This window comes from Herpailurus yagouaroundi, unplaced genomic scaffold (assembly GCF_014898765.1).
Source record: "Herpailurus yagouaroundi ecotype Mexico unplaced genomic scaffold, PumYag 221, whole genome shotgun sequence".
Taxonomy (NCBI): Eukaryota; Metazoa; Chordata; class Mammalia; order Carnivora; family Felidae; genus Herpailurus; species Herpailurus yagouaroundi.
Genome location: NW_024412452.1, coordinates 18,194,745 through 18,326,306, shown reverse-complemented (window position 1 = coordinate 18,326,306; position 131,562 = coordinate 18,194,745). Strand labels below are relative to the sequence as shown.

The 131,562-nt window shown below is 41.4% G+C and overlaps 2 protein-coding genes and 1 long non-coding RNA gene across 7 annotated transcripts in view; 2 read left to right on the top strand and 1 right to left on the bottom strand.

Annotated features, from left to right (window-relative positions):
• The window catches only part of LOC121019107 (uncharacterized), a 7,241-nt gene extending 6,850 nt beyond the window's left edge, over positions 1-391 (bottom strand). Inside the window, exon 1 of the long non-coding RNA XR_005785460.1 lies at positions 232-391. This is a non-coding gene — a long non-coding RNA (uncharacterized LOC121019107). The remainder of the gene's footprint in view (positions 1-231) is intronic.
• LGALSL (galectin like) lies at positions 8-7,406 on the top strand. Its single transcript, XM_040458271.1, has 5 exons — positions 8-98; positions 905-976; positions 1,127-1,215; positions 1,856-2,033; positions 4,250-7,406. The coding sequence occupies exons 1-5, from the start codon at positions 63-65 to the stop codon at positions 4,391-4,393; spliced, it is 519 nt and encodes a 172-aa protein (XP_040314205.1). The 5' UTR covers positions 8-62; the 3' UTR covers positions 4,394-7,406.
• Positions 7,407-51,007: 43,601 nt separating this feature from the next.
• AFTPH (aftiphilin) lies at positions 51,008-119,222 on the top strand. Of its 5 annotated transcripts, XM_040458267.1 has the most exons (11): positions 51,010-51,223; positions 65,020-65,111; positions 78,451-80,408; positions 92,289-92,440; positions 94,754-94,880; positions 95,286-95,342; positions 99,046-99,168; positions 105,419-105,479; positions 107,002-107,085; positions 110,957-111,080; positions 118,089-119,222. In XM_040458267.1, the coding sequence occupies exons 3-11, from the start codon at positions 78,483-78,485 to the stop codon at positions 118,231-118,233; spliced, it is 2,799 nt and encodes a 932-aa protein (XP_040314201.1). In that variant the 5' UTR covers positions 51,010-51,223; positions 65,020-65,111; positions 78,451-78,482; the 3' UTR covers positions 118,234-119,222. The 5 variants fall into 5 exon arrangements, 4 of the variants coding, with proteins under 4 accessions (XP_040314203.1, XP_040314201.1, XP_040314200.1 ...); XM_040458266.1 differs by lacking the exon at positions 65,020-65,111; XM_040458268.1 differs by lacking the exons at positions 65,020-65,111; positions 107,002-107,085 and having other exon boundaries at positions 51,011-51,223.
• Positions 119,223-131,562: the final 12,340 nt, after the last annotated feature.

Here is a 131,562-nt window from a genome sequence, read left to right as displayed (position 1 = left end):
CCGCCGCCGCCGCCGCCGCCGCCGGGCCGCCAGCCCTGCACCCCGGCGCGCAGTGCAAGAAGATGGCGGGATCCGTGGCCGACAGCGATGCCGCGGTGGTGAGTGCGGAGGGGTGCACGCGAGGCGCCCCCTTCCCGCGGCCCCGCACGCCGCCGCCTGCTCAGCCTGGCTGCGGCGGAGAGGTGGCTGAGGCCCAGCCCGGCGCCCCCCGCGTGGGAAGGCGCCGGGTACCTGTTAGCGAGCGCCGGCTGTGAGAGGCAGGCCTGGGGGGCAGGCGGGGCGCCCCGGGTGCAGCCGAGGGAGCGTGCGTGGGGGCGGACGGCGGCATGGGGGTGACCGACAGCCCCCTCGATGCCGTGCAGCCGGCGGCCAGGTGTGTGCACGTTGCACGTGTGAGTGTGCGCGTGTGTGAGTGTGTCTGGGGCGCGCGCCCCGCCGCCGCCTCCGACGTCCCGGGGATTCCCCCTTGGAAATGGGTCTGGCCCGGGGGCTCCCGAGAGAAGTTGAGCGCGGCCCTGCACTCCAGCCACGTCCTTCGGGACAGGCCTGGGCGACAGCGGGTCCAGAGGCGTTTGCATTTAAAGAGGGGCCTGTCCTCCACCGACGCGGGGCTCTGGCTCCCCGGTGTGCCTCGACCTGGATTTTGATCCAGATCTGAAGGTCTGGGGATCTTCAGAAGCTTAGCTACCAGGTGGAAAGGACGGGTTTTGTTCCGGGGCTTTCTGCGGCTATTCAATGGGCTGTGAGGTGGCAGCATCTGCAGACGCTGCCTGTGTCCTGCCAAGGCTGCTGGATTCAGCCAGATCCCTGTAGGTTCTTCCCCACCTCTTCCCCTTCCCCTCTCCCGCCCCCACCCCCAAAACTAGAGCCTTTGGAAAGCCAATCTGTGTGCTTCTATTTTTAGAAACTAGATGATGGGCATTTAAACAACTCTTTGGGCTCTCCAGTTCAAGCCGACGTGTACTTCCCACGACTGGTAAGTGATTTAGTTCTGTGCTCTGTGTCTCCGCCTGTACCCATTTTCTTTCTAACTGCATTTTCTAATGAGTCAGGTCCCCAGGATCTGAGGGCTTGGCTCTTCCCCTACAGGCTGTAAACTTCCTGCTTCTCCTGTCATCCTTTGCAGATAGTTCCATTTTGTGGGCACATTAAAGGTGGCATGAGACCAGGCAAGAAGGTGTTGGTGATGGGCATCGTAGACCTCAACCCAGAGAGGTAAGACAGAGAGTCCTTGTCATGGGAAGGCTTATCAGGGAGTTACAAGGCGGCGCCCGCTCTTGTTGTGGTTTATTGCCCCTCCTCCTCTCCCTGTGGCCAGTGTTGCTAGTTAGAAGCGCCAAGAAAGTACCATGTTCCCATGAAAAGAATGTGTATGAATCCTAGCCATCATTTGTCCAGACAGCTATTTATATCAGAGATTATAAATATAGGCCCACATCATTTTCTCTTTGACCCTTAGGGAGGCCAAAGGATTTTTTTCTAAGGGTTTTTAAACATGGTGCTTAGAGCAAGATCTGTCAATGTAAATGGCAAGCAGACTTTACAAGATATTATTCCCCTGGTCCATTTCTGGGGCTGCTTCTGAGAATTCTGAAATGGATTAAGGTACAGATGTGTGGGTGGTTTGAAGTATCTGACATCCCTAATATCAGTCCTTTTGCAAAGCCTCCTTTGGGTATCAAAACGCCTGGCTTGATTGTAATCCTCCTTCTCCATACGTAGCCCAATTCCCTGTGTAAAAAGTGGCCCATTAAAAGCAAACACACCCTGAGAAGAAGGAGCAAGTATGGGGGCCTGGGTCATTGACAAGTGTTGTCATGGCCAACCCTGATTAACCAGGTAATTTTCTGTTCAGCTTTGCCATCAGCTTGACCTGTGGTGACTCTGAAGACCCTCCCGCCGACGTGGCAATTGAACTCAAAGCTGTGTTCACAGACCGGCAGCTACTCAGAAATTCTTGTATATCTGGGGAAAGAGGTGAAGAACAGTCAGCAATCCCTTACTTTCCATTCATCCCAGACCAGCCATTCAGGGTGAGTACCTCGAGTGCCTCAATTCTAACTGCTGGCAGGGTGATGATGCTGTTCTCCGGCAGTGTATGCCAAGAAGGCTTTAAGCAGCCAGAATTTTTGCATGTCCAGGAAATTTGTCACCTGACGGCGAAAAAAAGAAAAAAAGATCAAAAGAGCTCTGTTTGCTGATAGGAATTAATACCATACTAGCTCTTGGCTCTATTTAGCTAGTACATTTAGTAAATAAACCCATGTCTGGATTGCTAAGAACAAATACTTTTCTGTGTAGTACTCAACCTAGTACTGGGAACGTAATCTATACTGGCCCCGAAACACCTGATTAATAAATAATAATAAGTGCTAGAATTTTCCTCAACCTGTAAGGAGCAGTAAGCCTTATTGGTTGTGACCTTTTAAAGAATATAGTGATGATCTTTTCATTGTTTCTTGTTGCTTTTGCCTGTACGGCCTGGTCCTGTTTCTGCCTCTGGGTTAAGTAGCCTCAGTGTGTTTTATTGCCACAGGCTGTGTGGCTGACAGACTCCTTCTCTTGGGCCTACATGAGTATAAATTGGCTCTCCACTATCTCGTGGGCAGGAAGCACAGCCCAAACTTCCCATCCAACCAAGCAATATGAGTAGCACCCTCCTCTATGAAGGCCAATGCCAAGAGATACAAGTAGTGTGGGTAATGTGTTAGGAAAGGATTTACTGAACTATTAGTCCTGGTGATGAAGTTGTCTGCATTACACCTTGTTAATATACATCACAATAATGACAACTCAGTTAAAAGCTCCCTATTGCATATAAGCCTACTAAAAGCGCAGCTATCCTTAACCTGTTGCTCTTCATCTAGAAATTTACAAGGGCCTTATAAAGAAGTAGTGGGAGGAATAAGAATCCACGACGTCTACATCAGTGATAGAATCGAGATTGTTGTTGTCATCGTAGCCTGGGGAAGGCACCCCTGCCCATGTCCCATGCCCTCCCCCTTCTCTAGAATGGTAATGACCCCTTAGACTCCTCTTGACTGTGACAGGTTTTTTTTCTTCCTTTTTTTGTTTTTTTTTGACTGTGACACTTTCTCAATGATGAATCTTAATGTGTAGCTCATGAGTATGAGTAACCAGAGCTTCTGACGGCCAAGAATATAATGCTCCCCAACAACCAAATTGAAATGAAATCAGCCCTTCTTGGTGATACAATTTTAGTAATAATATGTATTAAGTGTGACTAATATCACATATAAAGTCTCTTCTTGCATGGGAGCCACCAGTGCTTTTAATGAATACATAGTACAGAACCAATGATTAAAATGTATGGTGAATTACTTGAGGAAAAGAGGAAGAAAAAGCTTTTGCCATATGGAATCAGCATTTCTGTTTAGCTTAACAAAGCCTTGTTAATTACACCTGGTCCAGTGGTAATTACCTCCTCTGTGCTGTAGCGTTTACCATGTTTGAGTGTCTAGACTGTTATTACATGCTACTAAGGGGGTTCCGGTTCTGCTTTGTTAGGGTCTTCTCTGAGGGTAGGACAGAATTGTGCAGGGGATGGAGGCACCTAGGTGGCTTCATCAGTTAAGCATCCGACTTCAGCTCAGGTCATGATCGCATAGTTCATGAGTTTGAGCCCCTCATTGAGCTCTCTGCTGTCTCAACGAAGAGCCTGCTTCAGATCCTCTGTCTCCCTCTCTCTCTGCCCCTCCCTCTCTTGCTCACGCTCTCTCAAAAATAAATATTTTTTTTTTAAAAGAAAAAAATTGTTCAGGGGATGACAGTGGAGACATTATGTGTCATATAAATAAATATATGCTACTTAATGTCCCTTTCTGGAGTATGAGGAGAAGGGAGAAATTAAAGCATGAATAAATCTTTAAAGGATATTGAATAGTATAGAGCAGTGGTTCACAAAGTGTGTTCCTCATTCCAGCCATGCCCGCATCGTGTTGGAACTTGATGGAAATGCAGATTCTTAGATCTTACCCTCGACCTACTAAATGGATAATTTGGGGGGTGGAGCCCAGCAATCTGTGTCGTAACAAGCCTTCTGTATGAGTCTAGTACACCCCGATGCTTGAGAACCACTGAAGATGGTGCCTTTCTCTAAAATGAAGTATTATTTATTTGTTTTCCCCAGCAGGGTTCAGTGAAATTGTGAATTGAGATAGATGATGATTAAAAAAAAAACAAAAAAAAAAAAAAAGAGAGAGATAGATGATGATTTTGTTTCTTCCAGGTGGAAATTCTTTGTGAGCACCCACGTTTCAGAGTGTTTGTGGATGGACACCAACTTTTTGATTTTTACCACCGCATTCAAACGTTATCTGCAATCGACACCATAAAGATAAACGGGGACCTCCAGATCACTAAGCTTGGCTGACACTGTTGAAACCACCTCCGTTTCAAATTGGATCAGGTGCCATGACTATCTGACTGTCGGTCTGGAAGAAGTGTCCTAGCAAGATCTGGAGACTTAAAAAGAAAACAAAAACAAAAAAGCAAGCTTCCCTGTCTCTTCTTTCTGTGCAGTTTAGACCCAAAATGACAACTTCAGACTGTGGTTTGCCCTTAGGAAGCCGTCAGAACAAAGACACCGAGCCATCATTTCCAGAACCAAGTAATACATTTATGCTGGATTTTATTCAGACTAAACGGACATGGATTTGTGATAATTTGTGATTTGGTAGCAAGTTATTCATCTTTTCAAAACAAGGTGATACTTAGAAACAAAAGTGCTAAAGACCTAAAACAACACCACCACCAACAAAGACGGTACACCGAAATCAACTCATTTCTGCACTGAAGTGGGATCGTGTAGCACAACCAACATTTTAGTCAGGGTATTTACATAGAATGTAGGTTGTTCGAGGTTTGGTTGGTTTTGTTTTTTTGGTTTTTTCTTCTTCTTTTTTTTTTTTTTTGTTTGTTTTTGCACAACATAATTGTTAATTCCGATTTTGAAAGCTTTCTCGGAGTTATTTATTTATACTCAGTGTATGTATTAGGGAATGATTAATGTCTCAAAAACAAGTTATGAACTTTTGAATGTACAAATATCTTAGGTCCAAAGGGGAAAATTACATATTACAATCATGAAAGAATTGTATCTTCCATACCCCTAAACTTAGGATCTCTTGATATAAATTGCTGTAAGTGCTTTTGGGAAAACTTGGCAACATTTCGATAAAACTGCTTTTCAAGTAATCGATGATTACATGAATTCTATTTACATGACTTTTTCCTCCTTACTATGAATTAGCACAGTATTGGCTTCCTTAAGACTAATTAACTACTTTTTCCTAGGTCTTTATAACAGCTCATTCAGTTGTTATTAAACTGATTGAAAACATATAACAGATGATTGCATAGACAATTTTTAAAATAACTGTTGTATAAACTTTTAAAAGTATACTATGAAAATGATTCTGGAATGCAATGTAAAGCAGAAGCAAGTGGCCCCAAATAACTTACTTGGAAGTAATTTATATCAACTTAAGCTGTTAGCTCATTGTATTACTTTTATCATGTGACCCTCGCCAATGTCCCTAAGCAATGCCTTTGGAGCTTCAGAGGAGAGGATGCTTCCCGCTGTGTTGGCTGTGCTGAGACATTAGGATAAGAGGGGATCCGGATTAGGAAATGATCCAGTTAGTTTATTTGGAAGGTTAACTCCCAGAACTCCAGGTCTCTTGAGCCCAGCCAATAGTATGAATGCTTCCACTTAAGCTGGAAGAGTTTCCGTGCACTTGTGGAACTGATCCATCCGACAGCAGAGCGTCATCAGGAGGAGCCTGCAGTACTGTAAATGTCACCACGCGGCAAGGGATGGTCGGAGTCCTGGGCACTGGACGTCACAAAGTGCATTGGCCCTGGAGAGAAGGACCCCTGGCATTGCTTTGGTCAGGTAGTGGGGAAGACTGAGGGATGCTGGGGTGGGGGTGTATTTATATATAATTTAGGTTTTGTTTGTACAGCATACTGCATCATGTTATGACACGTCCTTGCCCTGCTTTGCTTTGGAGTTTTTTTTACACAACATGCAGAGACACGGAAGTGGCCACGTCATTTTCACGTGTCGAGAATGTAGACAGTGTTTCAGTACCAAAGTCTTAAGAAAAAGCAACCTAAAATTGTGAATTTTTTATAGGTGATGTATTTGGGTTCTTCTCAACTTTGAAACTCTTTAGCACAGTTCCACTGTGTTCTAGAAGAAGATACTTTATCCAACGAAACTGGCTGAGCATTGAAAAGCTTTATGTACCAGCTGACTTAATCAGCCATATTCAGCCAAGAGGGCTGTTCTGTGGCTCCAGGTATTTTGAAGCCTGTGATTAACTTCTCGTGGCTTCTCAAGCCACTAGATTTTGAGGAGTGTTTGTACAGGCATTTAGAGGGCACCCTGAACTGTATTTTGTAGGGGTTTTGGTCGAAGACCCCCACGGGAGGTTTCCTTTGAGTGGCTGTCCATCCCCACGCACTGCATAATTCAGCAGAAACCAGAGGAGCTGGGTGTGTTGATTGGAAATGACACTGTTCTCTCTACCTATCGGCTAACTGCTTATCGGCCAAGCCCTTACGCAGCTTAGTGTGAAGATACACTGTTAACCCTTCCTTTCTCTGGGAGGCCAGTGGGAACCTCTTGGTTAAGCCTGTTGGAACTAATCTAAATGATGTGATGGTTTGATTCAGGTATAACGAAATTAGCAGGGGGGCCGTGTTAATCATTAGCTGGAAACTGGAAACCGTGTTCTTGCCTCTCATTGGCATGTGAGGTATAAGGTGGGAATTCAGGGTGGAAAGTGCAATTTAAAGCTTCACAGGAGAGCATTTGGGTGTGTAAGGAGTTATTTCTGACCAGAGCCTAATTTTGCAATATGACCAAAACCAAGGAATATAAATAACAGTCAGGCTCTGGGGGAACGAAAGGCAGGCTTTAGACAATCTGTCCATTTCTGCATCAAAATTGAATTGAATGTGTATATCTACTTAAAAATTAATAGAAGTGACTTCTGCTTTTTGGGCTGTCCCAGAATTGTCTGAAAATACTATTTTTTTTTTTTATTTGAAACCCCGTTTCGAATCTTGCCAACCTCAGTTCAAAACCCCTAAGAGATCACTCTTGGAATTGATGGTGACTTGTTAAAATGGCAAATCCTTTCATTTGTACTAAAAAATATATATATCCAAAAAGAGGGAGGGAGCCCTGTGGCCTTGAGAGAAACAGCCTTGGCATTTTCCGGCATTAATGTAGAAATAATGTTCTTATGATCACATATTTTCAAGGAAACACTTTCTTATTTACTGCGTGGTGTAAAATGTTGCTAAATGTGTTCTTACATTATTATGTCACTGCTGAAAGTTATTTGCACTATAATAAAGGAATTTTCTACAAAGCGGTTTCTGGTTTGTAACATGCTAAATTTGGCACCAGATATGATGTACTTAGTATAAACCAAACGGTATTAACAGTGTTCCCTCACTTTAATATATGCTCCAAGACCACTTGTTCACATGTTTCCCACTTTGATAAACTGATCAAGGGAAGGAAAGTGCCTCGGAGACCTAATGAGTTTATGTTGTGTGTACAATGGGTTTTCTTTTTAAGTATAATTTATATACAGTAAATTCACTTTGATGTACAATTCCACGGGTTCTAACGCATGCATAGATTCCTGTTAACCACCACCTCAACCAGGATACAGAATTGTTCCATCACCCCCCAAAATTCCCTTGTGCTATCCTTTTATAGTTAAATTTGTCCCTCACTCCTAACCCCTAATCAGGCAACCACTGTTCCATGTCCCCTCTCTATAGTTTTGCCTTTTCCTGAGTGTGTAGAAAGAAAATCATGCAGTACGTAATCTTTTGAGGTCGGTTTTTTCCCATTTGCGTAATGCATTTGAGATTCATGTGGTGTGTGTATCAATAGGTTTTATCGCTCAGTAGTGTTCTGTTGTATAGATGTACCAATTTCTTTATCCATCTACCTGTTAAGGATGCAGTGGGTTCTTAATAAATCATTACATATAATCTTAGCACAGTATATATATACAAAAGCAAGACTGAATATCCATGTCTTCTCTTTCCTGTGGTTTGAATGATTAGGAAGGAAACTTGATTCCTTGGCTATTCTGCCTACAAATAAAACTATAGCTTATAGAAGTTTGCCGAGCTTCAGTTCGGGAGGTGAGCAGACATGTTTACTCACATGCTGGTTCTAGGGTCCTACTTACGCCTTAAATGTTTTTATTAATCCCTTTTTTCCATTTTTATTTTTCAAAGATGCAAAGTTATGAGGCATGATTCTGTCACAGCTTTTGCAGTTAAGTATAGGCAGGGAGGCACCTATATGCGCACCTGTTAAGGTGGGGACAGTTTGCCGACACTATTGGACAGAGATGGGGGAACTTCCGTGCCCCACAGCCTCGCTAGAAAGATCCCTTTTGAAATATGACATTATACTTGCTTTGTGACAGCATTGTGGATTAGATGGTGTGGAAGACAGCTATAATTGGAGCCTCCAAGTGCCTCAAACACTGAAGGTCTTCACTCATGCAACAGGTATTTATTGAGCTGTGCCAGTTGCTGTTCTAGGCACTCAGACAATACATCAGTGAGTAAAACTGATGAAGGTCTCTGGTGGGTTTAAACTTTAGTGTGTTTAAGAATCACCCAGAAAGCCCGCTTAAAGGCGCAAGCCCAGCCTCATTCCGGAAGATTGTTTCAAAAGATCTGGAGTTGGTCCCAAGAGTTTGTATTTTTGGGAAACATCCTGGATCCCAAATTAAGGAGCTCTGCCTTGGTGAATTCCATACACATTCACCTAATCAAACTGTCGGATTCTATGGGGCTGTGATACTCTGATCTGTGCATATCTTCCTGTGAAAATTGCATTTCGACGCAGGGACATCCTTGCATTCCCCCAAAAAATCATGCAACTGTCATTACAGCTCTATAGCTGTGTGCCAACATCCCTGGTTTAACCTCCTCCTCTCCTCATTCTATCCCTACCTCAAATATAAGACCCTGAAGTAAAAGAAAGTGCCTTTCAACCAAGTTTTATAGAAATCTTCCTTATTTGGATTGACTTTGGATCTCAGGAGGACCTGACACCTGTTTTAAACAGTGGATGCTCTGAGAAAGATTGAGGTTCTGGGGGAAGCCTGCCTTCCTGATTGGTAACTATTTCAATCAGTTACTCGTTGGAGAATTGTCAGGGTGGGACCCAATCGTTACTCTGAGACAAATAACACAGAGTGACGTATAACTTGTAAAGAGGTCAGAGGGCAAGTAGTAATGGCCCAAATGAGCTGTTCCTGGCATTTTGGAAATGAATTTAGAGTCTTCCTTTCACAAGAAAACGCTGCAACACTGCGTGCATGCCTTGCTTACTAACCACCATGTTAATTTCACAATGATTCTTCCCTAAAAAAAAAAAAAAAAAGTCTCCTGCACAAGGCCAAGAACTGCCTTGCAAGACAAACACTAAATAATTAATTAAAATGGGTGTATACAGATGCCAAAACAATACTCAACCAAGACAGAAGGGGAAGAAATAGTCACTGACACTTTCTCTTGCTTTGATGCACCTTCCATCTCCCAGGGAAAGATGGTGACCAGGTGAGCAAAGTCTTACAGAAGTAAGGAGACATCGTTCTTTGAAAGGGCAACAGACTGTCCCTAAATAATAGGCCCTGGGAAGCAGCAAGCCAGCCATGAGCCTTGGGGATGATGTGAGGTTTGGGGGGCCTTCCAAGGTTTCATGAGTAAGGATGATAGCAAATGTTTGCTAATGACCCCAGCAACTCCCTCTCTGTCACTATTCTGTCATTAATTCTAAAACGATAGATGAAAATAATCAAAGCTCACCTAAACAGCTGGTCTGGGAACAGGAGGGAGAAGCAGTGAGTCTGTGGTGAGAGGTGAGAATGGGGCACCCCTGCCTCAGGGATTCCTTGTGTAAGCTTAGGTAGGCACTTTATTTATTTACTTTTTTTGAAAGAGGGGGAAAAATGTTTTAATTGTTGAAATACATTAGTAAATTGAGTAATCTGCATTGCAGCACTAAGTGCTAGACGCAGTTACCATCACATTAAGAACTTTCCAAATATCACACTAACCATCAGTCACCAGTTCAAGTGGGCACTTTAAACTTCCTGCTTCACTTTGCCTCCTGTGAGAAACGGAAACCATGACACTGTATCATCATTGTATCATCATGTTTGGAGAGCCAGAGGTAATAGCAGTTGGGGCAGGAGTAAAACATTTGTCACGATTGATAAAGCCAGAGTGAAAATAATCATGATACCAACTCCTGTAGCAGTTCTCCACAACGTTGTAAAACAGTAAGAAAACCTCCAGTGTTTGAGGCTGTGTCTAATCCCTTGGAATATGCTTTTAATATTGTCTCATTGAAGTCTATTTTATTTAAAATCTAGCCAAAGTTAGCAGTGTGTTAGGCAATATTTAAAACGATGTTTGTAAAATACAATTAGAGATTTTTTTATGCTGAATTATTACATTTGTTCCATTATGAGAAGCATGGGTTTCTCCTAATGCAGTAAAAATAATCTTTAGTTCAACATAAAATGATTTTTCATCTTACATTAAAAAAGTGAATAATGAAGACATGCACAAAAAAGATAAGGAACTACTGAAAACAGTTCTTTTAATGAGAATCTTCATGGAGTAGTGTGGTCTGTTACTCTAAGATGCTAATTCACCATTCATTTATCCTACATTTTTAAAAAAATTTTTTATGTTTATTTATTTTTGAGAGGGAGAGACAGAGCGTGAGCAGAGGAGGGGCAGAGAGAGAGGGAGACACAGAATCTGAAGCAGGCTCCAGGCTCTGAGCTGTCAGCACACAGCCCGATGCGGGGCTTGAACCCACAAACCATGAGATCATGACCTGAGCCGCAGTCAGGCACTCAACCAACTGAGCCACCCAGGTGCCCCATCCTACATTTTTTTTTAACTTTAGAGAGAGAGAGCACATGCACACAAGTGGAGAGGAGGGGCAGAGGGGGAGAAAGAGAGAGAGAGAGAGAGAGAGAGAGAGAGAGAGAGAGAGAGAGAATCCCAAGCAGGCTCCATGCTCAGCTTGGAGCCCCATGACCCTGGAATCATGACCTGAGCTGAAATCAAGAGTTGGATGCTCAGCCAACTGAGCCACCCTGGCACCCTTATCCCACATTTTTAAAATCTTTAAATAAACAAAAAACCCACACAATATGGAGAAGTCCAGTGTCTTTATCCGAGGAGGTTAGAAAGAGACCTGTTCTCATAAGACTCTGATTAAAATCCAATATTGGGGTTACCTCACAGTTTGGGGTAGAAGGCAACTAACCTTCATTCTCTTTGCTTTTGTAAGCAGTGTAAATTCCTGACTTGGGATTCCCCCTGGCAATCCTCAATAACTTTGAAATTACGTAAATGCTTTTTAAAAATTCAGCTTGCTCAACTGAAAGGGCAAATACCTTTATACAGTTCACACTCTTAAAGCACGTCTGTATAGTTGCTCATGCCCATAGTTCTTCTCTCTCGTAAGGGAATCACTCATAACTAGATGCTAATGTAGTGAAGCTGGGATTAAATGGAGCACTTTTATATGAAGGCTCTGTGTTGGACACCGTGGGTTATAAAAAGAGATAAAGGACATATGTCGTCTACCTGGAAGAGTTTATGATCTAACTGGAAAGACAGGTCATGGACATATAAAATACACATAAAGATGCACGTCAACAAATAGAGCCAGTCTGAGTGGGCAGAACATTACATGCTCTAGGAGTTCCAGGGGACAGGGCTTGCTAGGGTGACCCAGGGGTGGCATCTGGGTCCGGACGACTTCAGCTGGGCTTCCAAGGGCCCGAATGCCCTTTGCACCTCCGTGCTACACCAACCCCCCCTCCATACATAATAACTTTGGGTTTGAGCTGAGGGGCCAGTGTTATGTCTCCCAAAGTTCAGTGATGTAGTTGAAATTCTGGCCTCCCAAAGCAAGTTCAAGGAGGAATTTGCTATTTTTAAATTACAAAACACATGGGTCTCTGGTAGAGAGAAGACCTTCCTTTCAGAAGCCTCCAGCAAAGAAAGGGCTCCTTCCTAGAATATCTATGGAGAAATCATATCATAGATGCATTTCAAGTACTCAACTTCAGCCCCACCATTTGGCACCAAAATACAAAACAAAGCAAAAAGACAAAACCACCTTGTATAGAAAAGAACCATTAAATACTCCACCTGTCATCCCACTGGAAGAGCAAAGGGCCTGAGAGTGGGGATGTGACTCAGATGTGCCTTCCGTGATTGAGCTTCCTGGGCCTCACAGCTGAGCCCTCAAAGGTCCTCTAAGATCCCTGGGCCCATGTCTAAAGATGCCATTGATCTTTCCTGTGCCTCGCTCCTAACCACCAACCAGATTCTCCTTCTGGTGCTCCACCAGAGGAACAAAGACCTTCTCCATCACTGAACGAAGAACTGCATTGTTGAATTTACTGAGAACTAGCCTCCAAAGTGACCCCTTCTTAAAGGATTTTTTTCAAGGGAAATTTTGTCCCTGAGCTTCCCATGCTGACTTTTGTACCTAACGACATGTGACAGATTTCCACCGTTTAGCCCAAGTAAACAGTTTTCTTGTTTATACGTGATAGCCAGCTTCTTGATAGCAGAATCCATTTTCTGAGCTCTGGTTCTAGACAGGGATGTCCAGTAAACTTTCTGGGGCATTGGAGAGATTCTGCAATCTGCATTGTCCAATACAGTAGCCACCAGCCACACGTGGCTGTTCAGCACTTAAAATGTGGCTAGTGCCTACCATACTGGACAGCGCACCTCTAGAACATCAGACTGTGCTGAGCTTATGCTCGGTCTAGACCCTCAGGGAATTTTGTAGGCGGCAGAACTTCCTGTTTGAATCTAAGCCGCACTCACCCTCAAATTCAGGAAAGTCTAGGCACTTTCTGAAGGCATATTCATATGACAGACCAAGGTGCCTCTGGGGAAGAACACACCGCAGAGAAAGAGTCCACAAGGCAGTTTGTTCCAGGAAGGCAGGCAAGCTTCCGGAGAAAGTGATAACTTTGCAGTCACTTCTGTGTTGTCCCTCACGCTGTCCCAGGCCCAAGTCAGTGGGGCTATACTTGAATCCTAGAACAAGGGGCTGCAATAAACACCCTGCTTCCGTGTGAACCCCACCCCTCAGAGAGCTGAAGAGTGAGGTAGCGGCAGCACCGACGACATGCAGTCGTGTACCCACCGACGTTTCCCACGCACCTCGTGCGTTCCAGGCATGGTGCTAGATGCTGGCAGCCGTGTGGGCAGCTGCCGTGGCACCTGCCTGGGCCTGAGTCTTCAGCAGCCTCTGCACAGCTCTCAGCAGTACGACAGATGCCACCGAACAGCGACAGGAGCATAGCCATCCATCTCAGAATCGCAGTGGTGGTCAGAAGCCTTTATTTATTTTTATGCCTCACGCCATTGTGTTTAGGTGTTTGTCTAACCCATAAGTGGTTGGCCTCCTGTGAACAGTCTTGGGTTGACCTAAAGCCACGATTGGAGGAGGACCCAACATTTTTTCATATCCTCAAAAAGCCAACCTACTCCAGAAAGCGTTTGGGAACAAGAAATTTTATGGGTCATTTTGTGGGAAGGCGAGTCTTTTATCACACACCACTCAAAAAACAAGGGAATAAAAACCCTTAGTAGACATTTTTTTCTCCCCAAGTCCCTCTTTAACTTCTAGCCCTCTCCAACGCTCTCCGAGGCAGTTTCTGTATCTCCCCAATTGCCTGCCTTATGCAGAGAGCTATTTGGCCTGTACCAGCTCTCCAAAAGGGGCTTTTAAAAGGCAATTTTCTCCACAGGGGAGATGCAGGCCCCATGTAAACTGAGAATTCTCTATCATGCCATTTGCTAGTTTCTTTAACACTTTGCCTCATTTCCAAAACAACTCAAGGAAGCGAAGAGTGAGGACATCAAAACAGGTGGGGAGGAAAATGCCAGAACCTCCTGGTTCTTTCTGTCCTCAAGACTCAGGCTTAATGTCTCCTCTTCGACTTCCCTAATAATTGTAAAGAAGTTGCCTCTTGGGGCTCCTGGGTGGCTCAGTTGGTTAAGCGACAGACTTCGGCTCAGGTCATGATCTCACGGTTCATGGGTTCGAGGCCTGCGTCGGGTTCTGTGCTGACAGCTCAGAGCCTGGAGCCTGCTTCGGATTCTGTGTCTCCCTCCCTCTGCCCCTCCCCCATTTGCACTCTGTCTCTTTCTCTCTCTCTCTCTCTCTCAAAAATAAACAAACATTAAAAAAAAAGTTAAAAATGGAACTACCCTATGATCCAATAATCACACTGCTGGGTATTTACCCATAAAATACAAAAACACTAGGGGCACCTTGGTGGCTCAGGCAGTTAAGCATCTGACTTCAGCTCAGGTCATGATCTCAAAGTTTGTGAGTTCGAGCCCTGCGTCGGGCTCTGTGCTGATAGCTTGGAGCCTGGAGCCTGCTTCAGATTCTCTGTCTCCCTCTTTCTCTGCTCCCCCACTCACGTTCTGTCTCTGTCTCAAAAATAAATAAGCATTAAAAAAAATTTTTTTAATACAAAAACACTAATTCAAAAGGATACATGCATTCCTATGTTTATTGCAGCATTATTTATAATAAGTCAAACTATGGATGCAGCCTAAGTGTCCATCAGCGCACACACACACACACACACACACACACACACACACACGCAATGGAATCGTACTCAGCCATAAGAAAAAATGAAATCCTGCCATTTGCAACAACATGGATGGAGCAAGAGAGTATAATGCTGAGTGAAATAAGCCAGTCAGAGAAAGACAAATACCATATGATTTCACTCCTATGTAGAATTTAAGAAACAAACAAATGAGCAAAGGAATGAGAGAAACAGAGAGAGAGACCAAGAAACAGACTGGTGGTTACCAGAGGGGAGCTGGGCGAGATAGGTAAAGGGGACTAAGAGTATATTTATGATGAGCACTGAAAAATGTATAGAATTGTTGAATCACAATGTTGTACATTTGAAACTATTATAACACTGTATGTTAACTATACGGGAATTTTTTTTAAGTTAATAAAAAAAAAAGAGGGGAACCTGGTGGCTCAGTCAGTTGAGTGCCCGACCCTTGGTTTTGACTCAAGTCATGATCTCACTGTTCGTGAGTTCAAGCCCCACATCAAGCTCTGCGCTGACAGTGTGAAGCCTGCTTCAGACTCTCTGTCTCCCTCTCTCTCTGCCCCTCCCCTGCTCGTGCTCTCTAAATAAATAAGCAAACAAACAAACTTTAAAAAAGAAATACTGTGCAAAGGAAAAGAGCATTAGGACTGACAGATTGGGGTTCAAATCTTGCTGCTTGCCAGCTCTGTGATCTCCCTGTATAAGTTTTGACAAATCTGAGCCTCAGTTTTTTCTTCTGTAATATGGGACTGCAAAAATCTTTGCAGGATTATTATAAGGATTAAGCAAACGACTATCCCTGTGGCACTTAGCATAGTGCCTGGAATGTAACGAGAGCTCAACAAACAGTTTCTGTGAGAACTATGTCAGATGGGCGCCTGGGTGGCTCAATTGGTTAAGTGTCTGGCTTTGGCTCAGGTCATGATCTCACGGTCCATGAGTTCAAGCCCCACGTCCTGTGCTGACAACTCAGAGCCTGGACCCTGCTTCGGATTCTGTGTCTGCCTCTCTCTGCCCCTCCTCCACTCATTCTCTGTCTCTCTCAAAAATAAGCAACGTTAAAAAAAAAAAAAAAAGAACTACACGAGAAATCAGACTCGCTCATCTGATACTTTATATTCTGGACCGACCTCAACTTAGCAGTTCTGAGGCTACTGAGGCTACCTGAATAGCAGGGCTTGCTAGGTTCTCATATGGCAGAGGAGAGAAACAAGTCCAGAGAGCTTAAGTGACTTGTCCGTGGTGCGACTTTGCGCCTCACTGCTTTTTGGGATCCTGGGCAGGGCTTTCTGTGGAGACACAGTGAAAACCAGCTGAGGAAGGGTGATGAGTGACCTGAGATAGAATGGCTCCCTGGGGCCATTCTGGGGTGAGCTGGGGCCCTGGTTGCTGTCTTGGTTGATTCTTCAGGGGAGGCTTATGTGCCTGACCCACCTCCCGGCGACAGTTTGAAGGGATTAATTAGCGTCTGGTAAAACAGCAGTGACAGGGCATCCTTATTCTGGTAAGCCACCCGAGTGCATCCAGCAGCTATAGCCAGATGGAAAACAACCACTTAGGCCTTAACGAGCTTGCTCGGCTGTAATTCTGGGGAGTCCTAAGAGCCTTACTAATTATCCCATCTTTTTGTTGTTGTTTGGGGTTTTTTGGCCTTGTTTTGTTTTTTTGTTATAGGTTTTGTTTGTTTGTTTGTTTCTCGTTTAAAGTTTCCTCCCTGGGAAGGCTCCTGCGTGGATTAGTCATCCACGCTTTCTGAGCAAATTTTTAGTCATTTGCAAATGTGAGGTCATGACGCTGTGTTTGTGTTTGCCTGGTCTCAAGCTCTCCTCAAGTCACCCAGATGGCTTCCATCTTCACCCCCAAAGGGCACATACTTCTTTTTTTAATCCATTCTAGAAAGCTGCCACAACTACCCAGGGCTCTAGAGGAGAAAAGGATCATATTTTCTCGTTTCCACAAGAAGTAACTCCCTGGTGAAGCAATGAACAAAGCACCCAGCCCTTTTCAGGTCAGGAGGGTAGGATGTCATGCCCTGCACAGGCTTTTATGAAAAAAAACAAAACAAAACAAAACAAACAAACAACAAAAAAAAAACACTCTGTCTGTGAGGCATCACCATGAAAGTGAACCGTGAAGTCAATCTGTGTTCACACTACAATAGTTAAAAGGAACACCCTCCCCCACCCACAGCCTATGAGAGAGAAAACTCCTACTTACGCCCAAAGTTTGGTGCAAGTGAAGTGTCCGGGCGCAATCCAGAGTACCACTTAGACAACCAAGTTCTGCATGGCTGATTGTTTGCAACGGGTGGTAGAAACCACAAAATCATGTTCCAGAATTCCACTCACCCACCTGATGCAGGCTGTGGTGCTCCCACCAGCAGAGTCACACTCCACAGATGAGGCCCCGCCTCTAGAAGGCACCTGGGAAGAATTCAAGGAAAATATCTGGAAGCACAGATGTTGTCCTGCAGGACTGAGACTTGGAAGGCTAGGTCTAAAGTGAGAGAGGGGGACATCTGGGTGGCTCAGTTGGTTAAGCATCTGACTTCAGCTCAGCTCACCATCTCATGGTTTGTGAGTTTGAGCCCCGTGTCAGGCTCTCTGCTGTCAACGCAGAGCCCGGTTGGGATCCTCTGTCCCCATCTCTCCCTGCTCCTCCCCTGCTCATGCATGCACTCTCTCTTTCTCTCTCTCTCTCTCTCTCTCTCTCTCTCTCTCTCTCTCAAAAATAAACATTAAATAAATAAAGTGAGAGAGGGAATTGACAGAAGGCATGGAACTCATTCTTGAGGTGATCCAATATTGCCAGTTTCCAGATGAGAAAGCGGAGGCTTAGGGAGGTGAAGTCAACTGCTTAAAATTACAGTTTGCCAAAGGTAAATGTGGAGGGGAGTCTGGATGGCTCAGTCAGTGAAGCGTCCGACTTCGGCTCAGGTTAAATCTCATGGGTGTGGGTTCAAGCCCAATGTCGGGCTCTGTGCTCACAGTTCAGAGCCTGAAGCCTACTCTGGATTCTGCATCACCCCTCTCTCTCTCTGCCCCTCCCCTACTCGCACTCTGTCTTTCTCTCTGTCTCTCAAAAATGAATAAACGTTAAAAAAAAAATTCAAAGGTAGATGTGGAGATGAAACGCAGGTATCCTTCTGCCTAGGAGTCTTTGCAGGAGCAAAGTCAGGATCAGGAGGAGGCAGTGTGTAAAGTAGAGGTGAGATGGGAGACCCAGGGCTGCCGGAGAGGCACTGGAAGGCAAGGAGTTGTGTACTCCAAATACTTCACGTGCTTTCCAAGGATTATCCCGGCTTAGGGAGTAATGAAGGTGGCCCTCCAAGAAAATGAATTTGGCTTCAAGGGTAAGGAAAGCAGATACAGAAAGAGAGAAGGGCCTAGTCAGTTTAGAGAGATGCCCTACCAAAGAGAAGGGCTGAGATGAAGCACTGCCCGGTGAACTTGGGAAGCTTTATGAAAGTACAGTAGTCTCCTGGAGGCATTGTAGATCGTTCAGCTCTATAGAGATACTTCTAGCACAAAGTCTGTTGAAAGAGAACACAGGTAAATTTATCATCTGTGGTACCTAAGAATGACATAGTTATCCAAAGACGGGTGCCAAGGGCCACCTTTGCCAGGCATGCCCACTGCCCACACTCCGAACAGGCACTGGTTTGTAGAGATGGCTCACTCATGGGTCCTGGGATTCTCCACCTTGGGGAGGACTATTCACCCCTATGAAATGAGGGAGAGCAAGCGTTCCTGAGAGGATTTTCAACTGGCTCAGAAAATGTGGCTATGAATGCCAAGAGGACATAAGGTTGGGACAATAAGAAGGATGGCTAGACCTTAATAAGGGTATTGAAGCCCCACTCATACCCTGAAAGAGTCCTGAGTAGCCCATGTGCCGGAGGAGCAGTGCATGGCCCCCTGGTGGACAGGAGGCTGAATTGCAGTGCCCACTGCACCTGCATGTGTCGCTGAGGCTGAGAACAGAGAGGGCACTGAATTCTGCAGTTCCACACACCTTCCGCTGGGCTATCTGTGGTTCTGGGAGGTAGACGTTTGTCCTCACAGCCAGACCCTCCAGGTTCTGGGCTTCTCTTCACTACCCACGCTCCCCAAAAGATGAGCTTTTCACTTCTCCTTCCAATAACTGACCCATAACTTCATGCAGGAATTGCAGGTGGCAGTGACCAAGTGTAAGGTGGGTCTTGAGGGAGAAGGTGTTAAGAATGGCCAGCTCTGTTGCTGGGTAACTTTCTCTCCCTCATGCTCCACCAGCCTCCCTTTCTCCCTTCCCTTTAGGTAGTGTGCTGCAGTCATAAACAGTCCTGGAAATTTAGTGACTGAAAACAACAAAGGTTTATTTCTTGCCTGATGCTATGTATCTAACTCAGGTCCGTGGATGGCATTGGCATCCACATCATCCTCGCTCAAAGATCCAGGCTGACGGAGCCTCCAGTCACCCAGGCAGGAAGCACTTAATAAACGGGCCTCGTGTTTTCACTCTAGAGTCTGTTTCCCCACCCCACCCCCACCCCACCTCCCACCCCCACCGCCAGCCTCAGGATGGCTCTGTTGAAAATGATATAACCCGGGATGCACAGGATAAGAATATTCACCACAGGGGCGCCTGGGTGGCGCAGTCGGTTAAGCGTCCGACTTCAGCCAGGTCACGATTTCGCGGTCCGGGAGTTCGAGCCCCGCGTCAGGCTCTGGGTTGATGGCTCAGAGCCTGGAGCCTGTTTCCGATTCTGTGTCTCCCTCTCTCTCTGCCCCTCCCCCGTTCATGCTCTGTCTCTCTCTGTCCCAAAAATAAATAAACGTTGAAAAAAAAAAAAAAAGAATATTCACCACAGGAGAGTGGAAAGGCCACACCGTACAGGTTCAGGAAACTTGTTCTCAATTTTAAAACTGCCGGTTATTAGCTGTGTGACCTAGAGCAATTCATACGTGTTATGAACGGTTTCTGTGGCCTTGATTTTGGTCACCGAGATGATTAAATTATCCTCATGCGAATATGCTTTAAGATGTAGGTTTTACCATCATGGATAATACATTTCGGTTCTCAAGTCACTGATGGTCCTCAGGTCATTGACAACGAGCCTCGTCATCTAGGGCTTTGGCACAAGCAGGACTCAGACCCAGCTCCACTCCCAGATGTGAAGGAACCAGGAGTGGCCTTGTGTGGTCCTCGGACTCACACGGCACTTAGTAGATGTCACCTCCCAGCAGCCAGACTTTCCTATGGCCCCTAGTCTCACAAGGGCTCAGTTTCTGGTGAAAGCATTGTAAAAAGAAGTCTCTCTCCTCGTCTTTCAACACTTTATGAGCTTTAGAGTGTGTGAACACTGAGGCTCTTTTTTCTGCTCCTTTTTTGAACTGCAAAGAGCACCTTATGGGCCAAGAGGCTGCTCCAGGTCAAATCCCCGCTGCTGATGGCAGCCCAGGTACATGCCTGCACACCACCTCCTGAAGACGCCCAAGCCAATTTTTCCTGTCAGGAGCCTCACCTGGACATGAAGAACCAATAGGCTTTCTCAAAAAAATTTTTTTAATCTTTTTTATTTTTGAGAGAGGGAGAGCAAACGGGAGAGGAACAGACAGAGAGAGAGACACAGAATCCGAAGCAGACTCTAGGCTCTGAGCTGTCAGCACAGAGCCCCACGCGGGGCTCGAAGTCACAAACCATGAGATGGTGACATGAGCCGAAGTCGGACGTTTGACCGACCGAGCCACCCAGGCGCACCTCCAACAGGCTTTCTAAAAACATTTGATAAAGCAAAAGAGAACATTTTGTAAAGATCAGACCTTTGAAAATAGGCATTTTCAAACACACCCTGGAGCAGACTTGTTGGCAGGCCATTTAGCAACAAGCATCCAAGGTGCATCTGCCCTTTGAGCCAGAAATACCACGTCTGGGAACTTACCCCAAGGAAACAGTCTAAGATATGCCTGAAGACTGAGACGCCAGGGGATTCGTTATAGCCTGTTTCATGTAGGGAAATATCTGGAAACAACCTAAAGAGTGTCTTCAGTAAATAAATGTGATCATAGGATGAAATCCTACACGGCCGCTATAATGTCCCAAAATACCATAATGTGACAGGAAGAGAAACAAAAGGAAGGGAGGGAGGGAGGAAGAACATAACACGGTATGTAGAATAAAATCCTATTTTTATAAAAATGCATGAAGGACACATTTCAAGAGGTAGTAGTGGGATTACGTGAAAATCTCATTTCTTCCTTATGCTGCTCAGTACTTCCCAGTTTTTCTGCAAGAAACAAGTTCGTTCAGTCTTTCAACAAATGTTTATTGAGTAACTCAGTATCAAGGGCAGTGCTAAGTTGAAACTCACAGATAAGATCCCTGTCCGCCAGAATTTATTTGGTGTAATGCTACTTGTGCAATTTAAAAAAAAAATTATTATTATTGTTATCATTATCATTATTTTAGAGAGAGAGAGAGCCCAAGCAGGGAGAGAGGGAGAGAGAGAATCTTAAGCAGGCTCTACACTGAGCATGGAGCCCGACACAGGGCTTGATCCCACGATCCTGGGTACACGACCTGAGCCAAAATCAAGAGAAAGATGCTCAACCAACTGAGCCACCTAGGTGCCCCTTAAATTATTTCTTAATCAGACTATTCAGAACTACAGTACTAATGGTAGTAATCATACTATTTAGTTATTTTTCAGGCTAGAGTCCAGGAGGTAAGTTTATATCAAAGGCTGTCAAATAGTTCTAGTCTTCAAACCAGTTTAGGAGCGCTAAAAACCCATGGTTCTCCTGGCTCTTCCTTTCACACCCCACTCCTGCTTGCCATGGCAAAATCAGGCAAAATCTTTAGAAGGCTGGTAGGGAAAACCAGATCTGCTTTTAAGGAAGGCTATCCTTTTGCTAAATATCCAAAGACAGCTACTGATTTATGTGGGAAGCAGCCAGATACCTGTGGCAAGGAACAGAGCAGCTGCAGGGGAGCAAGGCTGGCTGTGGCAGAAGTCCTGCTCAAGGGTCTGGTTGGCTTTCAGAAATTCATTAATGTCTCCGTGCCACACTTTGTGGGGACAGTGGGCACAAGAACGTCTGCACCGCCTATGTCACTCCCTGCATGAAATGAGGGGGAAAACACCTATGGGGGAGTCAGCTCAGCTCACACTGACCCTCTGAACAAACTGGTTTCTTGCAGAAAAACTGGGAAGTACTGAGCAGCATAAGAAAGGAGATTCTCAGGGGCGCCTAGGTGGCGCAGTCGATTAAGCGTCCGACTTCAGCCAGGTCACGATCTCGCGGTCCGTGAGTTCGAGCCCCGCCTCGGGCTCTGGGCTGATGGCTTGGAGCCTGGAGCCTGTTTCCGATTCTGTGTCTCCCTCTCTCTCTGCCCCTCCCCCGTTCATGCTCTGTCTCTCTCTGTCCCAAAAATAAATAAACGTTGAAAAAAAAGAAATTAAAAAAAAAAAAAGAAATGAGATTCTCACGTAATCCCACTACTACCTCTTGAAATGTGTCCTTCATGCATTTTTATAAAAATAGGATTTTATTCTACATACCGTGTTATCTGGCCAGGATGGGCCTCAGCAGCACGTCTGTACCCTGTGGCCACTGCTAACTGGACCAGGAGTGGAAACCAGCCTCACGCAGTATCAATCAGACTTCCCTTCCTGGGATCTTAGAATGGGTACCAAGAACCCCAGGTTCAGTCTGGGCTGGTTTTTTGAGAGGGAGAAAGAAAAACCTCAGCTTCTGAGTTTGGCCATCTTTGACAGAGGAAGCTGGGTTACAGAACAACACGCAGCTTGCTGAGAGGCAGAGTGGAGAGACGGTCCTGATGGATTTCCAGTTCCAGAACCCTGACCTGACCTGACCTGAGGCTGGCCTGAGGACTATCTTCAAATCTGTGGAAATGCCCCTACAGTTTGATCATAAATTCCCCCAATTTTGATGAAACTAGCTTAAATGGTCTCTGTTTCTGGAAACTGACGGGTTCTAACCAATAACCTTGCTCACAAAGCTTCTGTGAGAATCAAATAGACTCATTTTATACGAAAGATTTGAAAACCCCTTTAGAGGGGTGCCTGGGTGGTTCAGCCAGTTAAGCATCATCAGACTTCAGCTCAGTTTGTAGGTTCACGAACCACCTTGGGCTCTATATGCTGACAGTTCAGAGCCTGGAGCCTGCTTCGGATTCTGTGTCTCCTTCTCTCTCTGCCCCTCCCCCTGCTAACACTGTGTGTGTGTGTGTGTGTGTGTGTGTGTGTCTCTAGCTCTCAAAAATAAATAAACGTAAAAAATTTTTTAAAAAATGAAAACTCCTTTAGAAAGGCCATCCCCTGACTTTGCAAAGTTAAGGTGGGATCTCAGCCTCTGACTGGTTTTTTAATCTGAAAATCCAAACAATTATGCTGATTCCGACCCCACCCCCACCCCACATTCAAAAGTATATGTTGTATCCAATTCCTGGGCTTTCTGGGGGTCTGTGGCACAGAGTAACAGGAGCCTTAGAATCTGTATTGGTTACAATAAGTAACCTGGCTGCTGTAACAGACAAACCCCCCAGTTCTCAGCCCGCTAGCAAAATAAAAAGTTAATGGCTACTTCATGTCAAAGTCTGCTGGTGTTGGCAGGGAAGCTGTGCTCCACGCCGCCATCTGGGAACCCAAGTTCCGTTAATCCCGGGCCTGCAATTTCTGGGGCTTCAGGGTCCTCTACCTGCTCCTGCTGTACCAGCCAGCAGATAGAGGAAGAGCCAGTGAGAACACCAGAAACACCAGGCCAGAAAGGGGCATAACTTATCTCTGCCTGTTTTTTGCTAGTCAGCGTTCGGTCCCACAGTCCCACATGACTCTGAGGGAGGCCAGAAAAACACAAGCTAACACATGTCTGTACAAAACTGGGGCTCGGTGAATGCATACCTGTCCTTGACTGCATTTTCCAGCCCTATTTCCCCCACTTTTGTTTCTAGCTGTCTCTGGCCTGTCGTCATGTAACCATCATTGTTGGCAAACAATGAATGGCCTGTGGACCATATCCAATCCATGGCTGTTTTTGTAAATAAAGTGTTGTTGGAACACGGCCATACCTGTTTGTTTACTTACTGTCTCTGGCCACTTTCATGCTCTAATGGCAGAGTTGTATCGTTTTGACACAGAACCAGGTAGCTCACAAAGCCTAAACTATTTGCAATCTGGACCTTTACAGAAAAAATTTGACAACATGTGCAAAAATGCATCGGCTTTCCAAATTCCAAGAGTGTGTTGATCTCTCTCAACTGCACCGTTTCTTCTATTTCTTTCCCGTTGGGGATCAGCACGGTACACTGGGCAAACCACAGAATGGGAAGAGCTCCAATGTGCTGGAGAAGGACTGGGATGCTTGTTCGCTTTCAGGGCTCATTGGGGTGTTGTGGTTGTCTTGTAACATGGGTGAAGTTTTTCGTGTTTTTTAGACTTAAGGAAATTCTTCCTGAATTTAATTCCTTTCTCGTATGCACCCTCCAAAAGAAGTTCTCCTGTCACCTGGAAGTTTTGTATATATTCTCAACTAATCGAACAAAAGGTAAACAGTCTGAGTGCAATCAACTCAAGGACAAAAAATGGGTTATAGGAAGGGGCGCCTGGGTGGCTCAGTCGGTTGAACATCTGACTTTGGCTCCGGTCATGGTCTCATGGCCCGTGAGTTGGAGCCCCGTACCCGGCTCTGTGCTGACAGCTCAGTGCGTGGAGCCTGCTTCAGATTCTGTGTCTCCCTCTCTCTCTCTGCCCCTCCCCAACTTGTGCTCTGTCTCTCAAAAATAAGCATTTTTTAAAAATTAAAAAAATAAAATAAAATGGGTTATAGGAAGGGCAAAAAGTGAGTAGAGATCACAGACTGCAACACCAATCTTCTAATTGTTGTTCGAAAAAGACCAACTGTAGAATACGATGCATTGTGTAATTGCGCTCTTTGTAAACTCAGAGATTATAGGTCACTGCAATCATTTTTAGTTAACAATGACTATGTGTTGCTTTGTTGTCCTTCATATATATATATATATATATATATATATATAAAATGTTATTAAACTGTGCTGTATGATCAAGGCTTCCTGGATCCTTTATTTAATAAAGATTTGGAGACTTCAAAAGAAGTTGCATCCTGCTCAAATGGACGGCCTCTTCTCGCCTGGGGTTCCTGTGATTCACAGCAGCACCATCCCACTCCCAGGGGCTCTGCCAAGCCCTTCTGCGGTGTTTCTAAGGACATAGGTTTGATTTCAAAAAGCACCGACACCTCCCTGCCTCTCCCAGCACTCAGAAAATAAGTTTCCAACCTCCTGGCTTGCTGGCTTTGGCCAGAGCCCAAGCCCCGTTCCCTTGTTTGCAGGAGTGCCGGAAGGGAGGCTGGGCCCTCTGGCGGAGGCACTGTCCTCTCATCCTCTGGAGTTGCTGGTGGGGAGGTGGTGTGGACCCTGCCCTCCCAAGCTGGGTGGGGTTGGGGCTGGAAGATTTAAAGATTTAAAGGCCCCACCTGAAAGAGCTGCTATAGCCTGCAAAGTATCTAAGGACCTTTGGCTTTCTGCTTTCTAGGGCTTTTTCACTAATCTCCCCTTTTGTGGATCATCCAGGCCATCTCAATAGCCTGAAATCTGCCCCACCTCCTGCTGACATCTCCCCTTCCTTCGCCCCCTAAAAGGTCCTGCTAGAATGTAAGCTCCATGAATACAGGGCCCTTCATGGATGGATCCTAGAACAGCCCGGTACACATTAGGTGCTCAAAAAATATTTGTTGAATGAATGGCTCTTAGATAGACATTTACTCATAGGACACTTGGGATGACTCTGTGTCTACTTCCTAGTGTTTCTTTAGATCTATGCCTTTTTTATTTTTTTAGACAGAAAAAGATTTTATTTAGGCCAACTTTACACACAGCGAAATGTCAGGTCTTTGGTGCACAATTTGGTGAGGTTTGAAAAATATATTCCCTGTGCAACCAAAACTCCAATCGAGAATTGTAACATTTCCATCACCCCCGAAAAGAAATAATGCTCTTTATTAGCCAACAATTAGTCCTCACTTTACATATTCCCGGTTAGAGTTCTTATTTCACTCTACCCTTTATATAGGGACTCCTGTCTGCCTTTACCTACCAAAGTATAAGCTCAGTGAGGCTGGGGACACCATGACTTGTCGTGCCCTCTCCAGAGCCCAGCAAACAAATAAATGTGTTGAAGTGCACTCCTGGATAATCAGGAGATAAAACTCACATCAAGAATGCACTGAAGTGCCTACGACCTATTTCTGGGTGCAATGCTGGGTAGAGAGGCACAGAGCGCAGATCCTGTCAGAGGAGGAGGAGAAGCTTCCTAAAGGCGAAGAAAGAACAGAACAGGGAGCAAGAAGTGCCACCCAACGGGACACAGAAACCTCACAATTTTGCCTAAAGTTAGATCCGCTATTCTTACAAGCAAAAGGATTCTCTTCCCAATCATTCAGTGAAAGATGGGCGTGGTTCATCTCCACACCAAAAGTTACACCGAAGGTTTGCAACTTAGTAGTGCTTTGCACCCGATACATGATTTTTGAATAGAATTTATTGAATACCTGTCTTACTCTCATGATACAGCTGCACCTAGCCTGCCAATAACGAGGACCCTGCAGGAAATGGGCTAAGATCTGGAACGAGCCAATAATGGCATCATGGTGAAGAACACAAACTCTGGAGCCAAGGTCATGGAATTCAAATTCCGGGACCACTACTAGGTTTGTAATTCTGTGCATGTTATTCAGCCTCTCTGTCCATCAGCGTCCTCATTTGTAGAGCAGGTGACAAGGAGAGCAAGCTTCTTGTGAGGATTAATGAGAACGAACACATAAAGAGCTTAGCACAAGCCTGGCATATACAGAGTGCTCAGGAAGGGCGCTCATTATTAACAATTCTCAGAGACCGTTCGAGCAGCTGCAGGAAGTAGGCAAAAAAGTAGCTAATCCATTCCAGGGCCAGCTACAGCACGGGGAGGGTGTGAACTCAGCAGGTCAGAGTCCCGACAGAGAGGGAGCCTTGGAGAATCTGATAGGAGGGAGCAGAACAGTCCAAGGAGCAGGGAAACAGAGCTTGAATTCAGGGGCCGTGGGGATTGAGGACTAGGCACAGAAAAATCCTTAACAAGGAGGCTAGAAATTGAAAATGAGTGGCTTGTCCCAGACAGAAATGGGAAGTCAGTTCAGCCTTCAAACCTCATATGTCCAATTCCTTCCTCCACTTTTTTTTTTTTTTTAATTTGGCTACGAGTACACACCAGGTATGTGCTTAATATTGGCATGTGCACAAATACACCACACGTTCATCATGAAGAAACAGTTACAGCAATTAACACAGGATATTGAAAATACAGATGGAGGAAAAGGAATTCGCGGTGCATTTCTGCGGTAGCAGCCTCTGCTGAACAGTGATTCCCGGCTCTATGAACCGGATACGCATCACAATTGCAAGTCTGTCAGTGAGAGCCACAGTCTGGAAACCCCAGCCGAGAGAGAGCTTCGCTGCATCTCTAGGTCAGAGCAATGCAGGGAGGTGGGAGGAGCTGGTTCCAAGCAATTTTTTCCTTTTCCCGGTCACTCTCCCAACATCACAATTATTAATTATCCGTCTCTATAGTCCCTATTAGGAGCACCCCCTCCAGGGAAAAAGCAGTTGACTTTTCAAAAATGTAGTCCTTGAAAGGTTTAGACCTATGACTGTCCCCCTCTGTGGTGTTCTAAAAATGCTTCCCTTGGCAGTTCAGCCGTGACTCATACAGCATAGAAAAGCATTTCAGAGGAATTATTTTTCTCTGCCTCTGAAACCAGGCTTATGGTCTAGCTGCTGTTGTGGGTCTCTCTTGCTCAGCTGCTGGGGCTTCCTGGTGCCGTCTCAGTGATGGAATCAGAGTTATGTCTGCAAACAGGACCGCTCCCCTCTATCACCTGTCTCCATTTGGTGTGGAAGGAGAAGCCAAGGCTGAGGTTTCCCACTTCGTGGTGTGGAGACCTGGGACATCCTCTCCGGGCCCTGACATTCCCGGTTCGCCTTTCCTGCCAGGGTGGGCCTGTGTCCCCAGTAAACAAGGGCTGTCAGAGGCCCCTGTGGGAGCAGGTGGCACTGTGCCCTCCCTGGCATGCTCAGGCTTTGATTTAACACAGAAACAATTTGACTTGGAGAGTGAAGATGGGATTCCCTCCCAGGGGAATGTGTTCACCTGGCAGCAAGGCTGATTAGAAATTTACCTGTTGGCACAGAAAGAAAAGGACAGAGTAATTCTGTGAAAGCTGTCCAATTAAACTGGTCAGCCCTCTCGGAGTGAAGGCCGGATGTTGGAGTCAGCCCCGAGCCCCATCAGCAGGAACAAGCGGACCTGTCATTGGATAAAAACAATTCCATGCAGCGGCGCCTGGGTGGCTCAGTCGGTTAAGCGGCCGACTTCGGCTCAGGTTATGATCTCACTGTTCCTGAGTTCGAGCCCCGCATTGGGCTCTGTGCTGACAGCTCAGAGCCTGGAGCCTGCTTCAGCTTCTGTGCCTCCCTCTCTCTCTGCCCGTCCCCAGCTCATGCTCTGTCTCTCTCTGTCTCAAAAATAAATAAACATTAAAAAAAAAACATTTCCATGCATGCCAGGAGGCAGCATGCTGCGTGGGGTGAACATGCTTTGCTCGTGTCCCAGCACTGCCGCTTACCCCCATAAGCGATCTGGAGTAAGTCCTGTTGGGTCTCCAGTCTTCAATTCTCTCATCTGTAGAAGAGAACTAACAACAACAATAACAGGGTTTGGGGGGAATGACTAAATCAGATCAATCATGGAAAAGGCCTGAAAAGAGCTTGACACATAGTAGGCCCTCATTATTGCTAGTTTCTTAACATATTTATCTTCCCTGTTCCTCTCTCTTTCCTGCTGGCTCTTAGAAAAGCGTGGAGAATGGGAAAATAAGAAGAAGCCTGAAGAAAAAAAGGATACTCCAGGCAGGGAGGAAGACAGAACTGGAAGGGAAAGTCTCAGAAGGAAAGCTTAGGGCACTCAGAAACTGGAACAATGATGGTGTTCCGTAGGTTCATTTCCCTGCTCACATACTTATCACTCCTGGCAGATGATATCTTAGCTATCTTTGGGTTCCTGAAGGCTAGAGCGATGCCAAACACACAGTAGGAGCTCAACAAATCCAAATGGAGTGATAGACACAATGAGCCTCTCAAGAAGAGGGACAAACAGGCTGATTGGTTCATGGCCACACCTTCTGCTTTCACCGCCTCATTGGGCATGAAGGGTTTTTGTCAGGCGAAACTCTGATGCGTGTTTGTAAAAGTGCTTCTCAAATGAAACCACCAATTGCTCAAGTTAAAAGTCACAATTCCGTACAACTAGGAGGCCAGCCCATCGGTAACCAGTGTGGAGCCCAGTGTTAACGGGTGCGGTGCTGCTGGTTTGGAAGCGGACCAAAGAGACAGTGAGGAAACACGACGGTTGCCCGGATGCATAAACACAGAACCAGCGTCCCATCGCCTCATCCCTGAGACACTCCAGTCACAGCATCGGTGACACCCACAAGTGGTTACTTGTCAGCTCTTGTCAAGCGCAGCAACAAAGGCTAACTGCCCCCAAAATGCAGATATTAAGGACAAAAACACAGTAATAGTAGTTTTTATCAAAAAGCTAAATACTGTGTGTGTGTGTGTGTGTGTGTGATATTTTTCTAAGGTGAGTATAAGACAAGGGTCTGTGTTAAAAAAGCAAACATTTGTCTGGTTTTTTTTAGTTTATTTTGAGAGAGAGCATACATGTGCTCTTGTGCGCATGGGGGAGGAGCAGGTAGAGAGAGCGACAGAGAGTCCCAAGCAGGCTCTGCACTGACAGTGTGCAGATCCCGCTGGGCTCGATCCCACGAACACATGAGATCACGCCCTGAGCTGAAATCAAGAGTCAGGCACTCAACTGACTGAGCCACCCAGGTGTCCCCATTTCCCTACTTGTGAGACCATATTCTTTTCTCCAGCTAGAAGCTGGAGGGGGCTAGGAGGGAAATTTTGTTCGAAGTACCCACCCAACTGCATACAGAAAGGCCCTCTGGACGACAGTCTGCTATGCTACATGGGTTTGACCAGGTGACACCTTATTTATTTCTCACTAGTGCAAATCTTAGAAGTAGTACAAAGTGCTTTCGGAATCTAAGGAGAGTAGGGGAGGAAAGGAGAAGCATGTCTGGCTGGGGTGCCATAAATAATGGAGTAAAAGATATTTATTACAATTTTTATTCCTCTTCATTAATGGGAACTTAACTTTAGGACACGGTAGGGCTTACAGGATTGCAGTGGGTGGTCTCCTGTCCCACAACAGGAGTACAGTAAAAGTCTCTTACCCCCAATTCCTCTTCCCCATCTGTTTCTATTCATTCACTCATTCATTTGTTCATGCCCTGCCTGGTTCCTGAAAGCTATGCCACCTCATCCTCTGTAGGCACTGGGGAGTGAACAATGATCTTTAAACAAGGGAACTCCATCATCAAATATGGCTTTTAGATCATCTGGAATCCATGTCGAGAATGGAATTAACGACAAATGCTAGTAGCCATCCACATGAGTCCTTACTGGTGGCTGTGGAGGGGAGAGGATAGAGATTTTTTTTTAAATGTTTATTTATTTTTGAGACAGAGAGACAGAGCATGAATGGGGGAGGGTCAGAGAGAGAGAGACACAGAATCTGAAGCAGGCTCCAGGCTCTGAGCTGTCAGCACAGATCCCGATGTGGGGCTCGAACTCATGGATGGTGAGATCATGACCTGAGCTGAAGTTGGACGCCCAACCGACTGAGCCACCCAGGCGCCCCGAGGATAGAGATTATTTAAGAGGTAGAATAATCAGGATTTCTTTGCTGGCTCAATGTGGATGGGTAGCAGGGAGAGAGAACTAGACAGTTTCTTGTTTAGATGACTTTGTGAATGATGACAGCACTAAAGTAGCTTGACCACACAGGTGGAGGACCAGCTTTGGAGAAGGGGTGATGAAAAGCTCAAGGAACTGCTTTAGTGAAAAGTGCCACAAAATGACGTCTCCCTTACTGGTATAGGAGACAGATAATGTTGTTAATGAGGGTCAGGCATTGTTCCAGTGGTCTGTTGTGGGTCGATCTCCAGCTGCCTCACTGGAGCTACTCTGTCCTACATCTGCAGGCTTGTCTTATATACTGATTGTGTCCCACGGAGTGATCACTATGGTCACCAGAGGAACTTTGAGGGAGTGTGGGAATGGAATGGTAGTACAAGCCTAGGGCTGCCCTCACAGACCCAGCCAGAAATCCTCTCCTACTGAGTGGGCCCCACGTGGTACCACAGGTAAACGTTTGGAGACTGGACAGAAATCTGCCTGTAGTGCAAGAACGAGTACAGGAGGGTAGATAATGTGACTGTTGTGATTTTTCTCAAGCCCTCCCTTGAGTCTCCACCCAAATAGGACCTCCTAGCCTGAGGGATGGACAGGAGAGAAGAGTCTTTTCAAATTAGTCTAGTTTTCTCTCTTTTGCCCCAAACACCTTCTTTCCACCTCAGAACCTTGATTGCTCCTTCCATGTCCTCAGAATGCCTTCTGTTTCCACACTGGGCAAGTCTACTGGCCAGCAGCTTTCTGAGTGGGATTGTTATCTGTGCAAGCAGCCTACTCTGGATTTGATAGGCTATTTGTTTGCAGTATGAACAGAATACTGTCGTTCAGCTTGGGAGTTCTTTGTGGATTGCTTATTTATTCTCACCTGGTTTTAAATAAAGGTTTGAGGCATCTTGCAATAGATTTTTTTTTTCCCCAAATAAGAACAGAAGGACTGGGGGGATACCTTGCATGGGGCTAAGAGCTTAGGGAGCAAATGTAGAGGCCCCCCCTGCTGGCTAGTTTTGCTCCTGCAGCCCTCTGCCTGAACGCGTTAGCCTTGGTGAAGTCCTGCGTCTCTCCTCACAGGGGAGAAGGAGTCAGCCAGCGACAGAAGACACTCTCGCTTTCACAAACAGCGGTTGGTGTCCCTGGTAGACGGACCATGTTTAAAACTCATCCCATCCCTTTCTGCCCTTCTCTTTCACTGGCTCTTGCACAAATATTCAGGGTCTTAATTTGTTCGTTTCTGGAACATTTATTAGGCCCTGACGCTGAGCCAGTGCTTTGTTAGCAGCCCTCTTTCTGTACTAAAACCCTAGCCAGCCCACGTTGAGAACACTCAGACTGAAGGGGGTCCCCAGCCAAGGGCCCAGATAGATAGCATCTGTCTGGGACTTTTAGGAAATAGGAGTATTTGTCAACAGTTAACTTGGAGGTTATCCGGGTCCTTCCTGTAGGCTGAGGCAGAACCAGGCTGCCCCCTACAGGTGGGAGGGAGAGGCAAGCGTCCTCAAGGCTGAAACCCTGGGAGGATGGGGGAAGGGGGGGGGGTGCTGTGCCTCGCCCGGTTGATCTTCATCTCAGAGGGTTTCCTGCTCTGGGTAGTGGGGGGGGGGGGGGGGTCTAGAGCAGTGCTTCTCAACTTGCGACCCCCAGCCTAGCGCCAGCAGCAGCATCTGGGACCTTGTTAGAAATGTAAATTCTGAGGCCCCACTCCAGTCTTACTGAAAGGCAACTCAGGGGCTGGGGCCAGCAGTCCGTCCAGGGGATTCTGATGAACTCCCAAATTCGAGGACCACTGGCATGGCCACCTCTAGGAGCCCTGCTTGGTAGCTTGGCTTCATGAGACTTGGCCCTGTCTGCCTCCAATCAGCCTCAGAACCACATTTCAGAGGTACCTACAACTATCCTTCCCTTAAGAAATAGGAACAGTGAGGTTGCAAGGACGTGTAGTTTGCCTGAGGCCATCGTGTACAGGGAATCTTCCCCCATGCCTCCCAAATTACAGGAGAGGAAAAGGGAGACCAGTAAAAGTGACCATACGGGGTTCCCCAGACCTAACTGCTCTGGTTTTCAGGGCTGCACACAGTACACAGCCTCTCACGGTGGTCTACCTCTCCCAGGCCTTGCTGGGTGTCTGGGAGCCCTGGGCCCAAGCACAGGCTACGTGGCACCCCACCTTATCCACCTCTCCTCTCCTCTGGGGTGATGTTGCAGCCAGCTTTCTCCTCTCTGATCACACTGGTCCTGCCTGCCGCTCGCTCCAAGACAAACACAAGGGCCCAGCTGTGAAAAAAATCACACCAGGACTTGGTCTCGTTTTTATCAATCTCCAGCAGCTGAAACTACTTGTCAGTCATCATTGGAAGTCACTAGAAAGACAGTGTGGGGAAATAGGTTCTGCTTGCATAAATGGGTTAAAAAAAAAACTTCGGGCAGAAAGCCGCCGCCATGGGGCAAAAGCGCCCGAGGTTAAGTAGCGAGATATTGTAATAGGATCACAAGTAACTTGTTATATCACCTGCAGGAAATTACTTTCCATCTGATGCCAATATCCCAAGCTCCACTTGCCCCTGCCTCCCCCCCCGACACTTTGCTTACACACACAAGTTAATAATTACCGTCTGAGTGTTTTCTCCACGTTCACGTGTGTAAGATCTTGTTTTCTTCACGTTCACCACGTGGGTAATATCTTGTGAGCTCAATAAATACGGAGACGAGAGGCCTGTTCGCTTTCCTTGCCTCCTCCAGGATGTTAGTCTCTCTCGCATCTACTTCTGCTGTCCGCTCTCTTGCTGTCTAAGCGACACCTCCAGACTCCTAGTTTGCGGCAAGATGGGAAACGGCGTCTATATGGCATGGATGTCTTTTCAATTAAGTGCTAGGGTCTTTTTGGCAGGCTGGCGTGAGGAGAATGCTTTGGCCCCCTCTCCCTAAAGATTCACAAGTGTTGATTTTCTAGAAGGGCGGGGAGGGGGGAGAAAAAGAGAAAAGAATAGCATCTTTACTAGCATTGGTATCTTTGTTAGTATCAGAAGCATTAGGATCATGGTTGTGCTTTTAAGACACAGCTCTTTCTCGGGGTGCCTGGATGGCTCAGTCGGTTGAGCGTCCAATTGTGGCTTGAGTCTCCATCTCACGGTTTGCAAGTTTGAGCCCTGCGTCGGGCTCTGTGCCAAAAGCACAGAGCCTGGAGCCTGCTTTCGATTCTGTGTCTCCCTCTCTTTCTGTTCTTCTCCTGCTGGTGCTCTGTCTCTCCAAATAAGTCTTAAAAATTTTTTTGAAAGACTGCTTTCTCTCAAAGAGCGGAAAAAAATCAGCCCCCTTTTCTAAGCACTGTCTGCGTTGTGCTATGCTCAGTCACAGCCGGCCTTTCTGTACCTCTCCACCTGTTACAGCCTTTGCAACAGGTCCCGTGTTCCTTTATGCAGAACACAGATGCGCTGCTGTCTCTTGCCCAGTGGGCAAGGCAGGGAGCAGAGGGGACTTCATACAAAAGGAAAGCTATTTTTCACCAAGTGTGGAGGAGTCGTTTTCCTGGGAAAACAGGAGGCTCTCATCAAATGATGTAGCTCGAAGTCTCAGGGAAGCACTGGGGAAATCAGTAACAGGGACAGTCCTTTTTTTTCCCCACTTGCAGTCATCTTGGGAGGTGGGCTTTGCACAAAACCTTGTTCCATTCAGAGGCGTTTCAGCAGGTACGGGTAGTCTGGTTGGACTTTGGGACTGGAACGAACAGAGGGAGAAGACCTTGCAGCTGGTGTGGGAGGGGGAACTCCAGGTATAAAAGCCTTGCTCATCTCGTTCTCTCTCTCTTTCTCTCTCGCTCACACGCACGCACACTTACCGCTGATTCGATTTTGTTTTCTGGATAGCCCACCTCGTTCCAAGAAAATGGCCAATCCTTAGATTTAAACTCAGGAGCACTTCCTAAGTGGAAAGCTGAGGTTTCCAGAAGAATGACTCATTCCCTGACCTAAATGAAAGTTTAATCTTCTTGAGAATACTATATATTCTGGAAGTGGGCAGCGTTTGGGGAATGGATGGGAGGTTAGCTGTGGGGGGGGGGTGGTTATTAAGGATTGCGACCCACTCTCTCTGCTCTGTGTCCCAGGGATACAGCAGGGACGCTAGACCTAGGTCTGGGGAAATACCCAGTTCACACAGAGATAGCGTAGTCGTTAAAAGAAATCGGGTGGCCTGGGTTTGAACCCAAGTTCTGCTTGTAGGTTATGTGTCCTGGGGCTGCTACTTTCCTTTATGTGTCTGTCTTCTCACCTGTAAAATGAAAAGCATTCCACAAGTGTTTCTTAAACTATATGCTAGGTGCTGTTCCAGGGGTTTGGGAGACCGAAGTAAAAAAAAAAAAATCCTACCTTGTGGAGCTTATGTTCTAGTAGGAGAGGCAGACAGAAAACACTACTAGTATGTAAGTCATACGTGTATGTTAGAAGGTTCTATGGGAACAAAAGTACAAGGAAAAGGGAGCGGTAGCTGTGGGGTGAGGGAGGTGAGGCACAGGTGCAGGTAGTCACAATCAGCCTCATGGAAAGGTAATTGGGCAAAGACTGGGAGATAATGAGGGAGAACTGGGAGTTGTTTGGGAAAAGTATGTTCTAGACCAAAGAGTAGTTGCCTCCTATGAAATTTATGTAAATCCCTGGCACTTTAACATTCTATGAACATTATTTTCATGCCCAAATATGGTCTAGAACCTCCCACACACAAAGGGGGTACCATGGTGGGCAGAGAAAATGAGCATATTTGCAGTGTCCTGGGGGACCCCTCCAAATGTTTTGTTCTGGCTAAGACCTCAGGACCTTCGTCCAACCCTGGGATGAGAGGAAGAATCCTTACGAATGACTAAGCCTGAATTCCCCACCAGCCCTGCCAAATGAGAACTCAGGGGGCAGACTCTATGATGACTGAAAGAAAATAAAGTAATAGCTTTCTAACCGGAGTTGATAAAGTCAGATTCCTGCCCACCCTGGAGAAAAAAAATGGAAGGAGGCAGGAAGGGAAGAGTCGTCTAGGTCCACGATAGGGTCCTAGGATGGAAGACTTGAAATCTCATTTTATTTGCAGTTTAGCAAATGAATAGGACTTTAAGGAGGCATGGGACACAAGCAGGAGGGGAGGCGAGAGTGGGTCCAAAAGAAGAAAATGCCAACAAGGATCATGTTGAAAGACCTATCTGGTGATTCCCAGAAGTGGTGTACAAGTGGCTTTGCCAGCAGGGTGGATAGATAGCCTGAGTCAGTGGGGCTGGTGTGGCAGATGTGTGGCTCTGAGGATACAAATTCACCTCCGGTCAAAACTGTTTGGGCTCCATAGAGATTGAGGGCTTAATTGTGCTAGAATGCTGAAATCCTGGAAAAAGCTATAGTGCTTATCTAACGTAGGTTAACCCACTCCTTTTTTATAAGTGAAGGAACGGAGACTCAGACACCCAACAACTTGCCCAAAGTCCCATTCAACTTGTTAGGACTGTGATTCACAGTGACAGAAACCCAACTCCAACCAAACGAACAAGCAAAAGGGCACCGAGTGGCTTCGCAAAACTGAAGACCAGGACTGGTCCACATCCCAGGTTCTAGACCAGTTTAGGAATGAACAAACCCAAGATTTACAAGAGATGAGCTGAAAAGTGGACTGTCACAGTATTCTGTGAAGACCAAGGCAGGCATGGGGCTCCCTGGAACTTACAAGACTTTTTCTCCAAACGCATTGTGGTCTATTTCGTGCAACCAAATTAATCACTACTCTGAAGGAAGCCGAGGACTGTGTTAGCAACTCGAAATGGCACATTTTTCCAGGACTGCTCAATGAGGCTCTAAAACTGAAGCTGCAAACTGGCCTTGAATCAAATCAAATTGGAGTGTGCTGGTCTGACTCACACAGGTGGGATGTTTGTTGTTTTTAAATCCTTTACTTAAATTTTGAGCACTGTTTGTCAGGCACTATTGCAGGCACTTGACTTACAAAACCTAACAACACGACAATTTCTGCCTTCATATAGTTTGTCGTGGTAGGAAACGGGCAGGCCGATGACGACGTTTAAGTTATTTAGAAGGTGATAAATAGCATGGGGGAGGGGAAAAACAGGGAAAGGGGAGAGAGTGTTGCAGTTTTAAAGAGGGTGGTCAGGAAAGGCTTGGCTGAGAAGCAGAGGACCCTGTGTTGCAGGTGTCTAAGAGGAAGGGCATTCCAGGCAGAAGGGACCGGCAAGTGCCAAAAACCTTGAGGCAGAGGCCTTCCTATGATGTTTAGAAAATAGCAAGGATGTCTGGTTTTCGGCTTCAACTTCATTTTGTTTTGAATCCATGTGAGCTGCCAACATTAAAAAATGGGAGATTTCACATTAACACCCAGATTCCCAGCTTTTCTTGGGGGTAAAAAAAATCTTAAAACCCAACAATGCCGGCCCCAAATTATTTTTTGAAAGAACAAGCTAGATCTGAGCCTTGCTTTTCTCCTATAATGGGACAAGTGCCTCCAATCCAACATAGTTCTCCTCCCACTCATTGATAGCTACTTTCTTCATTTTAATTGCCTGCTAGTCAAGCTCCTGCAGGCATTTGGGCCTTGTAGTCAGCATATTAGACCAGGCTAAGCTATAGTCCTAAGTAAACCCTGACAGTTCAGTGGTTCAACTTAACAGATTTATTTCTTCACACAAAATCCAACAATGGTGGGGTAATTCTTCTAGGCTTCTGTCCTTCGTGCAGTGACTCCAGGATCTAGATTATTTCCATCTTCTGGGTCCACCATTTCAACTTGGCTTCAGTCACCATGGACAGGAAAGTGTGGAAGGACTCACTTGCCCTTAAACACTTCACATTGGAAATACGCATCACCCCTCACACTTTATTGGCTAGGACTAGTCGCATGGCCTTGCCTAACTGCGGGAAAGCTGGTATAGTCTTTAGAATCTAGGGAACGAGAAAGAACTGGACAGAGGCAAAAAGTATTGGTCTCTTCCCTACTCCTGTTTAGAAACTCTGCATACAGTCCCAGCCACGGCCACCTGGTTACATCTACATGTGAGGTCATTGAGAATTTTCCAGGGAGCTGAGTTAGCCAGCCAGATGGCTGATTTATCTAAGCAATCGTTGGCAAATTATACATGACACAGGTGAAATGCATGAGCTCTGGAATCACACAGCCTCTGTAAATTGTGGCTCAATCATTTCTAACAGTGTGACTTTGGCCAAGTTTTTTAACCTCTCTCAACCTATTTTTCCTCTTTAACTTGCAGGTAGTAAGAGTACCTGCCAAATAGGGTTAATGTGGAGATTAAAAGATCCTACTCTTCAAAGCACCTTATATAGATGTTAAGTATCCAAGTCTTCAATAAATGCTACCTGGTATTGAGACTTTTAACTTTATATTAATTCGAGACTGATAAGTTACAAAAGTGGTACAAAAAATTTCCAGTTTTTTCAAGTCCCAAATGTTATCACACTTCCTTCTCAGCCTCTACACGTGTGCGATTTCTTTCTGAACTATCTGAGGGTAAATTACAAATAGGATACCCCTTATACCTCTAACTATTGTGTATTTTCTGAAAAGGCCATTTTCTTAAATGTAGTAGAATTGCCAAAACCAAGAAATTGTCATTGAAACAATATGTGATCTACAAACTTTATCCAGATTTTTCCAGGTGCCCTACTGATGTCCTGGTCCAGGGTTAGACTCTGAACCATATGTTTCCTTGTCATGTTTCTTTAATCCCTTTCAATTTGAAACTGTTCTTTCATGACCTTGATATATTTTAAAAATACGGGCTGCTGCTTTTGCACAATATTCCTCAGTTTGGGTTTGTCTTCTGTTTCTTCGTGATTAGATTGAGGTTATACATTTTTGTCAGTAATATTCCAGAAACCATGTAGTAGCCTTTTTAGTGCTCCATGTTAAGCACATGATGCCTTTTTGTCCCATTAATGATGGTGTCCCCTTTGATCACTTGGATAAAACGGTATCTGCCAGGTTTTTCCATTCTATACTTATCAAATTTACCTTTTCAGTAAGCATTTTATTGGGAGATACTTTGAGATTGTATAAATATCCTGTTTCTCCTCCTTTTTGCCCATTAATTTTAGCTTTTCTTGATGAATCTTAAAGCAATTATTACTGTGATGGTGGCCAAATGGTAACTTTCTAATGCCATCATTCCTAGGTTTCCTCACTAGTTATTACATATCGATGCATCTTGAGCCTCTCAAAAGAATGGGCCCTCTGGTATGAGACTAGGAGAGTTGCCATTAAATTAAACCTCATGAACAGTGAAAGAATGCGGCAACATCAATGGACTCGTGGAATGAGCACTATTGTTTCTATAGGAACTTCTAATTTCCAACACGAATGAATGTGGCCACAGCCTTCCAAACTGGTGAATCAGGGCAGGGGTGACCTGGTGCATGTTTGCCCATCTTTCAAATTATCCAAAATAAACCGCGCTTCCTGGGACCTAATATACTCTTGGTCACATCAAAGCAGGAGGGAGTTTCACCAGGCTTTCGGTAGAGCATGGGAATGAGAGAAATCAAGGGTGGTGGACCTATTGAGAGAAGAGGAATGCCTCTGAAGGGAACCTTGAGGTGTTGTGCAGGAGCTCCTGCAACAGATGAGCCAGTGAGAGAGAAAGACCAGAGAGGGAGGAATAACATGGCGTTATGGAAACCATGGCAAAAATCTGAAGAAAGAGAAAGCAAGAAAGGCTATCTTGCACTCCTGAGTATAGTCTTGATTTGGAGTAACTTGTGTGCTTTATGGAACTTGGGTTGAACCTCTTCAATATGCCAGACTCCATAAAGGGGACCCCCCCCCCGTGGGCCCTGGGGTGTCTGTCCAACTCCTTTCCCTAAAGGGAAGTCACACAGCCATTCCTCTGCCCAAGCAACGCTGTGCTCCAGTGCACAAGAATGTCCAGAGCCTGCAGTCCCGGCTCTTGACAAAAACCCCGGGGAGGCTACTCTGCCCCCTCCAGCTTGCTTCCACAAGAAAGGAACCAAGCCCAAGGTCCTGGTGTGTCTGACTCTGCTGTACCTCGTTAACGGCTGCTTGCGGAAAAAACTGCACTTCCCTTCTGGGATCTCCTTTACCTTCTTCTTGCTCTCCAACCTCCGCTGTCCCCTTTTCCTAAGCATAGCCCACAGTCCGTATCAAGGATTACAGAAATCAGCATAAGGTCATTGGATATGGTGTTTAAGCAGTGCATTTGATGATTTGAGAGGCCAGTATTAATAAAAACTATGATAGTTCCAGGGGTGCCTGAGTGGCTCAGTCGGTTAAGCATCCAACTTCGGCTCAGGTCATGATCTCACAGTTCATCAGTTTGAGCCCCACGTCGGGCTCTGTGCTGACACCTCAGAGCCTGCAGCCTGCTTTGGATTGTCTCCTCCTCTCTCTGCCCTTCCCATGCTCATTCTCTGTCTTGCTCTGTCAATAATAAACGTTAAAAAAAATTTTTTTTTTAAACTGATAGTTCCAGATAAATGGGCCATAGCCTACATTTTCCAGAAAGACCGGGAAAAGCATAGTTGTGGTATAGGTTTTTGCAGTCAAGACATCAGGGCATGCTTTCAAGAAGCTAGAGGAGAACAAGAAGTTGAAGATACCAGAAAGGAGGTAATGGGGATGGAAGTAGAGCATCCCTGGTAAAACGAACCCCAGGAACTAATAGGATGTGGCTTCTCTCTAGAAATAGAATGAAGGGGGAGAAGCAAAGGATGGATGATGATGCAGACAAAATTGCGGGAGTAGAGAGAAGAGCTGAGGCCTTGACCTTCTCAGTGAATCAGGTGTAGAGGTCACCTGTGGGAATGGGGGAACATCCAAAGTTCTTTAAGAAGAGTGAAATGAATCTGGAACAGCTGCCTCGAAGATTTTAATAGAAGGTTAGGAATAAAAAGGCTGCTCTGACAACAAAATGACTTCTGATTCTGAAAAATAAACATGCCTGGATAATGCATTGGGTACAGATTGATTTTCTCCAGGAAAGTCTTTACAGGTCTCTGCTGATTGTAGTGTTTGCTGGATCATCTATCTGAATGTCTAAGTCTGATAGGAATCTTTGGCAGACTCATGGCTGGAATCACTATTAGCATGCACTTCTCAATACTTAGAGAAATGACATTTTCCACAGTAAGCTGTTAAAATCCTAATTATCCCCTTGGAGTCTGGCCCTCTTGATTTCAGAAACTAGCTCCTTTACAAAGGAAGGAAATCATACGCACACACAAGTACCCATTCATACACACCCTGAATAAAATCAATCTTCATTTCCTCATCCAGTAAGATCCTCTAAGTCACTCCTTGACACCTTGACTTTCTGGTAATCTCGTCATTGATCATTCCAAACACAGTAAGCTTTCTACTCACTCCAGTTAGCAGCAGCAGCTGGTTTTTGTTGGAAGATGCATTTATGTCAACCACGGAGAACATTTACTCCTCACTGCACCCCATACCACACGGTGGCCAATTATGAACGAAAGGCCAGTTTCTTTCCTCCTGAGCTTTTGTGGAGACACTGAGAAAATCCTTTCCTGGGGGAAATGAAGGCTGAAAGCCCTAAAAGGGAAGGAGACCGTTCTCCAGAGAGAGGGGGGTAGGAAAAGGTTGGAGAAAAAGCTGTAAGGGGCTAATGCCAGAAGCGAAGTACTAAGTGTTGTGACCGCACCTTCCTCCAAGCCCTAAAGGGGCTCTTTGTGGGTTCTAGCTGTGAGCAAAAGGCAGCTTGCCCCAAGTGGTGAGGAGAGTTGTCCTCATTTTGTCCTGAGAAGAAGAAAAAGCTGGGAGTGGCGCAGCCTCGGAAGTACCAGATCAAACAAGCCCCAAGAACAGCATGGAGGTCTGAGGAGGTTTAGGAAGTAGAGCCATGCTTCAACCAAAAGGTGATCAACAATAGATGGAAAGAGTAGGATTCTCCTGTGCAGTTATGCCTGCATAGAAAATTGAATTAGGAGTTAAAAAAAAAAAAAGTAGCATTAAAAGACTCAAATATAGTCAACAAAATAGAAAACTGGCAGTATTTTGTTATTTGGGGGCTTGTGTTAGATTGCGGTTAGAGGTGTAGTTTAGCATCTACAGATCATATATTACATATTGGTATAATAGTTACCTTGATCTTTGCAAAATATGCTTCATAAGAAATGACCATCTCCCCAAATAAGTGATGACTGAAAATGTTCTGTGGGCGGGGTGCAGGGGAGTAACTGTAAAGTCAAATGCTTTAGAAAAGTCAGGCTCGTAAGTTCGTAAGTTCGAGCCCCAGGTGGTCAAGCTCTGTGCCGGTAGCTCTGATTCTGTGTCTCCCTTCTGCCCCTCCCCTGCTTGCACTCTCTCATTCTGTGTCTCTTTCCTCAAAAATAAGTAAACATTAAAAAAAAATTTAAAGTTTTCAATGTAAACAATCATGTCTGTAGTAAAGGGAGTCTTGAGAAATACCCCACCAGAAAGTGGTTGCCCTACATGCCAAGAGACTTATAATTTGTGTAACTGCAGATCTAGATTCCTGATCTGTGAAGCTGGCAGCAGTGAGCTTCAACATTTTCCCAGGTTGGGTGTTACAAGAGATGGATAATTTGGATTCTGTCAGCAGGAGCTGATCAGTGCTCCAGTATTCAGGATGGGCACGTTTCTGTAGAAGACTTAACATTCTGATGCATTCAAGACCTATGTGCTCATTCAGTAAACATCTGAGCATCATGTGCATAATACTGATGGAAGGGTAAAAGCACCACGGTGCGCTCATAAAAGCTCCCAAGGCTTGGGAAACCAACACCATTTCCTTAGTGTATGTTACTTTACAGATTCTCTCTTATACCTGAGTACAAACCAAGATTCAACCCTGTTTCATCCCAGTCCAGGAAGTGCTTTGAAAACAAGGAAGGAGAAGGGTCTTGGGACACCTGGAACAGTGATGCATTTGAACCCATGCTCAGGAGTCCCCAGGAGTCCGTCTTAAACTCCATACAGCTGATACAGTGGGAAGAGATCAGTTCTATCTCCTAGTCAGTAGGGATACAACACTCAGGGAATAACCACATCAGTGACAACTAACAGTTGCTGGTACTTTGTCCCAAGCCCTGTGTTCAGTACCTTATAGCACCTTATTTAGACCTCCTGTGGGTCCATGAGGCAGAAACTATTAATTTTTATTGGAGCATAAAACATACAGAAAAGTGCACAAAAGATGTAAAATCTTTGCATGTACCTGATACCAGGTTGCAAACTGCCAGGGGACAAGGAGTATCTTGCTCATGTTTATGTCTTCACAGCAGCACCTGGGACAGAGCCTTAACATTGTTACGAGGTTAAGTCTAATAGCCAAAAGTAAATGTCCCTTGTCTTAATTGTTCTCAACTTCAGGTGCATGTCACTGTCACCTGTGGAACTTTCAAAGATCTGGTTGCCCATGCCCCAAGACTGGTGATCTTGATGCAGTGAGAAAATACTGATTCCGTAGCTGGATTTGGGGCCGTACAAATATTTTCATTAACCTTTAACCCTATGCTGTTCTCAAAGAAGTCATGAGAACTTTTGCCATGGCTTCACTAAATGATATGGCTAAAAGCTTCATGATGTGTACCTGTCATCTCTTTACTTCTAAGATGATTTTTTTACACAACTCTTCCTTCAAATGCTTAAAGTACTCTAGGGAATATCACTAAAAGGATTCTTTTAACCTACACTTTCAACATTTTTACATCAAAAATGAATAAAAGTAATCATTGGAATAACGATTAAAATGTCTCTGGCAGTGCATTAAAGGGAAATAGTTACTAGGTTAAGAAGGAATCCATTAATATTATGGATATCGGTAGTATCCAAAGAATTTACAGTGGTATTTTATAAAAGCAATACTCTAAAATTTGCTCTATTTTTCTTGTCAGGAGAACCTTGTCAATGTTCTATTATGACAAGAATGTGAATGGTACACACACACACACCTAGAAATAACTATGGATGTCCAGAGTTATACTAAATTTCATACCATCAATTTCATTCATTCAATTACTCATTCGTCCAACAAATGTTAGATAAACACCATATTAGGCACTAGAGATAGAGGTAAACAGTTTTTTTTTTTTTCCTTTAGAGTTATGAGTTTAGTGGGGGAGACAGTTTAGGAAATTGGAAGTTTCAGGGCACCTGGGGGTGGCTCAGTTGGTTAAGTGTCCGACGTTGGCTTGGGTTATGATCTCATGGTTCCTGGATTCGAGCCCCATATCAGGCTCTGTGCTGACAGCTCAGCCTGGAGCCTGCTTTGGATTCTGTGTCTCCCTCTCTCTCTGCCCCTCCCCCACTCATGCTCTGTCTCTCAAAAACAGATGTTCAAAATTTTTTGAAAAGGAATTGGCAGTTACCATGGATGTGATAAGAGCAATACTATAGATACACATGAGGCACTGCAGGGACTTAGCAGAAACAAATTTGAGGGGGCAGGGAGTACAGAGATGTCAGTGAAGCTTTCCAGGAGGAGTAATTCTTCTGGTTTGAATTTTATCTTAAGGAACAAATAGAAGCCAAACAGTTTAAGGCGGTATCAGAGTTCTCAGTCACCAGCAACAGAAATTGATATTGGCTGATAAAGTGAAAATTTATTAAAATGTTACGTAGCTCACAGAACTTTCTCTAGGACTCGAGAACCAGGCTTAGAGTTCAAACAGTCAGAAGCATCTCCCAAAATCCTGCCAGAGATCTGGTCCAGTGAGGATGCTGCTGGAACCGGTATTGTCAGTGCCACTGTCCCTGGACATTAAACAACAACCAGCCCCAACAGAGCTCAGTCTTGCTAGAACTGCTACCATCACCATCAGAAAAATTTCTCTGGTTCTTCTAATTACCTCCTCATTCAAAGTCTGGGGAGGGACCTCTGTTCAGAAAAGCCTGGGTGGCATTTGTGGCACCTAGCAGCAAAGGAAGTGGAGAAAGTCTCTGGTTTTCATTGCCCACTCCAGAAGTTAGTGGCTTAAAACATCAACGGCCGTTATTAGATCTCCAGATTGTGTGGAATGACTGGGATCAGCTGATTAGTTCTTGTGCTCTAAGTGCTACCTGCTGGGTCTAAAAATCATGGGAAGGCTGCTCTGCCTGGAATGTCCAAGATGGGTCACGTCCATGGCTGGCTGTTGGCTGAGAGCGCAGTCAGAGCAGGTCACTCCTACACGTAGGTTGGGCTTCCCTCAGCATGCTTCACTCAGGGAAGTTGTACATTTTACACGGGGTCTCTCTTCCAGGAGGAGCACACCAAGCAGCAAAGTCAGAACCTTCAGATCTCTTAGTGCTCAGCCTGAAAAGTTACACAGCCCCACTTCCACCCATGTTGTTGGTCAAATTAAGCCACAGGCTAGCACACACTGAAGACGAGAGAGAAACTCCATCTCAAAGCTGCAGCATGGTAAGAATCTGCAACTGTCTTTAATTCCCTACACTGACCCTCTCAGCCTTTATACTAGGCGGAGGGGTTTGTCTCCCACCGAGACTCACAAGTTGGTGATTTTCCCATGCATAGGAGAGGGGTTCCAATACTGAGCTCTTAAAAAAACAAAACAAAACAATTATCCACTGTAAGAAGCAGGGAGAAGGGCATTTCAAGCAGAAGGAAACAGTATTAGAAAGTCACGGAGGGCTTCAGCTACTGCCGCTTAAATAGTGCACTACTCTTGATAATATAATTCCCGCTGTTCTCTTGCTAACACTGTATTAGAACTCCTTGCTGAGCAGAGCTGTAATTCTACTGAATTTGTACATATTAGAGGATTTAAACTAATTACAATTGATTTGGAAGTTTCAGTCCTTGGGTTTTTTTTTCCTCCTTTCCACATCTTTAAAACCCTTCACAAGATCACTGTTTGTGCGATTTGCTCCAGAATCAGAAATGTGTATTTGACAATGATTGCCTAGGGAATGCAGTACTTTAGGAAAAATAAAAATCCAGACCTCCTCTTTTTGAGAGAGAGAGTGCACACATGCACGCAGGAGGGGCAGAGAGGTAGAATCCCAAGTAGGCTGGGAGCTGTCAGCACAGAGCCTGATGCAAGGGCTCAAACTCAGGAACCCAAGAGATTATGACCTGAGCTGAAATCAAGAGTTGGACAGTTAATCGACTGAGCCACACCCAGGCGCCCTGCCTCGGGTATTTTTTTTAATAGTCTCTTCTTTTGCTTCTCATTATGAAATACTCAATACCAGATAAAACACACACACACACGCACACACGCACACACACACCCATTCACCACCTAGTTTCAACTTAATGATTTCTAGCATTTTGTCATACTTTATGTGCATGAGTTTTTTTCTGAACCATTTTTTTTTTTAAATTACACATTACATTTCGGGCATCCCCAGAAAGTAAGGATGTTCTCCTACATATCCGTAATTCCATCACTATATCTAAAAAAGTTCAAGAACATTTAATGCCAGGACACAGATTTTCTCAAGTATCCCAAAAAGGCTTTTATGAATGGTTTATTCAAATGATTCTATTGAAAACCACAAATTGCATTTGGTTATTTCTCCTATGTCCCTTTTAACCTAGATTATCCCTTTTGAAGAGAAGTTATTTGTAGAATAATCCACATGAGGGATTGGTGCCATTGTTTCTTAGTAGCCCTGTTTAACTCGTTCCTCCAGTATTTCCTGTGAACTGGAAGGTAGTTTTAAATTTTTTTTTTCAACGTTTATTTATTTTTGGGACAGAGAGAGACAGAGCATGAACGGGGGAGGGGCAGAGAGAGGGAGACACAGAATCGGAAACAGGCTCCAGGCTCTGAGCCATCAGCCCAGAGCCCGACGCGGGGCTCGAACTCACGGACCGCGAGATCGTGACCTGGCTGAAGTCGGACGCTTAACCGACTGCGCCACCCAGGCGCCCCTGGAAGGTAGTTTTAAAGGTTTAATAAGATTCAGATTAAATATATTTGGCAGGAATATTGTGTACTTCCATCTCCATACTTCTGTGATCCGTGAATTTCACACTGCATCACGTCAGGGGGCTCACTGTGTCTAATTGCCTTTGTCTTTCGGTTTGGGGAGGGAGGAACAAAGATAATGTACACCGTTTGGGTGAGACAGAATAGTCTAAGGATTAAAAAAGGGCCAAAGGTGTGGAGAGAAGGGATAGCTGGCCCCCTGGGGATGCTGTCTACTTCTTAGCCCTTAGCTTTGGCTGACTCAGTTACCTGAGAAGAGAGAGGCTCATCATGATGGCACTAACGAAGGAAGGCAAACATCCTGCATGGAGTCTGAGAACAAGTCCTCTACCTCACGGAAGAGTAAGGTCCTAGCATACCCCCTGTTCAAGTCTCTCTCGTCCTGTTCTGGGAGATGTCTGGCCTGATTTCCTCTTCGCAAAAGCACCACGGCAACATTTACTTCATGGGGTCTACAGAGCTGTAAGAATTTAGGGTGCAGGGGCGCCTGGGTGGCTCTGTTGAGTGTCTGACTCTTGATTTAGGCTCAGGCCCCATCAGGCTCTGAGCTGACCGCTGCAAGCCTGTTTGGGATTCTTTCCCTCTCCGCCCCTCCCCCATGCATGCACATATGCATGCACATATGCATGCATGTACGCTCTCTCTCAAAATAAAGGAATAAAACTTAAAAGTAGGAAGTTCTCCAGAAAACCAGTGGGGCAGTGTGGCCCCTGGAGTGATTTTAAGTTTGGGGAAACAGTGGCAGACAACTGAGAGACCCTACACGCTCTACAAGGACTGTGTGAGAATCAGAGATAATATACTTAAAATAAAAATACTTCGGGTGCTCGCTTCAGCAGCACATATACTGAAATAAAAATACTTTGGAAAGTTGTACAAATCTAAAATATTAGCATTAGTGCAATACGTCAGGAACTCTCTAGGATGCTGTTCACAATTCGTGGTTTTAAACAACTGATTCTGGAAAAGCTGTTTTTTAACCATGAAAAAATGAATACAAAACATGTCAGAATTATATGACAAATTTCCATGTACCCTCTATTTAGAATTAATGTAAATGGATTGATCAAAACATCTAGCTGTACATCCTAAATATAATTTCTATTTGTCATTTATCTCAAAGCTGGGAAAGAAAAAATGTAAATGGCTTGCCACATTTGCTTCAGATTTTCTTATATATAACACATTGCAATTACAGATAAGTCCACTTTAGTGTTTTCTGACCCATACTAGCCCCTAATAGAATTTTGCATATGTCATGCCAGTCCATATTTTTCTACTTTAGGATATACATTTTTTATAATAAAGTATTGGTTTTAAAAACTCACATTATAAAATTCATATTTTACCCATTCTTAAACTTCATTCACTTGTTTTTATAATCTAACCATATTGATACCTATAGCTCTAATTTAAGTGCTGAAAAGTAATACATATATGAATATATCACTATCCACTAAAAAGTATAACTTAGTCTTAAAGTGTTTAATGGATTATAAAATGAAATCCTAGGAAAATGTGTAGATGAAAAGAACCTTGGAAATCCATCTGGTACAGGGTGTCTTAAGCTGCAATTCATAGACCCTCTTCCATGAAGGAGCTCTAAGAAATTTGAAATTTGGGATGAGCATTTTCTGCAGAAAGCACCAAAGACTTGTCATATCCTCAAAAAGACACACGTGCTACTTAAGAGTTAAGAACCTGTGGTCTAGTTTCACTCTCATTTGACAGATAAGACTGAAGTCCGGAGAGATTAAGTAATTTATATAAAATCATAATGATAATAGACCCTGTTCACAGACCCAGATCTATGTTATTACTTTTCCAGAACATCACATTGCTGGGATTTTCTTACACAATTATCAGTTAAGGTCCTTTTAACCACATTGCTGGGGTTTTGTGTTTGTTGATTTCTTATACAATTATACAGTTAAGGTCCTTTCAACTTTTAGTCCACAAAGTATAATTCAATTTTTTTTCTTTTAATATCTGTTGGTAAGGAGGGTAAAATTGATACATTTCTGTATTAGTGGTGGCATTGTGAATTGGTATAGTCTTTTGGAAAACAATATAAGATGACAAAATGCCAATAAAATATTGGGCCAAAAGGCTATTAATCATTTTTATATTGAGGAAAAAAAATCCTAAAATTGGACAAAGCCACATGCACACAATGTTCATCAGAGTATTATTTGTAATAGTGGAAAATATCTACTAATAGGATAATGGACAATTCAGTGTGTCCACTCCGTTGAATACTATGTAGATGATTAAAATTTAGTTTCTATAAAATGTGAAACGATAGAAGAAAATGCTTACAACATGATATTAAGTGGAAATGGGGATACAAAATTGATTTATATTATGATTACAACTTTGTAAAAAAAAAAAAATGCACAGGAGGAAAAACTAGAAGTAAAGACACATGATGGTCACTTACTTGATGCAAAGTCTTAGGTAATTAATGGTCATAGTGTTTTCGTTTACTTTTTAAAAATTATCACTAGATTCAAATGCACTGAATTTTCTTCCAAATGCAATGCATTTTAATAATTGTTTCCTACAGATTCATCAACTTAAAAACTTTCAGAATCAGACTGTCCTTTGGTACGTTTTCACAGGCTTTGGAATACTGTCTTCAGAATCCTGTGTGAGACTACAAGTTGGTTGATTGCACTCACAAATTAGCTGACCAAGTAGCTACTCAATTTCCATATTCAAAGTTGGACACTGATTTCTAAATTGTACTTAAGTGAACAGAACTGGCTTCTGCGTTTACCTGACAAAAATCATCACTTTGTAATCATATGTTATGTATGGAGCAGGGAGATATTTTTCCGAAGCAGGGTTTTCTTTTTAACGTTTTGATGTTTAAATTGAAATGAATTTAAACATTTTATTGGTGTAGGGTCTGCTTTAGGATTTTGTCATATGCTCTTCTTATTCCAATATTCGTTTAGTAGAGCTATCAAACTAAAACGTGTTCATCTAAAATCAATTTCCAATCTCTACACACACACACACACACACACACACACACACATTTTTCTTTCTTGGTCAATAAACATTTATAGTGACCTATACATACATTTTTTTCAAGCTTGCACGCAAGCTACACCAGCAGGGGGCGAAATACAATAGGAATTTGACAAGCCATATAGATTTTTCTTTAGTGACTGAGCAATAACAAAAAAATCCAGTACCACCACAAAACAATTGGTACTCCAATTTAAAGTGATGCAGTTTCCGTATTTTTTACGGCAATTGAGCTGTAAAAAGACAAATGCGGGTCTATTTTAGCGCTTCAAGTTAATTTGTCTAGAATATTGCAGAGGCGGGATAAACCGTGATGAACTGCTTTTGTCCTTCCTCAAGGGGGTGGACACTTCTCTGTGGCTGAGGGAGTGTTTTCCATCCTGTTTCTTTGCGTAGCTGCTGAGCTTTACTGTTTTTGGACTATTTTAAATTACTCAAATTACCGGTGCAGGTTTGGCAAAAGTGAGTAGAATGGGCACTCAGCAGGGCTCATGATTTGCTGGGTAGCTTCCCCGGGATCATCATCTCGAACGATAACAATAATCCTTGAAGCCACAGTGGTCGGTGTTCTAAGTGAGATTTATGATGAGAGGAAAAGGTTATAAAAATGCAAATAATCAACTGCTCAACACGGATGATAGAAAAAGAATCCATTATGACCCCTGCTAGAGAAATGCATAAATTGATTTTATTTCTTTTGCTTCATTGGATATTCTCCCGCAGCAGGTATGAAAAATTACCACCGTCTCCATTTGTTAGCAAAATTCCCACTTTTTTTGTTACTGGTCTCAAAGCCGATTTGTCAGTCTTCAGCGGGTGCTTTCCCTCGGTTTCCATCCTGTTAAGGTTGATTTTTATATACAATCTCTTCTTTGTTAACTACCAGCTTCCTCTTGTCAGTTTAAATTAAAAAGAGGAAGGGACTTAGACTGAAAGAAAAAGTCGTTTTCCGGGGCGAAAAGGGCAAGCTGATAAGGGCTCTCCAAATAGGCTTTTGGTAGAGAAGATAATGGTTCTGTATTGCAGTTTTATTTAGAGAGCAAGAGACTTAACTCGGTCCTGACTGAACGTTTTAGTTAACCGGCTGAGGAGCACCTGTCCCTCGCCGGGAGCGCTGTTTCAGAGGGAGGCGGAACGCAGGAGGACGTCTTTCCCGGCAACAGCTCGATGACTCGCAAGGAAGTAAAGGAAAAGGGCAGCTTGCCCTCACCCAAAATGGCGGCCGGCGCTTACCGTGACCGCGCCTGCGCAGGGGTAAGCGTTCTGTGACACTAATTCCCCTGGAGTGTCTTCCCCCTCCCTTCCCCCTACCTCCCTGCACCCAACAGCGCCCGGCCCCGACCTAGCCACCTGCGCCCGGAAGTGACGTGTCGGCAGCAGCGGTTCCCCGCTGCATGATGGGAGAGTGTGTGGAGTGGGCGGGGGGTCTCGGCGGAGGAGGAGGTGGAGGCGGCGGCGGCGGCGGAAGAGGGCGGAGGGTAATGGGATGGGGGTCCCGCGACAACGCTGAAACTCCGGGTGGGCGTCCATGGCGCTGCTTCGCTGACGGGGCTGTGAGCAGTCTGCCTTCCGCTCTCACCAGCTCCGTGTCGGACTAGCCGGTCCTTCCCCGGGGAGCCAGTTCCTCCCCGGGCCCCTGAGCCATGCCCATCGCGGCCGCCCCGAACGAGCCAGGTAAGCGCCACCGCTTCGCTTCTCCAGCCGTGCGGGGACCTGGCCCAGCCCACCGGCTGGACCCTTGCCCGGGCCGGGAGCACCTGTCTGCCGCGGGGCCGGCAACTGCGGGTACGGGGACGGTGCCGGCTCTGCGGGCCTGCGGGCTCCGGACTTGGGCTTTGCCCTCTTCCGCGGCGGGTGCGGGGACGTCGGCGGCGGCGGCGCCCAAAGCTCAAGGATCCCTCCCCGCCAACCCGGGCACCGGCCGGGGAAGTGTGAGCTGTTCCCACCTCTCCGGCCGCTGCCGGGTCGCTCTGCGCCTCCGCTTCCACCTGCCCACAGCTCCGGCCGGCCGCTCCCTCTCTGGAGCTGTCGAGAAGTTTGGGGCTTTGCTGGGGCTTCCTCTTTTTCCCTCCCCCTTCCTCGTGACAGGTGTAAACACTGCCTGCTTCTCCCAGGCCCGAGGCCGGCTGCGACCGGAGTGTGGCTGCTTCCGAAGGTCTCTGAAGCAAGCGGATTTTGAATCCTCCAACTGGCAGAGGAAAGCCCCAAAGCCCATGAATCCTTTCCTGAAAGGATCTTTTTTGCTCCTTTCTTGCACTGCTCAAATAATCTGCGTTTCCTCCCCAGATCGCGTTCGCAAAGTTAGACCATTATTCTTTAAACTCCCGATTTGGCAGGTGCAGTGTCTTGCTTGGGCAGAGGACAAGACTATAGGGTGAACGGTAGTAGGGTCTTTTCTCCATTAGGAAGTTACTGAGAATGGCTAGATTTTTCTTACTGGTTAATGCGAGTTATAGCTTTGTTTCTCACTGAAGCTTCTGGGGTTGAGGAAAGGACTCATACTTGTAAATATTTTAGTGGGGGTATGAGAAGGGGGACAAATAAAAGCACTGGTTCCGTTTCAAAGTTCTCACTAGGAGAAAAGTAAAACTTTTGAACTTTAGTCTTTCCTCTTCACTAGCTTCCACGGAGTATTTCTTCCCACTCCAAATTGGGTTTTTGATTTCGGGTTTTTTTTTTTTTCCTTTGGGGATAGGAGGGGGAGACGTTTCATCCTTAATGTTTACATTTAATTGTTACTCTCCGTGAACCTTTTAAACGTTGAAATATATGCCAAACTAGGGGAAACAAATGTCAACACTGTTCCGTTGATATAATTTGCATAGTTTATCTACATTTTATATGCTTTGCCAGCTTAATTGTTGACTTTTGTAGTAGTCATTTTTAACTTCGCAGAAGTATGTGTTTATGCAGAGTATTTGTGGTCTTGTAAATTTTGTGCATGAAGATGTTGCACATGGATTAAAAGATCTTGTATAAAACCTTTAGCCCAGTAAATGATACCTAGTAAATGCTCATTAGATCGAATTCCACTATATACTAATTAGATATATCTACACTTGATCAATTAATATATCTCACAACCTTTAGAAAGCTCTTGTAAGAAATTAACTAGAATTCACATAAGATGTGGGGCATTTGTTTTTCTGTTTTCTGATTTTGACCTAGAGATTATAAAAATAACCCTATACCAAATGTGTCCATAATTGGATACAGTGTCCTTAATTGCATCGATAAATTTTGCAGAATCCAGCTGTCCTTATGAAAATTTTGTCATCTAGATAAATCCTGTCATAAAGTATCATTTAAATTTTTAACTTACAATTAAAAGTTCAGAAAGCAAGTGAAATTTGAGTACCAAATGTTTTATTTTTGTGTGAAATCTAAAGTGCTTCCATTAAGAGTCTAAAGTCTTGGAATAGCATCTCATTGAGGAATTACCCCTTCTCTCCTGACCCTGTCCCCCAAAACTCATAAAAGGAGGCCATTAAGTAGGTATTTTTAAACCGTCATAAATTACTTAAATGTTGTAAATGTTATCTACAATTTGTAAGTTAAAAAATAAGGACTTTTTTTCTTAGTGGTTAGGCTAGTGAACCTTTCCAGCCTGAGCTTCATAAGTATTTATAGTTTTTACACAATTCGTAAAAATATCTGGCATTACATGGGTGATTTTATATATATATATAATCAATTTGATAGTCTTTTCACAGAGTGTGTCTATAATACAATCAGGTCATTTTGCAACTTTATATAACTGCTAACTCTGATATACACTATTTGCTGTGAATGAGATACTTGTCTTAGTGATTTATATAGAATATATTAACTCATTTGATCCTCCTAACAACCCTACAAACTCAGGTGGTATTATCTCCATTTTTCAGAGAAGAAACAGGCACAAATGTTAAGCAGCTTACCTAAGGTCAGACAGCTGGTAACAGAGCCAGGCTATGATCGTTTTGCTTATCATACTCCTATAGTCTTAATATAGTTTTTAAAATATGTAAAAATACACAACATATTTTTTGGGAATCATGAGATCTATAACAAAAGTATAAAAACATTCATCGGAATGATAAATACCAAATGAGAATTAAAGTTACCTCTGAAGAACTGAAGAGGGATAAAGGATCTAGGAAGGGCCTGTGGTTTTTCAACCGTAGCTTTACTGTCTTTAAAATAAATCTGAAGCAGATTTGGTAAAAGATTTAACACAGCTAGGTAATGGGTACTTGATCACTCATATTTTTTTTTCTAAACTATGTATGCTTGAAATCATAATAAAAGGTCAGGTTTTTCATTTTAAAAGTATCACTCTTCCAGCATTGTATATTTAAAACGGAAGGTGGGGAATTAGGTTGACTGTTATTTTGTTTTGACTTCCTTTTAAAATATAAGGAAGTTCTAACTTGAAAATATTTAAGTCAAGAAATTGTTCCCCTCCGGAGTTTCTTCTGCAGTAACCTCCCTTGCCTGGGCTCTCCTCTTTTTGCTGCCAACCAGCTGCACAGCCCTGTATCACACTCCTAGTTTTCTTGCTGACCTTACCCTGGGGTGGGGGCTCATAGGTCTGGATTAGACCCCTTCCCTAGGAACAGGAAAAAGTCAGAAACTATACACTGGGGAGGAAGCAGAGGTGGGGAGCCATTGCTCGTTAGTTCGGGAGAAATGAAAAAAGGAACATAGGTTTATACTCTTCTTCAACCACCACCATCCTTATTTCAAATAATACTTCAATAAACCTTGCAGAGATAAATTGCTAATAAATTAAAGCTCAGCTGTATGCTCAAAACTTATAAGCACTGTTTTGGTGAATAGTTCCCAGGGGAAAATAAACTGGTAAACTAGAATACAGTGTAGGTTCCATTTATGTAAATACTTAAAATATGCCATAAACCATTTCAACTAAATACCTAACACCATGGTATTCTCTTCATTTCATTCTTATGGCAACATGTGAAGCCCTGTTCTAGGTGCTAAGGATACTAAAATCAACTAAGAAAAGCAACCCTCATTGAACTTCATTTGTGCGTGTGTGTACACACGTTTGTGTAGATGCAGGGGGATAAAAAAAAAAATGGCAGATAGGTATCCTAGAGAAAAACGTCCATTTGGAGGGATACGGGAGTTCAGACTTTTTGACTTAGAGCTAGGAGGGAGAGGTGGTTGGAGCTTGCTGTTTTATATAGGATAGGGTCAGAGAAAGCTTAAGACCTGAAGGAGGTGAGGAGAATAAGGGGAAGAGTGGTAGAAGCAGAAGTATGCCTGGAATATTCAAAGAATTGCAAGGGGAATAGTAGTATATGTGATCAGAGAGTTAGAGGGTGAGAGAGCAGTGTTGCAGGGCTTTGTAGAAATTCTAATGACTTTGGCTTTTTACTGTGTGAGATGGGAAGCCACTGCAGGGCTTATGAGTAGAGATGTGACATAATCTATGTTTTAAAAGGATCTGGCTGGGGTTGGGGGGGAGGATCTGGCTGGCTGCTGTACAGAAAATAGACTATAGGAGTTCAGGAGTGGAAGCAGGAAGATTCCATTAGGAGGTGGTTACAGTGATACAGTCAATCTCTGGAATTGGAACCTATAGTAATTTCACCATTGCTAAATTCAAAAATACTTCTAGAGATACTCCCTTCTGAAAATTCAAGGCCCTCCACAGCCTACTTTTCCAGCATACTGCCTACTTCCTTCATATATCCTACATTCTAACCAAACTCTATTATGTGACTTCCTGTTCTTTGATACTTGCCCCATACTTTATTTTTAGTGCCCACTGTTACTTGGATCGGATCAGTTAAAACCCTTTCATTTCAAATTCTGTCTCCGTGAAGCTTTTTCTTGTTTTCACCATTCTTTCTTCCTCTTCCCAATCAGGTAAGATCTTTTCTTAGATTCCTCATAACTACATTTTACTTTGCTTATATTCTGGCTTGCATTTTGTTTATGTTCCCCCTAATTAACTGTAATTTTCTTTATGATTGCGACTCCTTTTACTCACTTCTACCCCTTATAGAATCTAGCACAGTTTTGTATGTTGTAAATGCTCAGTAAGTAGTGGGTATGTATCTATTTAATTTTTTAAAGTAGTCGTTTGTGGGGCGCCTGGGTGGCGCAGTCGGTTAAGCGTCCGACTTCAGCCAGGTCACGATCTCGCGGTCCGTGAGTTTGAGCCCCGCGTCAGGCTCTGGGCTGATGGCTCGGAGCCTGGAGCCTGTTTCCGATTCTGTGTCTCCCTCTCTCTCTGCCCCTCCCCCGTTCATGCTCTGTCTCTCTCTGTCCCAAAAATAAATAAAAAACGTTGAAAAAAAAATTAAAAAAAAAATAAAGTAGTCGTTTGTTACAGGGGCATTGTAGAAAATTGGCAAGCAAAAAAAAAAAAAAAAACCACTCCTACTACTCAGAAATCCCCCCTGTTAACAATTTAATGAATATCTTTCCACCTATTTTTTACATATATAAACATGCACTTTATACCAAAACAGTCTTATTGCACAGACTACTTTGTAGGTTGTTTTGCATTAATTAAACTTCCCTTACCATTTCAGAAAATTTTCATCTAAGCTACTATATGAGGCTATATTCAAATTCTTCTCCAGGTGGCTCAATGTCCCTTTACAGCTGATTTGCCCAAATCCGCATCCACTCCATATTATATTTTTCTGGTTATTAAAGTTATGAAAGGAAAATGTTTATTATAGAATATTGTAGAATATTTGGAAACTGTAGAAAAGTGTAAAGAAAACTGGTATGCCCCTCGATGGCAGGGACCCATCTGTTATTAATGCCTGGCACAGAGCAGCACTCAGTAAACATGTTAAAAGGAATAATATGTATTAAAATATTAGTCATCACACGACAAAGAGATAACTAAACATTTTGGATTACATTCATTTTTTCCCCCCTGTGAGTTCGAGTGTCCTACACACATGTATGTATGAATCCTATTGTATCTTGGTGAACAGGTTTGTAATCTTGGACTTTGTTTTGGGTTATTTCCATAGGATTGAGTCCTAGAAGTGTAGTTACTAAATCAAAGGGAAACCAATTGCTTTTCAAGAGGTTGTAATAAAATCAGTCCTTCAAGCAGTGGCTGAGAGTACCTGTCTTCTTTAATCTCCTCAAATGATCAGTAAATATGCAGTTTTTAAAGTGTTTACCTAGATTTTTATTTTGGATTTAGGCTTTTCAGCAGTATGGAATATTTGCATAATTTAAACATTTTTTGAAGGGTTTAAATGGGAGATGTGTCCTTGTTTGATATGAGATTAAAATTGCTTAATGTGCTCTTCTTAAAATAACTGATTCTGTTAGCTATTTAAGTGAAAGAAATACAATATTCTGGAACTATGTTCAGTATAGTAACCACTGGCCACATGTGGCACTTTTAATAAAACTAGTCCAAAGTAGATGTACTCTAAGTGTAAAAAACAAAAAACAAAAACCAGATCTCAAAACTAATGTTAAGATACATAGTTTAGACTGATTACATGTTAAAATAATATTTTGGGTGCTTTGGGTTAAGCAAAGTATATTATAATTAATTTCATATGCTTTTTTTAATAGGCTACTGGAAAAATAATTATGTGGCTCATACTATATTTTAGTTGGACAGTGCTGCTCAGGAGCATGACACTGACTTATTTTTATCTATGGAAAAGAACTATAAGATTAACTTCACTATTCTGGAAAGCAGCAAATGGGTTTTTAAAAATCATACATTTCAGGTTGTCAGTGTGTTTTTCATGGGGTACAGTTTGCACAGTCATCTTTAAAATTGTAAGTGTTTTATTACAAACTATACTGCAGTTCTTATGCTCTGAAAGAAATACATGTAGGAGGACTTGGGGAAAGGTGTTAGATGAGGGATCAATGCCTCAGGTAAATTTTCTAAGAATTGAAGGATGTGTGGGAATGTTTTAGGCGATGGTACCACAGGTGCAAAGGCCCTGTGGCATAAAAGAATGTTATCTGCCTTTCGAAAACTGAAGGCCTGGTGTGGAGCATTAGAAACGATAGGGGAAGGGAGGAGAAGGTGGTGACTGGAAAGATGGGAATGGCTTATATAGACTTTATTAAAGATTTTTTAAAAAAAAATCTTTATCACAGGGTGCTTGGGTGGCTCAGAAGGTTAAACAACTGACTCTTGATTTTGCCCAGGTCATGATACAGTTTGAGTTCGAGCCTTGTTTCAGACTTCATGCTGGGGGTGCAGAGCCTGCTTGGGATTCTCTCCCCCACCCTCCCCCACCCTCCCCCTACTCAGGCTCTCATGTGCATGCTTGTGCTCTTTCCCAAAATAAATATACTTTTTAAAGTTTATTTGAGAGACCTAAGCAGTCTCCAAGCTGCCAGCGCAGCCCAATGTGGGGCTTGAACCCATGAAACTGTGAGATCATAACCTGAGCTGAAACCGAGAGTCTGATACTTAACCTACTGAGCCACCCAGGCACTCCAAAATAAATAATATATACTTTTAAAAAATCTTTATCACGAGTAGGAGATCCATGTGATCAGATTGACTTTTAAAGAGATTTCTTGGGTTGGGCATGATTGAATACCGGTCAGGGAGAGACCATTTAAATGATGATGGCAGCTTTTAGACCAGAACCAGAAGGGTGTCTGGGGAGCTGAAAGGAGGTACAGACAGATATTCTAGAATTGAGGGATTTAGGAGATAAAGGTCCTTCTTCAGAAGGTAGAGGAGGGTGAGGAGCTTTGTCAAGGGTGGCTCTTACGTTTCCTACTTAGGGGATGGCCCCTCCACCCACTTAGTTACTAAGTTACAGAGCCCTGGAAGAGGACCAGGTTTGAGAAAGAAAAGCTTGAGTTCTCTTGTTAAGCTTAGTTTGAGTTGAGGAATTCAAGAGGAGAGAACTTGTAGAGAGTTGGCCTGGCTGGTCTGGAGCTCAAGTTTGAGGGCTGGGCTGTAGGAATAAAGTAGGAGTCCTAGGATATGGAAATTAAAGCCTTAGGTGGATGAGATTGCTTGAGGAGGAGTTGAATAAGAAAAGAGCCTAGATGAAACGTGAAAGGACTTATACTACTAATTTGGATGTTTCATACTTACGAGAAAATTTCAGTTTGTTTTGAGGCCTACTTGTAAAAGTGAAAGTAAGGAGTAAATTGGATTAAATAAGTTGAATATTTGTTTGACATGTGTGTAATCGAGCACATAATCTAACAATGCTTATTTGATTACTTTGAAACATCCCTTTTCCTGTAGCAGAAAACAAACTGGGCTTCCCTGACTATTGAACAGCCTGAAAACAATTATGAATAAATACTGGTATTTTTGTTACCTTAATAGATCTAAGGAAAAATTATGTACTTCTCTCCATAAATACTGAAAAGGCATGTGGAAACTCCTTTTTAAAAATTTTTTTAACAAAGCAACTTAAGAATTGGATAATTCTGTAATACGACAAAATGTATGTAACCTCAAACCAAAGATCAGTGTCTTAATTTAGGGGGAATACTAATGCCTGCTATCACCACTACTATTGGATTTGGTATTAGAGGTATTAAGCAAGCACAGTCAATAAGGAAAAACAGAGACCTAAGAATTGGAAAGGAAATGGTCAGATGCTCCGGTTTGTCTATGATAGGATGATTTACAAGTAGCAAGAGCTTCCAATTTCCTAAATAGAAAATAGGATAGAAGTGGAGACCCCATTTTACATGAGAAGTAAATACCTGACAAGCTTAACAACATGTGAAAATCCTATGTTGCCAGCATTGAATTTTTATGTTAAATTTAACAACTGCATGTTTAGGTAATAGAGGACATCATTCCCAATTCACATCTTATTCTTTCAGTACTAACTTTAAATGATACTTTTTTAATGTTTGTTTTTGAGAGAACACAAGTGGGAGGGGGACAGAGGATCTGAAGCAGGCTCTGCGCTGACAGGCTGACAGCACAGTGAGCCCATTGTGGGACTCAAACTCCTGAACCTTGAGGTAGGTTATGACCTGAGCTGAAGGCAGTCGCTCATAGGACTGAGCCACCCAGGTGCCCCTAAATGATACTTTTCAAAGCAAGACTTCTAGGAATAAGATCTTTAATATATGCATATATCTTAACGAGATCAGTTGTTTAAAGAGGCAAAATGAAGAATTGTTTGGATGCAGAAATGTTGACCTCAAGAATTTGTAGGTAAAACAAACACTTCTGCTACAGTGACACTGTAGCAGTTCATTTCTTAAGCTTCATTTCTGAAGCGTTCATTTCTTAAGGCCTTTGTTTTTAGTAGCTATTTATAGAGTAATAAACCTACATTAAGTTAACTTTTTATGCCAAATATTTTTAATGGCATATTTATTTCTTAAAAATCGTACCAAGAGTTTCAAGTATCAAATTCAAATCTTCTATTAGGAGCCCAAATGAATGAATATTCATTACTTTTTGCCTGTGGTTATCATTTCTTCTTTCATATTTCAGACTCCTTCCTCTATATCCTAATGAGCCAGCAGGTGCTAGGTTTCTGTCTCCTTAGGGTTCAGAAGTTTACTTGAAACAAGTGCCAAGTGTTACACCTAAATAAAAGGTACAGATTTTAATCAGATTGCCAGTGACCTTGGTTTCTGGAAGTAGAGAAAAGGTTATTGTTGCTGTTTACATATTAATTTCTTAACATTCAACTGAAACTGATTATTCAGACAGGATTTTATTTTTTCCAAGAATTCTGTAACATTTATGTTATATGTTAATATCTGTTTCAAGGATTATTGCAGTAACTTAAATTTGATCCTTTAAGGAAATTTTCCAAGTGTCATTTTTAAGTATTGAAAATTTTATGTTGAGAACGTTTTTTTGTTTAACTCTTTGTTTTTTAAATCTTGAGGGTGACATTTCTTTGTGATACTCTCAGGTAAATGTGTATGGCAGAACTTTAAGAAATGTTTGTACACTCAAACCATTGTAAGTTAGGGAAGCCTTTTTATAAGAAAAAGTACAAATTTCATTGCTTTACCTGTATCAGTTCAGTGAAGTTTGCAGACGTTTATATCACCCCAAAAGTTATAAAGTCCGGCAACATTCTTACCCTTTGGTAATTTAATTCACTGGTTCTCAACCTTTGCTAACAATCAGCATCATTTTTGAAACTTCTAAAAATACAGGTCTTTAGATCCACCTGTTCTATTAAAAAAAGGAAAACTTAATACAAAGCTAAGATTGAGAAACATTGGTTAATAGGCTGCTAGAGGAGAAAAACATGGGGAAAAAATTTTGATTTACTTTGTTGAATGTAATAAAAGATAGATATAAAGAGGGATTAATTGATTCAGAAAGGCAGCCTAACCTAATGAAAACACTGGCTTTAATGTTAGAGTCCTACTTTCCATACTTTGAAACCTTGAGCAGATTATTTGACCTCTCTGAGCCTGTTTTCTCCTGTGTAAAATGGATGGTTGAGGTTAAATTAGATAGTGTATGAATAGCACCTCTCATAGTACCTATGACATCATAACTTGATAAGTATTGATGATCTCACTTCACAGGAAACTTCATGCCTGAATGGGTTTTGAAGGTGTAGTAAATGAGTTCTCTAAACAGGTAATAGGAAATTAGAAGAAATGACTTGTGACATAGTGCCAGTGGAGGAACCAGGGGCGTGGTTTTGTCTAAATGGAGTAAAGAGATAGTATCTTAGCCATGGATAAGATAGGAATATTAAGTGGACTGTAGTAATCTTGGCCAAAAATAATAAGAACCTGAAATGAGACCCCATAGGTCACGGGATGTTAAAACAAATATATTGAAGATTTAATTTGTGGGAGGGGGAATGGCAAAGTAGGGAGCAGTCAGGGCTATCACTCAGATTTCTAGACTTAGAATTCAGAACGTTGTATAGGAACAAGTAGTTTCTGTTCTTTAAGTACAGGTTGGTTTCAGTTTTGGAATTGGAATATGAGATCTTTGGGACAGTCAAAGATATTCAGAAAGGTATTTGGGTACATAGATCCAGAGGTTGCGCAGCCTATAGATAGGGGTTTCAGCATTATGAACATATATTTAAAAAAAAAATTGGATGAGATATCTCTCTGGGATAAGGAAATATGGGAAACACTGAAATTTAAGAGGCAAGCAGAAGGCAGGTCTGTTGGAGGAGAAAGGGTATCATAGGCAAGAGGGAAATCCAGAGAAAATGCCTTTCGGAAACTTTTTTCACTTAAAAATGTGTTTTAGACACCTTTTCCTATTAGTAATGTAGCCTTATCTTTTTTTTTTTATGGCTATACTTTTTATTTACCCTATTCCTCATTGATAAATACTTAAGTTATTTTCAGTTGCTTCTTAAAACAATGCAGGAATTAACATTTGTATGGAATGATCTTTGTGTACTTACATGAATGCTTCTGTAGGATACATTCTCGTGGATGAAATTATTTAGTCCAAAAAATGTGCATTAAAATTTGTGGTGTATTGTAGAGTTGCCTGGAGTATAAACCAACATGTACTCTGACCAATAGTATCTTTAATTTTATCCTTAAAGTGGCTTGCTTCCTAGATTGAGGGTATTATGAATTTGAAAAATAGTATTTTTTTATTTAATGCAAAATTCTGCGAATAGGAAAGGAACACTTTCATTTTATCAAATTATGTGGTTCATTCAAATAATGTAAAATGGGTTATTTCTATCAAACTCATCAGAGGAGAATTGAGGTCTTAAATATGCAGAATAGAAATACTGCAGAAGTTTTAAGTCCCCTAATGCTTACATGTTCCAACGATAAAAAAAAAATTCAGATTTCAAATTTTTTTTTATTACTTGACATCGTTCATGACGTCTGTATGGAAGGACTTAGTTTTTCCTAACCCCAGTGGTACTAATAGTATTTAGGGGAAATTGTTGGTTTTGGTCATTCTCTCTAAACTCTTCAGTGTCCGTTTTGGGTTTTTTTGTTTTTACTTAAAGTTATGACCTATTTCTGGTTTATAAATTTAGGTTTGTAAAATCAAGTTAGGGAATCATGACCAGCTTTTATGATAAAATGGAATAGAACTAAAAATATCAAGAGTACCCAGAGAGTAAGGGGGAAGTACTGTTTGGTGAAGTTTGTTTTTGGTTTTGGTTTTTTTTCCCCTTAATGTGTATGTGTTGGGTCATCATGCAAAATGTATTGTTTTTGTGGGTTATGTGAGGGAAATTTTAAAATTCTGCTTTATAGGACAGGCTTATTCTCAAATCATTTCTAACCAAAATAATAAATGTTACCTTTTTTTTTTTAATTTTTACCCTTTAGCCTTTCTACCTTTAATGAGAAAGTAAAACTTTAAACCAAGAAACAACACCATTAAAAGGTCAACTACCTAGAATTTGTTTGCTGTGCGAATTCCTTCCATAGTTTCCATGAAGGTTATCAGTACAGGTAGACCTACTTGTTGGCATTACCTGTGTATATTACACACATGTACACTCTTGAGCACTGTTTTGGAATGTGTTTATATTTGGTTTTTCACATATATAAAGCTTCTGTTTTATAATAATTCCCCCCAAGGATGTCATTATGTTATCTGTGGATGATCTATTTTTTTTTTTTTATTTTTTTATAAATTTTTTTTTTCAACGTTTATTTATTTTTGGGACAGAGAGAGACAGAGCATGAACAGGGGAGGGGCAGAGAGAGAGAGGGAGACACAGAATCGGAAACAGGCTCCAGGCTCCGAGCTATCAGCCCAGAGCCCGACGCGGGGCTCGAACTCACGGACCGCGAGATCGTGACCTGGCTGAAGTCGGACGCTTAACCGACTGCGCCACCCAGGCGCCCCGATCTGACTATTTTTAAGCCTGGTTCATTGTCTGGTTTCCTTCTGTTGCCTCACACATTTCTAGGTTATCTTCTCAATTGATAGGTGGTCAGAGGAAAATTTAAAGGAACAAATAGCACTTAGCAAAGACGATTTGTAAGGTAAATGTGCTGTTACATATTTTAAGGTCATATTTTAAGGCCAAATTTGTGAGTTATAGATTATCTAGGATGCTGTCTGCATCCTGTCTCATTAGCTCAGATAATTGAATTCTAACTGCATTTGGTTGTACCTTTAGACCTTTTACTAGATGCTTTTTCTCTCTAAAAGGTGAGTTCTCATGGTAGGCATTTATAACATAGTAACACTGTCAGGAAGGGCAGCTGCCAAAAGCCTGCCATATACATATTTTAGTTACAGACTAGGGGTCTTTCCTTTTGGAAATCCACAAAGTAGGTTTCATGGGGCTCTTTTGTTTTCAGAATACCATGGGATCTTGGTTTAATTCATCAGTCTTGACCGGAATTTAAATCTAAAGCTTTATAGCAAGAAATTTCTTTCAAAACATGTCAGCTATTCATGTCAGCTGATTGCAAATCTGCGGGAAATTTTACATGAAGTAAAGAAAGTTGCTAGGAGTGGAGAACAAGAGCAGGGGAAGTTAGTTGGGCCATCCAGAGTCACGGCACACTCTGGAGATCCTGGCTGATGCCTCCACTTATGGTGAGAAACTCTTCAAATCAAAGCAGATAGTCATACTAGCTGGTCTGTTAAAAACCGTGAACAAATTTTTGTACTTTCGCTGTTTTGTTTCGCTTAGCTTGTGTAAGTGCTCCCCCTTTCAACTTTTTTTTCAGACAGGTTCAGCACAAAGGATTGGATTTGTTTTCTTTTGCATGTGCTACGTTTCAGGCCCGCCTTTCTCCGATCACGCTTACTTACCTTGACTGAACTTAGATGTTTCCTAACTGACTTGGTGGAACATCACAGCTAGGGTTATAGAAATCTAGTGGGAGGTGGAGGGGCAAACAGTTCGAGAGTGGTCAGTGGAATACATGCCCCAGCAAGAACAATAACCGTGTATTCAGTTCCTCCCATGTGGCAGGCCCTGAGGATGCAGTGGTCAACAACAGAGGCCTGTGCCTGCACAACATTTCCAGTCTTTTGAGCTCAAGTAAAGTACCTCTTGCAAGAGCAGTTTCAGTGGAGTGGTAGGATGGAAGCCAGATTGTGCTGGCTTGAGGAGTGAGTGGGAGGTTAGGAAGTAGAGATAGCAAATAGATATGGCCCTTTGAAGAAGTTTGGTGAGGAGGAGGAAAGCTAGGAGGATACAGAAGGGAAGAGTTTTGTTTTGCTCCGATTTGAGGGTTGGAAGACTCTTGAACACTTACAGTCTGATGAGAAAGCATCAGTAGTAGTGGAGAAATTCAAAGGGTCCCCTGAGCGAGCAATTCAGAAAGAGAACAGAAGGTCCAGGGGTTATCTGTAGACACTATGGTAAGTGTAAGCAAGATTTTAGTGAAAGGAAATGAAACTGAAGTAGTTCCTGCTTTCAGATTCTGTTTTCATTGTAAAGTTTCTGGGATATTAGGGTGGCTCATTTATTCTGCAACTGTGTAATAAGAGCAGAGAGTACTAGGGAAAAAACTGTTTCCAAGGGCTAATTCATCTCTCCTCATTGCTGCTTCTGTTTTGTTGTCTTTGTCACCAACAGTTATCCAATATCATTTATTCTGTTTCAAGTTGAAGTACCTTTTTGGGAATAACAGTAATCTCTCAAATATGGCCAGTTGATGTGAGTTAAAGGTAAAACAATTTCAAATGTTTTTATCTATCTTGTTTAATTTTTACTATACAGCTATATAAACACAAGTGCCTTATGGGTTTACATAGAAATTTAAAACACAGTGAAGGGAAAGCTCTTAGGAACTTTTGAAAACTACCTTCTGTAAAATAACTCTTACTGCTATTTAGCAACATTCATTGAAGAATGAATGCATCGCTGCTCATGTTGTCATTTACATCGTGTATATTTGTACTCTTGTGAATCATCCTTACTGACGTCAAAATCAGGAAGACAGAAAATTTGGTTATCACTTTTGGCATTCTGGCCTTTTGAGGGTGATCAACCTACCTATAAAGATATTTTGCTGCTTGTTTCATTCTTTACCACATTTTTACCACTTAATTTGTGTACATTAAGATTAAAAGAAGACATTCACCTCTTGGTGTTTTCGTTGGTTATTAGTTTGTAAGCATCTTATTTTCTCCTTCCAAATTATTGTAGAAGTTTCAGGAACCTTTTTCTGAACAACTCAGAAAACTTTAAGGGATGATTCCTGTAATTCTAATATTTGCTGTCAGTTGTTTCTGCAGTAAGACATTTTTCGAGTATTTTATTAGCTTGTGACTGATTCACCACTTACAAGTTACACTACTGTGAGGGATTATTTAACTTCTAAGCTTTTATTTATTCATCTGTAAAATGAAGATCGTAATCCCTACCTCATTGCATAGTATAAGGACTAAATGAGATAATTCATGAGTACTTTTCACATAGTATCAACACATAGTGTTGAATAAATATTAACTTGACATTGGTGTAAGCAGAAGATGAAAGCACATGGAATATACTATTCAACAAGTGTTTTAAGTAATACTGCGTGTTGTGTAGTTGATAACATTGACCTGTTGATACGGTTGATGTCTATGATGTCTTGGGTTTTTTTTTTTTAATTTGAGAGACAACACCTGGGAGGGGCAGAGAGGGAGGAGGAGAGAGAATCCCAAGTAGCCTCTGCAGTATCAGCATAGAGCCTGATATGGGACTCTAACCCACAAACCGTGGGATCATGACTTGAGCCAAAATCAAGAGTTGGATGCCCAACTGACTGAGCCACCCAGGTGCCCCTTGGATTTTTGTTTTTAAATCAGCAAGTTTGAAGGAATTATAAGATCTCTTAACAATATTCAGCTTTGGAATTATGGAAGTTTGATTAAATAGCCTTGAAGTTTGCAGCCTATGTTAAAAAGGGAGTCCTAGAAACATAAAACTTTTCTCAGTTTCTTACTAAAAAGCATCTATTTTTAGGGACTGTCCTTGTTTTGTTAGCTGCCATTGAGCAATATAATATGCTGAGGACAAGCCACTCAAAAAGAAAATGAAAATTATCGATTTTGTAGATTTTAAATTTTTTTTTTAAATTTTTTTTTTCAATGTTTATTTATTTTTGGGACAGAGAGAGACAGAGCATGAACAGGGGAGGGGCAGAGAAAGAGGGAGACACAGAATCGGAAACAGGCTCCAGGCTCTGAGCCATCAGCCCAGAGCCCGACACAGGGCTCGAACTCACGGACCGCGAGATCGTGACCTGGCTGAAGTCGGACGCTTAACCGACTGCTCCACCCAGGCGCCCCTGTAGATTTTAAATTTTAGAAGCATGAAAACTTTTGTGACATCATACATGGTCCAGTCATCTCTAGATGTATCAAAACCCAGAAAGTTAACTAAAATCCCTATCTTCATATGGCTCAGAGGAAGGGCTCTTTCTTTGGTTTCTTTATGATCCTATGACTCTTAAGCAGAAATGTAGGCTGGACAGATTCATTGACACTACATTTTGATAGTATCTTAAAACTCCAGCAAGGATATTACAGTGAAGATTTGAATAATTTGAACTACTGCAATAGCAGGCAACATTTGTAATGCAAATCAATGTTGTTGCTTATATAATATTCATTTTTCTTTTTTTTTTTTTAAATTTTTTTTTCAATGTTTGTTTATTTTTGGGACAGAGAGAGACAGAGCATGAACGGGGGAGGGGCAGAGAGAGAGGGAGACACAGAATCGGAAACAGGCTCCAGGCTCTGAGCCATCAGCCCAGAGCCCGACGCGGGGCTCAAACCCACGGACCGCGAGATCGTGACCTGGCTGAAGTCGGACGCTCAACCGACTGCGCCACCCAGGCGCCCCATAATATTCATTTTTCTAAAGAAAATCCAGTTTTTTCCCCATCACTCACCCAAATGATTTAACAAGTGACTCATTAAAAATCTCAGGCATCATGGTAAAAAGGTAACAGTTTTGTGTGTGTGTGATCCATTAACTAAACCTTGCTAGTGTAGTTTGTACTATGTAAAGTCCGTAGCACAACTTCAGATACAGTGTTTGTCTTTTCTTACCACCATCCTTCCAGCTTGTGTTCTCCTTCACCCTCACCCCTGTTCCAGTCCCTATAACAATAAGTTTGGAGTGAAAGGTCCTCAGTAAAGCTGAGGATTGTATAATCTAGATGCGCTTATCTGGCCTTGAAAGTTGATATACGCATTGATGCAGTTTGGTGCCCTATAAAAACGTGGGAGTCTCTCTCTCCGGTGAGTTTTTAGCTTGTCTGGGAAGTTATCTCAGTGTTTGAATCTGGGAAATTCCTGAAAGACCTCTTAGACCTCACCACTACCACCCAATGTGAGCCCAAGGACCTGTAGGGTGTTAATAATACACTGGGTGGATGATGGAGGATAGAGGAGTGGTCAAGGATTAACTCTTTCTTAGAGGAACATGTAGAATCCTTTCCATTCCAACTAGGCACCTTGTTAGAAGCCTTTATTCTTGTGGTCTTTCTCTAAATGGATAGTATCTACAGCCAGTTTATTTCAAATTAACTGGGTTGTATTGTGCTGTTGCTCATCAAAAACATCTTTTTTCCCCCCAAGTTTTTACTTAAATACTAGTTAGCTAATACATATGACATCTGAAACAGTGTCGAATTTAGTGATTCATCACTTACGCATAACACCAAGTGCTCATCACAACAAGTGCCTTCCCTAATACCCATCACCCGGGGTACCTGGGTGGTTTAGTCAGTTAAGCATCAGACTCTTGATTTTGGCTCAGGTCATGATCTCACGGTTCATGAGTTCGAGCCCCACTTTGGGCTCTGTGCTGACAGTGCAGAGCCTGGTTGGGATTTTCTCTCTCCCTCTGCCCCTCCCTCACGCGCTCGCTCTCTCTCTCTCTCTCTCTCTCTCTCTCTCAATAAACTTAACAAAAAAATACTCCTCACCCATTTAGCCCATCCCCCCCACCTCCTTCCATCAGCCTTCAGTTTGTTCTCTGTAGTTAAGAGTCTCTTCTGGTTTGCTTCCCTCTCTTTTTCCCCCCTCCTTTCCCCTGTGTTCATCTGGTTTTTAAATTCCGCATATGAGTGAAATCATATGGTATTTGACTTTCTTTGACTTATAAAACCTCCATCTTTTAATCGAATCTGTTGAGTTGGTTGGGTCCCTTTAGAGTCTATGTTCTCAGTCCTTCAACCTTGGATATTGTTTTATATTTTCCAGGGATGGGTTATAGAAATTGGCAATAAAGTCAGTGTCATGGATCTTTAGTGTGGTTAGTAAATTTTTCTTCCATGATTTACTCTCTCAGTGACCTAAACTATATGCAGAGTCATGTGAATGTTTGTGCCGACTAAGCAAACATTGACTTAGATTTTTGTTAAGGGTAGATTGATTTGAACCACAGACTCAGTGAAGTTAAAATGTGATGATAGTTGATAACTGGCTGAGGCACAGAATGTGCCACATACTGAAGGTCTGTTGTCTGTAATCCTCACAACAGCATTGAAAGGGAGGAGCTGCTAGCCCCTTTCTCTGGATAGGAAACTGAAGCTCAGGGCAAACTCACATAATTCGTAAGTGAGGAATCTGGAATCTGAACCTAGGATCTCATTCCAAATCCAAGCTATTTCTCCTGTACCACACTACCTCTTGAGACATACATATATTACCTTAAATGCCAGAGACAGGCAAAGTATAAGTAAGCAAAACTTTTTTTTTAATGGAATGATATGTTTATTATGGTCACATACATTCACTTGTAATGGAGTCACTTAATTGAAGTATGTTGATTTTCTGAGAAGCATTTTTTTTGTCTTTGATGCATATAGAGAGAGCAGAGTACACAAGTCTTAAGTGTACAACGGGATGAACTTTTACAAATACATATACATGTGTAACTAATATTTTGATCAAGAGATAATAGCAATTTTAGCATTCACCAGGCTCTTTTATGTTCTCTTCCAGTCAATACTATACCTGCTGTAGTAACTCCTATTCTGAATTATCACCGTACATTAGTTTTGCCTGTTTTGAACTGCCCAGAAATTGAATCATATAATATATATTTTGTGTGTGTGTTATCTGGTTTCTTTCACACATCTGTGATAGTCATCCATGTTGCATGTAGTAAGTAATTCATTTCATTGCCATGTACCCCACTGTATGTATATACCATGGTTTGTTTTAAGCATCTGTTATTTGGGTTATTTTCAGTTAAGAATAAAGTTGTCCTGAGCAGTCTCGTACATGTCTTTCAGTGCATGTATGTACTCACCTTTGTGGTGTACGTACCAGGTACGGTTTTAGTAAATACTGCCAAACAGTTCTCCAAATGGGTATACCAACTTACATTCCAGCCATTGAAGTATGAGAATACCACTTGCTTCATGCTGTTGCCATCAGTAGCTGTGGTTAATGTTATTTTGTTTTAATTTTAGCTGTTCTAGTGGGTGTATATTAGTGTTGATACCATGGTTTTAATGTGCATTTCTCTGATGACTTTTCACATGCTTATTGGCCATTTGGATATCCTCTTTTGTGATTCACCTGTTCGCATATTTTGGCCATTTTTCTGTTGGGTTGTCTCACATTGATTTGTAGCAATTCCTTATATATTTTGGGTATGGGTTCTTTGACAGTTACATGTAACCACAAATATCTTCTGGGCAATGGCTTGCCTTTCCACTCTCTTAATGCTGTTCTTTAGGTGGGCATAGGTTTTAAACCTTCATGAAGTCCACTGTATCATTTTCTCTTTTATGATTACTGCTTTCTATGTCTTATTTAAAACACCTTGCCTTTCCTAAGGTCATGAAAATAATCTCTTAAGTTACCTTCTTAGAAGGTTGATTGTTTTTTACCTTTCACATTTAGGTCTACAACCTGTCTGGAGCTGATTTTTGTGTGAGATATTAGGTAGAATCAAAGATTGATTCCCCTTGTGTGGATATTCACTTGATCTAAGCACCACTTGTAAAACAAGGCTGTCCTTTCCCCACCACACTGCAGTGCTGTCTTTATTATTACATGATGATGTAGCTTTAAACTGAGTCTTGGTATCTGGTGGTTGAAGCCCTCCAACTTTGTTCCTCTTGGGAAACTTTTTTAATTGCCTGATAATCTTAAGGGCGCCTGGGTGGCTCAGTCGGTTAAGCGGCTGACTTCGGCTCAGGTCATGATCTCGCGGTCCGTGAGTTCAGGTCCCGTGTCGGGCTCTGTGCTGACAGCTCAGAGCCTGGAGCCTGTTTCAGATTCTGTGTCTCCCTCTCTCTGACCCTCCCCCGTTCATGCTCTGTCTCTCTCTGTCTCAAAAGTAAATAAACATTAAAAAAAATTGTTTTTAATCTTAGGTGATAGTTAGCCCTATTCATCCTTTGAGTCCTCTGCCTTCCCAGGCCCACCTTTCCACTTACAGACTCCCCATCTCTTCTGTTCCATGACCATTTCAGATATGAGGCTAGAACTCCTTGAGCAGGTGCAGCTTCTTTTCATATGAGAGATTAATATTGAATCACTCTCACCTATTGTACACCTTGCCACCCTGGCTGCTAATCTGGCTCAGGACTCAGTATTCCACTGCCGATTGCTACTAAACTTCTGGATTGTTCCCCTGACTCCTCTCATTGGACCTTTTATATTAGAATTCCCAAAGCTAAGATCCTTTGATTTTCGTGGTGTGTAGCCCTGAAGGTCTTTTTTTTGGCTTGCATTTGTGTTTACTATTTTTCACTTATGTTGTCTCCTAGTCTCTGTATAAGGATGTGATTTCCCATAGATCTCTACAAAGTGCAGGAGGTCTGCCCAAATTCTCTGCCTTATGCTCTAACTTTAGGATCCCCCATGTACCCAGACGTGAAAGCTCCATGTCTACTTTTTGTGTATACTATGGCTTGAATCTTTCCTAGATACCCCCATTACTTATTTCACTGTAAGAGGTCTTGAAATAAGCAGGCATAAAAATGGGGAGTTGAACACGTCCTTCTACACATACACACACGTGTGAATATGCTTGTTCGGATTATAAAGAAATTAGACAAGTGTTTTGAAATCCTTGTGTGGAGTAAGGAGTAAGTTGTCTATTATGAAGGATGAAGAAACATTTATTAAGGTTGCTATGTGCCAGGCACAGTATTAAAGTAGCTCATCTATCTCTTTTTCTTTTTCCTGTTAGGAATAGCTAAAATCTGTATTTTCTGTGTAAAAGAAAAGAGGGGGGGCGCCTGGGTGGCTCAGGCGGTTAAGTGTCTGACTCTTGATTTCATCTCAGGTCATGCTCTCATGGTTGTGGGATAGAGTCCCTGCATCAGACTCTGTGCTGATAGCATGGAGCCTGCTTGAGATTCTCTCTGCCCCTCCTTCTGCTTGCATGTGTGTGCGCGCACGCTCTCTCAGAATAGACACACTTTTAATTATCTAAGTCGAACTTCATATGCTAATTCATCATACAAATAATACTTCAATTAACAACAAATAATACTTCATCTAACAAATTTTACTGAGTTGGCCTGGACACGGAAGAATTTTTTTTGGAAAATTTCACTCCTCCTTCACACTGGCTGGTTGGCGTTCTTGATTGAAACTTGAGAGTGGCATTCTCTTAGATTTTTGAAGGATGAGGTGGGCCATAACCAAGACCTACTGAAGGGGAATGTGCAGCCCAAGTTCTTCCCATCAGTAGGTGTGACACGGTTTTGAGAAATACGGAAATATTCATAGTGTGGGAGACTGACAGCCTGTTGCATGTAGGAGAGAGTACTTTTATGACAGGAAGAAAAACTATTTTCTATGTTGGTTTGTTTGGTTACAAACTCTCTTATTCAGATCTTGGTATTTCCTTAACACCTGAGTTTGAAATGGGCCTAAACCAATCAAATGTTTCATTTTTCAAACAATGAAAAGTTTTAGGAAGAGCAGTAGGTTAACTGTGAACAGATGCTAATAAGAAACATCACAGGTGGTTTAAAAAAAAAAAAATACTGTGGGAAGGTGAAGTGGTACAGCACTCTGAAAAAGAGTTTGGCAACCTTTTTTCAAAACTAAACATGCACTTACCGTAGAACCCAGTAATCACACTCTTGGGCATTTATCCCAGAAAATAAGAACTTCTATTCACAACAAAACCTGTACATAAAAGTTGTTAGCATCTTTATTATGTATACTACTTAAAGATGCTGTTACATACATTACTAATGTATTGTGTATACTATTTACAATAAAATATAGGAAATAACTCCTCGCATTCAGTTGTTGAGTGGTTGAACAAAGTGGTATATCTGTACCATAGAATACTACCTAGCAAAAACTGATTGACCTATTGATACAGTAACCAGGACAGACCTTAAGGGCATTATACTTAGTGGGGAAAAAGTCAACTTCAAAAGGTTATGTAGTGTATAATTTCATTTACGTAACACTTTTGAAATGACAAAACCATGGAGACAGAAAGCAGATCAGTGGTTGCCAGGGATGGGGGTGGGGGGGAGAGGGAGTAGTTCTGTATCTTGATAGTTGTGGTAGTTACACAGATCTATACATGGGATAAAATTGAACAGAATTACACACGAACACAAGTGGATGCAAGTTTTTGGTTTCTTTTTTAATGGTCAAGACTGAATAACGTCCGTAGTCTAATTAATAGTAATGGACCAACAGGGTCAGTTTTCAGTTTTCTCCTCTACTGGAGCTATGTAAGATTCGCCACTGGGGGGGCTAGGTGAAGAGTGTGCAAGTGTCTACTGTGTTTGCAACTTTGTTAGTCTATTTCAAAATTAAAAATTAAGATGTACAGCTGTGTTCATAGCAGCATTATTCACAGTGGCCAGAAGGTGGAAGCAACCCAAGTGTCTACCAACAGATGATAGTAGATGCATACAGTGGAATGATATTCAGCCTTTAAAAGGATGAACTTCTGACACTGGCCCTACAACAGGTACCTTGAGGACTTGACGCTAAGTGCAATAAGCCAGTCACAAAAGGACAAATAGTGTGCAATTTCACTTACATGAGATACCTAGACTGACCAAATTCGTGGAGACAAAATAGAATGGTGGTCGCAGGAGCTGGGAGGAGGGAGAATGGGGAGCTGTTGTTTAATGAGTACAGGAAACACTTTAATATTTTGGAAGATAACAGTTGTAAAGATGAGTGGTGGTGATGGTTGCACAACAATGTGAATGTACTTAATGTCACTGAAATATACACTTAAAAATTGTTAAAATAGTCCATTTAAAAAATTTAATAGTAAATTTTATGTATTGTCACAATTTTTTAAATGCTATGTAAGTAACACGTTTATTATACAGTGTACACATTTAAATGCAAACATAGATCTTGAATTCTTTTAACTTTTTTCATTTTCATCTTGAGGTGATTGGTGATCACAATCCTATAAAAAGTTGGAAGTGCAGTACAAATAAGTCTTTATCTGGAATAATTTGGGACTGTTGCCAACCTGATGTACCATCTCTCCCAAGTATTTTAGTGTGCATTTCCTACAACCAAGGACATTCTCTTACATAAACACAATACCACTCTCAAAACCAAGAAATGAGCATCAATACATTTCTGCTGTCTAGTCCTTGGACACTATTCAAGTTTCACAGTGGTCCCAATAATGACCTGTATAGAAAGGGAAGCTAGTTAAAAATCAGGTGTTAAATTTACTTTTCTCTTTAGTTGTCTTCAATCTGGAACAGTTCTTAAGTTTTTCCTTAATTTTCATGATAGTGATACTTTTGAAGATTACAGACCAGCTGTTTTGCAGACTCTCAGTTTGAATTTGTCTGACGTTACCTCATGAATCGATTCAGGTTGTATATTCTGGGCAGGAATATTCCAGAAGTGATCCTGTGTTCTTGTTGTGTCTTGTCAGGTGATGTGGGATTTTGATATTCCCGTTGCTAATGATGTTCACTTTGATCATTTGATGAAGTGTCAGCTTTCACCGCTGTAAAGTTACACTGCTTTCTTTTATAATTCAGTATGTTGTGGGGAGCTATTTTGAAACTGCAGTATCTTAACATGTTTATATTTGAGGACTGATAGTTGGTTATTCAGTGGATTATAATCCATTACTGTCTTTATTTTGATGCTTATCACTGATTTTACCAGTAAGAATCACTTCAGGCTGCCTTTTGTGTCCTTTTGACATGCTGCCACCATTGTGAATGCTTTTATTTTTATTTTTATTTTTTAATTTTTTTTTTTTAACATTTATTTATTTTTGAGACAGAGCATGAACAGGGGGGAGGGTCAGAGAGAGAGGGAGACACAGAATCTGAAACAGGCTCCAGGCTCTGAGCGGTCAGCACAGAGCCCGACGCAGGGCTTGAACTCACGGACCGCGAGATCATGACCTGAGCCGAAGTCGGCCGCTTAACCGACTGAGCCACCCAGGCGCCCCAAGTGAATGCTTTTATTTTTTTTATTTTATTTTTTTAATTTTTTTTTCAACGTTTATTTTGGGGACAGAGAGAGACAGAGCATGAACGGGGGAGGGGCAGAGAGAGAGGGAGACACAGAATCGGAAACAGGCTCCAGGCTCCGAGCCATCAGCCCAGAGCCTGACGCGGGGCTCGAACTCACGGACCGCGAGATCGTGACCTGGCTGAAGTCGGACGCTTAACCGACTGCGCCACCCAGGCGCCCCAAGTGAATGCTTTTAAATTAAAAAAAAAAAAAAAAAAGGAATCATGATACGAATGGCTACATAGTATGTTATTGGAAGGACAAAGCATAATTTGCTTAAATAATCCCTTTTGGAGCATTTTGTTTTATTTTTAAGGAAAAGAAAGTTTGTGTGGTATAGCCATATTGCCTTCTATAAGCCTTCTAACAATTTACACACCCCCCTGCCGTATGTGTGTGCAAATGTCCTTTTCTCCACACACTCGTTAACAGAGTATTTTTGAATAATAGGAACTTCATAATCACAGAGAAACTGTTAGAGGTCAAATAACCCTGTATACTTAAGCATTGAAATGGGTTATCGGGACTCTAGACAAAGGAGAAAATTAAGGGTTTATATGTATCTTTTACTGTTTTTTTTTCCTTTTCTCATTTAAAGAACAAAAAAAGACGGTATCTCAGGAAGTAAAGCCATCATTCCCTTCTTTATGATGCTGATTTTATAAGGAAGGCAGTTTAAAATAGATCTGTTACAATGGAGTCTTTTACTTTTATGATTTGCTCAGTTTCTTTCAAATAACTCTCAGTGACCATTGACCTCAAAGATCATTTTCAAAATTCTGAAACCATTCTCTAACCAGCTGTATGACCTTTGAGGAACTTGCTCATCAGTAGGCCTCATTTTCCTCATATCTAATTAAGTGGTTTGTATGGTACCTTCTCCCTAAAGTTGGAAGACTTTATGAAACTTTATTCTGAGAATTAGAAGGAGGTGGTTGTTTTGTTTTTTGAGCTTACGAAGTTTTGTGGTAAAGTATTCACGTATCTAACTTGGCAACCGTGAGTGGCAGAAAATACCAATTCATTGGGCTTCAGTTTAGTTCACTGGAAGTGTCAATTTATAGGCTGGTTTTGTTCTAGGACTTTTGTTGTTAATTTTCCCTTTGCTTTTAGTGTAAATCTGTCTTATGGCATTTTTGACGATTTAGTATAGAGGAGCAGGGTAACTCAGACATAGATTCCATTTAAGAGTTAAATGTATAGAGAGGGGCACCTGGCTGGTTCAGTCCAAAAAGCATGTGACTCTTGATCTCGAATCCATGAGCTTGAGCCCCATGTTGGGTGTAGAGATTAAATAAATATTTAAAAGAGAAGTCAGGTGAAGAAGATATCATAAACTAATAGACATGGGAAAGATTATTCAATAAATGGGATTAGGATAATTGCTTGGCTATTTAGGAAAAAAAAAATTAGACCTTTGCTTTAGATCGTATACCAAAATTCTAGATGTATTAAAAACTAAATGCAAAGAAAACCGTGTAAAATTAGAAAAAAAATATTAAATCTCAAGCTTATATGAAAGCAAATTAATGAAAATTACTAGTGAACAGTTGAATTGATTTGGTCCCATAAAAATTAACTTTGGAAAACAGTTTTACAGTTTTTTGTAAAGTAAACTTAATGTGACCAAGCATTTGCACTCCTGGGAATTCATATTAGAGAAATAAAAACATGTGGTCAGACAACAATCTGTACACAAATATTCATAGCAGCTTTATTTGTAATTGTAAAATACAAGAAACAACCAACAGGTCCTAAATTGAATGAACTGGCAAACAATCTGTGGTGCAGCTATATAATGGAATACAACTTGGCAATAAAAAAGAATGAATTCTTGACATGCAACAACATGGATGGATTTCAAGGGCATTAAGCTGAGTGGGGGGGAAAAACACCTCCAAAGAATTACATATTGTGTAATTCCATTTACATAATAAGTACTTATGAAGTAGCAAAATTATGGGGAACAGATCAGTGGCTGACAGGAGTTAGGGTTTAGGGGAGGGTGTATTGAGAGGTAACACGAATGAGGTTTTTGGTTTTTGTAAGTTTATTTTGAGAATTAGAGAGTCAGAGCATGGAGGAGGGGCAGAGAGATTGGGGGGGGGGGGGGTGGAATCCCAAGCAGGCTCTGTACTGTCAGCTCTGAGCCCCATATGGGGCTTAAACCCACAAACCTCGAGATCAGGACCTGAGCTAAAATCAAGAGTTAGATGGTTAGCTGACTGAGCTACCCAGGCACCTCAAGGGAGTTTATATTGATGAATATTACTGAACTATTTTTGCAACAGTTCTTATCCTAGTTGTAGTGTTGGTTACTTGAATCTAATCTGCATATGTGATAAAATTTCATAGAATTACACACAGAAAAATGGTCAAATCTAAACAAAGTGTGTAACTGAGTTAATAGTGTACTGATGTCAGTTTTCTGGTTTGAACAGGTGAGAGTTATTTACTGCATTATCAGTGTGGGAAACTGGTTGGAGTATACATGAGAGCTCTGTACTGTTTTTGCAACTTAAATGACTTCAGTAGTGAAAAGTTATAAAACTAAATTAAAATGCGGTACATCCAGACAATGGAATATTATTCAGTGCTGAAAAGAAATGAGCCATCAACCATAAAAAGACCTGGAGGAAGCTTAGATGCATGTTATTAAATGAAAGAAGCTAGTCATACAGTATGTACAGGCTACATATTGTATGACATATGTATGTCTACGTACTGTATGATTCCAACTCTGTGACATCCCAAAAAAGGCAAAACTGTGGAGACAGTAAAAAGATCAGTGGTTGCCAGGCACAGGGGAGAGAGGGATGTATAATGGAACTGACGGTTTTTAGAGCATTGAAATTACTCTGTGATACTGTAATTAATGCATTTGTCCTAACACATAGAATGTACAACACAGAGCAAACCCTAATATAAATTATGGACTTTGGGTAATAATGATGTATGTCAATGTAGGTTCATCAGTTGTAACAGATATACTACTCTGCTGGAGGATGTCTGTAATAAATGAGGCTGTGGATGAATGGGGGTGGGGAAGATCTAGGAATTCACTTACCATCTCAATGAACCTAAAATTGCTCTAAAAATAAAGTCTGTTAAAATTTAACTTGGGTCAGAAATAAACGTTGAATTGAATAGCAATTATTAAAGAAAATTTTCATGTCTTATTTATAAAGAACTCACAAATCCATAAGGCAGGCCCTGAATCTCCAGTGGACTAGAAAGCAAGCTTAAGAGAATAAACAAGTGCTCCAAGAGAGAATTTTGTAGATATACTTTTGTGTTTATTCAAAATTTCCTGGAATCCCCAAATTCAGTAGTGTAACACCAATGTTCTTAGAAACCTACACTAGAAAAAAATTTTTTTGCCATTATAGCTGTGTAAAGTCATCTTACCTAAGAGAAAAAGAATTTAAAAGGTCCAAAACAAAGCACTGTAAATTTTCACGGGTTTGAAATAGCTTTGAGAGAGTTTTGAAAGACGTTGTATACGTAATCTGTCCCCTCCAAGAAAAAAAAAAAAAAACCTGTTGTTTTGTTTTTTCAGGTGTAAATTAATTATTTGAAAGCAATTGAACAATGGAGCCAGACATCATTCGAATGTACTCTTCATCCCCACCACCACTAGACAATGGAGCCGAGGATGATGATGATGATGAATTTGGGGAATTTGGTGGGTTTTCAGAAGTTAGCCCTTCTGGTGTAGGATTTGTTGACTTTGATACACCAGATTATACTCGTCCCAAGGAAGAGTTTGTACCTTCAAACCATTTTATGCCAATTCATGATTTCTCAGAAAATGTAGATAGCCTTACTAGCTTTAAATCCATTAAGAATGGTAATGATAAAGACATCACTGCTCAACTTTCTTCTCCTGTGAAAGGACAGTCTGACGTTTTACTTTCTACCACCAGCAAAGAAATAATTTCATCTAAAACTTTAGATACTTCCATTGATGGCATAGAAAGTCCAGGAGATTTAAATACTATAGTGAAGCAGAGACAGAATGTTGGAACACCTGAAAGTTTCTCTCCAGGACATTTTAGAACTGATACGAATATTGTTCATCAAAACAAGCAGTTAGAGAGCTGCAATGGTGAAAAGCCTCCTTGTCTGGAGATTCTAACAAACGGGTTTGCAGTATTGGAAACTGTAAATCCTCAGGGAACAGATGATCTGGACACCGAAGCCGATTCAAAAGGACGAAAGCCTCTTAGCACTCATAGTACTGACTATAACTTAGACTGTGCACCTAGTCCTGCTGAGGAGTTTGCAGATTTTGCCACATTTTCCAAAAAGGAAAGGATACAACTAGAAGATACAGGATGTGCAGTTTTAAATGATAGAGAAGCATTAACCATTCAGGAAAATAATAAAATTAATAGAGTCAGTGAACTGAGTTCTGTAAAAGCACTGTCTTTGGGTAGAAGCTTTGACGATAAAGGAGACGTTGATGGAGAGGATCAGGTTTGTGTTTCAGAAATAAGCATAATGAGTACCAGAGGTTTCAGTACTGAAAAACAAGGCCTTCCAACATTGCAACAGGATGAATTTTTAAAATCCGTTCAATCAAAGCCTTGGAGTTTGGCAGACTCAGCTGATAATTCAGAAGCCAGTATGAGAGAATGTAAAACTGAGGAAAAACTTGATTTGTTTACTTCTAAGTGTGCTGACCTATGCATGGATTCTATTAAAACTTCTGATGCTGATGATGAAGTTGGTTCTTCCAAAGAAGAAAGTAAAAAGTTTACTGACTCCCAAAGCCCCAGCATTGATCCTACAGAAGAAAACGTTCTGGATGATTCTTTAAGTGTAAAAAATGGTGACAGTAGTAATGACTTCGTGACTTGCAATGATACTAACGAGGATGATTTTGGTGACTTCGGCACAGCCAGTGGCACGACTCCACCTTTTGTTACTGGTACCCAAGATTCAATGAGCGATATCACTTTCGAAGAGTCCTCAGAGCACTTTCCACATTTTAGTGAACCAGGTGATGACTTTGGAGAATTTGGGGATACAAATGCTGTTTCTTGCCAAGATGAAATTCTATTTACTGAGTCCGACCTAAAACAGACTTCTGATAGTTTATCAGAGGAATGTGAGTTGGTGGGAAAGTCTTCTGGGACAGGCACTGATCCTGTTTCAAAACTGGAAATTGAGCAAGAAGGTGAATTTGGAGATTTTGATTCTGTGCCAAATATTCGAGAGGACCGCAGTGCTTTTCAAGACTCTGATGATTTTGCGGACTTCAGTTCAGCTGGGCCTAGCCAAGTTGTAGATTGGAATGCCTTTGAGGATGGACAGAAAGATAGTTGCTCTTGGGCTACTTTTGGAGACCAGCAGGCTGCTGAATCTCACCATCGAAAGGAAGCCTGGCAGTCACATAGGACAGATGAAAAGATTGATACTCCAGGAACCCCCAAAATGCACAGTGTCCCTTTAGCAACTTACAAAGGAGCAGTTGCTGGTGGCCATTTACAGGAAACAGCCACTTCAGTTCAGGTATTTACTGGTTTTCTCTATTTTGTATAATATACTAATTGCCGTGGAGGCAATTCAGCTTTTCAAAAAGTATTTTTAAATTGGGTACCTGTTGAAGGAGTCTCTTATGATACATAATGCTTGCTTGATTTGTGGATTACATTTTTCACAATGCTTTGGTAAACTTTAAATGGACAGTCCTACAATAAGTAATGTTTGAGGTTTTTCTTTATTTCAATGAGTTTAATATTTACAGAAACTCAGCAGCTTGATTTTTTTGATTAACATAAATATCACTTATGTAAAAATTCATTAATTAGCTAATTAGTCCAGTGAATCCTTCAGTTTCTGCCTTTACAGTGATTTTAGAAGAAAGTTAAACTCAGATTTAGTAGATGTTTTTTTAAGTTTCAGAAAATAACGTCTCTTAATTTTGTCCATCAAAGACCTAGGAAATTGAAGTACAGTTTTGAGTGTGGCAGAGAGCAAGCAGAATTTGAAACCTCAACCTGAGCTGAAGGCTATAGGGAATTGAAGGATAGAAAAAGAATTTGAGCAAAGCAGATTTGGACTTCATAATTTGACAGCCACTAAAGACATGGGATGAGGGTACAAGAAGACTAGAACTGTATTTATTTGCTTATAATTTCTTGCATATGTACATTTATGTTTACACTTATTGGGGAATAAGTGTCAGGGAGAATATTTTTACCCGCCAGGGCCTGTACTTTATCCTTGTCTGTTCCAGACTTTTTCAGAGAAGATTCACTGAGATTTATCTTGACCTAAAGTAGCCCCTAGAGGCGCAGCTTAATATCCAGGTTATTCCCTGGTCCCGAGTTGTACCCTGTGCTAAACCTAACCTTTCCTCAATCCCGGAGGTATCGGAAAGAAAACTCCCCAGAAAATCACTGCTTTATATTGACAACTGTTTCAGGGAACACTTGTCCTACCAGCTTCTTTTAGAGATACTGAGAATAAAATTCCCCAAACTCTTCCAGTTATCTTTTGCCAAGCAAACCATTTTCAACTGGAAATATTTCCAAAGTCTGAGTGTCAGTTGAAATGGCTATACATCATTGCTTTGATAGGTGAAAATACTGTTATGGTATTACCAGGTGGTGTGCATAGCTAATTACTTTTCATTTGACTTTGAGTGTCTGAATAGCTTAATTTGCTAATTCGGTTTTTATATGGTTTGGCTAATGTATATTTTTCCTGTTGATTAATTTATTATGGAAGTAGAAGCTTGCAAGGAGTGAACTAATTATATAATGCAAAGGCAAGACTGTTGATTTTGACCTAATCCTTTCCCTGTTGAGTTTCATCTTACTGTAAGGTGACACTGGTATTGAATGATCTTTAATTTATAGCCTTAGAACTTTTAGCATCATCAGATAATGAACTTTAAAGTATGACCAGTTCAAAAAGGACCTTTTTGTTACACAAGTTGAAGTTATTTGCAATTTGACAACTGGACAGAAGAGGTAGTAAAGTATATGAGCTTCATATAATCTTACAAATCTGAGTTTGAATCTTGACTCGGCCTCTTATAAGCTTTATGATTTTGGACAAGTTTCTTCTGAGTTCAGTTGTTTATAAAAAGATCATACCTCTACTTCATTGGACTTTTGTGAAGATAAAATGACAGTAAATTTTAAAGTGAGTGAAAAAATCCACTGAAAAATAAGAATTTTATAGTATGATTCTATTTTGTGAAAATAGAGCAAAAACCATGTGGATGTAGCAAAATACATTAAGACTTCCTGAGATTTGTTTGGCTTGGTCCTCAGACTTTTATTTTTGCTGAATGGGTTTGGAAAATGAGCAGAACTTGGAGATGGATTTTGGAAAGAAGAAATTGTTGAAAGGGGCTAAAAGATAAGTTTTAGAAGGAAGTTGAGGTAAGGAAATGGGTAAGGCATGCTGAGTAAGTGACTGAGTTGGAAATGATTTTTATTCTTATCCTGCTGTTGTGATCCAGGCTTGTGGCCCGCAGTTTCTTCCTTTTGCAGAATCTGCTGGAAAAGTACATTAAGCCCCCTAGGAGAGGATTAGATTTACTGATATTTTTCTTAAAATGTTTCTCCTACTTGTTAAGTGTTGGGGACAGCACAGAAATCTTCACATATTAATGACAGTGAACATTAGGGTTTTAGTGGTAAAACTTAAAATGATTTATTCCTGTTCAGTCTTAACATGGATGCAACAATTCTGCCTTAAACAGAGTGCCTTCAAGTGGTTTTGTCCAAATTCTGCTTTGACAGAATGTTGTGAGTCTTTTAAGATTCATAGCTCGGTTAATTCAATTAAAGAAACATGGGGAACAATTCTTGGTTTTGAGAAATGAGACGAATGGTGTAGTTGTCATTTCAGATTTCTTCTTTTCACTGTGACATTGTCTGGGTCTCTATTTTTTAATACTTTCCTTTTTGGGGGGCTACCAAAAGGATATCTTCATATTCTGATAAAATATATCTTCCTTGGGGCGCCTGGGTGGCGCAGTCGGTTAAGCGTCTGACTTCAGCCAGGTCACGATCTCGCGGTCCGTGAGTTTGAGCCCCGTGTCGGGCTCTGGGCTGATGGCTCAGAGCCTGGAGCCTGTTTCCGATTCTATGTCTCCCTCTCTCTCTGCCCCTCCCCCGTTCATGCTCTGTCTCTCTCTGTCCCAAAAATAAATAAACGTTGAAAAAAAAAATTAAAAAAAAAAATCTTCCTTGAGTCAAGAGACCATAAGTTGTTACAGCTTTATTGTAATAATTTGCTACTTAGGGAAAAGTCAACCAAGAAGAAATCCTTCAAACTTACAAAATGTTCTTAGTCAAACTAATTCTCAAATGTGGATCTGGTCGCCTCAGAGGATTGAAGCCTTGATGTAAAGTCATGCATGACTATTTATTGAGAATTATTCTTCCCTTTCAGTGACTATTTTTTTCTGAGAACCCAGAGCTCAGTATATTTCATTTTCTTGTTAACATTCTTACACATCGTAGAGGAAAACAAGTAGTGGTATCTCTGTTGTACAAATTGGAAAGAGGTCCAAACTATTATTTGCTTTCTGGGCTAAAATTCAAAACAAAACAGATGATGATTTAAAAAAAAAAAAAAAAAGTCCTCCTTACTTTCAAAGCAGTCCTTTTTTCCAAAAGACCATTTCATATATTGTTTTAACAGTTTTCTTTCTTTTTTTTTTTTTAACCTGTTAATGTTCCAGAAAGGAAAGTTGATTGAAATAGCCAAGATTACTTTATCTTAGATGTATGGTAAAGGAGGTATATTATAAGTAGAACATTTAACTCTGAGGTTTTGGTAAAATTTTTAAAATATTGCTGTGGATGTTATTTGAGAATTTAGGTAATTGATAATTTCTATATTAAGTAGCTATAGAAAAGGAAATTATGAGTAATTGTTTCTTATTAGCCATCTACTTGATTATGCGACTGGGAAAATGTTACTAGATGATTTCTTCTGAGAGGCTTAAAAATTAAGTGTCCCAAAAAGAAGAAGGAAGAGAATTATGAATACTTTTAAAGTAAAATAAGCCAAATTGTTGGTGGGGTGCCTGGGTGGCACAGTTGGTTGAGCACCCGACTCTTGATTTTGGCTCAGGTAATGATCCTAGTAGGGTCGTGGGATTGAGCTCCACGTCAGGTTCCGTGCTGAGTGTGGAGCCTGCTTGGGATTCTCTCCCTCTCTCTCTGTCCCTGTCCCTGTCCCCTGCTTACTCGCTTGCTCTTTAAAAATTAAAGAAAAAAAAAAAAACCTGCTAAATAATAAATAAATCGTTTGTTTGCTGGGAAGTCAGCATTCTCAAACTGACTCTAATTCTGCATTTTCACCTTTATTTACTCATCTGCCTAAGATTTGTGCAGGTTTTCCTTTCTGTAGATGAACACCTGAACTTATTACTGAAAACAGAAGTAAGCAACCAAATAAATTAAGTGGTCAAAAGGTATAAACTTCCAGTTACAAAATAAACAAGTCCTGGGGATGTATAATGTACAGCAGGGTGACTATAGTTAATAATACTGTATTGTATATTTGAAAATCTCTAAGAAAATGGATTGTAACAGTTCTCACAAGAAAAATTTGTAACTGTATGGGATGGCTATTAACTAGACTTACTGTGGTGATCATTTTGCAATATATACATTTCGTATCATTATGTCATACACCTGAAACTAATATTTCTTGTGTTATTTTTCCCTCAGAAAAATTGACATTCTGGTGTTTAATTCCAAAATAGGTGGAAATACTTGGTTAGATTTATGCACAAATTGTGCAGAAAGGCCAAACCATCTTTTTAGAGCATGGTGAATATTACAGTTGTTCACTCTTCTTATATAGCTTGAAATTGGGAATTGATAAAGTGTACAAGTGTCGATTGTACTTGATATCTTACTTAATATTTAATAATGGCAAGGCATAAGGTGACCTCTTAAATGGAAGATTAAATTACCCAGTGGATTTTATGTTTCTTCCAAACTTCCACTTCAGGGGCACCTGGGTGGCTCAGTCGGTTGAGCGTCCAACTTCAGCTCAGGTCATGATCTCACAGCTTGTGAGTTCGAGCCTCACATCAGGCTGTCCGCAGACAGCTCGGAGCCTGAAGCCTGCTTCAGATTCTGTGCCTCCCTCTCTCTCTGCCCCAACCCACTCGCATTCTATCTCTGTCTCTCTCAAAAACAAACATTTAAAAAAAAAAAAAATTAAACTTCAACCTCAGAGCAAGATCTAATGCTTATCAACGTTAAAACTGTTAATATTAATCAACTTTTGTTCCTAAGGAAGAAAACTAACTAGAAGTATGTTGAAGGAACTTTAGGAATTAACCTTAAATACAAGATGGTTTTAAGAAGGTCTGCATGTGAATGGCATAAGACCCAGAGTCTAGGATCCTAGGTGCTGGTCTTACCCTTTGGAAAACTGAATATTTTCAATATACTTCTTATACTCCAGTAGAGTCGTTTACAAAATAGGGGTGTATTTGGGGTTCTCCAGAAAAACAGAACCAGGATGGATGGGTGGATGGACAGACAGATGGATGGACTTGGGGGAGGGAGAGAGAAAGAGACTAATAAGGGATTGGGGCAGAGAAGTACCAACTACAGTCCTCAAGCTGTCTTCAATTGATTGCATGAGGCCCATTCATATTAGAGAAGACAATCTGCCTTACCCAGGTTACCAATTCAGATGTTAATCTCATCCAGAAACACCTGCACACACATACCCAGAACAGTGTTTGACCAGTTGTCTGGGCACATGGCCCAGTCAAGTTGACACATAACATTAATTTAATAAGCGGGAGTGCCATTTTTCCCTGTGTAGCATTCAGGATTTAGGGGAGATTTATAACGTATTTGTGACTGGGACCTACCGGTTGGTAAACTCTGCATTTAATAATATGACTTGTTTGCATCAGTGAATAAAATGAAACAGCTGCTTATATGCCTTTACCCTAAACATGGAGATATGACAGACCTGAGAATGAGTATAAGTGAATTCATACATAATGCTTTGCCCCCACTGATGAATTAAACCATTGGATAGCTGAGCATTTGTGCTTTCCCAGAAATCATACCTGGTTTGAAAAAGTAATAATTGTTATTATAGAGACATTGAAGGTAATAAAGGACCCTGATAGGAAAACAAATATATGAAAAGGAGAAAATTGGGAAAGATAAAAGCCAGTGTACCTTTTGAGAGCAATATAGCCAGGGCCACATATGACTTTTATATGACTTACCCATAAAAGATATTTAAAATTCTATTTTATAACTTGGTGTAAAGATGAATATATTAATATTAGCTATTAAAACATTTTCATGAATTCCTAAAGTTATTGTGGGCCTTAGGCCTTGGCCCTGGGTACATACAGTGAGTGCTTGAAAGCGATGCTCTGGTGTTGTTATACTGCCAGATTCAGATCTAGGTTTCAACACTAATTTGTATTAGTCACTTTCTTGAACCTTAGATTTAGAGAATAATAATAGTACTTATTTAAAATGCCTCACTCTGAAAGTAAAATAAAATTGTACGTGTCAGTGTGTTTACCACGTTCTCTTGCACATAAGTGTTCAATAAATATTAGTTGCTACTGAAAAATCTCAGAAATGAACTTCTTGGAAAATGGTCTGTAAAGGTGCAAGAGATAGTGATGCCAACTGCATTTTTTGGTGAATGGCAGAAAGTATTGGAGGCAAATGAGAATTTGTGTGAGAGTATCTCGAGTTCTGGCTACTGCTTGGGGCTAGTTTCTGTTCTCAGAATAGTTTTGACAGGTTAGGAACTCTTCTGAGCACCATGCTCTTCTCCTTTGTCTTAGCGCTGGACATGAATAGAGACAATAAAATGGACTCTGGCACCTGCCTTGAATAGCATTTGACTTTCAACCGTACATTTATCAGAGCCCCCAGTTCTTAAAACATGTAATGGCCAGACGTGAGGCTGTTTACCAGGCTGAGAATTTGCTACATGTGTGAATTGAAAGGCATGCGTATTCAGCTAACCAACCACCAGTTTTCTAATTCCACATTCAAGAGAGAACTGATGACTGTTTTTCCTCTTTGGCTTTGAAGTTAAAAGCATTTAAAAGGCATTAATTGAGGGTCGCTTGTGTGGCTCAGTCTGTTAAGTGTCCATCTCTTGATTTCGGCTCAGGTCATGATCTCACAGTCGTAATGTGGAGCCTGACGTGGGGCTTGAACTTAAGTGTGGAGCTTGCTTGGGATTCTCTCTCCCTTTTTCTGTCGGCTCCTCCCCCACTCGCTCGATCACTCAAATAAAAATTGAAAAAAAAAGGTGTTTATTTTTAAGAGAGAGAGACATAGCTTGAGCGGGAGAGGGTGGGGAGAAAGGGAGACACAGAATCTGAAGCAGGCTCCAGGCTCTGAGCTGTCAGCACAGAGCCCAACATGGGGCTCAAACTCATGAACCAGGAGATCGTGGCTTAAGCCGAAGTTGGACGCTTAATTGAGCCACCCAGGTGCCCCAATGAACATTTTTTTAATCCCAACTTCTTAAAAAGATAAAAGTCAGGTAATTGATGTGAATGTTATTTTATTTAGTTTGCTATGCAGTTACTATTGTAACCTCAGCTAACTAGTATGCTAAATGTGTGGGTACTTCTTACCTTCTCATTAATTTACAGTGCATCACTCTTTAGTAAAAATTTATAATTTGCTTTGTTAAAAACTATGAATTATATAGATGAAATAATTGCTTTAAGTGTGGTCATCACCTCAGCAGTTAACAGTTGAATCTCTTACCTAATGGCTACAAATGTTTGAAAGACGACAAAAAGTGGGTAAAAGCATGATCTGGTGAAAAGAGACTTTGGAGTCAGACTTGGGATCAAATCCTTGCTGTGTACCATACCAACATGAGACTGTGGTTAATTAATCTCCATGAGCTTTAGTTGCATCTATAATGTGGAAACAGTAATACCTTTCAGGATTTGTTTTTGTTTTGTTTTGTTTTTAAAGATTAGTAAAGTAACATATGTAAGTATCAAACATAGTACCTAGAACATAAAGGCATTTGGTTATTTATACTTGTTACAATTATATAAATATATCCAATCTATGTACAAAAATGATTTAGATGGCTTATAATAAGATCTACTTTCATAAGTAGAACAAACATGCCCCCTGCAGTCTTAAATAAGGGTGAAGTGCTTTTTTTTTTTTTTTAAGTGCACACTGACTTAGCTAACATTTTTATATCCACTATATGCACGAACCTAAGTACTGGAGATTCGAAATGAGACATAGTCCCCACCCTCAAAGCTCCTATAATTTTTAGAAATTGAACTTCGAACTGCTTTGATGGCAACATAATCTAGTGTTTAAGAGCACAGACTCTGAAACTGTACCTCCTAGATTAGGATTCAGCATGTAATATTCATCTGACTGTGGGCAAATTAACCTCTTTAGTGCTCCGTTTTTCTCATCTAGATAATGGGGATAAGATTACTGTTACTTCCCTCTGATGGTTCATCTGTGTTCTTCTGTGAGCTAATATTCATAAAGCATTTAGAATAACGCCTGGCATGTGATAAGCACTGCATAAGCATTAAATGAAAAACATAACACACTGTATCAAGCTTGTGCTGTTTGTGACAGTTTCAGAGGACATCTTTTGATCTTTCACTTTCTTGAACTAGGCTGTACTGATATTGTTTGCTTTCCATATGCTGCCTTATCTGCTGAGGGAAACTAGAGCATAGCCAGTCTGACTTTACCACTAATTCCAAATAATAAAATATAATATTTTAGAATTTTACATCTAATACAAGTCCACACGTACTGTAATGTGTTAATAAACATTACTGTTAAATTCACATCTTTTTTTGAGTCAGTCTGCTCCAAGGAGTTCAAAACTGTGTAGTATCCCCATTTAATCAAAACTAGGAGTAGCTTGCCTCTTATGGCTGGATACAATCTATATAGAAACAAGAATTCTTACTAGGTAGAGTAATATAAAGTTATTTTTTACTCTTACACAGTAGAATAAACCCAAGTTAAATAATTCATTTCAGTAACCCTAGTGTTGATGTGATATTAATTTTATTACTGATTTGGTTTAAGGCTATTGTATGTATTAAACTATCCATGGCTTATATTGAAGAAAAAATTTATATAGATATTACAACAGTTAAAATTAATAATTAAAAACTTTTACCAATATCACAGTTTTCATATATAACTTTTATCTTGTGCTCATATGTCTCAAATATCTCAAACAATTTTTTTTTTAATTTACTGTGTGATTACAGTCTTTTAGAAAATCGGTTTCTTGAAAGAAACCTTTCTGTTTGGTCACAAGAGAGACTCTTGTGGTGAGTTGTTTAATTTCTCTTTCGAGCATTATGTTAGCTATGTTCTTAAACCTGTTCTACTTACCAAGTTCCTTGGACTATGTTCCATTACATTTTGAACTTGTAACTTTATTGTGCTTCTTGGGAAGTAAAACACTCAAACACCCCCAACGTGTGATTTGCACACTTTGCATTTTATAGTGTGATCAAGATTTGAGTCACAAATGCCAAAATGTCAAGCAAAATGTTTACCAATTTCCCAAGTTTAAAATCCACAAGGAGTAGCAGTAACACGTTCTATTTATAAAAGTGGTTCTTAATGATAGACGTTTTTAAATTGGTACTTATTTTCCAATTAAGTTGGAGGGTCTTGGAGAAGGTGCAAAAATTTGTATTATTTTCTTGTTATAATGTAGAAATTGATAGTCTGAGACAAATATTTTCTTAATGATTTAGAATGCCAAGTAGTGGTAGAGCAACATCCCTAGTGAGCTTAGAATCTAGTTTTGACATTTACTTTATTCCTTGGTAGGCCACTCTGTTTCTGCATATCATCTGTACAATAACAATAGTAGTAAGAAGAAGTTACCACTTCTTGAGCACACACTGGGTGCCAAGTATTTAATCCTGTAACTCGTCACCCACCCTGTGAGGTTGCCCCTGATGTCTCCAGTTTATAAATCCAGAAGCGGAGTCTCAGCCCCTTGCGTCCACAGTCCTCCACTGAAGTATTATAGTTACATCAGCCATTTACTTACTGGAATTGACTAGTAGCAAATGAAATTTGGCATTTATTACCGTGAACAAAATATTAGTATGGAACTCTTTCTAGAGGATTCCCTTCTATCAGACTAGTCTCATAGTTGGAAATAGTCTGATAGTTGGAAATCGATGTACTTTTAAAGCAAAATGTCAGAGGAAATTCAATTTTCGTCAAAATCTTTAATTCTGTTAGCTGCTTTCTTGTTAAATTGTTAGAGTTCCTCCTTGTGGTGGATGGTGCTTTTCAGTTAGTGGGTTCTGATTATTTGAATCTTTGTTATTTACTGCCATACCACAGGTATCTGCAAACTATGGCCTGTTCTATCTGGCCGCCTGTTCTGGTAAATAAAGTTTCATTGGAACACACCACACTTACTTGTTTATGGCTGGTGCAAAGCTGAAAATATTTACTATCTGGCCCTGTATAGAAAAAAATTCTGACCCTTGCTCCACTTCATTCAACAAAATATTTGAAGCAATCGAATGTAATATCTAACCTTAAAGACAAATGGAACTGTCTTTTAAATTTCCCATGTAATTTATACTCTGTATGAGAGGGGGAAGATGTAAAAACTTGAAGTGAATGTAATGTTCACATACATTCCACTCATTTTAAGAATTTGCTCACTGTTGTACCTAAGACTTGGTAGTTAGATGTAATATTGCCCAAATGACTGAATGTATTTTGGGGTCATTGCTTCTTTTGACAAATATTTTTTCTTTCCCACGAAAAGGATAACAAAGAGGATACAAGAGAGATTCAATTTTAATTTACAGAGAAGTAAAATATGGTCATATGTGAGTTTTTGTTTACCTTGTCTGCCCAGAAGGAGCCTGTGCTCATCATGTTTCCAATTAGATGGTTATCTGATCCCTTTAAAAGTAATGTCTGTCCATTCCCTCTGTTGAAGCAAGTAAGTGCCGGTCCCCTTGACACACTCAAGTTTCACGAGCCTTGGGATCTTGAGTCTACTCTTTACTGTAGGTTTCATAATTGATACTGAGAACCTTTTCCCATATCACACACATGAATATAATGAAGGTGTTAGAATAACTTTTGTAGAGATAGCAGAAGAGTACCCTGAGACTAATTATGCATTGTTAAGTTTTTGCTCTGATACTGCTTCCAAAAGAGATTTTTGGATTGGAAAATCTGGAAGATATTTTCCTTTTGTTTTTCATTTTCCTGTTTGCTGACTGTGCTAAACAACAGAAATCAAGCGTTAACTTGTCTTTGTTACTTGGCAGGAAATACCACCATGATGTGGCATTTTCTTGTGTACTCGATAGCATTTCAGTAGTACACTTCCGACAGTCTTTAACAGTTTGTATTCCTATTTGATGTTTAAGCGGTAAATTGAGTTAAGTTGAAAATATTTTACATGTGTCTGAGATACACTTAGGAAAGTGGGGATAAATGTTAGTTACTGTGGGCTGCACATGTAGAATAACCTAGTAGTACCCCAAAAAGTGTAAGTGAATATAAATTCAGCAAATTTTAATTAAAGAAAATACTTCAAAATGCCAGTGTTCTCAGTAAAAATACTCTAGGGAATATCCATTCTTGGAAGAAAGGCAGTGTTGTATTCAAAAATACACCTGTATACACCACAGAAGAGTAAAGAAGTGGGATTTTTAAAAGATAACACAGATCATCAAAATGAAAAATGAGCTATTGCTTTTCTTAGTAAAAATAAGACATTCTTTCCTACTTTGTTCTTTTAGCAGAGATATTTCTAAAAGTGTTTTAAAATTCAAATGTTTTTATGCTCAAGAAAAAAGTTCTCCTCAACTATGATATAGCATAATACTTTTCACAAACCTTCAATTTAATTGTTCCTAAATCTAGAGTACATGGGTGGTGGTAGGGAACATCCCGTGATAGAATATGAATGCCGCCTGCTTTTATGAATGTTGCTGTTTGGTTTTGGTTTTGCTTTGGGTAGATAATTCACACTTTGCGATTGCTTTCTCATTATACAATTGAGTAGTTAATTTCTTCTTTGAATTTTTTAATAGACTAATAAAGTAATGTTTGCAAAGTACCAGCTATGTTGCTTGGCATATGACTACGTTTACTTGTCGCCACTGTATCACCATGAGTATTTAAAGTGATCATTTAGAGCATCTGTTCTGCAAGTAGTTATGCTCCTTTGACTTAGTGCTTCCTGTACCTGACTGATAGTGAACCTCCCTCTCCTGTAGTAGTGGACAGGGTGTGGGGTCAGAGGTGTGTGTGTGTGTATGTGTGTTGATGATGATAAAACTAAAATCATTAAAATTAGAGAAATTAAACTTTTGGGGGGGTTGTTTTGATGCAGACAGCTTTACTAAACCGCCTGGAGCGAATTTTCGAAGCCTGTTTTCCTTCAATATTTATCCCTGATACTGAAGAAGAAGTTACTTCCCTGAAGCACTTGCTGGAAACAAGCACCTTCCCAATAAAAACAAGAGAGGCCTTAGCTGAAAGTGGGTAAGTAGTAGACAGTTTTTAGATAGCATGTATGTTCTTTAGTTTTAACCTTATAAATTAGAACAACAGTTACCTTAAAACATCAGGGTTCTAAAATGTTCTTGTAACATTGTGTTGAAGTTTAAAAAATCATATTGTGCTGAAACAAAACAAAAAAAACCTCCCTATTCCATTTTTGAACGCTTTTTCAAATACTTCTAAATCCTTACTCTCCTCAGTCGATTTGATATATTATCTTTTGACTTCTGAGTATGATAAGTGTGAATTTAGACTTTACATGTGCTCTTCTCCTCCCTTCATCTTCCCTGTATGACTTACATCATAGTTTTTTGTTAAGTTGATATTTGGTATTTTCATTATTTTAATCATGTGAGTAGTGTTCATTGCTAAGCCACTATTTCCATTATAGTAAGCTTCTCCTTGGACTTAATAGTTGCCTCTCTTTTTCATTTACTCAGTCTTTTCCTACCCTCCAGGTTATGATCAAACCTGTCAGGCTAGCCACTCCATTTTTTTTCCCTGAGCCTTCCACCATTCTATCCCAATTTGGGATGGATTCAATCTAGGCTTCTTAAACATGGTATCTTGGGATTGCCATTCACTTAGAGCCCATATTGGTGGGGCACATCCTCTGATAGCCTCCTGAGAAATAAAGGTACATGGGTAGTAAAATTTTTATTCTACCCTTATGTTAAATTTGTAATTTAGGATTTTTTTGTTGTGGGTATTCTGAAATTTCACAATTAAGTATCTTGATATGAGTCTTTATTAATTGGACTGAACACTAGGTATATGACCTTTCAATCTGGAGGCTTCTGTCCTTCAGTATTGGGCAGTTCTCTTGAATTGACAGTTACCAGTATAATACCAATACAGTTACTTTCCCTCCATTATTTTCTTTCTGGAAGTCCTATTAATTATTAGAGGAGCTAGATTGATTATCTAATTTTAATTTCAAAGTTATTCCTGGACTCTTGCATCTCATTACTCCACCTCTGAACATATTCTCTCCCTTACAAGTCCCTCCTTCATCCCTCTTTGTGACCTCAAAGTTTGTGGTGCAAAGTTTTAGTTATCTCTTAATTTTTTTTTTAATATGGAGATTATGATTTGCTTCTTGGTTTTTTGGGGGTGATTTCTGAGAACGGGACAAAAAGGTTTATGCTTTACCATCTTAAAACTGTGTAGATGTGTTATTTAAAAATATGCTAGTTGTACAGTAGTTCATACTCTGAGACCCAGAAATCTCTCCAAGAGATTCATTTTGGGAAATAACACAACTCTACAACAAAATACACTGTAAAATACAGGAAGATAATTTGCCTTACTAACAATAGGAGATGAACAGTGAAAATAACTTATTTAAACTATAAGGTTGTGGTCAAATAATGATTCATGTGTCTAACAGAATGTTACATGACCATTGGAAAATGTATACATGTAGATGAGGAAATGCTTAAAATCTGAGAAAAGAATACAAAATTATGTATTTGCTGTAATTGCAGTTGTGTGTTTGTGGATCAAGACTCAAAGAGAAAGCATATTAAATAGCTATAGTAATATGGTGGAATGCTGAATGATTTCTTTCCTCCTCTTAAATATTAAATATTTTTGTTTTAAGGGGTGCCCAGTTGGCTCAGTCAGTTAAGCATCTGACTTCTGCTCATGATGTCATAGTTTGTGAGTTTGAGCCCCATGTCAGGCACTGTGCTGACAGCTCAGAGCCTGGAGCCGGCTTTAGATTCTGTGTGTCCCTCTCCCTCTGCCCCTCTCCTTCCTGCTCGTGCTCTCTCAAAAATAAATAAACGTTAAAAAAAAAAAAAAAAGTTTGGTGCTCCTGGGTGGCTCAGTCGGTTAAGCATCAGACTTCAGCTCAAGTCATGATCTTACAGTTTGTGAGTTAAAGCCCCATGTCAGGCTCTGTGCTGACAGCTCAGAGCCTGGAGCTGGCTTCGGATTCTGTGTTTCCCTTTCTCTCTGCTCCTCCCCCACTTGTGGTCTCTGTCTTTCAAAAATAAATAAATGTTAAAAAAATATAAAATTAAAAAAAATATTTTTTACAATTGAAAAAACATACAGGCTAAATTTTGGTTGATTACTGACATACTGTTTCAAATGAGTTTAGCTTAGCTACTAGCTACTTTAATGACTATAAGTGGTGGCAGTTGATTTTATTCAGAAAATAGCTGTATACTCATGTTAAACACAAGATTAACTGGAATGTATAATATGTCACAGTCACATTAAAACTAGGATTCATGGTGAAAGCTATTGAGTAACCCATTGTTGATGGCTTCATCATGACCTTTGCAGGGAACTGCTGGATGTGTGGACCGAGCTACAGGACATCCACGATGCACATGGCTTGAGATATCAGTGGGGTGGCTCCCATAGCAACAAGAAGCTTTTGTGCTCCTTGGGAATAGACACCCGAAACATTGTGAGTTTTGTTAGTACCTTGGAAGATCCTTTAGTGGACCTATGGGTGTTTTTAAATTCTGTTACACTTTTGTTCAAGCTGTGATAAGCTAGTTCCTCAGAAAAATAAATGTTAGTTGGCTTAAATGCTCATGTATTTTGAATATGCCAGCTCTTAAACATAAATGCATCTAAATTTTTCTCCAGTCAATATTTCTTACTTTTAGAAAAGGTTGTTTGTAATGTTTTTCATTAACTATAAAATAGAGGAATTGTAGTAACAGATCCAAAATACAAGCCCATATGGGCAACTTAACAATTTCTTCTATTTATATTTCACAATGTATGCAATAACATGTTAACTGTTTCAGTGTATGACATCTCATTCTCTGAATATACATTCTTTTTCTCTAACACACATGTGTAGCTCTTCACGGGTAACAAGAAGCAGCCTGTTATAGTGCCCATGTATGCAGCAGGATTGGTAAGTACAAAATGTCCCTGTACCTATTTATCATTGCTGCATTCATTCTATAAAATTATCTTACGTGGCATGATGTGGAAAGTATATGTTAAGGGGTGTCTAGTGTGGGAACATTAAGGGAATAAGTATTAATATCCTTTTTCATCTCATCCCTTCAAGTCTTGATTTAAGGACATCTTGCTGTATTAATTAAAGACACTGTTTTGTTTTAGATTGAAGATTATCTTTATCCTAGTAATATAGTGCTCATAACTCTTTGTAAAATGTACCTTTAGAGGTCTTGCTTTTTCTTCTTTCCTTCTTGTTTTTCTTCCTAAATTTGCTTTTAAAAAGTGGAAGCTGAAGTATTTGAAGGCTCAGATAGCATTTGTTGTAACCCAGTTGTGATCAGTTTTAAATCATGCACTGTTGAAGCTATGGATGGATGTGTCTTAAAACCTTGGGAATACCAAATGATAGTAATTGAAAATGGGCCAGGACCCATAATCGGTCCTCAGTTTTTTTCCATTAATTTTTTAAATATGTTGAATTTTGTTTTTTCAGATATGCCAGGTAGTCCAGGATAACTGAGGAATTTTCTTTCTGTACCTTCTCAAGACTCAGTCACACTTTGAAGTTCGATGTGTTTGTGTTTTTTGGTGTGTCTTTGAGTTATTGGTGAATTAAATTCTTTCACCAATAACTTTTGAAAACCAGGAAAAATGTTTAAGAAAGAAAAATATAGCTTGGTATGGAATTTATACAACCTTATGTGCATGCAAAAATGAATTTGCTGTGAAATTTGACCTTTTTTAATCTACAAAACTTTTCCATGAATAAGGCCTAATTATTGATTTGAATTGGAATGTTTTACTTTGTTTTGTTTTTGTAGTTTTGTGGAATTAGACAAAAACCTGTGCTTGAATCTTTTTATCAGTTTCTCTCCTTTACAAATGTAACTTACCTTGTATTTTCAAAACACCTTGATTATCCCTATACTGTTTGCTGTTGTGGGTAAATATAATCCAGGACATACTCTAACCTTCGGTTATTTGCATTTCTTTTTTCCTCAAGGAGTAGCATTCTAGAGGTGGTTGGTGTTACTGTCACATACTGAGGTAGAAAGTATGAATTTAATTTGTAGGAGTTTTCATTCAGCACACTGGGGGCGGTAACCTACTTAATCCTTATGTGTAGGCTCAGGCATGAGCCAGTTCTTTAAATTTTGTGAGGAATTAGAGAGGGATATTCTTGCTTTATTTTTCTGCCTTAATTACAATCTTTATTAGCAATAACTCTACCATTTTTATAAGCTTTTAATACCAAAGTTGATTTAGTGAATACATCTCTCCTCCTCCATCTTTATGATGCCTTATGTTTAGAAACATTCTTTTTCATATCTGGTTTCAGATTTTAATTATACCTGAATTTTTCCCATGGTGCTTTACACAGATAAGGTGTTCAGTATCTTTTGGTCTCATCGGAAGCAGTAGTACCTGAAGTGGTCAGTTAAGTCACTGGTTCTCAGACCTTAATATGAATCAGAATTGGGGCACCTGGGTGGCTCTGTCGGTTGAGCATCCAACTTCAGGTTGGGTATAATCTCACAGTTTGTGAGTTTGAGCTGTGCATCGGGCTCGCTGCTGTCAGTGCAGAGCCTGAGCCCACTTTGGATCCTCAGCCCAAGGATGTGTTTGTGTTTTTGGATTCCTTCAGATCCTCTGCCCCCCCTCTCTTTCTGCCCCTCCTCTGCTCTCACTCTTTCAAAAATAAAACATTAAAAAAATACTTTATAAAAAACATGCATCAGAATTGCTTGGAAGATGTATTAAAACAGAATGCTGGGCACCATTGAGTTTCTTATTCAGTAGGGGTGGGGTTACGTATCTGACGAGTTCCCAGGTGATGCAAAAACTACTGATTGGGGACCACTTTGAGGACCACTGATTTAAGTGATAGTTGACATTAGAAAAGTTGGCTAAGATTGGTAATTGTTTGCTGAATGCATGGTCTCTTTACATAAGGGCACACTAGAAAGCGTGCAGAATGTATATGCTGATGAGTCAGACCACGAATTTATTTTCATTCAAGCTTTGGAGGAAAGCCTTTTATAAAATATCATCGTTAAGAATGGAATTTGTGTGGGGCACTTGGGTGGTTAGCGTCTGACTCTTAATTTCGGCTCAGGTCATGAATTCATGGTTCTCAGGATTGAGCCCTGCGTGGGGCTCTGCTCTGACAGCATGGAACCTGCTTGGGATATATTTCTCTCTCTCTCTCTCTCTCTCTCTCTCTCTCTCTCTCTCTCACACACACACACACACACACACACACACACACACACACACACACAAAATAAACTTAAAAAGATTGCATCTATAAATTGCTTTAGTTAGCATGCACCCTATCTTTTTTTTAAGTTTGAGAGAGCGTGAGAGAGAACGAGCAGGAGAGTGTCAGAGAAGAGAGGTGGGGAGAGAGAATCCCAAGCAGGCTCTGCACTGTCAGCTCAGAGCGCAGCACAGGGCTCAAACTCAGGAACCGTGAGATCATGATCTGAGCCCAAACCAAGAGTCAGACGCTTAACCAGCTAAGCCACCCAGGTGCCCCAGCATATACCCTATTACACGAAAAGAGGAGAGATTGTCCTGAAAACTTGTTTTTAGAAATTCACAGATTCTTACAAAAAAAAGGGGGGGGGTGGATTTTACAGATTCTAGCCTTACAAAGCTGTCTTAGCAGTTTTGATATTTTCCCCCCCAGTAAAGGGAGACTTTTGTGTAGTCTGGTTGATAAATATTCAAGAGTTTATCAAGTGTTATTTTAAAATGTGTTAAAACTTTTTTTGGCAGGCCATTAACCTGGATGATTACCCATTATTAGTAGTGTTTGGTAGAGTATTGATGCAAACTGCTGATTTTTTTTTTCCTTCTTTATTTCTACCTCCATCCTCAGTGCCTTCCTTTCTTAAAAAGTGTGTTAGATTTTTAACACACGTAGTGGAACATGTAAGATGTTTTCCCCTCTGAAATGGCTGTTTCTCTACTATGCCAATTCAAGGAACTAAGTATGAAAGCTCCCATCCTCTAGTGGTGATAGGCTCAAATACTAAACATACACTGAAGCATGTAGACCCCATCACATTAGATAATGTGTTTTAGGTGTGCAAAATGGTTCGATGCTAATCTAGCTGCGTTTCAGGGACGAGAGAAGCAGAGAACTTCTATGCTGCTCCATCATCTTGGCCCCTCCAAGAGTGCCACTCTCTAGATGGTGTGTTTTAGAATTCTCACTTCTCCAAGCACCACCATGGTGTAATGGGTACAAAGGATGTCCTTTTCTGTTTCAGTGTCTGAAACGTCACAGAAGTGTTGGATTCTTAGGGCCTGCATACCATATACTGTGGTGCTTGCCTCTTCCCCACCCCTGGCATTCCAAATTGCTTATGCTTTTGTATAACAGTGATAACTAGGCACTTTAAAACAAATCTGATTTAAAATACAAGGTCTTGCTTCAAAAGTTTGGATTCCAAAGGTACTATTGTAAAACATTTTCCACTACAGTGCTATAAAATTTTCTCTAAACAAAATTTAACAGTAGTTCCTTTTTGTCTTTAGCACTTTCCAAATGACTTGGGTTTTTACTTTGTGCTACATTGATTTTTCTCATGAAGTTTGAGTTGATTTCTCCCCCTCCCCATTAATGGCTAATATGCCTTTTTCAGGGTATGTTAGAACCCACCAAGGAACCATTGAAACCACTATCTGCTGCAGAAAAAATCGCTTCCATTGGTCAGACAAACACCATGTCACCAGAAATGAACACATGTACATCTGACCAATTTCAGGTAAAAATATCTGTGTATTGATACATTTATGCATGTATACACACATACGTCCAGAGTGTTTCCCTTAAGTATAAATTTTAGTTTAAAATATGTAAAAATTTTGACTTCATGATGGACATGATTTTGATTACTTATTAACATCCCTTGGAATACAATTAACAAACTATCTTTAATTTTTAAAAAAGGCACACTTGAGCACTAGCTGGTTATGTGTAAGTCCTTTAAACCTATCTAGGCCCTAGTTTCTTTACCTATAAAATGAAGACTTTGTGAAGCGCAGGCATCTCTAAAAACCCCTTACAGCTTGAACATTGTATGATCATAATTACTGACATACCAATCTGGTAAGTGCTGATTTTCAAAAAAATTGGGAAATGGTACATTGACACCAACTCTTCAAATCTGCTATTGTGTGTTTTCCCCGAAACCTGCAAATTTTATTAAGTAATAAAATTGTTGATTGCATCAAAAACTGTTGTTTTGAGAGTTTGAATAAAAGTTATTTAAGTTGAAAATAATGTGGCCTTTTACAAAACATTCCGGATTCAGAAGAAAAGCAAGCAGTCTTTCTTATCCTTTACCTCCTTGGCATCATTAAGCACAAATTTTTTTCAGTCTAATATAGTTAATAGCAGAGCCTTCCCCCTCACTTTTTTATCTGTGGAAAAATTTGCTTACTCATCTCACATCGTTAGAAACTGACTGAGTGCTGGTTAAACGTTTTTTTTTTAGAAGATTAATATTTTTAAGTGAACATTACCATTTGTAAAACATTCTTGCCATGTTTTTTTTTTTTTTACCTTAAATATCATCTTTAGTTATATCTAACACAAAAGTGTGTATTTGGACAGCTTTTCCCAAAGTGTGTGTTCTTTGAACACTAACCCCCAGAGATGCTCTACTAAAGAAGGGTTCCAGGGGGAAGTAAGTTTGGAAAATTTTTCATACATACCCAATAACCACCCTTGAAGATTCTCAACACACATATTAAGGTCTCTGAAGTATCCTGCAGTAAATAACCCTATTTAATTTTAATTACTTCTTAAATTTACTTGGCCACAGGGACCAAGGGAAAAGGAGTCATAACACCCATTGAACTAGAATTTTGAAGAATATACTTTAGAAAACAGTAACATAAAGCAAAGTCCTACCCTTTCAGCTGTGTTTCAAGGAACATCTGATATTATGGCTGTGTACCACTGTGGTTTATACTTAGCATAGCTTAAACATCCCTTTGAAGCCACTTCATTACTAGCACTGAAATAGTGGGCAAGGAGGCCTGAAACATAAAATGCCTGGCCTTATTGATGGTTGGCAACAGGCAAAGTGGTTTGGGCAAATTTGTCTCCGTAGGTAGAATCTGTCCTTAGTTCTCTTCCTTTAATTGTCCTTACATTGTTCTCTGGCTCTTAGCTTCCTTCTCAGGCCTGCCCTACATAAGCAGATCCCAAAATTACTTCTCCCATAGCACATTCCCACTTCTGCCTTAAGGCAACATTTTTATTCCTACAGTGTGAGGTATTAGGAAACTAACTTGAACTACCTGGTTCAGACTACCTGGCACATTTACTGAAAATGAAGCCATTCTTGCTTGAGGCCACTTGTTGCTCGTTTTGCCTGCTGCCTCCTCCTCCTCTTCTCCATCCAACCACTTCTCTGTGTTGCACCCCATAAACTATTGCTTATTTTATCGGAGTTAGCTGTCACTTGTCATTTTTGCCCCTAGTTGGTTTAGTTGATCTTACATATTATATTCTAGTCACCCCTCATACTTACCATCTTTCTTGTAGAATTCAATTATAAATGACTATAAGTCTTAGATGACCTAATAAAAAATATGTATGTTAATTTAATGGAACTTTTAATGGAAACTAAAGTGTATTAATTTAATGGAGGTTAATCAGGGCTCCATGATAGGTGTTTAGCTGCTGCTGTGTCTATACATATGCATACACCCATATGTATACTTATAATCCAAGGACTGCTGTCCCCCTTTCTAGTCAAGTATAGAAGTTCTCAGCAGCATTTAAGCACATCTAACTTCTTTGCTAGAAGATGGAACTTGGTCTCTTGCTAATTATGTAAAAAAAAAAAAAAACTCTTTAATCACATGCTTTTATTCTCTTTAGTGCATACATCTCTTTATTTAAAAAATACACAAATATTAAGTACCTTTTATGGGGTTTGTGATCCTCATTAGCTTAAGTTTTTAGGCTTTTTGGGAGCCAATGAAAATATCTCCCAATCGAAGTTGTTCACATTTCTTTTTTTTTTTTTAATGCTTATTTTTGAGAGAGAGAGTGAACGGGTGAGGGGCAGAGAGAGATGGAGACACAATCTGAAGCAGGCTGTAGGCTCTGAGCTGTCAGCACAGAGCCCAATGTGGGGCTCAGACCCACGAACCACGAGATCATAACCTGAGCTGAAGTCAGATGCTTAACCGACTGAGCCACCCAGTTGCCCCTCAAATTTATTTCTGAATCAACTTAAGCCTTTGTAGGCCTTCATTCTACATGAAGCATGTCAGCATACAGACACTCAAACTGAAGACTTCATACATGTACAGAAGGCACCTCAGCACACCTTCTTCACTAAATTGTATGATCTTTGCTTGGCTCCATACTCCTGAATATTTTAAATGTTTTAGAAACATCTAAAGTACATTGTAAGATTCTCTTTATGTAAAGCAATATTTCTTACCACTATTCTCTGGCAGGCAGTGTGTGTATTATTTTTACTTTACGTTTTGGCCATGCTGTAATACTGTTACATCTTTCCACTAGTCATGATATCCGGAGGAAACAGCCATAGCCTTTAGTACTAGAAGTTCAACAAAATGTGTCAGGAAAGATCTGTTTAATACCTTTTTTTTTTTTTTTTTTTTTTTTTGTCAACTATACACCATACCTTCCTTTTATGTTTTTTTATTGGCATCACTAACAGTGACTTCCAAACTTACCATCATTGTATAATTCTCATTACGACTGCCTGCTTTCTGATCTGGCTCAATCTGGGTACCCATTGGATTTTTATTGTTTCTTCCAAATTAGTTTATACCATTGCATCTCTTGTTTAGGAGGTTAATGACTTATTTAACAACTGTTCCTGGTGTTTTTTTCTAGGATACTTTTACGTGAATAAAACAGCTTGTGGGCAAAAGGCAGTAATGATACTTTTGTTGTTTTGTTTTGTTTTGTTTTTTAAATCTTTATTCAGTGAATGTCAAGGTCACATCATTCATGGTGCCATTACTGATTTCCCTATTACTTAGCAAGATCAGTACATTAACCACACTTTATCCACTGCTGAATTGAGTCAGCTCTCTGGCTAGCAGTTATCTAGCTAGTCACTACTAGAAAATTTCCTCTTAGGCTTCTGGATGTGGCTATTTCATTTGTGAATCAGAATTTTATTTTTTTAATTTTTTTTAAGTTTATTTTTTGAGAGAGAGCACAAACAGGGGAGGGGCAGAGAGAGAAGGAAAGAGAATCCCAAGCAGGCTGTGCACTGTCAGCACAGAGCCCAATTTGGGGCTTGAACCCATGAACTGCGAGATCAAGAGTCAGACGCTTAACCGACTGAGCCATCCAGGTGCACTGTGAATCAGAATTTTAAAGTTAGAAGAAAGAAAGAAAAAATTGTGTAGCACTGTGCTCTTTTTACATTAAGAGAATATATTTGGAAAGGCTAAATGATGTACCCAAAATCATACATCAGTGGTACAGCTGGGACTAGAACCCAAGTCTCTGGTTTCTAGTTCCCATTGTTTTTTTTTGGGGGGGGGGGCCCCCCCCCGGGGGGTGGCTCTTTTTTTCTTAATCGGTATTCTTTGTCTTTATTAACAAATGACATCCATCTACATAGAAAATCCCAATGAATTTACAAAAACAGTAATACCAATAAGTGAATTTAGCAAAATTTCAGGCTGTAAGATCAATATATAGAAATGAACTATATTTCTATATATACTAAAAACAAGTGATTAGGAACAGAAATAAAAAAACATGCTATTACCAAAGCAACAAAACCATGAAATAAGGATAAATCTAAAGGTACTTAATTTTTTTTGTTTAATTTGAAGTTTTTACTTAAGTTCCATTTAGTTAACATAATGTTTTTGCTCTTTTTATTATTACCTTTTCTTCCGTAGTGCTTAGTCTCTACAGTAATCATACCTCATTGCTTAAGTTTGTTTTAAAATGCTTCATTCAGTGCTTTCTCTTTAAGAAGTCTTCCTTGGCAATGCCATTAGTTAGCTTATAATTGCCAACGTGTCCTGTTTTACTTCTGTCTTATTTCCACTAAATGTTGAGCCATGTTTTAGCACCTCATTGTTATAATATTGGCTGTGTCTTCAAAATGACCTATATCTGGATGAGAATCTAAAATGCCTAGCAAATCACTGAAATATTTCTAAGCAACCTGTTACTTGACATCATTTAGATAAAACATGTTAATGAAAGAGCTGTGCTCCATTTAACCAGAAATTTTGTTATTGCATAAACTTGAGTATTGTCCATCCAGTCACTATTCAGTAGGACTAAAGGTTTCAGTGATCTCTAAGTAAAATAATAGTTGAATCTGTTGGAATACTTACCCTTTTTGATGGTTTCTGAGATCAGCTAAAGATCTTTTCTAAGTGTTTATCACTCTTGCAGGTAGGTTATAAACTAGATTTTCACCAGCATTATTAATTTTATTTGAAAGAATTAAAGATTCACAAGAAGTTGCAAAGATAGTATAGAGGAGATGCTTTGTACCCTTCACCAGTTTCTCTCCCTAATTACAGCTTACTAATTATAGCATAATATCAAAACCAGGAATATGACTTGATTTCAATGTGTGTGTATAGTTCTATGCCATTTTATCACATGGATAGATACGTGTAACCACCACTGCAATCAAGATACAGAACTCTTCTATCACCATAAAGAATTCTTTTAATAGCCCTCCCCACCCCCAACTATCCCTAACCCCTGGCAACTACTAATATTAGCATTTTGCTTTGTTTATACCTCCCTCCTAAATCTCCAGACCTGCTTTAGGGAAGACTAAATGCTTATAGTAACATGCTTATCATTGGTATCCCAATTATCAAGGCAATTGTATTATAATATCATGGAATTAGACTTTCAAAGATAACCAATTCATGCTCCTTTCCTACAGGGAACAAGTCTTTACACAGAAAAAAAAAAAAGAGTATAAAGTTGTAATAATATCTACCTTACAATAAAGCATAGTGGTAAGCACTACCAAAAAAAGAGACAGCAACATGTTGGTATTAAGAGTCTTCTAGAACACAGGTTATTTCAGTAACTGTTGTCAATACCACCCCAAAAATAAAAGAAGAAGGAAAACTAAGAATCCCAATTTTTTCTTGTTAAGACTACTCTTAAAGTAATGATCATTTTTAAAATATTTTGTACCACCTTCCATCTCACATGTACTATTTGCTCAATTTATGTGTTTGACAATTAACAAAATCTTAAAACCTAGAATATGCAAATGAGCTCTGAGTATACTTTTAAGTACATTATTTTTAAAATTCTGATACTGATTATAAGTGATTTCTAAGTTAGAGAAGTTGATTTAATTTTTTTTATTTTAAATGTAGTTCCTATTTACTAGCCGATAATTTTCTTTGTAGTTTGGGCAATTGTAAAGAACCAGAGCTCTTGGACTCTAAACTTTCTCATTTTATCTATAAAGGGACCAGTTAAATTAAACCACACGTGATCATACAACTAGTTAATTAGCAGTTACTCGGTCTTGGATAACGCAGATCTCCTCCTTTTCAGTATGGTACCTTCTCTATTGCTTTAGACCATCTACTGAGAAATTTTAAGTGGCCAGTCATTTAATATTAAGTAGATCACTCCAGTGAAAAAAGTCAGTGATTTTTTTTTAATATTTGTATTATAATCTAGCCAGTAGTTTTCAACCGTAACTTGAGAATAGATTGAAATCTTGACATAGAATCAGTCCATAAGTATGTTTGAAAATATAAAAGTAATTCCATTTCTCAGTTTTTCTTAATATCAATAAGCTGTACTGTTTGTCAGTTTTTTAATTTCAGTTTGTGTTCATATTTTTAGATAATCTTCCAAAACTGTAAATTATCCCAGTTTTGTCTTTAGGTACTTCATTGCCTAATGATCTTGCTATAATAGTTTTTTGTTTTGTTTTAAGGATTCTTTACGTTGCTACAGCCTGTACTGATTAATTTTGATTTTTTGGTTTTCAACTCTAGGAGTCTCTACCACCCGTCCAGTTTGACTGGAGTAGCAGTGGCCTTACTAACCCTTTAGATGGTACGTCTCTCCGTAGAGCCTCTAGCACCAGAGCTAGAGTTAAGAAAGCTACAAAGTTCAGACAAACTTCTCTCTGCTGATTTCCTTTTTTGTTTGAACATAACTTCTTATTCTTATCTTTGGAAATTCAGGCTTTCTTTCTGAATAGTAATTGCTCAAAAAAAAAAAACAAAACAGCTATTACTATTATTAACAGTATTAATGTCCAAATTCAGGTAGCAGTAGAGGTAAAATTTTGATTTCTTTATCTTACGTAAAAAGCTTCTTTATTTTTTACAATATCTAAGTAGTTTAAATGATATTTTAGGTAGGACCAGTTCACTTGAAATCTGTTTCTGTAGTTTTAATTTGTGGAATTTTCTTGGATGCAAAGTCTTGTGGCTAGAGGCTGCTTAAAAAAAGCACAAAGCACAATTATATAACCAAAAACAATGTGCAAATAGATCCATATTTATTGACTCAAAGTAGTTTTCAGATTTAATAATATTTTATAGAGCACTTATTATGCAAATGGAAAATGAATGATTTTCATGATCTTTTTCTAAAATTTATCTCAACGTACTAGTAGGTAGTTGTAGAAATAATTGGTTTCTCTCGTGGCTTTAAGAGAAAATCCTAAAAAAGGAATAACTTATTCTAGTAATGTGGGTCTTTCAAATGCTACTTTTCCAGTGTGTTGACACCACAAATTTTAATTGGATCTTAAGATACAATTACCCTTATTCCTTACACTTCATAAGTTATTTGAGCCATTGTCTAATACACCTGTCGCTCTATCAGCTTTACCTTAGACTGGGGGTCCTAGGACATGGAAAGCATCCAATTGAATACAGTGCTGAAGGAAAGCCTGGATGCACCTTTTGCTGTTGTCTGGTGTCTTATTCAGTCAAATCATCATGCTTTTTATTAACAAACAACTTCTTTAAAAATGTATACTATTTCTGATTACTGTTTCAGAGTTAAAGGGGAACAGTACAGCTTGAGGTTGCACATCAGGGTAGGGCAGTTATGACATTCCTTCTTAATTTTAATTTAGACCAAGTTAATGTATTGGTGTGTGTCCTGAAACTGACAACTTTGTCACTTTTTAAAAATCATTAATTAGAAACCAACATTACTAACAAGGAAGATTGATTTGGGCATGTACAGTGACTTAATGTTGGGATGAGATTAAAGTATTGTTTCCCTTTAACGGGTACACTTTCCCCTTGGTCTTTCTGGTATGGCTTCGAGTTTTGATTGAAAGAACTGAACTCCTAACTAAAACCTGACTAAGTGTTAAATTATTTACTTTGTACATGAGAAAATGTACATTGGATTAAACTGTTACTTTAGAAATGTCCTTAGTAATGAAAAACTAATACTGTACACATTGTTTTAATGTTGATTTTAAAATGTGTAATGACTACTAATTATAACCTGCATGTTCAAGTGTGTGTCTTACCCCTTTTTACACATAACCCCTCCTCCCTTGGCTTACCTTCTGTGTGGCTGCCCACCAACACGGTCACTGAATTTCAAGCTAGTGGAGGTTCCACTCTTCTGAACCTTGATTTCTTTGGGCCCGTGGATGACAGTAGCTCTAGCAGCAGCACCACAATCCCAGGTCAGCAGAGTGTTCAAACCACAATTCTAGTTTAATTACTAAAAAGCATGACCACACCACGTGACTTTCCTATAAACAAGGAAGCGAGTAGATTGTATTCTCTCTGATATCTTTCTGATACTTTTCTTTTATCTGTCTATTGTTATTTCCTAGTATCTGATGATAACAACTGACTTCTGTGAAATGTGTCTTAAAGAAAGCTTTCTAAGTGTAATATTCAGAGCTGAAAGTAATTTCTAGGAGTAAAATGGCCCTAATGTCGTTAGTTAAGAGCGGGGTTTGTGGGGTTTTTTTTTTTTTTTCCTGTAAATGGAAAATGTGATATTTTATATGCTTATTTTTACACGCATATTCTATAAAGCCATTTGAGAAAATACAGGTTTAGAGATATAAGAATATTTTAGTATACAAAGATGACTTTACGTTGTAGTGCTTGTGATAATAGAACCTTTACAAGTTCTAGCATTCAGTTAGTTGTTTATTACTGCTAAGTGTATAATTAGATTCCAAAATGTTAGTCTAGCACTTAGTTATATATAGGTCCCACATAGAACTATTCTGTAGTTTTCATGTAGCTCTTACATAGAAAGTATTCTGTTAGTTTTCCATGAAGAAAAAAATGTTACAGAAGCTAATAGAAAATAATTGCTATGAGATATTAAAAGCTAGAAATTAAAACTTACTGGAGTGCCTGTTAAATTAATGTTCAGCCCTGCGAAGTTCAGTTTATTGACCAAAGGACTAATGTACTTTGTCATTTTCTAACTGAATAAAAGATTAAAATATAATGGCATTTTTATGTTTACATTTTATTCAATATAATTTTAATGAGTCCCTGTCATCCTGCCTTGTGATCTGGTAATCATGCCCATTGATCACCAGACAGCTGTTGGGGTGCTGTATAGATGCTGATGCCCAGAATGCATAGCGAGGATCCCTCTCCATCCCCACTAGCAGTCAGTTACACAGCCAGCCTGTTTCCTGAGAATTTGCTGGTTTTGTTCTATTCCACTTGAATATACCACCCTCTTCCAGCAGTTTAGGAGCCATGGTGGGAAATGGGGGAGACCATACAAGTCAGATAAGGGTGAGCCTGGAAGCCAGAACATCCTTCCCCAAAATCTGGTTATGGAACACTGATCCTACTGTAAGGAAGTTCTAAGGCCATTTGGTAGAATGACTGGATTTCTCAAACCTAAGCCCCTGGTTATCATTTTCGTTATTTCTGAGATTTTTGTAAGCATATGAAAAACCAATCTGTGTCTGGTTTTGACTTCCAAATGATATTTTACTGTTTACTCCAGTTACTTCTAAATACATTTGAGCTATCAAATGACCTGGGTGAGCCTAATTAGCTGTTTTTAATACTTAATTGGGGGAAGAAAAGACAACCAAAAACTTGTGTATCAGTTTCCTCATTACTGTGTTCCTAAGAATGAAATACCAAGCTCCCATTTTTAATTTGCTCTCAGATTTGTTTTGTCATGAACCATACTGTAATTTACATGAGGTCGCTATTTTTGGACACCTAAAACCTGGTTTAAACTTAATTCTTCATTACATTTCAAACTCAGTTGAAAACCATCCATAACACAAATAATCTCACCATATAAAGAAGTACAGAAATCACCTGATAACCAGGCTCAGTATACACAACTTTGAGAAGAGCAAGTGGTTTCAGAAGCTTAGAGTTGTAATAGAAGTGAAATTAGCATGCTCAAATGCGGTCCTCATTACTTTGGAACCTTTTAAATAATTTTGTTCCATATTTTCATTAGTATGCTCTAGCTGCTGTGTAAACTTGATTACTATAAATTTGCTTTGGCTTCTTTTTATTGCTATTGGGTTTTGTTAAAACTTACCACCAAGCTACAGGTATCAGCACCTTTCTCAGTATTCCATTTCACCACTTGCTTGCACTTTTTCTGACTTGTTTCTGGGAAAGTCATTTTGTCTTAATTAGCTTGCGATTATTTAATTATCTTGTGTGTGAGAATTAGGAGGTTGGCATAGAACTTGGTTGGCTAGCTTTATAGTTATTTATACTATGCCTCATTAAGGTTCTGTAAAGTAAAAAAAGAAAACAAAAGAAAAAACAAGCAAACTCTTCCATTAAAAGAAATTACTACAATTTTTAGTGTAGAATAGTTATCTTGTTTTTGAAAAATACATAGTCCTGGTACTTTTCCTTTTTTTTTTTTTTTTTTTTTTTGGTCATTGTTTTAGGCTGGGGCGGTGGGTGTTCTCTCTCTCTCTCTCTTTTTTATTTCCCACTTTATTCTTTGACAGCCAAATGGCCAGTATTTTATAAACCCAACCAAATTTTTACTACCACTTTCCTGTTGCCAGTTGAAATGCAGTTGTTTACTCTGCATTATATATTAGACATCAGCTTAAATTTTGTGGTTACTTGGAATCCAACCTTTCACAGTGGAGGAAGGAGGTACTTTGGGTTCATTTGGTCCCTTACAGGCATCTACAATTATTTAGATTTTAATTGAAACCTACATACTTCTAGAAATACTAATAAAAGGCCTTGTTAAGTATATTTTGAAACTGTACCTTAATGAAATATTAAGAACTTGGGAGAGTCAACAAACATTTTCTATAGCCTTCCTCCCTTGTTGGACATGATAACTGTGGAAGCTGCTTTTGCTTGTTTGATTTCTGTAAACATCTGAGATCTGTTTTTACATCTGCTACTCATCTGCAAAGGTGGTTAATAGAAGGCAGTTCCTGATTTTTTTTTCTTACCCCTAAAATATCTTAAAAGGAGGAAACTTATAGCATCAGTATTTATATGTATATGTAACTTTATCTGCTGATCTTCAGAACTTTTTAGGAATAATAAGTAAAAATTGATGAAACTGTAAGATATTCTTCCTTACAATCTGCTTTTCTCTTACTCTGAAACTACTAAACTTTTTATCTCCAGTAACTTGCTGGTACCAAAGAGAGTATAGGATTAATAGGTTTTTTATTTGAGTCTTTATTATCCAACATTTAGCCTGAATCAAAAATATCTAATTGTTCTTTTCAGTGTTTTTATAGTCATTGTTATTTAATATAAATCTGTATTCAAGGGAAATATAAAAATACATGTGCATATTTTAGTGAAGTCAGATGGAGAATTTTTATAGACTTTTATAATCTCTCTGACCTCATCTTTATTTTGAATTATTTAAACAAGATCAGATATGAGACCATAGAAATATAATTAACCCTTGAGACAGTTTTCATTTTGTCTAAAAGTTGTGCTTTTATTATATTTTTCTGGGAATATTTAACCCTCCTTCTTACCTGAAAAAACAACGTGGTATATAATTTATCATTAGTAATAATTTGATGCTGTGAGTAATGCTTCGTGTCCTCATGGTCAGAATATATTTAACTGAGTCATTTACCATGTTTGAGACTTGGCTGTTAGCTTCCAAATCTTTTGGTGAGGAGTAAAGTAATGGAGAAAAGATGGTTGGAGAGGGAAGTTCCAAAATGAGGTTAATCAGTACATTTGAACATTGAAATGTCATGTAACAAACGTGAACTCTATGAAACATGGATAACTTTTATCGCTAACTAATCTAAAATTGAGGGAGTTTTCCATAGCAGATAGAAATTTTAGAAATAATTGCGTGATAGCCACTACCTAAATGTTAGATTAAGGCTAAAGTACTTTCCTACTTCATAAAAACTCTGAAACATGGAATCTCTAATGTAAAAAATAAATTCAGTACTACAGTAGTCTAAAGATGTGCTATGCTTGGAAAAGACTCAGATGTTTACAGAATAATTGCCTTTTGCATCTTGGACTGTAGCTAATTGAGTAACCTATTGCAGCTTGCCATCACTGACTGTCATTTTATACTATAAGGTGTGGATCCAGAGTTGTATGAGTTAACAACTTCTAAGCTGGAAATCTCCACCTCAAGCCTCAAAGTGACTGATGCATTTGCAAGACTCATGTCCACAGTAGAGAAGACAAGCACATCTACCAGGTAAACAGCTAGGGTTCATTACACCCTATTTGGAATTCCGTGTTTAACAAAACTGCCTAAATGGGAAAGCGAATAAGTTGACAGTATTTCAATATTAAATGTGTATTAAAATTCGTGTTGTATTTATAAAAATCAATAGATGCCTAATTCCAGAAAACAGTTATCAAACTATGTTTAGTATGAACTTTATTAGAGCAGAGCTATTTCATAAGAGGCTGGAAAGGGCTGACAGATATGTTTTTCTCTTTTTTACTCCACCCTCCAAACTTCAGAGAGGAGAATTCTGATTAAGTATTGAGACCATAAGCCATTGTAGAAACAGTCCCTCTTTCTCTTCATAACCATTGAGATGATCGTCTGTGGGAACCCACTTTCACACTCCCAGAGTCATGTAGGTTCATCTTTTGAGTCCTGGCTTAAGATGGAGTAGCGGATGCTACTATTTTATTTTCTTCATTTTTGCTGATATGCAGCACCTCTGATTTGGGATGTGAAGGCTTGCTTTGCCAGGCTTTCTGGGAGGCCAGGGGCGTGGCCTTTAGAAAAGCAGTTCTGTCTCCGTGTCGGAACCAGATAGAAGGATTGTCACTTGGGCCTTGTGTTTAGGATTCAGGAAACCTTTAGGTTTACACAATTTAGCGCTGGAATAATAAGCCATTGCTTTGACATGTGAGCCATGAGAATAGGCCGGTTCCTAACAAGAAATAGTCATTGCGAACCAGGAAATCACTACTGCAAGAGCAAATTCTGGTTGATAGGCCTACTGACGCTGCTGTCCCAAATCCATTCTTCATCAGCGTCTTCAAGTGGAAATCTTGATCTGTTAGCTGCCCACTTTGGCAGAAGTATTATAGCCCTTAGTCCTAAATAAAAACATTCCTCTTGTCAGGTTCAGATTTATCTTTTGAATCAGTTCTTCTATAGAAAAGGATCCATTTAAAAAAGCCTTTTTGGGGAGGTTCTTGGGTGGCTCAGTCTGTTAAGCATCTGACTCTTGATTTCAGCTCAGGTCATGATCTTTAGATCTTTAGGTCATGAGATTGAGCCTTGCATCAGGCTCCCCACCCAGCATGGAGATTCTCTCTGTCTGTCTCCTTCTCTCTACTGCTTACTCTAAAAAAAAAAAAAAAAAAAAAAAAAAATATATATATATATATATATACACACACACACACACACCCATATATATGTATATACACCCATATATATATATGTGTGTGTGTGTGTATATATATATATATATGGGTGTGTGTGTGTGTATATATATCTCCTTTTTTTTTTTTAATTTTTTTTTAACGTTTATTTTTGAGACAGCATGAACAGGGGAGGGGCAGAGAGAGAGAGGGAGACACAGAATCTGAAACAGGCTCCAGGCTCTGAGCTGTCAGCATAGAGCCCGACGTGGGGCTCGAACTCACGGACCGTGAGATCATGACCTGAGCCGAAGTCGGACGCTTAACCGACCGAGCCACCCAGGCGCCCCTCTCCTTTTTTTCTTGTGAATAATAAATGCTTACCTGTCTTAAAACTTTGGCTTGAGTTTATCACATTGCCTTTCAAACTGTATTTTGTGCTTAAATATCCATTCATTCAATAGATATTTTATATTACTGATATTTATAATTATATAAGAGCATTATTGTAATTGTGGATACCCTTAGCTTTTCCCTAAAATAAACTTACAGCATGCACGCACATTTCCTTTCATCCACAGATTTTCTCTATTCTCATTGTTCCTATTTCTTTGTAGTAATGCCTCCTGACACTGTTAAAGCCTCCTGTTAAGTAAACCTACTTGTAAATGAAGCCTCTCTGGATTCTTTTTGCTTACTTTCTAATTTTTTCTTTTCTCAAAGCATATTTACAAGTCAAAATTCTTCTCATACAAATCTCGTCCATTATTTCTTCTATATATGTTAGCCAAATGTTACCTTTGACTTAAAAAAAAAAACTACTGATGCTTTTATTGTTTGGGCTTTCCCCTGCTTATTTTTAGGACAGTCTTTTCTAAGGACAGTCCTACTGTTTCCTTACCTTTTTTTCTCTGCAATCTCACTGAATGAACTATAGTAGAGTCCCAGTGATCAGAATTATGTCTTCGTGCCATTAGGAGGAGCTCTAAACCACATTTTTAACTTGCTTGCTCTTCTTTTTAACTCACCCTTGAAACATCCCTTGTACACCAGGGAACTTTTTAAACTCTTATTACCTTTAAGAAGTTATTTTCATTATTTCTCTTATTCTGTACCATTATGGAATGAACTAAAACTATTGTGTGTATCCTAAGGTTAGTGTTGTAACATTGAGAGCATTGAATTGCTCTCTAGTATCTATCCAGCTTCATGTTGAATACACAACAAATTGAGGGGTGCCTGGGTGGCTCAGTCAGTTAAGCATCCAATTTTGGCTCAGGTCATGATTTTGTGGTTCATAGGTTTGAGTCCTGTCCCCCCCATCCCCCCCCCCCCCCGCCCCATCTGTGCCAACAGCTCAGAGCCTGGAGCCTGCTTCAGATTCTATGTCTCCCTCTCTCTCTGCCCCTTCCCCGCTTGCTGTCTGTCTGTCAAAAATAAATAAACATTAAAAAAAAATTTCAACAACAAATTGAGAAAAAAATGAATTGCCAGCTTTGTATTCCTCAACTTTGAGGATTTAGTTATTTGAAAATGGTAAGAAATGCAAATATTGACAAGTCTTACAATTAGAAGGTAATCCTGTAAGATGTCCTCATGAATGATTCCCAGTCGTACAGGGAAAAGAAAAGGGGATGGCAGGTATCATTTCAGAAAATTTCGGAGTCTTTGTTGTTTTACGTTTTGTTTTTCTTTTTGTTTTTGAATAAAATAAACTACAGGAAGTAAAGCTCAGCAAAACCTTCTTGGCTATTGACAGTACACAGAAGATAGAGTGACTATAAGGCACGAGAGGGTTAAGAAACTGTGGTACATGTAGAGGAATTTGATGTGTAACAAACCGCATTCTCTTCTTTAAGTGGTTTTGCATATGTAAGAAAAAAATGACTTTTCACTTTTTAAAGAAATATGAGTTCTTAGTTTTAAAACAGTTCCATCTTCTTGCTCACCTTTTCTAATATAGAGAAAAATTTCTTCCTTATCAGAATCAGTGGGTGGCCACCTAGTTAGTAGCCACAGACCTCTAACGCAGGTTTATAGAAGCCAAACTAGTTGCCAAAAGGGGTACATACATCTTTTTTCTTTTTAATCTTTTAATTGAGATAGCCACATACCATAAAATCCATTGGTTTTTAGTGTGTTCACAGCATTGCACAACCGTTGCCACTGTCTAATTCCAGAACATATTTTTCACCCCAGAGAGAAACTCCGTGCTCATTAGCAGTTACTCCCTATCTGCCACTTTTCCCAGCCCCTGACATCCACTAATCTGCCTTCTGTCTCCAGGAATTTGCCTATTCTGATTCTTTCGTATACCTATAGTATGTGACATTTTGTATCTGGTTGCTTTCATTGAACATGTTTTCAAGTTCAGCCATGCTGTTGTGTGTATCAGTACTTTTCATTCCTTTTTATAGCTGCATAATATTCCTTTGTGTGATTACACCACATTTTCTTTATCCATTAATCAATTGATAGATACTTGGGCTGTTTCACTTTTCAACTATTCTGAGTAATGCTGCTGTGAGCATTCGTGTCCAAGTTCTAGTGTTTTCAGTTTTCTTGGGAGTGGAACTGCCGAGTCATGTGTTTAACTTTTTGAGGAACTGCCGAACTATCTTCCGTAGTAGTGGCACCATCTTACATTCCTTCCGGTAATATATAAGAATTCTAGTTTTGCTGCATTCTCACTGACTTTGTGATGATAGCCATCCCAGAAACCATTGCCTACTTCAAGGTCCGAAAGATTTATACCTAGGGTTTTTTCTGAGTTTTGTACCTTCAACTCTTAACATTTGGGCCTTCGATTCATTTTGATTTAATATTTGAATGTGGTGTGAGATGGGAGTCGGCTTCATTCTTTTACATGTGGATAGTCCATATTTGATGAAAAGACTGTTTTTCACCCTACTGATGGTCTTGGCACCCTTGTTGAGTTTGTTTCTAGACTCTCAGTTGCATTCCACTGACAAAAGGATAAATCTTAGCTAAAGAATATAAATCAAAATTAGGTCACTGCTTTTGGACTTGAAAAATGTTCGTGATACAACTTTTATTTTCCAATTCTCAAGCATTTTCTTCCTATATGCTAAAAAAAAAAACTAGATCACATCAATGCACATTGAGTACAGATGAATACACAGACTATGAACTCTGTAAACTTTGTTCAATTTCCTGTTGCCTCCGAGGAGTGCCTCTGAAGTAAGGCTATTGGTAAAAAGCCTGGAGTCATCTTTACCAACCATTTCTTGGGTGGAAGCTTCTACTTTGCTTTCCTTTCCCACTCCCCAACTGCACTCCACAAAGGAGAAAGTCCGTTTAGGTATAATTTTATCTGTTCCTGTTTTTGACAACCATTTATTGTTACAGCAGCAGTAAGGTAGATTATATAGAAAGTTAGAAAATGCATACAAAAAGTTAAAACTTAGTTTCACATTCTTACCACTCAGGTCGGTATAACTCCTTCTTTCAGATAGTGTATTCTCTCAGATAATTTTCTATGGAAACATATACGTGTGTGTGGTGTTTTAACCAAAAGTGAGGTTTTGTAGTCCATACTGAATTGAACTTACCCTTGCAGTCTGTTATCTCCATCTGTCCACTTCATATTTTTATTCCATATGACACCAAGGCTATATTCAGACATCCCCTCAATTGAATATTGGTTTTAACAAAGCAGAGAATGATTGTACCTGGCCCTTATGGCTCCCAAATCTCCTTTAATATGGTTTATCTACCACCATTCCTTTTGTTTTCAGTTTTAACACTAGCTTATTAAAAAGATCAGTCTAGGTGTCCTGTAGAATGTCTCAACTTCTGGATTTTAATCTGTTGGCTTCCTTCAAGTAGTATTTAATATCTTTCTCTATTCCCCTTATTTCCTGTAAGCTTTAGAAATTATATCCACAAATTATTATACTATATAAACTCAGGTAAAGCATTTTGACTGGTAAACGGCACAGGTGTTGAACCACATCAGAAGATGCGTGATATCTAGTTGACTCCGTCATTAGTGATGCCAAGATTGAGTGTTGGTGAGAGGCTGGCCTTTTCCATTATGCACTTCCAGTCTTTCACTTTGAGACTAAAAATAACCGGGGGGTGGGGTGCACCTGGGTGCTCAGTCAGTTGAGCGTCCAACTCTTGATTTCAGTTCAGATCATGATCTCGCAGTTGTGGGATCGAGCCCCATGTCAGGCTCTGCACTGGGTGTAGAGCCTGCTTGGGATTCTCTCTCTCCCTCTCTCTGCCACTCCCACTCACACACACACTCTCAAATTAACATTTAAAAAAAAATGAACTCTCTGGTTTTTCTTCACCAGATATCCACCTAAGAATTTTGCTGTCGTTTAAATGCAATTAAAAATGTAGATTTGGGGGCACCTGGGTGGTTCAGTCAGTCAAGCATCATATTTTGGCTCATGTCATGATCTCACCATCGGTGAGTTCAAGCCCCACATTGGGCTCTGTGCTGACAGCTCAGAGCCTGGAACCCACTTCGTGCTGTGTCTCCCTCCCTCTCAGCACCTCTCCCGTTCATACTGTTTCTCTCCTTCAAAAATAGACATTTTTTAAAAGTGTAGATTTTAATCAGAAAATACCAGATTGCTATTCCATTCTTCTGAGAAACCCTAGAACTGAGTATTGGTTGATCTGATGGTTTCAGTGTGCCTGAAGCTCGACCCCCTATTGAAGAACTTTGGTCCTAAAATTCTGATGTTTGATTTTTCAGTCATTCTATTAAGTCTTTTAATTTCAGCCTGATTTCAAAAGTGATTAACAGAAAAGTCTAGGTATGAAATAAAGGCCTATGTCTATCTTTCTTGTCTTGCTTCATCTCCTGACTTCTGTTCCCCATCCCAAAGAACATATTTAGGTGGAAGAAATAACTTGTGTCACACCTAATATAGTACCAACTATCCTTGACCATAAAAGAAAATTGGGCTTTTTAGAGTCAACAATTTAAAAATAAACTTTGGCCTAAAATTAATATCTGCATGACTACAACTATTCTTTCAATATATTTAATGTCCTGGAAAAAATAAAGGTTGGCTTACAATCATGTGCTCAATTTGAGCCACATTTGAGGCTCACTTGACATTTCTGCATCTCACCAGCTGGGAGGCCCCGGGTCAAAAAGAGTTCTTCCTGTGTTAGGCACTAACCCTCTCACCTCTAGTAGCAGGGGTCAGTGTAATAAAATGTCCTCCATCTACAGAACCCATAGGATTTGGGGATTCCCCCTCTCCCCAAGTATGTCCTGCCATTCTCCACGTCTGTGGAGTATGTCCATTGTCCATGTCCACAACCGGCTCCCGTGCTGCTTTGGGACCTGCTCTGTCTGTCCCGGTGGGGCCGAAACTGGGTGTTTTTGAGGTGAAGGCTCTCTCTCCTGGAATTCCCCATGGGGGATTAAGAAAGCCTGAGGTTAAAGTGACTTACAAGGTCTTGTGCCAGACATACTTTGTTTTATGTTGAAGTAATTTTGGTAGTTTCGCAGGGGGTCAGGGGGAAATCCAGTTGGGTGAAGTTTTATTAGGGCTCTGGCATTATATTTCAGCTTCGTAACATTTTAAAAGGGTGCCTGGGCAGTAGATGCTTCCAGCCTTAAGCAAATCTGTGGGCCGTGCGTAGGTCCGTGTGAATATCTACAGGGACGTGCCTGGCTGCAATGGGCATACATAAGAAGGACGTACGTCTTTGTGAGCGACTCAGCAGCTGGCAGAGGAAGCACACAGCACAAAGCTGTTAGGAAGTTCGGGACCTGATAGAGGAAGTCCCCACAGATCGCTGTCTGCCTTGGGAGTGGATTTTCTCCCATTTGACCTACAGCAAAGTCACATCAACACACTTCTCTGTTTTCATTTGTCAATAGGAAACCGAAAAGAGAAGAGCACCTAAGTGAAGAAGCCATCAAGGTGATCGCTAGCCTTCCTGACTTAACGTTCATGCATGCCAAGGTGTTGATGTTCCCAGCCACGTTAACACCTTCCACAAGGTCCCAAGAGAAAGCAGACTGATAACCGATGTGAATTGGACACTTTCAATTGCTTTTCCTTTCCTCCAGCCCTTCCCTACCATCAAAAGCATACCTGCTCTAATTAAAAAAAAAAAAAAAAAAAGTTCAGCTGATTTGTTGGTAAGCCGCACTAGAAAGGTATACATAGTAATGTATATTTATTTACATACTGAAGTCCTAAATTTATATTAGAAAAAATGTAAATAATCGGGGGTGAACATTTTTGAAGATTTATTCTTTTTGTGTTGCTGGGGTGTATACATTTATGTCTTTGTGAAATACACTGGTGGTGTCCTTCTTACAAAACTTTTGAAATAAAAAAAAATTAAAAACTCAAATCTCCACTGTCTGTGAAATCCCCTTCAGTCTTTTCAGATTGCATTGAATGTTCTATTAATTTTTCATATCATATGTTGAATTACTTTTGCTATCATAAATAAGCTCCAAAGTCTCCATTTAATTTTTTTTTTTTCAATTTTACGTGTGGTGGGTTTGTTTCAGATCTGGCTTTTGTTAACATTTTTGCGCTTTTTTTTTAATCTTTTCAATCTGGCATATTGCTATTTGACCTTTTGCGAGGTACTTAATTGATTGCTGTTTTGTTGTAGAGTATGGATCATTGTCAGAACTTGATTGGAGGGGTTTAAAGAGATTGTGTCTGTTTTAAATCAGTTTGGTTTGGAGAAGGACCAAATTATATGAATGTCTTACAATGAAATTTACTTGTTTTAATGATTTTTTTGTTTTATCGTACCACTATTTTTTGAGGATTTTGCACAGTGTAAAATGACATAATCATAGATTGCTATGGTTTAGGCTGTATATACAGTAAAAACTATGGGTTTTAAATGTTTGGGGAAATTCCTATGGAAAAAAGAAAGACATGTAGAGGAACCTCTAACAAGGTGAATGTGCATGCCCAGGTCTTTTGAGATTTCAGTGTGTAAATTTCCTTTTAGCTTACACAAAAATAAAATAATTTAAAAGAAATTTAGCATTGTGTTTTTGTACTTTGGTATCTGAGGGAAAATGTAATGAGTTTGGATATGAAATTTTATTCCATTTTAATGTATTTCAATCCAGAGGAAATCATTTGGTAGGGCTTCCGCTTTTTGAAACCAGAAGGAATTAGAATCTGGCCCACAGGAACTGGGTCATACTAAGCTGAGCTGTTTTTATGTAGAACATGAGATCATAAAAGAAATTCCCATGATTCACTATAATATATCTTCAACAGAATTGGCAAGGTTAAATAAGGATTTATAAGGGAATTTTTTTCTTTTCTAGGAAATACACGCTTGATGATGATGTGAGCAGAAAATTCCTAAAACGTTATTTTTAAATACTGTTCTTAGATATTGCTCCCACAGAGTCACATGACATATTTCATTAGAAACAGGCAGGCAGCCCGACCCCAATTGTACCTCGTGTGCTGTGGGAATGTTCCGTGGGACCCTGTGCCCCTCCCTCGATGACAGACTTGGGTCCTGCCAGTTTATCACAAAGGCCGTCGGAACCGTCGGTGAGTATGACGGAAGTGTGGCCTGGGGTAGCCGTGCCTATCCAGTCCATCTCCCACCATGCATCCAACCTTGGGGTTTCTTTGTGTTTTGTTTTTTGTCTTTTCAGACAAGGCTTTGTTTCAGAATAGGCACAAGTCTTTTGCCCGGTGGCCCTTCTGAATGGAAGGGTAACAATATTCCTCAGCAGAACTTCGTATGTGTCAGTGATTGAAGCCTAAAAGCCCTAAAGGGCCGCTTCTACAGTACATTGCAACTACCCTGTACTGGCAACCTTCACCAACGTTAAGTTCACGGCCCATTTATTAGCTGCACTACTGTGAGAGTCAATCGACTTGTCTTAGGCTTCATTTAAAAATGGGAATGATAGGGGCGCCTGGGTGCCTCAGTCGGTCGAGTGTTCAAGTTCAGCTCAGGTCATGATCTCACGGTTTGTGGGTTCGAGCCCTGTGTCGGGCTTTGGCTGACAGCCTAGAGCCTGCTTGGGATTCTCTGTCTCCCTCTCTTTCTGCCCTTCTCCTCATGCTCTCTCTCAAAAATGAAAAAAATTTTTTTAAAATGTTTTTTTTTTAATAGGAATTATACTACCTTCCTGTGGGGTTGTTGTATTAAATAGTAAACAAAATGTGTCACATGAGGATAGAATCAGTAAGTGAATGTAGAGTTAGCAAAACCTGTGATGGCTGGAGTCCCCATAGATCCAAGAAGCAATCACAGGAGAAAGGATCATGGAAAATAACAAGTTACTGCATTATTTAGAAAAAGTCAAGGGGCAGGGGCCCCTGGGTGGCCCAGTCGGTTGGGTGTCTGACTTCAGCTCAGGTCATGATCTCGCAGTTAGGTTCGTGAGTTCGAGCCCTGCATTGGGCTCTGTGCTGACAGCTCAGAGCCTGGAGCTTGCTTCGGATTCTGTGTCTTCTCTCTCTGCCCCTCCTCGGCTCATCCTCTGTCTCTCCCAAAAATAAATCTTAAAAAAAAAGAGTCAAGGGTCGCCTGGGTGGCTCAGTCAGTTAGGCATCCTTTTTCAGCTCAGGTTATGATCTCAGTTTGTGAGTTCAAGCCCTGCTTCGGGCTGTCTGCTGTCAGCGTGAAGCCTGCTTTGGATCTTCTATTCCCCCCTGTCTCTGTCCCTCCCCTGCTTGTGCACAGCACGCTCTTTCTCTCAAAAATAAACATTTAAAATAAAACAGAAATAGAAATGGTCAAGTGAACCTTCCTCATGAAAGTGACTCTGCTTTAATGACACAGAATGGATATTTCATCTTAGAACCACTTGTTGGTAAACCAGTTTTCCCTTTTGTTTGTCCCATTGGCCTTCGATGCTTAAATCACAACAGGCACATCCGTACTGGATTATCATAGGTTAAAGTCTCGCCTTGACCAGAAGTACTTGCACCAAACCAAGACTTAAGTTGCACCAGAAGGCAGCAGCGGTGGCCGGTGCGGGAAGAGCCCAAAGCGTCTCTACGGGTCTCAGCTAAGGGAGGGCTCGTTGGCTGCAAACGGCAGCTGACCGTCAGTCATTCTCAAAGTTAAGCAGGAGAACCCTGCAGAGTTGGGGAGAAGAAACCAAGGAGGCAGATCCCCTAAAAGCCAAACCACACAGAGTGGAGACTGATTTAACAATCAGCTTTGCGTTCTCAACACCTTAAAGCCAGCTCAACTCCTCCCCTAGCATCTTGTTTCATTTGATGGCCAAATGCAAGTAGCCATACATAAGCTCCCATTTAATCCGAGCCAGAGTGGGAAGTATAGGAGGAATGTCCCTAAACTGAGTCATGTCACTACTATTTTTGTGAGTCATTCTTTTATATAGAAACTTGTTCTTCCCTCCACATGATTATCGTGTTCTTTATATAGATCTTGTCATCTTTTCCTTCCCTCATGTTTCTTGAATCAGGATTAGGCTTGGCTGTGAGTAGCAAAAACCCAAAATACTGCATTTCATGTAATAAGATTCATACTTCTGTCACATCTGAACTTATCTGAAATTGGAACGTGTCATACCGTTGGAAGGGGTGTCCATTTCTTTGGCAGTGGTTTCCTTTCATGATCTACAAAATAATGCTGTCTTACAATCAATGACAAGAGTTGATGAAAAATGGTAATGGTGGCTTAAACAATAGAAGTTTCTTCCTCTTGCCTGTAAAACACAAGGAAAGCTGTTGGGGGCTGGTGAAGAGACTTCATAAGATCATCAGAGACTTAACCTCTCAACTGTGTTGTTGTTTCACCATTTCCGACACCATTCCAATGGTGTCTACCTTATGGTCCAAGGTGACTATTGATGGTACGGGCACTATGCCTACGTTCCAGCCATCGATAAAGGAAGAGTGAAGGAGGGCATCCTCCCTCTCGTTAAGAACCCTTTCCATGATGTACACAAGATAGTTCTAATTACAGTACTATCTTTAGGGCAGAACCTAGTTGCTGCGCCATATCTAGCTACAAAAGAGTGGGAAATACCTTTATTTTGGGCAGCCATCTAAATGGGGTTCTGGAAGTAAGAAGGAGAGAACAGATACTGTGGGACAACTGGAAGTCTGGGCCTTATTTTTCACTTCCCATTTCATTGAGCTAAAGTACTACCTAGAGAAACGAATCCTGGGGTATTGTCTCGGGCTGCAGCAATGTGTCGGACTGGATCTGTTTTTCTAAGAGGCAAAGAAATCTACAGAGGGCAGCACAGGTGTACTGGGACCTTGGGAGGAACAAATGCTAAGACAAATCATGGATGGCGGTAGGGAGCCGCCTGCAGAGGTAGAAGGGATTAGGCCAGGAGTTGTGTGTTCTAAATACAGTTCTCCACTAATCAGCTGTAAGATCTTGGATAAATCCCTTTTCTAAGACTCAGGTACTTCTTGCATAAAATGAGGGATTGGAGTCTACAGACATGAAAAGTAAGGTAGGAAGAAGCCGTAGAGAATGATAGAATTTTAGGGCTGGAAGATCAGCCAGTCCAGCCCCTGTAAACCACTCCCAGGAGCCCCGCAGCGCCCCAGGAGGGCTAGCCTCTGTGGTGACAGGGATGTCCATTAGTAGCTCATCGGACCTATGTACTGAGGGCAGGGGGGAGGTGTCGCAGATTTCACAAGTTGAAAAAGCCAAGGATGATTCAATTCTCTGAGCTGAGGAAGTGCTAAGTCCACACAAGGAAACTGACTTGCACAACATCATCCATCAATAACTAGAGGCAGGACCGGAATGAAGCCAGTGTTCCTAACTCCGGGCCTTTTCATTTATACCCTCCTGCAGCTCCCCTCTGAAGGGGTGGCCAGTCCGGCCTTTGCCGGAAGATGTGCAAGGACCTCAAGTGAGCTCAATCTCACAAGACAGCCCTCGAACACGCTTGCTTTGACGGCCAGCACTGACTGTTAAGACTTCTACTGAGCGAAAACCTAAGTCCCCATAGCCTCCCGTGGTTGTGTTCCTGACTGTAAGTCAGAGTCAGCCTGACCTCCAGGGCGTTATGTTTCAGTATCCGCTGTTTCAGTCTAACCCTTTGGCCTGGCCCACCGCTGAGGAGAGTATTGCAAATCTTCACATGATATGTGTGAATGTGGCACAGCACCTGGACCCCAGGAATGCTCTTTCTCACTAGCCGGCCAGCACCCCTTCCTCCGGGAGCTCTTCTGGATGCCCCCAGGCCCCGCCTCCCCAGACACTGCCGCTCTCCAGCTTGCAGGGTGTTTGGCAAGCCTCTCTGATAATACCACACTCGTAATAAAGCTAGTTTACATTGATTAAGAGCATTCCTGAGTGCCAGACATGGGGCTTCGCACACATTCCCTCCCTGAGTCCTCCCGGTAACCCTGAGAAGTACCTGAACTATAGTCTGCTCCAATTTACTGGTGAGGAAACCAAGACTTGGAACATGATGTGGCTTCCCCGAGGTCACTCAGCCAGGAAGCAGAAGAGTCTAGAACCCAAGTCTATCTGATCCCAGAGTCTGAATGCTCACCCAGAGAGTATCAGCCTCTTGGCACGATGAGGGTTGTTACAGCACCTGTCGCCTTGCTTTATGACGACAGATTTGCTCCTCTTTCTCCCTCAGGCTGCAAGCATCTTGAGGGCAGGGACGGGGTCTGGCCCAGATTTGTCCCCCTGTTCCCTGTCACAGCGCCTGACACATAGGCAAACTGTCACCTTGTTTGCTTCCTAAACCAGTTTATGCATAAGCCTCCCAGTGAAATGGATAGGGATCCTTCCAGAATCTGTGTTTTGCCTTTGCCTGCAAATACTGTGAACCCCACCTCTAGCCCCATCTGAATTTTTCCAAAACAAACCCTATTCTATTGATCACTGACTCAATCCTCCAGGCTCTGAAACAACCCCCAAACATCAGCACAACCCCCACAGGGCTTCCATTTTGCCAAAAGCTATTTGTTTTGGTTTGTTTTTGCCTCAGTCCCTGCCTTGGGCAAGCAGCAAGTAGGGGCTGGACATACAGGGAACTCGGCCACTCCTGGGGCACAACTCTGTAGCCTACACCACCAGCAGCCCCTGGCTGAAAAGTACACGGCTCTATAGGAGACTCCCAAGCCTAGAATCACCCTGACCGTTTCCCAGAGGGTGCCCTGTGCAGATGGTTATGGGGAATCAGTAAAATGCCTCTCGGTCCCTGAGCAAGGCGCGACATGGCTCAGAGGCACTCAGATGACCAGACTGTTGGATCCTCAGATAAAGCTGGATATCCGGAAAGGGGGTGTCACCCTGACAGTCATTACACTCCAGTGACAAGGCGAGGATGCCTGAAGGCATGCTCCAGGTTGAAACCTGCCCAGCCTCCGTCAGCTTTCCACACCCCCTTTACCCCACCCCTTTTCTTCTTTCCGGTTATCCGAGGCAGGACTTCCGTGCTAGAGCTGGCGGCCGTTCGGGCATGGTGGGGAGACTGGCTCCTGACTCTGTGGTTCTGGGCCCAGGCTCCCATCTGGCCCCAGGACCCCACATCCAGCAAGACTGCTCCCAGATCAAGCTATCCCGGGGGCTCTCCTGTCATTATAGATTCAAGCCTCCACTGAATGCAGACATTTTCCCAAAATCAGTATTTTCACTCTGTGGGAGGAGAGAAGTGTGGCCCAAAGACCGTGTAACTCCTCCCTCCGTGCTCTGGTCCGGGGAAGCATCATCTTGATGGGGTTACAATTTGTTTCACTTTATTTTTGCTGAGTTGCCTCGGGAGTCTGAACTCTGATCTGGGTGGGAGTCACTAATTCATTGGCTCCAGAGAACGACCCAGACCAGTGTTCCTTCCACTTCTCGTCAGAATAAACTGCTCTCCCTTGGCTCAGAGAAGAGGCCAGAACTCTTTGGGCAGCCACCTCTTACTTGTGGCGGGCCCTCGGGCGCTCAGACCCTCTGCCCTGTGTAATCCCCTTTCTCGGCTGCCCAGGTCCGGGCTCGGCTCTGTAGCAGCAGCTACAACCCAGAAAACAGGGACGAGCTTCCCTGCAGCTACTATCTTGTAACTCCCTCTTAATTTACAATCTGTTTGCTGTTTCAGATGTTTGGAAGGAGAAGTCCTTAGTCAGCAGCTCTGGAAAGCTTCATTTTCAGTGAAATCTGGACTCTTCTTTCCCACCCCAGATTTTTTTTGGTTTTGTGGCTGGAACCTAACATCTGTGAAGCAGGCAGGACCTCATGGGCCCTGTGTCACCGAACACCTATTGAAAGGATGCATTCAGGGGTGGAAAATCTGGGCAGAGCCCACTGGTGACAACCGGTATTTATCTAATATCAGCTGCAGCCAACCAGGAGATGGATGGGCCATCGGTCCCGGGCGAGGAGCAAGGGTGAAAACCGGTGGTCGGTCCCAGCTCAGATGCTAGTGGGGACCCGCCAGGAATGCCTTTCCCTAATGACTGACAAGAAAGCCCAAGGTGCTTGAAAACAGGGTTGTTTTCCCAGCTGAAGGGGAGCGGCTGCCTCTGGTGGCACAAATCTTCACGGGCAGACTTCTGGGGAGAGGGTCCTCCCTGGCACTTCCGTAAAAGGTGACACTTGTCGGTCTGCCTGACTTTTTGACTTTTCATTGCCCTGTGGTGTGCTACTTACTTGCAGGGCTGTGAAAGAAGGGGCACGAGCTATTGTTTTAGCTAATTGCTTCAATACGGAGCTCAGTAGGGGACGAAGAATGTAACTAGAGTCCCTGGGGCCCTGGTGGCTCACGGCTTTCCTAGGAAGCTTCTTCAGGCATTCAGCAGCCCCAAGACAAAGGAATCCTGAGTCAGTCTTCCAGGGCCACGTCTTCCAGGGCCCTCCTGGGAGAGAAGCGGGAACGAGGCAACCAGAGTTTGAATCCTGGAACTGCCTAACTGTGAGACCAGGAACCAGTCTGCAAAATGGGGATAGGAATTAGCGTGAAAAAGACCCAAACAGGCTTCTGAGTAGAATTAAAGACATAACTCATGTTAGACACTTAGCGTGACACACGGAAATACTAAGTGCTCAATAAATGTTCGGTGCTATGATTATTGTTGTTGTTGTTATTTAGGATAACAGCATCAAGTTCTACTGGGTGCCCACGATGTGCCTTGCCTGACTTGGGAGTCTTTTGAGACACAGGCTGTTAGGATGCAGCCCCTGATTCGATGAAATAATTAAGGCCCGGCAGGCCAGCTGTTCATGACCTGGTGATTATGAGCAGCGTACTCTCCACCTGAAGGTTGAGGCTCCAGAAATAACTGAGCGCCCCGCCCGGGGCCGCCAGGAGATGCTGGAGGGGCTCCGGGAGCGGGGAGGGGGCAGGCAGATGGCAGTGACGTCTGCAATCATCCAGAGAGACCTCACAAGGCATTTCCATAAAACGTGACCCTTGACAGTCTGCTCATGTTGTTAATTGTTCCGCGGTGAGCGTCAAGGGTAGGTGGGGTGTCGGTGTTAAGGGGCGAGTACTCAGTCCCACAGAGACCATCCACTCATTCACCTCCGATTAAGCAACTGAACGCCAGGTGCTGTGCACATTCCCTTCCGGGACACAGAAAGTGCACCCATTGGGGTCTGTCAAGTATTTAGGGCCCAGCCAACTCCAGGAAGGTGGACCATGTCCCTTGGGGCATCTCATTCCCTCCCTTGAGCCATTCTAGACCTTAGGTATCTTAGATTTTATTTACTTATTTACTTGGGTGAATAATTTCAGAATAAATTATGGATATCATCACATGTCCGTGCCACACACATCAACATCATATCAAAATACAGAGATATTCTCATCTGACCTTAATACTATTATCACACTTAAAAAAACGAACAATAATATACAAATACCATTTGAAAACCAGTCCATTTGAATTCCCCAGAGTGTCCCTAAAATGTCTTTTATAGCTTGGCTGCTCAAACCAGGGTCTGCTCAAGGAGTATGCATCCCATTTGACTATATGTTCCTTTGAATCTAGACCAGTCCTCCCATCCTTTTATTTTTTATTACAGTGTGGTTGTTTTCTTTAAGAGGCCAGGCCAGTTGTGTTACAGAATGCCCCACATTCTGGACGTACCTGACTGTTTCCTGCCGGTGTCATGTGCCTTGTTTCTCTATCCCCTCTGTTTCCTCTAACAGGGTCTTAGGCCCTTCAGGCTGCTTAAACAAAAATACTTCTCACAGTCCCGGAGGCTGGGAAGTCCAAGGTCGGGACACCAGCCTGGCTGGGTTCTGGTGAGAGCCTGTGTCCTGATTCATAGACAGCTCTCTTTCACAGCATCCTTACATGGCAGAAGGGGCGGAGGGGCTGTCTGGGGTGCCTGATAGGGGCACGAATCCCATCCCAAAGGTTTAATCACCTCCCAAAGGCCCCACCTCCAAATACCATTGCACTGGGGGTAAGGATTTCAACATACGAATTCCGAGAAGGCACAAATCACACGCGTTCAGTCTACAGCAAACAGGATAGCCTTTCTTAAGGTCAACATCTTGAAATATCGCCAACTCCATCCAGCTTTCAGCAAAAGTCTTGGGCTCTGCAAAATGTAGGTACAACAGGGAGGGGTAAGGCTGAGGAAGAAACAGCCCTTGGGGTGCTCTCAGCATGGAAGAGAGGTCCAAGCACGCAGCCAGGAAGGACCTATGTAGCCCTGGGAAAGGCTCCGCCAAAGGGCTGGGGACATCCCAGCCTTGCCATCCAGAAACCCCCAGCTGGGGGAACTGACCCTGTGGGTCCTCAGTCATGCTGGGCTGTCCCAACCCAACCTGGTGGATGGCCTTCCTTCCGCCCTGGGACCCCCCTCCCAGGCCTCTGCATGGCTCTGTCCCTCGTCCCCTAGGCCTCTGCTCAAAGAAGACTTTCCTAAGCACTAGCTAGAATAGCACCCTGCCACCCTGTCTAGCCCCTGCCTGCTGTGTCTTTCTTCTCAGTACACATTACCATCCAACACGTATCTGTTGTTTATTTTGTGTTATCTGTCTTTCCTGCCAAAACTGTAAACTTCATTAGGACAGGGACCTTTGTTGCTGTGTTCACTGCTGTATCTCTAGTGCCTAGAACAGCTTCTCATGTGTAAGGAAAGCACCTAATAAATCTTGGATGAATGAATGAATGAATGAATGAATGAATGAATGGGCCCCACAGCATAGAACCCAATTCCAAGCCCATAATTAACCTTAAAGGGAACAGACACTGTTTGAGGTCATCATCTTCCCAGAAACATGTACTAAAATTCGGAAACTACACTTAACGTTAAGTAGATAAAGAATCACACGAGTCGTGAACAATAAAATCTCCCCCTCCAAGCTGTCTGATCTCCCCAGCCCCGTGCCTCTCTTCCCTGCTGCCGGAGTTTGGGCAACTGAATGAATTGCTCAACTTGGGGTGAGCCCAGGGCCTCTTGGTCATAAATACCATTTAGTCCCACTCAGCGAATAAGAGCCCTGTGAATTACGGCGTTTGGCTTGGAGGATGATTCCTTCTGTCTGATTTTTTTTTTTTTTTTTTTTACGTTGAGTCTGCTTCTTCTGTTTCTTTTCTTCCCCCCGCCCCCTGCCCACCCCCACTTCCCCCCCACACCCCGTTTTCAACCCTCAAATGCTGAACAGGTGCTGTTTTTAACTCCTAGCCAAGGGTCATGGCTTGATGTAGGCTCTGAGCGAGGGGCCCTGGGGAGAGGTAACCGGGGGACCAGAGCCAGGGTGGAAGCCAAGGTGCCGGGCACTGATGAGTGGAGGAGAAACAGCTTTTGTTTTGTTGGAGTAAGACCAACAAACAAGACGTGGAGGGTGTATCATCTAAAGAGGGGCTTGTCACCCTCACCCTCGGGCGGTCTAGGAGTCCCCTGAAATTCTGTGCAACATATTGTGAGTATTTGCTTCTTGAGCACCTGTCTGGGGATCCATGACTTTCATCGGTTTCCCAGCAGAGTTGGTGATACCGCCCCGCCACCCCCCACCATAAAGGGGAAAAATGGGTAAGAAAAACACAGAGACCGGCATCTGGCAGCTTTTTGGATAGTGAATCAACAAAGCTGTGTCAAACTCCCGCCACATGCAGCGCTAGCTAACTGCGGAGATAAGGCCCGATGAGAGGAGGCAGGTTGGGGTGTTTGGGTTTGTTTTCAAGTTATTTCATGGGGGTTTCCTATCCACACAGCTCAATGCCCAGCCCTGTAGCAACAAAGCTGGCACGTAGTAAGTGCCAGGCACAGCTCAAAGCGCTCTCTCGTTTATTCTCCCAACAGTCCTAGGAAATAGGTGCCAATCTTCTCATCTCCCCTCACAGATAATAAAACTGAGACCCAGAAAGCTTAAGTTAACTTGCCCCAAACCCCCAGCAGACAGACTGGATTTAAAGCTGGAGTTTAAAGTCCAGGCACCATTGTACCTCTCGAGCTCTGTAATCTCATTTGAGACTCACACCCACCCCCTGAAGTATCTACAGTGATTATCTCCATTCCACAGGTAATAACACTGAGGTTGGGCAACAGGCCCCACGTCACCCGGGGCTTTACAGACCTCCTGCTGTGAGGGCTGAGAGCCAAAACAAAAGTCAGAGGAATCCAGAGAGGTGAGAGGTCACTCTGGGCAGGGGTGACCAGGGGAATAGCTGAGCACGGAGCAATGGGACACTGGAAGGCCATCAAGCTCAGAGGTGTGTGCCTCAAGGACAGCTCCTGGAGGCTGACAAGCAGGGATCCTAGTCCAGAGTCCCCAGCCTGGAAGAGATGGCTCGCAGAGGTGGGGCCCACCCTCAAGGTTAACAACCCCCCTCGCTCCCTCTTCTGCATCAAAGTCATGGGGTCTTTCTTCCAAGGAGTGCCTTCTCTGGGTAGAGAGAGATTCGCGAGGCAGCCTCCCCAGTCTGTCCCCTCTCAGCCTTCCTCAGCCCCCAACCCAAGGGCCAGCCGTCCCACTTTCACCCACAAGGCACCTATTGGCACTTCTTCCAAAGAGGCCCGGGTGAAGCGGTCTGGGCCTCAGCAGACCTTCCTCCAATGCTCTGTGTGGTTTGCTAAGGATTCCCTTGCTCTAGATGTTTGGAGAAGAGCTGCTGTGGTACTTCAAGTCCCTGATCTTGGGACAGCCGGCACAGTCCCGCTGCGCCCGAGCCCCGTCACGCCCCTGCCCTTCCTGCTGCCTAGCATTCAACCTTTACGGTGAATCCGTGAGGCAGATGCACGTGTCAAATGGCACACGTATTTATATATTCTATAGGCGCGCTGATCTTTAAGCCACTTGCAGGGGCATTTGTGCCACTTGCAACCGGACCATCTTCTGTACTTCTCTGAGCCATCTGGACATCCTGTGGGAGCCTCCCTTCTTGCAGAGGGGGACAGGCGTGGGCTGGGGAGGACCTGAAGGCCTCCGGGTTAATGTGTTGGAAGCTGCCGCCAAGCTCATAAATTAAGAACTCGTGTCTTTAAACTCATTCAGTAAATCTATAGGAAAAACGGATTTAAGTTGAAGATAAGGTCATTTCCACACGATCTTGGGAGCACGTGTGAAGCCTCAAAGCTTACTAGACACTGTGTTCAGGGGCTCCCATCCGGGTGGCAGCTGCGGCCCTGGATGGGGCGACCGGACAGCAGGGCATGTGATGCCGGGCCAGGGCCAAGCCGGCCTCCAGCCCCGGTGGGAGGCGCAGCCAGGAGCTGTCTCCTGTCCAGCTGGATTTTCCAGTCAAGTCTGCACGTTCCTTCCTGTTCCTTCTCTCATCCTCTAGCAAACACGTGACCCTAAACCAGGCCCTCAGATAGTGAGGGGATTCCCACAGGGACCTTCCCTTTTGGAGGCCAGGCTGCCTGCCTCCCAACTCATCCTCCTTCCTCCTCCAGGGCGAACGTAGCTCCCTGCCTATCTTAGTCCCACTCACACCGTCAAGATGGACAATCCCAGCCCTCCAGAGCTGAAAGGGACCTCAGAAACCATGCCTCTCCAACCCGGTTGCTTTACACAAGGAGAAACTGAGGCCAGAGAGGTGAAGTGAGGTGCTGAAGGCCACATGGCCGCGAGATGGGTTCCAGGTCGCTAGACCGCTGGTCTGGGGGCGGGAGTGCCCTTGAAGCCTCCTGTCTCCTCCCGTGGGCAAGGAGGCGAGCCCTGTGCCCTCGCCACAGGCAGCTGGGGAAGAGGGAGGGCTCGAGAGGCCCGGGCCCGGTGGGCCGGGAGGCAGAGCAGAGAAGCCTGAGTTGCCGCCCTCGCCCCCCCACCCCCCCCCCCCCCCTGCTACCCTGCGCGAGCCCCTGTGGGCTCTGGCTCTCCCCCAGCGGCGGCGCCCGAGTACGGGTCAGCGGGCCGGGCGTCCCGGAGCCGCCCGCCCGCCCGCCCGCCGCGGCCGCTCCCCTCCGAGGGCCCCGGGTCCCTGGCGCCGCTGCCCCTCCTCCGC

Coding starts and splice junctions, on each gene's coding strand:
- LGALSL (XM_040458271.1), top strand. CDS start 63: ATGGCGGGATCCGTGGCCGACAGCGATGCCGCGGTG. Junction 99..904: donor CCGACAGCGATGCCGCGGTG/GTGAGTGCGGAG, acceptor TTCTATTTTTAG/AAACTAGATGATGGGCATTT. Junction 1,216..1,855: donor GTAGACCTCAACCCAGAGAG/GTAAGACAGAGA, acceptor TTTTCTGTTCAG/CTTTGCCATCAGCTTGACCT.
- AFTPH (XM_040458266.1), top strand. CDS start 78,483: ATGGAGCCAGACATCATTCGAATGTACTCTTCATCCCCACCACCACTA. Junction 95,343..99,045: donor CCATGTATGCAGCAGGATTG/GTAAGTACAAAA, acceptor TGCCTTTTTCAG/GGTATGTTAGAACCCACCAA. Junction 107,086..110,956: donor CAGCAGCACCACAATCCCAG/GTCAGCAGAGTG, acceptor TTATACTATAAG/GTGTGGATCCAGAGTTGTAT.